This window comes from Coenobita brevimanus, chromosome 30, assembly GCF_032717465.1.
Source record: "Coenobita brevimanus isolate Jiangsu-jjx chromosome 30, ASM3271746v2, whole genome shotgun sequence".
NCBI lineage: Eukaryota > Metazoa > Arthropoda > Malacostraca > Decapoda > Coenobitidae > Coenobita > Coenobita brevimanus.
Window position 1 is genome coordinate 248,285 of NC_136983.1, and position 144,179 is coordinate 392,463.

The 144,179-nt window shown below is 42.0% G+C and overlaps 5 protein-coding genes and 1 long non-coding RNA gene across 6 annotated transcripts in view; all 6 read right to left on the reverse strand.

The window, feature by feature from the left end:
* Positions 1–23,549: 23,549 nt before the first annotated feature.
* On the reverse strand, positions 23,550–34,769 carry LOC145395217 (uncharacterized). Its single transcript, XR_013896567.1, has 4 exons — positions 34,691–34,769; positions 33,342–33,710; positions 32,052–32,153; positions 23,550–24,755 (listed from the first exon to the last, which is right to left on the reverse strand). It is a non-coding gene; the product is annotated as an uncharacterized LOC145395217 (long non-coding RNA).
* An 8,006-nt stretch (positions 34,770–42,775) lies between these two features.
* Chd1 (chromodomain-helicase-DNA-binding protein 1) lies at positions 42,776–94,443 on the reverse strand. The gene is made up of 31 exons (XM_080268904.1): positions 94,273–94,443; positions 84,053–84,204; positions 83,274–83,553; positions 82,802–82,920; positions 82,058–82,249; positions 81,596–81,783; positions 81,102–81,271; positions 66,145–66,287; positions 65,650–65,779; positions 64,787–64,909; positions 64,541–64,640; positions 63,606–63,784; positions 62,957–63,099; positions 62,173–62,540; positions 61,566–61,681; positions 60,975–61,199; positions 59,851–60,000; positions 59,484–59,625; positions 58,898–59,001; positions 58,238–58,402; positions 57,877–57,996; positions 57,392–57,532; positions 56,466–56,673; positions 55,634–55,847; positions 54,897–55,083; positions 54,404–54,565; positions 49,433–49,723; positions 48,568–48,746; positions 47,401–47,691; positions 43,632–43,862; positions 42,776–43,300 (listed from the first exon to the last, which is right to left on the reverse strand). Exons 1-31 carry the CDS (start codon positions 94,279–94,281, stop codon positions 42,964–42,966), a joined length of 5,559 nt encoding a protein of 1,852 aa, XP_080125030.1. The 5' UTR covers positions 94,282–94,443; the 3' UTR covers positions 42,776–42,963.
* Positions 94,444–95,048: 605 nt separating this feature from the next.
* On the reverse strand, positions 95,049–111,423 carry mRpS11 (mitochondrial ribosomal protein S11). Its single transcript, XM_080268842.1, has 5 exons — positions 111,074–111,423; positions 107,105–107,235; positions 106,529–106,629; positions 105,735–105,800; positions 95,049–95,242 (listed from the first exon to the last, which is right to left on the reverse strand). The coding sequence occupies exons 1-5, from the start codon at positions 111,343–111,345 to the stop codon at positions 95,132–95,134; spliced, it is 681 nt and encodes a 226-aa protein (XP_080124968.1). The 5' UTR covers positions 111,346–111,423; the 3' UTR covers positions 95,049–95,131.
* A 15,709-nt stretch (positions 111,424–127,132) lies between these two features.
* On the reverse strand, positions 127,133–129,964 carry LOC145395150 (uncharacterized). Its single transcript, XM_080268843.1, has 3 exons — positions 129,875–129,964; positions 128,424–128,559; positions 127,133–127,402 (listed from the first exon to the last, which is right to left on the reverse strand). Exons 2-3 carry the CDS (start codon positions 128,550–128,552, stop codon positions 127,220–127,222), a joined length of 312 nt encoding a protein of 103 aa, XP_080124969.1. The 5' UTR covers positions 128,553–128,559; positions 129,875–129,964; the 3' UTR covers positions 127,133–127,219.
* A 4,325-nt stretch (positions 129,965–134,289) lies between these two features.
* Positions 134,290–140,590, reverse strand: LOC145395193 (glycerate kinase-like). The gene is made up of 6 exons (XM_080268882.1): positions 140,468–140,590; positions 138,387–138,588; positions 137,335–138,137; positions 137,007–137,217; positions 135,112–135,236; positions 134,290–134,461 (listed from the first exon to the last, which is right to left on the reverse strand). Exons 1-6 carry the CDS (start codon positions 140,572–140,574, stop codon positions 134,290–134,292), a joined length of 1,620 nt encoding a protein of 539 aa, XP_080125008.1. The 5' UTR covers positions 140,575–140,590.
* A 2,935-nt stretch (positions 140,591–143,525) lies between these two features.
* LOC145395151 (gamma-butyrobetaine dioxygenase-like) overlaps positions 143,526–144,179 on the reverse strand; it is a 10,277-nt gene continuing 9,623 nt past the window's right edge. Inside the window, exon 9 of the mRNA XM_080268844.1 lies at positions 143,526–144,119. Coding sequence (XP_080124970.1) covers positions 143,965–144,119 — 155 coding nt within the window. The 3' untranslated portion in view covers positions 143,526–143,964. The remainder of the gene's footprint in view (positions 144,120–144,179) is intronic.

Consider the following 144,179-nt stretch of genomic DNA (forward strand, 5'->3'; position numbering starts at 1 on the left):
TGCCTAACTTTGTTCGTGAGTAGATGCTTATCGCAGCGGAAGCCACACGTGCTCATTTTTTGTGAATAAACAGTGAATAAACTGCAATACCTCGCCACTAGACCACACGGGATTTTACAGTGTTGTGCAGTGTTAAGGAATTAGAACTTAGAGTGCAAATTGGCGGTTGAAACTGGCGTGGTGCAGTTAAGAACAATGTGCAGTGTTAAACAATTATAACTCACAGTGCAAAGAATTAAGTGCAGCACAACACTGGATTACTGTATGTGCTTCAAGAGCATTTTCACCACTGCCAAAACCTTAGAGAAGGTGGCCACAGACGTTCTGTATGTACCCTGGCTGAGGTGCAGTCACTTCTAATTCCTCATCCTTTGGTTCATTTATTTCATGCTTTATGTCCATTATTTTTGTGAACAGGGCCTTAAATAGGTTTAAATAGATCCTATGCATGTCTGGTAGGGAGTTATTTAGGTGGCGTTCAAAGTTAGGCTGGGTTAGGATCCTTAAGTACCAGTCCAGGAGCCAGGGGCCCACTTTCTGGACATGCCTTTGGCTCTGTTACATCAGATAGTAGAGGGATTACTGTATTCAACATCCATCAGCAGCCTAAATTGTGAGGGAAAATAATGTTGTATGTCATTATTTATGTACGACAGCTGCAGTATACGAGTATTTCAATCTTTCACCACTGCCTTGCTTTGCATACTGCAGCAGGTGATCAACTAATTGTTTATGATACAGCCTGACCGATGCGGTATTGTGTGATGCTACACGTTTCTGCAGTTGTTGTGCATTGCCCACCCACAGAATGCATAACGGTGGTTTATTTTATGTATGATGTACCGGTACATTATTTGTGGTAGGTGGTGGCGACCATCATCCACTCACTTGATGTAGTGCTGCCTACTCCTTCCTTAGCCTTTATCATTCTTTTTCTGTGCCTGCCCTCCTCTCTTCCTATTTCTCCCATCTTTCCTGTCACTTCTTATTGCTTTTCTTTCCTTTACAGGTAGCTTTACATTGAGTGACAAGCCAAATGGTTTCATGTAAGCCAGGAAACCATTTACAACGCTGGGTGGTAACCATATAACCAAACCATACGTGTTCCCTACGTGTCAACAAGTGGGTTGGTGGAGGGTTAGTGCCCCTCCCCGTAAAACAAATAACTCAAAGTCAAATGGCCACCCCTTGTGGGATTATGGCGTCTGGCAATAGATAGATAGATAGATGTACGTTTTGATGGCGTATACTTATACAGCTCATCATGGATTATACTCTTGCAGAAATATTGGGATCTCAGATAGTGATGCAATACATGTGTGTGTAAAGCAACTGGAAAAGTGTGCCTGAGGTTTATATTTACTCTGGAGTTTTATGGTAATTTACTCAAATATAGATTGCACAATGCTCTAATTGACACAGTTCATCAAGAGAAATCTTTTAGGAGATTGCCACCTACCAGTACTCATGCTCGGGTTAAGAGTACAGTATAATTCATCAGTTAATGACATCTGACAAGTGGTGTTGCCTTTCAAAGGGATATTTATTGAAATTTCACGCGGCAAACAACTTAAACTGTCACATTGTTTTGTACAATTGTATACTGTTGTGTTTTGACCACCATCACTATCTTTCAGAACATGTGCCGAGATAGTTATTTACTCAAGCCTAGTTTCAGTATGTGCAGAACTTCTGAGTACTTTCTCGTTTCCCTGTCATACATGGTTGTTTCCATTGCCACAGTTGTCTCAGTGCGTGCACGTGCACACACACACACACACACACACACACACACACACACACACACACACACACACACACACACACACACACACACACACACACACACACACACACACACGATGTACTTTACTTGTGGTTGCATTGTTACGTTGCGTACTTTTTTCACTGCACTCCACCAGTCCGTAAAGCTAGGACACCATTTTGGAGGCCACAGGTATGTGAAGTCTGAATGAGTTTTAACTGAATCAAAGAATAAAGAGTTTACCACAGGAAGGAAAGGAAACTTATTATGGGTGATCAGACACATCAGATAAAGGTCATCAGTACCAGAGAAGTGTCGTTAGTTTTAGATGCTCCAGTCAGTAGTCATTAGTGACCTAAGTTTAGAAAATATAAATGACAGATCTCGTATATTATGGTACTGTGTTCAAATTTTAGGTGTTTCCAAAATTAAGACATGGTGGTTTGAATTTTGAAGGATGCACTGTGCAGATATCTTGTTGTTGTTTCATTTCATAAGTGTTTCTTTATGATGGTGTGCTGGAGAGGAATGCCTTCATGTGGTGGCACCAATATGACAGCAGTGGAGTTGCCCAACTGTGGAAATGTACCTCATTCACATATTCTCTCCTAGATAATCTCTCAGTCTTCATTCTTTTAGCCTGACTGAATAGTGATTAATGCTCTTCTGCATTTTGTGATATTTGTGTAACTGAGTTTCTTTCATTTTCAGGTTGTAGCCTTGTTCACCTTCCTGAATCCTTTTCCCACACAAGATGGAGTAAGGTAGCATACAGACACAAGGGAAGGAGCAAGTGCAAAGAAGTATAAAGGAATAAAGGGAAGAGGACGGCAACGTGTTGTTTGAAGAGTGTTACACAGGAGAGTAAGACTGATATCTAATGCCACGAGCTGTAAAAGATGGCAAAGCAAGAAGGCCCAGTGAAAAATGGCCCACACAGTCATCCACACATCAGTCTCAGTTTATATCCAGATGCCGAAGTCCTGGAAGAGGTGACCACAAAGAGCCACCATATCACCCTGCTGTGTGCCATCAAGCTGCCCTCTCTCCAACTTACAGCTCCCTCATATACATCTCTCACTTCTCAGAACTGTGAATCTTGAAAAACAGAGGTGTGATGTACTGGTATTTTTTTGGACTTGGAGCCACTAACATGCCTCTTGTATTCACCGGAGGATCCCCAAGTAAGTTAAATAACATCCTTTTTTATGCAGGGTCAGCTTACCATGTTGGATGCGTGTTTCCTGTCAGTTTTTATTACTCTTCTTTCCTTTTCAGGTGACTTTACATTGAGTGACAAGCTTAGTTGTTTCTTGTAAGTCAGGAAACCATTTGCAGTGCTGGGAGGTAACCATATAACCAACCCATTTGTCTCTCATATAATGTCAGCAAGTGGGTTGGTGCCCCTCCCTGTACAATAACTCAAACAGCCACCCCTTACCAGATGATGATGTCTTGCTTTAGATAGATAGATTGTTGTTGTTCCATCCATCATCCAGTCCTACTTTGCCCCATGTGTTGTTATTATTATATACCGGTATTATTATTATTATTGTTGTTGCTACTACTGTTATTTTTATTATTATTATTTATTATTAATATTATTATATTAAAGAATGCAGCTAAGCATTTGTAAATTGGAGCAGCTGCATCCTAAATGGTGAGTTTGCCCAAGCCACTTGATAGAAAATGTAATGACATTATGGGGATATTGAAATTGAGTACTAGCATTTTCAGTGTCATGTATATATGTGTGGAAATCCCCCTCAACCCTATGAAGTGCAGTAATGTGTTGTGTTGATTTATTCTTGCTGTATCCAAGTGATGTTAGTTTAGCGATGTGAGATGTTTTGTATTGAAGGGGTTGTTGTTGAGTAACCCGTCTGGTTGGCCAAGAAGACCCATCAACCACAGGCAGGCAGTTGTCCCTGCAGGACTGTACTTTACGGTGCAGCTTTGTTCTCTTTGCTGCAGCACCACCTTGTCACAGTGAGGCACAAGGAGGGGTGTGGAGGTGTGGGTCCTGAATGGATGCCACATCTCCAGCCAGTTAACAGGGACACCATAATAGACTGCACATTACTCTGTTATTTGGTTATATGGCTACTGCCAAGCATTGTACATGGTTTCATGGTTTAACAGGAAACCATTAGGCTTGTCCTCAATGCGAGTCACCTGAAGTGGAAAGAAATGTACTAAAATTGACAGGAAAGATGGGAGAAATGGAGAAGTATCGGTAATGATAAAGGTGAAGGAGGAAGTAGGGAATGATGAAAGTGAAGGAAGAAGTAGGCAGCTGTACATCAAGTGAGTGGATGGTGGCACTGCTACCTACCACTGTGTAGTGAAGGGGTAAATGGAGGGAGTAGGCCTCTCTTATCTCAGTACTGTGAAAATTCTAACCAAAGCTGAATACAGGCAACCCTGGTTATCCAAAAAGGTTGGGTTAAGTAATGTTAGTTTGGATGGTGATTTTTTTGTAGACTGAAGAGGTTATAATGTGAATTTTTTGAGGTTTTGTTAAGTGCCTGTAAACCTTTACTCTTGTGTAACTTAAGTCACACTCTGCAGGATATCATATATTTCCAGCTACCGTATAGTATATTCATCACAGATGACCAACACCACAGTACATGCATCATACAGTAATTTGGATAACACTTCGTAACACATACGTTAGTTGGGGTTATATCAGGTGGCCGTAGAGGGGTACTCATGTGCGATATGAGTTACATTTACGGTATATCCAGTCATAATTACACACTTAGAGGAGCACAACACCTGCAGCATAATTCAGATAATGGTCAATAACACCTGGCTTGTATGTGGTTATGTGTGGCCATACCTTAACAACACTCAGCTAAGAGCAATGTAATGCTTATCAAAAATGCAATATCATTTCTCTGCCTGTGTTGCAGTACAGTACTCAACATCCAGCTTTATTCACCAAGTTTCCATATTCCGTTTTAACCAGTAACTTGTATAAGCACACGCAGAGTCTATTATTATGATAAAACACACGTTATCATAATCATGTACGAACGTCAACATGTTTAGAGTTAATGCACCTTATTTGTTCCTACACCTGATGTTGACTAATGTCTTTAATGTTCTCCAGAATTGATATTAATGTGCATAATGTCCTCCACAGATAATATATATGAAGAAATTAACAAGACCAGATCAAACGAGGAATAGCAAGAACAAAAAATGATTAAGGGAACAGCAGTAATGAAAGAGAAAAACAGCCAACTCATCAAGCATCATGGCCAAAACATTGAAGGATTAACAAGGTTTCCAGTGCTGTAATATACTTTACTTTCCTCCTCTGTGGTCAGCCAAAAATTTAACTTGTAGGAGAACTATGTGGAGGGTGGATATTGTGGGTCCACCTACACCGTGAGCTCCTGTGAGGGTAAGGATATGTCTTGATTGTGTCTGTCTGTGTCTGTCTCTGCTGATCTGTCTAGTAATCTGTCCATCCATCCATCTGTGCCAGTCTGTCTTTCTGTTTGTCTGTGAGCTTCTGTGAGGGTAAGGAAGATGGCTGTGTCTGTCTCTGTCTCTACCTATCTGTCTAGCAATCTCTCCATCCATCCATCTGTCTCCCTGTTTTATCTTTCTGTTTGTCGGTGTCTATATCTGTCTCTGCATCTCTGCCTGTCTGTCTGTCATTCTACCCATCCATCCATCCATCTGTCTATCAATTTATCTATCTATCTGTGTAAGGGTAATGCTCTCTTTATGTATCCGTCTGTTGTGAATTGTGTATATTTTATGAGTGACATCACAATTGAGTTTTATGCTGGACCCCCCCCCCTCTCTCTCTCTCTCTCTCTCTTTTTTTTTTTTTTTTTTTTTTTTTTTGTTAATACAAGGGTTAAGACACTGTCCCTGGGTAGAGGACTTGGGTTTTGGAGTGTGTAGCACTTCATGCCTGGATGTCCTTCCTGATGACTACCAATGACCCTTGGGTGGACTCGAACCTCTGACCCATTGATCGGGGCGCTCTGACCCACTGAGCCATGCCTGCTACAACCAGCTAGATGGCAGGAGAGCACTACCTCTCCCGTCAAAGCAGTCTACCCAGATGCGGCGCGAACTCATGACTTCGGTCCTGAGTCAGGCTCTCTACCACCGAGCTGCCATGCCCCGATATTTGTAAATATGTAAATGTGTTGAGTGGTAGTGAATTTCATAGAAAGAATTGGTACTTTCAAGAGAAGACCATATTGTTATTATTAATTATTATTACTGGCATTATTATTATTATTATTATTATTATTATTAAATTGCCCACATATTGCCACCTAGGGATGAGTGAGGCTGGTCACTGTCATCTTAAATGTCAGGACCAACTTACCTAGCCCTGGGCTCCTGTGCTCCTCATGGGGCAACATAGGATTGGATGATGGATGGATTGGGCAAACTTAGGCTGTCTGGACATTGCTACTCCTCACCCTGGCCAGGGGTGATGATGATGATGATTATTATTATCTGGCCAGGGGTGATGATGATGATGATGATGATTATTATTATTATTGTTGTTGTTATTATGTGAAGCTACAGAATGTGGTGAAAGTTTTTGTGCATCAGATAGAGCCAGGATTCTGGGGGCTTGAATGATAGAGTGAATGGAAGCGTGGCCCATTGGATTGGGCAAACTTGGGCTGTTTTGACATTGCCACTCCTCACCCTGGCCCAAGGGTAGGCAAGGAGGTTCGGATGATGATGGTGGTGATAAAAATAAGATAAAAAGATATGTAATTAAAATAAAAAGATATGTAATAATGTCTTAGAGTTAATATTAAAGCATATAGTATCTTCTTATAGAGTTATTATTAAAGCATATGATATCTTCCAGGAATGGGTGTTGATACGGAGAACAGAAGAACTTTAATAACCAAGAGAAAACTAGAAAGAAAATGAACACTGCATAACAAGAATGCATCTCAGAACTACCTCAATTACCCACCTAAGAACAGATATAGGAAGGTGAGAGATTAGAAATAGATAGTGCTAGGAAATAGATACATAGATAACGAAGAAATTCTAATTATGTATGTTTTTTAGTGTTCACCCATTAAAAATAATATGTATGGTGTCCCTTGCCAGAAGATTTTGAAATGAGATTTATAATTATTACAACTGTCATTGTCATTATTATTATTATTATTATTATTATTATTTTGTTATTATTATTAGTAGTAGTATTTGCTGCTCAGTTGCATAATTATCACTGCTTGAAAGAATCTCCCTACACGAGTGTTTTATCATTAGTATTGTTAATAATATTTTTATTACTATTTGCTGCTCAGTTATAGTACATTAATATCTTGAAGGAATCTCTCTCCACCAGTTTTATTATTATTATTATTATTATTATTACTTCTCGGTTATATAAGAATTGCTGCTTGAAAAAAATCTCTCTCCGCAACTGTCAGTATAATAGATCTAATTCACCTGAGCTTATTGTTATTGTCATTATCAGTATTATTATTGTCATTAGTATTATATAACTCAATAACAACTGCTTAATTTCATAACCATTAGCTCCCTGGGCACCAACTTTTTATTTATTCACTTAATTATTATTAGTATTACTATTATTATTTATTTATTTATTTATTTTTTCTGGGTGTAACAGTGATAGAATTCTGGTGGGAGGAAACCATGTGTTAGTACGCCATGGTTTAAATCCAAGAGGCGGCCAGGATTTTCTATCATATATTTGCAGTCCTCATTTAGCCCTATACCAGTTAACTTTCATTATTTAAAATTCTTACAAGTGTTTTAATTTTATCAAGCGGGGGGGCAGTTAAACAGATGGAAGGGGAGGCAATTAAACAGATAATGTTTTATTTACCAGTTTAAAATTCTTACACATTTTTCAGTGCCATCAGTAACACCAAAGGCCATTTAGATGGTGCAATTTATATTTCACTTTAAAATGCATACATACCATTTCACTCCATTAGAAATAAAAGAGTCATCATTTAAACAGACACCGCATTTTATTTTAACTCTTAAGAAAATAGTTCCATCAGCATATAATTTTCCCCTATGCACATCTCACACATTACCCGAGGACTGCTTGTATAATGCTAGTAGTGACGTAGGGTGGTCTCCTGCGGCCTAGATAGTCTGGACCAATACTGTGCCTTGCCTCGGGCCCTCCCACACCCACCTGCGGGTACTGAGGGGCGGTTTGGTCTCCGATGTATACTTAGCTACAATAGGCATCCATGATTGGCATCCGTCCATTGTACCATTATATTTATCTTGTGTGTATTTGTTCTGTGCAGTGATTAATGCAGGTGTTGGTGATTTTAGTTAGTTGGTGATTGAGTTAGTTGACTCATTGAACTTAGTTATGCATGCAGAGCTAGTGTTAATAATAATAGTACCGGTACCTTAATAATAACAGTAATATCAGCTCAGTCATACCAGCTTCATCTAGTTTTGAGGACATTGTTTTTCAAGCCATTGCCTGCTTGGCTTGCACTAGGTTTGAATGAAGCTTGGGGGGGATAGGGGGGGTAAGGTAGTTAGCATATGCGTCTGTATCAGTCATGTTGACGTTTGGGTTTCATATTGCACCACGGACGAATGAATTTTGAGGGATTGGGGGTGGTTGTTGAGTAAACCCATCAACTACAGGCAAGCACTACTGTCCTATGCAATCAATCAATTTATTCCTTTGTGGCAGACAGACCTCTGCTTCAGACTCATTAAAATAATAAAATTACCGGCACCTTTATTATCATTGCATGGTTAAAATTGCATATTTTCTTGATTCCACATCAGTACAATTGATGTCATGTATTTATTTTTTGTATTGCCTCAAACAGGAAAATGTTTACGGTATTTTTATATGTAGTCCAAACTGATTTTATTTTTGGTACTGCCGGACCATTTTATCCAGCTTAGGGTTAGAAAATAATCTCTTACAGCTCAGTGTCTTGGTTTTTCTTATTCAGTGTTGCCTTTTTTCTATCATTTCATGCCAGCGAAGGAAGTAGGCTGGTCATCTCCCCTTCAATGTACTAGACTCAGATAATTGGATAAGAACAGATTCGTAGTGTGGCCTAATATTTCACATCTTTTCTGTTGCCAAATGTAATCTACTGTATCCTACCTTACCCTACCTTAATCAGTTTTTACACCCCTAAACAAGATGTATCCTTGCTAACATACCCCCATTTTAGAAAATTTAAGCATAGAATTTATTGACTAAAATCTTAAATATACCAAAAGATCAGACAGTAATATGCTGGATTTAAATGCGTAATATTTCCTGAATTTATATTTAGTTTAAAAATTACAGTGAGAGAAATAATACAGTATATGTAAATTACAAAACTGTGTTGTAGATTTAAAGACTGACTGATGGACAGTTTTAAGTGCTCTGTACAAGTAAGTCAGAGTAAAATTGTAATTTGTTCTAAAGAGAGAGAGAAATGAAAAATGTACAAGTCTAATTTGTTTAGGCGTTGTATTGTTTTGTTAGGATTTTGGAATTTCAGTAAGGAATGCAGTATTTATGTAGGCTATCAGTGCCAAACATTGCATATCTACCTATCTACCTACCTGCCTGCCTCCCTGCTTACCACCCCACCCCCCTACCTGCCTGCCTTCCCATATCTCTCCCTCCCTGCCTATTCCCAACCTCACCCACTCCTTTCCTGCTTACCTACGTCTCTACCTTCTTGCCTATATAGCTGCTTACTTCCCTGCTTACCTTCCTATCTGCTGTACATCCCTCCTTACCTACTTTCCTACTTCCAACCTACCTACCTCCCTGCATATGTACAATCCTTCCCTCCCTCCCTCCTGAACCTACCTGCCAACACAAGCAAGTTCTCTACCATTGAATAATACTGAACCCCATCATTATCACAGCCCTTTTTACCATGAATATATTTGTCTGATATTACTGTGGTCATGGTTAATTGGTAAGAATGAGTCTCCATGGTTACTAGTCAGATTTATTCTTCAGTATGACTATACATAGCTATGAACTGAGCTAAATAAATGTCTGACAGTAGCAAAATAATAATAATAATAATAGTAAATATGCATCAGTTAACATGCATAAAATTTTCTGATAGTAAAATAACAATGCAATGCATACTTACATACGTACATACTGTACGTCTAATCTTGCTTTGCTCCATGAGGAGTTTCGGTACCTGGGGGCTAGGCAAGCTGGTCCGGATATATTAAGATGATAGTGACCAGCCTCACTCATCCCTGAGTGGCCTTATGTGAGCAATAAGCCCCAACCATCCCTTGAATGTAAACCTTCACTGGCTCAATCTGATTGGAGTGCCGTACTTACCCACTAAACCACCAGGCGCCAAAATTTGGTTATATGGTTACCACCCAGCATAGCAAATGGTTTCCTGGTGTACAGGAAACCATTTGGCTTTTTGCTTAGTGTTAAGTCGCCCACAGGCGGAAGTAAGAGGAAAGAATGAAGGAAAGAAAGACAGAAGAGGGAGTGTAAAGTCACCTGTAGGCAGGATGTGGAAAGAATGAAAGAAAGAAAGAAAGACAGAAGAGGATGGAAGGAAAGAAGGATGGAGGAGAGGAAAGGGCAGGCACCCGAGAGCAGCATTACATAGAGTGAGTGGATGGCAAGCGACCCCACCTACCACTATTTTTTTTTTTAAGAAGGACATTATGGAAAAATATATACGGTAAATTGTGGATTTCTGTACACTGTTGAAACTAATTAAGCACAGAATCTCTGATCTTCAATGCTGAACTTTAAGAAGAGAACTTTGAATACTGAGCTAGTCATGAACTGCTGTGGAGTGGATGCATGGCAGTAGTCGTATCCAATTCTGGATTTTGATAAATAAATAAATAAAATAATGATAATAATGGGGGGGGGAGCAAAAATTATATAACCTACAGATTAAAAGGGGTTTATGTTTCACAGTTTCCAAAAATAGTAAGAGGCCACTGTACACCTTTTCCTGATCTGCAAATCACACATGTATGTTTATTTTTATAAATAGGGCCTTAGTGAATTATGACATGACAAACAGAAACTGTGTGCTATAGAGACTGACTGCGAGTTATGGCATGACAGACAGAAACAGTGTGCTATAGGGACTGACTGACTAATTACAAGATCTTGGCAGTTTTAAGAAAGGCTGCTGCTGGTGCATATCAGTAGCAACTTCTAAACAAGATCATGGAAAAAATAAGTAAAAAAAAAATCACACTGGATAGCTGTGAGCAATAAATGACTAATTACAAGAGCATGACACTTTAAGAAAGGCCACTGCCATTGCACAGCACTAGCAGCTTCTAAACAAGGACATTATAGGAAAATATATACGGTAAATACAGTAAATGTTATTTTTATAGGTTATATAATTTTTGCCCCCCTCCCCCTAGTATTATTTTATTTATTTGTTTATTTATAAAATCCAGAATTGGACACTACTATTGCCATGCATCCACTCCACAGCAGTTCATGACTAGCACAGTATTCAAAGTTCTCTTCTTAAAGTTCAGCATTCAAGATGAGAGAGGTTCTGTGCCTAACTAGTTTCAAAAGTACAGAAATCCACAAATAATATAATTTTCACTCCATTAGAAGGGCCCCTCCAGCCATCACTTTCCCTTGTGATTGCCTGAAAATCACTTGTAATGCCCCAGAACGTGATTACATTTAGTTTACCAGCCTGGGTTGTTCAGTCGTCCCAGCATACACACTAACCTTGATGTATTTTGAGTAGCAAACTTGTGAATAGGGAGGGACCATTTTATTAATTAAATCATGTATACCTACCATTTTTACACAGTTTTATGCTTATGTTTATGACAGTGAGGGATGCTTATCGTTACTTCAACCCCCCCACCAATAGGTATCATGCATTGAATTGTAATATACTGTATGCAGTCCTAAGCAAAAGTTTGCTCATAATCCATTGCCAGTATCTCTCTCTCTCTTTCTCATCACCTAAAACAAGTTTGTGTAACACCTCTATTGGCAGAATGTTGGTGTGCTTTTGGTAATGATTGTACACCCTTAAAAAAAGTACAGTATTTAGTCACTGGGTTCCTTGAAAGCAGTGATAAGAAACAGGGAAGTGAGCATGGAAGTGAAAAAGTTACTACATGACAGTATTGTGATACCAACTCTAACGTACGGAAGTGAAGCTTGGACATTGTGGGAAGGACACAAGTCAAGAGTGAGAGCAGTGGAAATGAGTTATTTAAGAGGAGCCTGTGGAGTCACGTGGAGAGACAGGCTGACGAATGAGGATATAAAGGAGCGTTGTGGTGTGGATGTGGATGTGATAGGAAGTGTTATGAGGAACACATTGAGGTGGTTTGGCCATGTGGAGAGGATGGAGGGTGAAAGACTGACGAAGAGAGTGTATGCGAGTGAGGTGGAGGGGGGAAGAGGGAGGGGGAGGCCGAGGATGAGATGGAGGGATGGGGTGGAGAGGTATATGAGAGAGGGGGGTGTGAGTTGGGAGCAGGGCAGTGAATTGGCGGGGGACAGGGCGACTTGGAGGCGATTTGTTTGTGGCCACCCCAAACGGGATTGAGGCGTCTGGCAATAGATAGATAGATAGATAGGTTAGATGGTCAGGAAAGGAGCAGATTCCTTTTAAACAGGCGGATCTGTTACATAGATAACTCAGACCGTGCTGATTGATAACTTTGCTGTGTTATATATTCCAGTTCATTACCATCACAGGGTAGTTGTATGTATCAGCACTGGATCCATATAAACGCTTGCTCAGGTGACACGATAATTGTGAGGTGGAGAAGAGGTCCGAATTATGGAACATATTTATATTATGATTGAACCTATAATGTATTATTTTAACTTGATTACTTCATACTATTTTCTTGTTATTCTTGACCCTATTTATACTATTTTCATGCTGTATTTATGTTGAGGAAACTTGCTACCATATCATCTTTAACTATTGATTTCATCCATTTCTCCTTAACATTCTTTCATGTATTTTATCATTTAAATATCCATATATTGTCATAAATACATGTAGGGATGTAATGAGAGGTTATATGCGACATCCATAATAGATGAGCTGTTGAGTCTGCCTTCTTGTGCATACTAAACGCATCTTTATGCATTTAAATTATTTATATTACGGTCATATCTACAAAGGATCCTACAAAGTTGTGAGGATGATAAGTAACAGTTAATTGACATCAAGAATTCTTTGGTTTTTACATTTTTTAAACTAATACTTATTAACTGTAAAGTTTTTAATAGCACCATGAATTAAAACAAGATTATACAACAAATAATATTTATTTTTCCTATCTTAACAAATATTAATACAGTTGTAAAGTGTTTTATAGCAGTTTGCAGGGAATTTTATACTTGACAAACTTGTAAATATGGCCACAACTCCTTAAGTTTTTTATTGTGTGTAATTTATTTTTAATTTTATTCTCAGTATTCTGTAACTTTATTGAAATTAGGATGTATACTTTTGCTTTCTCCTTCCTCTTCCTTTCACAGTGTGTTAGACTTCCTCCTTCCACAGTGTCTTCCTCTTTCTCCTCCTCCCTCCTTATTGCCAGCCTCTTCCTACTCCTTCCCCAGTAGCTTCCCCTTCCTCCTCCTTCCCCAGTGCCTTCCCCTTCCTCCTCCTTCCCCAGTGCCTTCCCCTTCCTCCTCCTTCCCCAGTGCCTTCCCCTTCCTCCTCCTTCCCCAGTGTCTTCCCGTTCCTACTCCTTCCCCAGTGCCTTCCCCTTCCTAGTCTTTCCCTAGTGCCTTCCCCTTCCTACTCCTTCCCCAGTGCCTTCCCCTTCCTACTCCTTCCCCAGTGCCTTCCCCTTCCTACTCCTTCCCCAGTGTCTTCCCCTTCCTACTCCTTCCCCAGTGCCTTCCCCTTCCTACTCCTTCCCCAGTGCCTTCCCCTTCCTACTCCTTCCCCAGTGCCTTCCCCTTCCTACTCCTTCCCCAGTGCCTTCCCCTTCCTACTCCTTCCCCAGTGTCTTCCCCTTCCTACTCCTTCCCCAGTGCCTTCCCCTTCCTACTCCTTCCCCAGTGCCTTCCCCTTCCTACTCCTTCCCCAGTGCCTTCCCTTTCCTACTCCTTCCCCAGTGCCTTCCCCTTCCTACTCCTTCCCCAGTGCCTTCCCCTTCCTACTCCTTCCCCAGTGCCTTCCCCTTCCTACTCCTTCCCCAGTGCCTTCCCCTTCCTACTCCTTCCCCAGTGCCTTCCCCTTCCTACTGCTTCCCCAGTGCCTTCCCATCCTTAGTGGCTGCCTCCTCCTCCTTCTCCTCCCTGCTTATATTTCTCTCTCTCTTTGCTTTGCCCCCACTCTACCCCATCTCTCTCTCTCCCCCCTACCCTTTCTCTCTTGCCCTTTACCTCTCACCTCTCCTTCTATCTCCTTCCACCCTCTCCACTTTCTCTTTCTCCCTCCCCCTCTACTCTTTCTCTCTCTTTGCCTCCCCCCCCTCTCTCTCTCCCCCCCATCTCCCTTCCCCTCTCCTGCTCTCACCCTCCACCTCCTCCCCTTCCCCCTCTCTCTTTCTTTCCTCCTCCCCTTCCCCCTCTCTCTCTCTTTCCTCCTTCCCTTCCCCCTCTCTCTCCTTTCCCCTTTCTTTCTCAGCCATTCCTTCTGCCCCCCACCTCTTCTCTGCCTCTCTCTCACCCCCTTTGCCCCCCATCTCTGCCTTCCATCTCCCCCCATCCCTTTCTTCCTCTTCCATCACCAATCTTTAAGTTTTCTCATTAATTATTTTGTAAAGTGTTTGGTATAACCATAAATAAAAGAGATATATTTATTAATCATAAATGTTAATACAATTGTGAAATGTTTTGCAGCAACATGACAGAAATGTAAGTCCAGGAGCTTCTATACATGACATATAAAGATTTATAAATATGGCCTTTAGTCATTAAGCTTTCGATTGTATGTAATTTATTGGTATTCTAACAATTTTCTGATAATTATATTGAACTCAGGATATATATTTTTCCTTTGACATGTCTTTCTCCTTCCTTAGTACTTTCCTTCTCTTCCTTCCTATTGTTATTCTCTCTCTCTCCCCCTCTCTCTTACTGTCTGCCTCTCCGTCTCTCCTGGGCTTCCTTTCCCAATTCTTCCTCCCCTTCCCCCATCCTCTATGTCTTCCCCCTCCCCCTTTCCTCTGCCCTTCTCCCCCACCCCTCTCCCATGCTTCTCTGTCCTTCACCCCCCCCCCCAGTCCACTGCCTCCCTACATGTCCCCTCTTTACCTCTCTCTCTCCTCATTCCTTCCTCTGTCCCCCCCTCTCTCTCTCTCTCTCTCTCTCTCTCCCCCTCCCTCCCTCTGCCTCCTCCCCTCTCCCCCTCCCTCCCTCCTCACCCCCTTCCTCTCCCTCCCTCCTCCTCACCCTCTTCCTCTGCCCTCCCCTCTCCTCACCCACTTCCTCTGCCCCCCCCCTCTCTCTCCTCACCCACTTCCTCTGCCTCCCCCTCTCTCCTCTTCCACTTCCTCAGGCCCCACCCCTCTCTCTCCTCCTCCTCACCCCCTTCCTCTGCCCCCCCCTCTCCTTCCTCCTCACCCCCTTCCTCTGCCCCCCCCCCTCCTTCCTCCTCACCCCCTTTCTCTGCCCCCCCATCTCAACCCACTTCCTCCCCTCCCTCTCTCACCCCCTTCCCTGCCCCCTCCCTCCCTCCCTCCCCTCTCACCCTCTTCCCTGCCCCCTCCCTCTCTCCCTCTGCCTCCCCCCCTCTCTCTCTCTCTCCCTTCCTCTGCCCCCCCCTCTCTCTCTCTCCCCTTCCCTCCCTCCTTCTCACCCCCTTCCTCTGCCCCCCTCTCTCTCCTTCTCACCCACTTCCTCAGGCCCCCCCATCTCTCTCTCTCTCCCTCCTCCTCACCCCCTTCCTCTGCCCCCCCCTCTCTCCTTCTCACCCACTTCCTCTGCCCCCCCCTCTCTCCTCACCCACTTCCTCTGCCCCCCCCTCTCTCCTCACCCACTTCCTCAGGCCCCCCCCCCTCTCTCTCTCTCCTCCTCACCCCCTTCTTCTGCCCCCTCTCTCCTCACCCCCTTCATCTTCCCCCCCTCTATCTCCTTCTCACCCACTTCCTCTGCCCCCCCCTCTCTCCTCACCCACTTCCTCAGGCCCTTCCTCTGTCCCCCCTCTCTCTCTCTCTCTCTCACCCACTTCCTCCCCCCCCTCTCTCTCTCACCCACTTCCTCCCCCCCCTCTCTCACCTGCTTCACCTCCTTCCCTGCCCTCCCCCCTCTCTCCTCACCTCCTTCCCTCCTTCCTCTGCCCCCCCCTCTCTCCTGCTTCCTCTGCCCCCCCCCTCTCTCCTGCTTCCTCTGCCCCTTCCTCTCTCCTGCTTCCTCTGCCCCTCCCTCTCTCTCCCTCCTCCTCACCCCCTTCCTTTGCCCCCCCCCCTTCTCTCTCACCCCCTTCCTCTCTCTCTCTCTCTCTCTCTGTCCCTCCTCCTCACCCCCCTCCTCTCTCTCTCTCTCTCTCTCCCTCCTCCTCACCCCTTCCTCTGCCCCCCCTCACCTGCTTCCTCCCACCCCCCCCTCTCTCTCTCTCTCTCCTCACCCACTTCCTCTGATCCCCCCCCTCTCTCTCCCCCTGTCACCCCCTTCCTCTCTCTCTCTCTCCATCTCCATCCCTCCTCCTCACCCCCTTCCTCTGATCCCCTCTCTCTCTCTCTCACCCCCTTCCTCTGATCCCCTCTCTCTCTCTCTCTCTCACCCCCTTCCTCTGATCCCCTCTCTCTCTCACCCCTTTCCTCTGATCCCCTCTCTCTCTCTCTCACCCCCTTCCTCTGATCCCCTCTCTCTCTCTCTCTCTCACCCCCTTCCTCTCTCTCTTTCCCTTTCCCTCTCTCCACTCTTCCCCTCCCCCTCTCTTCCTCCCCCCCTTTCCTCTTTTTCCCCCCATCTGTCTCCCTTTCCCCCTTTTCCTCCCTCCCCTCCTGCCTATCTCTTTATCCCCTCTTCCACTTTCCCTCCCCCCTTCCTCTGTCCCCCTCTCTCTTTCTCCCTTCCTCTGCCCCCCTCTCTCTTTCTCCCTCCCTCTGCCCCCCTCTCTCTTTCTCCCTCCCTCGTCACCCCCTTCCTCTGCCCCCCTCCCTCGTCACCCCCTTCCTCTGCCCCCCCTCTCTTCCTCCTCACCCCCTTCCTCTGCCCCCCCTTCTCCTCACCTCCTTCCTTTGTCCCCCCCCTCTCCTCACCTCCTTCCTCTACCCCCCTCCTCTTCCTCACCTCCTTCCTCTGCCCCCCCTCCTCTCTCCTCACCTCCTTCCTCTGCCCCCCCCTCTCTCCTCACCTCCTTCCTCTGCCCCCCCTCCTCTCTCCTCACCTCCTTCCTCTGCCCCCCCTCTCTTCCTCCTCACCCCCTTCCTCTGCCCCCCCTTCTCCTCACCTCCTTCCTTTGTCCCCCCCCTCTCCTCACCTCCTTCCTCTACCCCCCTCCTCTTCCTCACCTCCTTCCTCTGCCCCCCCTCCTCTCCTCACCTCCTTCCTCTGCCCCCCCCTCTCTCCTCACCTCCTTCCTCTGCCCCCCCTCTCTCACCTCCTTCCTCTGCCCCCCCCTCTCTCCTCACCTCCTTCCTCTGCCCCCCCCCTCTCCTCACCTCCTTCCCCTGCCCCCCCCTCTCCTCACCTCCTTCCTCTGCCCCCCCCTCTCTCCTCACCTCCTTCCTCTGCCCCCCCCTCTCTCCTCACCTCCTTCCTCTACCCCCCCTCTCTCCTCACCTCCTTCCTCTACCCCCCCCTCCATCTCCATCCTCCCTCTCTCCCCCCCTTCCTCCCTCTCTCCCCCCCTTCCTCCCTCTCTCCACCCCCTTGCTCTCTCTCCCCCCCTTGCTCTCTCTCCCCCCTTCCTCTCTCTCTCTCCCTCCCCTTCCTCTCTCTCTCTCCCTCCCCTTCCTCTCTCTCTCTCCCCCCCCTTCCTCTCTCTCTTTCCCCCCCTTCCTCTCTCTCTCTTTCCCCCCTTCCTCTCTCTCTTTCCCCCCCCTTCCTCTCTCTTTCCCCCCCTTCCTCTCTCTTTCCCCCCCTTCCTCTCTCTCCCCCCTTCCTCTCTCTCTCTCTCCCCCCCTTCCTCTCTCTCTCCCTCCCCTTCCTCTCTCTCTCTCTCTCTCCAGCACCCAACCTCTCTCTCTCTCTCTCCCGCGCTGCCTATCTCTCTCTCTCTCCCCCGCCCTCTCTCTCTCTCTCCCCCCCTTCCTCTCTCTCTCTCTCTCCCCCCCCTTCCTCTCTCTCTCTCTCTCCCCCCCCTTCCTCTCTCTCTCTCTCTCTCTCTCTCTCCCTCTCTCTCTCTCTCCCCCCCCCTTCCTCTCTCTCTCTCTCCCCCCCCTTCCTCTCTCTCTCTCTCCCCCCCCTTCCTCTCTCTCTCTCCCCCCCCTTCCTCTCTCTCTCCCCCCCTTCCTCTCTCTCTCTCCCCCTTCCTCTCTCTCCCCCCCTTCCTCTCTCTCTCTCCCCCCCTTCCTCTCTCTCTCTCTCTCTCTCTCCCCTCTCTCTCTCTCTCCCCCCCCTCTCTCTCTCTCTCTCTCTCTCTCTCTCCCCCTTCTCTCTGTCACTCCCCCCTTCCTCTCTCTCTCTCTCTCTCCCTTCCTCTCTCTCTCTCTCTCTCCCTTCCTCTCTCTCTCTCTCTCTCTCTCTCTCTCTCTCTCTCTCCCTCTCTCTCTCTCTCTCTCTCTCTCTCCCTGCCTCTCTCTCTCTCTCTCTCTCTCCCTTCCTCTCTCTCTCTCTCTCTCTCTCCCTTCCTCTCTCTCTCTCTCTCTCTCTCCCTTCTCTCTCTCTCTCTCTCTCCCTTCCTCTCTCTCTCTCTCCCTTCCTCTCTCTCTCTCTCTCTCCCCTTCCTCTCTCTCTCTCTCTCTCTCTCTCCCCTCCTCTCTCTCTCTCTCTCTCTCTCTCTCTCTCTCTCTCTCTCTCTCTCTCTCCCTTCCTCTCTCTCTCTCTCCCTTCCTCTCTCTCTCTCTCTCTCTCCCTTCCTCTCTCTCTCTCTCTCTCTCTCTCCCTTCCTCTCTCTCTCTCTCCCTTCCTCTCTCTCCCCCTTCCTCTCTCTCTCTCTCCCCCTTCCTCTCTCTCTCTCTCTCTCCCCCTTCCTCTCTCTCTCTCTCTCTCCCCCTTCCTCTCTCTCTCTCTCTCTCTCCCCCTTCCTCTCTCTCTCTCTCTCTCCCCCTTCCTCTCTCTCTCTCTCTCTCCCCCTTCCTCTCTCTCTCTCTCTCTCCCCCTTCCTCTCTCTCTCTCTCTCTCTCTCTCTCTCTCTCTCTCCCCCCCCCCCTCTCTCTCTCTCTCTCCCCCTTCCTCTCTCTCTCTCTCTCTCTCTCTCCCCCTTCCTCTCTCTCTCTCTCTCCCCCTTCCTCTCTCTCTCTCTCTCTCTCTCTCCCCCACCCTCTCTCTCTCTCTCTCTCTCTCTCTCTCTCTCTCCCCCTCTCTCTCTCTCTCTCTCTCTCCCCCTTCCTCTCTCTCTCTCTCTCTCTCTCTCCCCCTCTCTCTCTCTCTCTCTCTCTCTCTTCCCCTTCCTCTCTCTCTCTCTCTCTCTCTCCCCCTTCCTCTCTCTCTCTCTCTCTCTCTCCCCCTTCCTCTCTCTCTCTCCCTTCCTCTCTCTCTCTCTCTCTCTCTCCCTTCCTCTCTCTCTCTCTCTCTCTCTCTCTCCTCTCTCTCTCTCTCTCTCTCTCTCTCTCTCTCTCTCTCTCTCTCTCTCTCTCTCTCTCTCTCTCTCTCTCTCTCTCTCTCTCTCTCTCTTCCTCTCTCTCTCTCTCTCTCTCTCTCTCCCTTCCTCTCTCTCTCTCTCTCTCTCTCCCTTCCTCTCTCTCTCTCTCCCTTCCTCTCTCTCTCTCTCCCCCCCCCCTTCCCTGCTTCTTGAGTGGGGAAGGTTGGGGGGGGGGGAAATAGAGGAGTTGTCAAAATCCTAAGCTAGTAATATATCCACTTAATGAAATAGCCAGGTTTAAGAATTTTATAAATATGACTTAAGTCATATTTATAAAGATTCTTAAGCTCCAGAAGTTTATGAATATGGTCAGTTTGAGAATCTTTATAAATACGACTTAAGTCATATTTATAAAGATTCTTAAGCCAGAGAACTTTTATAAACATTGTCAGTTTCTGAGAATCTTTATAAATACGACTTAAGTCATATTTATAAAGATTCTCAGAAATTGACCATATTTATAAAAGTTCTCCGGCTTAAGAATCTTTATAAATATGACTTAAGTCGTATTTATAAAGATTCTCAAAATGACTAAAATGTCTAGTATAACTTAAGTCAGCCATTTCCTCTTGCCCCCCACCCCCCCTCCCCTGCTTGTCTACCTAGCTACTATACATTTATTTCATTAAATTTAATACATATTATGCATTACAGAAACTATATATAATGTCTAAAAACCATATATATATATATAATATAACCATGTACTATACATCATGGTTTATATATAAACCATGATGTATAGTACATGGTTATATTATATATATATATATATATATATATATATATATATATATATAATATAACCATGTACTATACATCATGGTTTATATATAAACCATGATGTATAGTACATGGTTATATTATATATATATATATATATATATATATATATATATATATATATATATAACTATGTACTGTACATCATGGTTTATATATAAACTATGATGTATATATTTTTATATACAATATAATGGTTTTTATACATTATAAATAGCTTCTGTAATACATGTATTTCATATATGTATTAAGTTCAGTGTATATATATATATATATATATATATATATATATATATATATATATATTTTACGTAAATTTGTAATACATATTAAATATATATAATAAATATTGTATTATACGTAACAAATTTTATTGATATACAAAACATATAAAATTATATTCCTATTCCTGCAACCTCCAGACGATTGAATTCCATCACTGTACACTGGAGCCCTGCCTTAACCTGTTCAATAATTGTCTGGAAGTAGCACAAATAAAAGAATGTAAATTCATAGGGTTCAATTATTTACACTTTACTGTTCAAAGTAGCCTAAGAGATTGGAGAGAGGAGGGGTACAGACATGAAAGAGGAGGTAGAGATAAGAGAGTAGAGAAAGACTGGAAGGGAAAGGAAAGGGGAGAGAGGAGGAAAGTAAAAAAGGAGGGGGGAGGTGTAAAGGGGGAGGAAAGTGAGAGAGAGAACTAGAGGGGAAGAGTGGTAAATGGGGGAGGGTTACATAGAGGAAGCGACATGAAGGAAGGAATGTAAAGAGGGGGGGGGGTAGAGGGAAAGACAGGAGGGGGGGATGTAGAGTAATAGGGTGGGTTGAGGGAGACAGGACAGAGGGAAAGAGGAGGGGGGACGTAAAGCGGAAGTGTGTGGTAAAGGGGGAAGGGGGAAGTAGAGGAAGCGACATGAAAGATGTAGAGGGTAGAGGGTAGGAGAGAGGAGGGGGGATGTAAAGAGTAAGAGGGTGGGTTGAGGGAGAGACAGGACAAAGGGAGGGGGGGGGAGGGAGGGGGGAGTTAGAGGGACAGAGAAAGGGAGGAACAGGAGGTGGAGAGAGAAGGAAGAGGGAGACTGGGGGGGAGGGAGGTAAAAGGGTAGAGAGAGAGGGAAGGGAGATGCCGAGGGAGGAAAGGAAGCAAGGAGAAAGACATTATAGTAAACACTGGGCTGAGGCAGTTTACAAATGCTATATCTAGGTACTGTATTAATGTTCTCTATTTACTGGAAGCTAAATTAAGTGCTAAAAGCAATTAATTTCCAACAGTTGCTAGAAACTGTTGGGAAAACTAAAGATACAAGATTGAACTTTGTATTACCATTTGATGCTCAAATAAATTCAAGCATATTTCAACTAACATATGATTAAACTTTTTAAACTTTTTACAGAAAGTTTCACCACTGTCAAATGCAACAACAGCAGGAAAATTGGAAGCTAGACAGGGCTGAATTCCCTTGACCTTCATAACTTCCACCTATACATTGTGTCAATTTCAAAGTGTTACTATAAAACATGCTTATTTTAACGTTAAACTTCAGTTTTTAACCAATATCAGTTTCTTTTTCTGCTTTAACATGGCACAAAGGAAACGGAAATAATGAAGTACAGGAAATAAAGTCGTTAAGCAATGAGGAGGGATTTCAGAGTTAATCTTGCACAGCTATGATGCAAAACCTTTTGTAAATCTCTCCAGACCGCTTTAAATATACACAGCATAGGAACCTAACATTCCTGACAAGAGGCCACTTGAATTCTAACACTGTAAATTCTCTTTACACATTACAAGACTACCTTAGTTTTCCTTAGCATAAGATTGATAACATTTACAAAGTCCCCCACCTGTACTAGGACATGGGGGGGACACTGACCACCAAGATTTTAACTGTTCATCCTGTTCCAGGATGAATTTACCAATATACAACTAGCACCGTGCTTTCAGAACTCAAAGACCAATCCATCAGGAATTCCAAAGTTGTTTCCCCCATAGTGCTCAAATTTTACCACCTGCAACAAACCTTTAGCAATCTTACAACCTTGACTTGTTAAAGTAGAACAAATTTTATAATGACTAGTACTCTCCCTTCAATTATATAATTTTGCCAAACAACTGGATTCAGAGTTAAAAATTTAATGGCAAGAAGCCAAAATGACATTGTATGACATCTACTTTTACTTTGATAAACATGCTATTTCTATAAGATTTCATAATTAAGTTTTAATACAATGTTCTTAAGCTTGGGACATTTTTAAAGCTTCAAGTTCAGTTTCTAAAAAGCTTTGCTTTATTTCTTTTTATTTAAACATTAACCTTGCAGTTCTTAAATATTTAAGTTTCTTTTAATCTGACAACTCATTTAAGCTCTGCCACAGACTATCACATTTCTCCAAAAATGTAAAATTCTTGAAGTGTGCTGGGGAGGGGGGGTTAATGCCTTACTATAATGTCAGTGTCCAAGTACATAATTGTACCTGTATGCTGCGAAAGGGGTGGTACTGACCATTGTTAAATTTTATTTTCTAGTTGCAGGGTGATTAAATAACTAATGCATTGCTTTATAAAAAGGGGGGGCAGGAGTGCTTTCACATGAAGTTCAGTATGACTGCTGCCTGGTTAAACTTCCCTAAATTCCCTTTATTCCTCAAAATGTTCATGGAATGAAAGCCAATCTTGAGCCTGCAGTCCACTGGGGTCCCATTCAAACAAGCTTGGAGCTGCAGCTAATACCTTTAAGTTCTTGAAACACTACTAGTAACTGGAAAAGGTACACTGCATCAATACTGAAAATTACAGGAGACAGCAAGAAAAAGCAGTCATTTCAAGCTAGGCTTATCTGCTAAAACAACTTTCCAATACAAGTGGTAAACTTCTCAACCAGCATAATCAGTTTTTCAAGACATGGTAGGGGGGGAAGCGGGGGAGGAACCCATGGAGTTTTAATCAGTCTGTGGCATTATATGGTATTTTTAAACAATTACCACATTTAGGATGCAATGAGTATAATAAATTCCTTTAAGAAACACTGGAGAGGTTGTCATTTGTATGCCATTTACATTCCTGCAGTACTGGACTTATGATATACTTCTGTATATCCATTCACATTCAAAATTCAACTCAAATCACCAATATATCTTAAGCCAATGATTCTTTAAGTCCTGGTATCGCTTTGTCAGGACACTCCTTGTACCCAGATTTAAAATAGCTTTATCAAATTCACAATGGCAACTTTAGTGGCACAACTGCAACAGTAATAAATTATATAAATTCATGCACTTATTAAAACTGATCTCATAAAAGAAAAATCTGTTTAACTATTTATCAAAGTTTTCAGGCCCTTCTATGTTTTCCATGAACATGTTTAGTACCGTACTTCAAATGATACAATATTGTGCACTTCTTATATTACACCAGAAATGTACCATGCAGCTGCACCTCCACTTATTCTTTATTCTGCACTTAATCATTCTCTTTCCGGGAATCTATGAAGAATATCATTTTGGTACCAAGCTACTGTAACATGATAAATTACAGAACAGACTGTTGATGCTTCATATGACTTTCTCAGCAATTACAAAGTTATCAAGAATTTCCATGCTTCATCGAGTGACAAGCCAAGTGGTGTCCTGTAAGCCAGGAAACCATTTACAACACTGGGTGGTAACTATATAACCAAACCATGCGTGCTCCCTACGCGTCAACAAGTGGGTTGGTGGAGGGTTAGTGCCCCTCCCCATAAAACAAATAACCCAGTCAAATGGCCACCCCTTACGGGATCATGGCGTCTGGCAACAGATAGATAGAAAATTTAACTACAGAAATTATAGGGATGGGCCAGTATGAAGGTGAAAATGGCACAAAATACAAATAAACAATGAATTTAGTTATATAAAAATGGCACAAAATACAAATAAACAATGAATTTAGTTATATATAAACATCAACATTAAGGAACTCAGGACACTAACAAACACCTATTTTTATTATAGTGTAGGTCTTGTATCCCCAAAGTGGTACATGTATTCAAGTTACAAGTCACTATCTGGAGAAGACATAGGTACATTTTCCAAATTGAGTTCATGCTGTACAAAAACTAAAAATCTATCTTTTACTTTCACAGGAGTGTAATATGCAACTCCAATTCCATTATTTTAGGATGGGCCATACTTCTGACTCATTTCCAAATTTAAATCTTGTCACTTATCCAGTCTGCATGAACACTAAACACCAATGATCACAAAAAAATTATCTGCTGAGGCTATTATTTACTGTACTTTACATTTTCTTGGCAAATTGTTACAGGACAATTTCAAATACTTTATAAAAACTTCTGTTCAGGAGCTAGTACACATTTCTGTATCTAATATTCAACTTTCAGTTTTAAACAAACTAGAAGACACTGCAAATGTACTTTTCAGTGTACTTCAACTGAAGTATTCAGCAACTTGATTACAGCAGTCCTTTCTTGTCCAGTTCCCACTTAAGATCGGACTGCAACGAAGCCAGTACTCCCCTGTAGGAGAAATAAACATTAGTATATTACCAATAATGTGGAAACAGAATAGGAACAAGTGACATGCAAAAGGAGATCAAGGAAGAAGAGACAAGTAAATGGGATTGTGAAATGGATAGGGCAGAATGATAACAGGGCAAAGTGTAACTGGCCTTGTAGGATTAACGCATCTGGCTTTAAATGTACACTATACCCAGTCATTTTAGTTTACTTCAGCTTTAATTCATCAAAGGGTTTCTGAATTGGTGCTGGGAATGTACCATTAATGAGAACAGGTCTTACAACACCTGTTCTACAATGAAATAACTTCAGCCTTTAAGAAAAACTATACAGTACATAACTGGCCAAAACATTTACTGTAACCTGACAAACCTCTAGTTCCCTTCAGCCAGAGCTCATGTAATTAGACAAGGGTGTATTTGACCCATGGAGACTAACTGTGGGACAAACTTCACTGAACCAAGACTTGTATAAGCTAACAAGTTTTCTGTAATTATTTCTTTACAGAATATTTTGAGTAACGTGCTAAAGAATATCAGTACTAAAGAGGAGTAATGTGAGGCGATTACATACGTTACCACACACTGGTTATGTTTCTTTTAATGGGAGCAGCTTTATGTACCTCTGACAATTTCAATCAAGTACCATGATGATCCTTATGTTACCCTCAATAAATCTGCTCAATTTTAATAGGCTTTTAACAATGCTATATCATGAGATTAGGGTTTACACTAACCTGCCATAAAATTGCCATCCCTATAACTTGAATGCACAGCTAAAACAGTAAGATGATGAACACCAGAATTGTGAGAGTCAAGGTACTATGGAAAGGATGTAGAGTCAATGTCTTTCCACCACAGAGCTCCGTGAAGCAGCCAAAGGATGGAAAGCTGGGACAATTTAAGGTGAAGTGTATAGGATAGTAGCGGTCAATGCATTTAGCTGCTAAGGAAATGGTGCAGGAATATAGTACTCTATCCCCAACTGATGCTTCACTAACCCTCTTGCTTCCAATCGTTTTCATGTCATTTTCAGTACCGTAGAGTCAGATAGAGCAGAGTTAAGACTGGCACCACTAACTTTCTACTGACTGTACTAGTATCCAAACCCAGATGCTAAACGTCAGCTTCAGCCATGTCATCTTATTAGTTCAGATGATTGTAACACTGTAGCAGTTTGCTTTGTTAAATTTTCGGTGAGTTTGAAGACTGTATTAAATTTACAGTAGTAATGTTATTCACTTAGCCATACTGTTCACCTTAAAAAACAAGCTGAATAGCGATATGCGGACTGCAATACAGTGCTAAAGAACTTAACACTGCAATATGGTCCTAGTTGTTACAAGTGGTATGGGTGCATGCCTGTATTGTATTATCGTATCACTGAACTGTGGGGAACACTGCATGAAGTTAAAATGACAGTATCACTGGACTCTTCATATCCATCAATGCATGGGAATACTGTATGAAGGAATCCTGTTTATGATCCCTGGAGATACTAGAGCATATCCAACCATGCAAATTACTGTATGTTAATTCATGGTAGGGATTAAACCCCTTTTACTCCAACGACCTAAAATTACTTTCTCCATCCTAAATGCTGAGTTGCTGCAATAGATTAACAAATAATTGTCACTATGAAATGCAATGGAAAGCTGTGGTATTTTGTAACTGCCATGTGAAATAGGCTGGAAAAGAATGAAAAAGGTGTAAAAACTGTACAATCAGTCTTTACAACCAGCTTATGCAGTACCAGTAAATAGGGTTTAATTCTAAACTTCCATCCCTTTACCTGCTACTCCCAGTCTAATCCTTAGGTCAGAAACATCGCCTAGAGGTTCCCATTGACAGCTACAGACATGGAGAAAATTCAATTGCTAGTAATAGCTATGAATACAACTCAGAGGGGAAGGTTCACAGCACTGAAAAAAGGATGCACCCTAACAAGAAATAAAGGATTTTACAACAAAGACCCATCCTTGGTAAAAACTGGCTCAGGTTTGGAAATCAACAGAAATGGGGAATCTTACTCTGGCCAGACAAAATACATAATGAAATGACTTCCAGGTACAAAGGCCTAATAAGTCTGGCTGAAAATGAAAAGACTGATCGAGCCCTTGGAGAAAGGCTTAGCCAACTTCAAGCAAACTATCACAAAAGGAAAGTTACTAGAGATAAACCTATGGCTGCCTAAACTGGGTCATTTAAAGATGCTATTCAAGTGACTAGGATCTGCAGAGCTGCCTTGTGGATCAGGGTAACTCATACCTAGCTTTGTTAGAGTGGGTTCTCAGTGCCTCACCAAAGGGATCTGTACAGCTAATTTACTTGCTCTCCTATTTAAGAACTAACCTTTCATACAGCATTTTGAATATGTAAAACCAAAGACTCAGTTTTAAAGCCAACTGAATTTTACTTAAAGCAGATGACAACAACAGAGTTAAGTGTTCATTAACAATAACTTGCACGATTAAATTCCGACTTAGTTACAACCCAACTTTGTCTTTCATACAGGGAACAATCACAATGTGTATACAGATCAATTTTCCTGCCTGTTGATGGCAATGGAAGGAGTTGCCATTTAACGAGTAAGAGGGATATCTAAAAACAATATGTTAGGACAAATGATCAGGGAACTTAAATCTCTTCATGACCACTTGCTCATATCACAGAAGGTGGTATGGTTTCAGTTACTGTGCATGTTTTCCTTCAAATAACGTGTCAAGTGGGGTTGGTGGAGGATTAGTGCCCCTCCCTGTAAAAACAATTAACTATAAGCCCTTGGCCACCCTGTTTGGGATACATGGCGTCTGGCAATGAATGAATGAATGAAATATGTATACCAGTAACAAGCACATAAAAGATTCATGCGTACTGATAGCAAATACATAAACTATAAAATCTCGATACCCTTCCTCAACTTCAGACGACGACAATTTATGCTTTGTTTACATTACTGGATATCTTCAAATCTTCCAAGTGCCAGAGTAAAATCTTTAAAGGAAGCCAGTGAAGGCTGTTGCTTAGGACACCCACCTTTACGGCACTATTAAACCTTGAAGTTCTACATTAACTATGACAATACTATGGCTCTACATCTGTTCCATAACTAGCATTAATATGATGCTAAAACAATTCAAAATGGGCATGACAATTTTGGGCAACGTAAAACTTGAGTATCTGGAGAAAATGGTAAATACTGCAGTTATATCTACAGCCACATGAACTCCAGAACGGGTGGCCTGATTAATCTCCATGTCATCCTGTCCTGTGCTTAGTCTACCCTCTCCACCCCACCCACCCCCTCCCTCAAAATCAATAACCAAACAAAATCCATGGTGAAAACCGCCATACTCAACACACACAAGCACTAATACAAACAGCCTGCACTCAAGCCAACAAAAATCACCCTTCCATCATTCCAACCTGCCCAATTCTACTCCATTACTGAAAGCCAAAAATAATCAGTGAAAATCAAGCCTTAAACCCAAATTCAAATTCATACGACCCGTAGCCTACCCCAATATTGAATAATTTCAAATTCTAAAGGCATACAAGATTGTTTCCAATTCAAGCCACTCAACAATTTCAAACCATTAATAAAAATTCAAGTTTTAAAATCAACTGACAAACTTCCAAGACCATAAGCATTTAAAACCCTAAAAATCATTTCACAGCCATATACTGTACTTTTGGTAGACTCTAAATTTCAAAGTTACTCCATTTCAAAATCCAAACTCAGAGGCCATAGTAGTATCAAAAAAGCCACTAATCCACAGGCCAAAATAGCCACACACCATCTACAACATTCACAATTCATCGTCACTATAACTCAATCAAGACCAAGAGTCACAAAATCCGCACTCAAAACAGCTATGTAATAAAAACAGCCAGGAATACATGTTAATTCTTAAAAAGGGCAAGTTTCAAGTCCACAATATCACCCACTCCAAGTCAACTACAAACCCAAACCAAAAACTCAGCTAAGAATCACCAATATTTAAACTGCCACTTCAATGAAAATCCACACCTACACTGTCCAACAGCCTCCCCGCCCCACCCAAAGAAAAATCCATTCATCCATCATCCAACACACTTTAAAAATCCATCTATCCAACAAGCACTTCAAAATTAAAATCCATCCCTCCATCATCCAGTCCATCTGTAGCAGGGGCTGGGGATAGGTTACTCCAGTCATTCAGGCAAGGCTGACCATCCTCACTAGCCCCTGAGTGGCGTTATGTGACCAAGAAACCTCAACGATCCCTCAGATATAAACCCCAAACACATCCCTCAACTAACCCTCACAGGCTCAATCTACGTAGTGCCTTAACCCACTGAACCGCTGGGAGTTTTTGACCTGGTTACCAACTCAGTAATGGTTTCAGGTTTACAAGAAACCATTTGGCTTCAAGTGTAGTAAACCTCAATGCAGCACTACATTTATTTCCTTAGCGGATGGTAGGCACCCAAATCAGAGTAACACCATACTCAAAATACAGCCAAAATAAAGTCAAACCATTCCAGATGACAGTAATGCAAACTACAAACTATTCCAATTAAAATCAATAGCCAATTGACTCACTTAAAATATTCCATAATCAATATCCAGTGCAAAACATGGCAACATTTAAACTCCCTGAAAAATCAGCCGCTAAAAATTGAAAACATTCAAATGGGCCACTTGACATCAAGCTAATGTATATAATGACAGGTGAAGAATATGCCATGAGTCACAGTCACCATGCTCATCCACCTTGAGTCACATACACCTTCTCTACATCGTGTCCCCTTTTATCGATAAGAGCCAAGGCGTTGCCCCTGGGTAGAGGGCTTAGGTTTGCAGCATGTAGCACTTGATGACCAGATGCCCTTCCCTGTGTCTACGAATGACCCTTAGGTGGAATCGAACCTCCGACCCTTTGGCCAAAGCAGAGCACTAACCAACTGAGCCAAACAAAGGCTTTTCGTCTCATTAACTCTCCTCCTCTTACTGACTCCCTTCAACCTCTGTCTCTTCGCCGCACTGTTGCATCTTTATCTCTTTTCTATCGCTACTTTAATGGTCACTGCTCCTCTGAACTGTCTGCTTGCATTCCTCCACCTCTACGACGGGCGCGTAGCACCTGTCTGGCAGCAAACTCTCATCCCTTTTCTGTCCAACTCTCTAATGCAAGAGTTAACCGTTACTCCCAGTCTTTCATTCATGCAACAGGTCAGCTCTGGAACTGTCTCCCTCTGTCTGTATTTCCTCCTGCCTATGATCTCCAGTCTTTCAAACGCAGTGTGTCCAGGCATCTCAAAATGATCGGATCTTGAATTTGGCTCTCTATTGTATTTTGTTTTTCTCTTGGAGGGAACTGTTACTGCGGGCTCATGGCCTTTGGTTCCTTCTTCCTCGCATAAAAAAAAAAAAAAAAAAAAAAAAAAAAAAAACAGCCAGTCGATACAAACCAACATTAAAACACCAAAGTCCCTCAAAGTTCAAATACCAGACGAGTCACGCACTGATACAATAAAAACTGCCAGTCAAGACAAATCAAAATAAAACACAAGTCCCTCAAAATTCAAAACCCATTAAGTTTTAAATCTACATAACATCCAACATCAAATTTTATGCTAAATCCAAACAGGGAAAGCCACTAAAAATTAAGAGAAAGCCAATCAATTCTTCCTCCAAGGCAAAGTAAATCCATAATAAAACTAAGTAGCAGAGATCCACTAACAGGTCAAAGCATACCAAATCCACCCAAAATAACCAGTCAGAATCCTAGCCTCCATAAGATCTAAATTTCTAATCCTAGTGCATAAAGAAGGTAGCCAAATTCAAAGTCTAGTTTCGCCATAACCATAAAGCCACTGAACCTAAAATCCAAAATGTCCATTCCAAATCCAAAATCAAACTTACAATAAACCCACCGTCAAAACCAGTACTAGTAATTATAACCACTTATTCCAATTTACCAAGTTTTTTAGCATTAACTCCCCTGTGTATAGACAAATGAAGTTTGTAATTTGCTGTGAAATGGTCCAGTGAAGTGCTACCCAAATGCACTGATATACTACTGTCCCTTAGCTACCCCATCCCTTGAGAAGGCTATGGACTAAGGGCAACTCCTCGTCTTCCAGGGATTATGTTCCGATGCAGGCCAATGTATCCGAGCGAAGTTATTCACACAACGGTGGACTTCAAGAGGGCAAGTTCAGCCTGCAGTCTACCACCTGATTAACTATGGCTTCCCTCCTCCATCCAACACCCCCTTACATGTTCCCTGCCGTTCTCTACAAATTCCCTCCCTTCTTCCTGTTACCGTCAACACAATCTTCCTTTCCCCCTCCACTCTACTCTCCTCTCCCTCCCAGGACATTTATTGCTTATCTGATCGCCAGCTCTCATCTGAACTAGATTTAGATTTTCACTGTTACCTGTATAGCAAAGTTACCCAAACCCTGGCACTACATAAAATTAACAACGTACTGTATTAAGGGACAAATAAGCTGATGCCTAGATCCTGATTTAACCTTCGTAAAACATAACAGCATCACAAACTACCACTGTTCATATGAATCATTACCCAGGATGCCACAACAAGTGTATGGATAAAATTGCCATTCCTCACCCTGCTCTAGGGTGGGAAAGGAGGTCCGGATATGATGGATAAAATTAAATCAACTGCATAGTATAAATGTCTGGTGAAGTATTAATTTAACCTCTAAAATTACAACCAGTAATGGCTTCAATTAAGTAGTACATGATAATTATCCTAAACGTTTATATAAGAAAAAAAAGGCCTTAATAACCACTGCACTAATGACTTATGTAATTTGATATATAAACAGGTAATTGATCTAATTAAGGCCTTCCATTCCTTTATATACTTAAAGAATTTTGTAATGTCAAACCCACAACTAAAGCCTAATTTTGCAACTCAACATTTTCAATTCTATAACTGGTCTGGATTAATCATTTATAGGCAGTCACCGTCAGAAGCTTTAAGAATCCAAAAGTTAAACTGGTTAAGGCTCATGACTTATACTGTATTTAGTTTTTAGTCTGACATCGTTTATAACAGTAAAAAAAATCTCCAAGTTAAAATGGTTAAGTCCCATGATTATTTTGATTTAGTCTGATCTAGTTTGACACCTACAGTTTATAATACCCGTAAATGACTTATTATAAAGTCCTCTAGAAACCCAACTTGATATAGCCATGACATTCCATTCTGAAAAAGTTCTATTACATTTGCATTAATCTTATGAGGACTGCCTATAAATGCTCAAAATTCACTTTCCTCACCTTATTTGACAAGATGACCGCCTGAACCGCAGAAGACCTCAATAGCGGATGTGATGTGGTGGCGAAGGTGGCTGTGGTTGATGACACTGCCCCAACATAATCCTGTTAAAGATATACATTAATATACTTGTTACGTATTTGCTTCCATAATTCTTACTAGTTTATCATTAAGCTGTGAGAGGAAAAGTAACGGCTAATGTAATGTTAACTCCTTTGTCATTTATTAAGTTAAAGGAGGAGGGTAATTAACTGCGGTATTACAGTGGTGGCAGATCATCCACTCGCTTGATGCAGTGCTGCCTACTTCCTTCACCTTTATTCTTTTCCTGTCTCTGCCCTCCTCCCTATTTCTTATCTTTCCTGTAACTCTTCATTATCTTTCCTTTTCAGGTGGCCTTACAGTGACAAGCCTAATGGTTCCTGTAAACCAAGAAACCATTTGCAGTGCTGGGTGGTAGCAATATAACCCACCCGTATTCCCTACATGTCAAGTGGGTTGGTGGAAGGTTTGTGCCGCTCCCCGTAAAACAACAAGACAAATGGCCATCCCTTATGAGATGATGGCATCAGGCTATAGATGGATTATGGTTTCAAGCCACAGAATAAAGAGAGTTTGATTTAAGACAATTCAGAGACACTTCTCTTGGGCATTTTTGTCAAATTAATATATTACTCTCGACAGCTAGGTTAGGTTAGGTTACCTTCAAGTATAAAAAATTACAGGGACAAATATGCCATGGAAGAAAGTCTTAGAATTGTTTAAAACAGGAAAAAAGAAAAAAACTGATCCAAATCTTTGTGTGGTTGGCTGAAACTAATTTTACCTGAATAGCTAACTAACTGTGTAGGTGTTTGTGTTTACACAGCACTTCAGGTACACAGTCCCGAGGCAAGGAAGTCAGCTACTCTGTACTGTATCTCCTCACTGCCTACGAAACTTAACTAGCTGTCAATATTTTATTTAAATACTGACCCTCAAATCATCAGCACAAATTAAAAACTAAATAATTCAGTAAATTATATAATCCAAGAAGACCCCTCACAGACCAGTTTGTTAAATCTCCCTATTTATAATACATATTAACGTGACAATGTTACCTCCATTTATAATTTACCAATGAAAATTTACCCAGCAAGCACTGAAAGTATTTGCAAGGACTGACTGTTTTTTGACAATCATGAAAAAGGAAAGCAAATGAAGGGTACTATCGTGAACGTAAGACCTTGTCATGTAATCAGTTAAATTCCATTACAATGATGTTAAAGTACTGTATAAATCTTCATACTTACCACAGTATTGAAACAGCAGAACAGGCCTCGGCTTGAGAGGCCTTACAGATTACAAGAAAGAACCCAAGGCTGACCAGGAAGGCACCAATTCCCAGTTCCTTGTCGAGTCGAACCCAGCGCCTGAACCTCTACGTCAAGCACCATCTCACTATTGTCCTCGTTATCGCGCTCATTTTCTATTTCAGGTATTTCCGTCCAATTTTGATCGTCCTGTTTTCATCTGCACACTTCCATTGGATTCCACCTTGCTTCAGTTTCCGTCATCTTCCATTTTCTCCACTTCCACTTGCTCCACCCTTGCTTTGAAATGTCAGTCTTAAGTCTCGTGTGAATTTTCATTGCTCTTGTCGCCATGTTCACTTACACTACCTGTCGGAGAACGATGTATTAATTAACGAGGATATATTAAGTGACAAGTTCGCTAAAAACAAATAAAATAGCCCAGGTAAACCAATATCTAACGAGTAATCCAGCTCCTCAAATAACATTTTTGCTTCGAGGTACGTAACTTCAATGCTCTAGTATTTCCCCCCCCATCTTTGCTTAACCTAAACTACCCGGATACTGCAATAAAGCCAAGTATGACACCGACACATACTTTGGAATTACGGTTTAATAATCGAACTGAAGTGCTGAAAACTATTAAAAATGAACTTTAAAGAGTATGAACAAACATATGCCTGATCAAGTTCTCCGTATGGAACAAAATATAGCTGGTGTACTTTGCATAACTGATTCATAATTTAATTCTTGAAAAGCAGATGCCCACCGAGTCATTTTTAAATTGTCCACCAGGTGAAGAACCGTTAATACTTTTAAACTGCATGCCTACTCTGAAACCTAAACCATGGAATTATCATCAAGGGAGCAAACTTTCTAACTGCATATTACCTCAATGCAAAACTAATGTAAGAAGTCCTTAAATACAAGAGTAAGATATGAAAATATGCTAAAAAAATATTAAGTTCAGACGTTACGGTAAACACCTCGACTTGAATACTGTAAACTCAAAAGTCAAACCGCATCGAAGGACTTCCATACATAATACAATTCCTTAAAATATATATATAAATCCTCACAATTCAGTAATATCCACAGGTCATTGTTACAAGCGATAATGGATACTAAGGTGAGTAAACAATGGCTACTGAAGCAAGTGAACAATGAATACTGAGTGAACCACGAATTCTAAACGGAAACACTCCACTCGAAATGATGCAAAATCAATGAAAATTCTACCCAAGAGCTTCCAAACATACACCAAAATTTCCTTAAAATATATACATCAACACTGCTTATTACTATAAACTATTAAAAGGTACTAAAACAGAAACTGAAAGAAATCTTACCAAAGCGAGAGTCGGACATCTCCCTCCCCCAACACCTTGCTCGCGTCTGCCCAACCTGCCCGGCCTGCCGGCTTTTCCGTCGCACCTGCAATCTTTCCTCCATCTCTCCCTCCACTCCTCCGCATTCCCTCCACCTTAGCCCCGCCCACCATCGTTTAAATCCCCTTTTCCCTATTAATACGCCTCTTTAACTATATCATTACATTTAGCTTATATATCTCTAGTTTCTTGATCTGTGTGTCACTTTATCAAAAATTTTCCCGTTTCCTCTCCTCCCTCCCTCTCCCCATCACCCTTTCTCTCCCTCTACATTCCTTACCCTTCCCTTGTTTCAATAAATTTTATTCCTAACGTCAGTCACTACTATTTCTTTGGTTTGTGAGTCATTTTTCCTACAGTTTTCTCTGCCACAAGGCATTAACAAATTTAAATTTTCGTTTCCTTCCTCTCTCCTTCCCTCCTACTTTCCCCTTCACCCATTCTTTCCTCTCTCCTTCCTTCTCCATCCATTCTTTCCTCCTTCCCTTTCCGCCCCTTCCTTTCTCTCTCCTTCCTTCTCCCTCCGTCCCCCCTTTTCTCTCCTTTTCCCTCCACCCTTTCTTTCCTCCTTCCCCTTCCGTCCCTCCCTCTCTCCTCCTCAACTCCATTCCCCACCGTTCCTCCTACCTTCCTCCTCTCTACCCATCATTTCCTCCTCCTCTCTCTTCCCCTCCATCCAACCTTCCCTCTCCTTTTCACTCTACTCCTTTCCTCCTTGCCCCTCCCTCCCTCCATTCTTCCTTCCACCATCCACTCCTTCCTTCCCTTTCCGCCCCTCTTTTTCTCTCCTTCCCTCCTCCGTCCCTCCCCTTTCCTTCTTTCCTGCTTCTCCCCCTTTCACTCTCCTTCCTTTCTCCTCTCCTTTTCCCTCCCTTTCTCTCATTCCTTCCATCCGTCCCTTCTTTCCCCCTCCATCATTCCTCTCCGTTCCTTCCCTCCTCCCCCTTCCCCCCCCCCCTTTTCTCTCTTTCCTCTCACCCACTAAAACTGACTCATTAAAAACTATGCTGGGTTACTTTACATAATGGTACAAACATGGTCCTCTCCAGCACGAAAATAATAAATAACTACACCAGGCCAAAATATGACTATATGGTACTAAGGTAGACGGAAGCAGGAATAATCAATTAAAAAGCTGTGAAGAATCGTTCTCAAAATACTGTACGTGAGAGATCCTATCTAGAGGGCAGTGGGATTCACAGCCCCCACCACCCCCTCCCTTTTAGTCGCCTCTTACGACACGCAGGGAATACGAGGGTAGTATTCTACTTCCCATGTACCCACAGGGGACCCCCTACCCCAGGGGGAAAGCACAAAGGAAAACAGGCGGGGTTATTACTGTTTCTATAAGTAACCAGCAAACCACAGTGGCACAGTTGTTAGCGTTTCTATCACAAAGCTGGCGACCCGTTCAGGGTCTGAATCCTGGCGTGGGCAGCTGGTGCCACTGGCCTTGGGTGTGCATCCACCCTGGTGGACTGGTGGGTAAAATGGGTACTTAAGGCAACACTTGTTAGATGAATAACCCAATACAGGCTCAAAGGCATAAATTACCTAGGATAGCACATATGGGAGGTAACGAGGTAACTAGGATGTTGTATCCCAGGTAGGTGAATAACCCACCACAGGCTCAAAGGCTCACTTTATGAACATGAGCCCAGTGGCTACACACCTCATGCCACCAGCCTCCATCACCAAGCTAATTCCCTTTACCTAAGCAAGTCATCCTTACTTGTACAGGACATTATCTATCCATCTGTTTGTATCTATCCATTCATGTTTTATCTATCTACCCGTTTACATCTGTCTATCCAGTTCTTTACATTAATCCATCAGTATGTTAATCATCCAATATTCAATATCAGCATCAACAAAAGCATACGGGCCCAGAGCTAGGCCACTCGGTCCAAACATTAAAGCGAGTGACTAATTACTCCCTCCTCAACAAACAGTGTGAGCAATAAACCCCAACCACCTGATGGGCCTGTCTGGATGGAGCACCTCAACCCACTACACCACCAGGCATCTAAAAGTCCACGAGAACAATGGGACTATAGCAACATGTCAGTCAGATGGCATCAGAACACTTTTATAAATGGAAAAGAATCATATGTGACGAAGGGAAGAATGTATGGTGAGAAATATATAAAATAAATAACATGGTAGCTATTATAGATCTAATCTAAAAATACAGCCTATGTTGCTTTCTATGACCGTGCCAAAAGAGAGAGAGAGAGAGAGATAACACTTGTAAATATGTGTGTCAACATGTACTTTGACTCTATACAGTCACTCAAAAGAAGTATCAATGAGTGACTGTACTTGTGACTGTTTCCCGCTTATGAATAACGATTGTCATCATCATGTTTGTAGCCACATCTCACTCTCATGGTACTACCTCACACAGTCCATGGTACTCATCCTTCTACCTATAGCCAGGAGACGTAAACCCATAAGGGATGCCTGTTTGTCTTTGAGTTGGCTGTTTAACGGACAGGGGCACTAACCCTCCGCCAACCCACTTGTTGACAAGTAGGGAACTTACATGGGTTGATAATATGGTTACCACCCAGCATTAAAAATAGTTTCCTGGCTTACAGGAAACCACTAGGCTTGTCACTCACTGTAAAGCCACCTGAAAAGGAAAGAGTAATGAAAAGTGACAGGAACGATGGGAGAAATAGGAAGAAAGGAGGGCAGACACAGATAAAGAATGAAAAAGGTGAAGCAAGAGATAGGCAGCACTGCATTAAGTGAGTGGATGATGGTCACCACCACCACCTTCCACCAATCCTTCTATACCTGTAGACACAATGGTAACACAGCATAAGGCACAGGGAATCTGTCTTTATTTTAAATTGGAATAAGCCATATACATATATACATTATCACTTTTAATTTGTACAAAAATACTTCCCCAGCTATTGTTATGCCGTGAAGAGAAACATTCAGTATCACACGAATCACAACAATCATCGAGACATGACACCTCAATTCTGCCTTCACATACACAGCATCCCACCAGATTTATTATTATTATTATTATTTTACTTTACAAGGTTATTCTGGGGTTAATATTGAGTATAAAATTCTATATCAACATAGATCCAATTCTCGGCAAAAGGAGCTACAATTACTGATGACTCACAAATTTACCCATAAGGTCAAAAATTCTCATAATTTACCCACCACAAATTGTCCCATAATTGACCCGTGAGGTCATAAATTGTCTCACAATTTACCCAAAAGGTCATAAATTTTCTTATAATAAATTCATTTGGTCATCAGTAACTAACTACAATTGGTTGAGAATTACACCCACGTTAATACAGCTCTAAAATAACCACCACGTTCTTCAAAGAAATCTGAAGGGACACTCTGTATGTTAGGGAGTGCTGGAGGGGTATGCCTTCGTGCGGTGGCACTGATGTGTGCAGCCGGCTTCACTGCCCGGTTATACAAACATCTCTCAACTCCCTTGTATCCGCCAAAGGAGGATGGTGGACTGCAAGATGGGGACAATTTCAGCCTGCAGTCCACTGGTTTCCAATTTGGATGGGCCTGGGGCTGCAAATACTACATGTGTGGGATGCTTTGTAAAATATCACAAAATTAATCTGAGGGACATTTCATTCATTCATCTTCATTTCCCTCATCTTTACATCTCTCTCTCTCTTTCAATGCTGCTGTGGTCCCAAGGTCATTTAAACATGAACCCAGTGGACTGCAGGCTGAGGCTACCCTTCTCCTGCAGTCCACCATCATTCTCTGGGTGACAGGAAGGGGGCTGAGGGATGTTTATATACCTGGGCAGTGGAGCCACCTGGAAACACTGGTGCCACCACATGAAGGCATCCAACTCCAGAACTGGGAGACAATGGTAACAGTGGAAATGTAAGGAGCAGATTTTTTGTGATGTGCTGTGAACTTAAAAAATGTATGGAGCAGTTTTTTGGTGGTGGACTGTGAACTTGAAATAAAACTACCGGTAACAGTGGAAATGTATGCAGCAATTTTTGTGATGTGCTGTGAACTTAATGGAAAAAAAAAAAAATTCAATATAAGTGACTGCATAACTAGGACTCAATGTTTTGGTACACACACACACACACACACACACACACACACACACACACACACACACACACACACACACACACACACACACACACACACACACAATGACCCTCAAAGCACCACACTGCCATAAATACAGACACGCATTTTATCATAAACAAACACGCACTTTATTACCCTCCAGTCCATCTGACATGTATGTGTGATTTTCGACTTCATTAATAACATCACATTACAACCTGCATTTACAGGACAAAATGTACCCTAATGAACAATAATAAATGGATTGAAGTCTTTTTCTTTTTGAATAACCTGGATATTGTCTTTTTAGCCAACAAATTATAGTCAATAACAAATACTTCATCCTGACTACAGGCTGGTTACTTTATCATGGCCCAGATTTTCACCCTTTTGCAGCTTATTTCACACAGCTCAATGCAAGAATAATACTATGGTTCTAAATCCTTTCCCCAGCACTTCTTTGTGACTGGAGCAACAGGTCAACTCGGGAACTGTGTCCCTCTGCCTTTATTTCCTACTGCCTATGATCTCCAGTCTTTCTAACGTGGTGTATCCAGGCATCTCGAAATGAACGGATCTTGAATTTGGCTCTCTGTTATGTTGTTTTTGTTTTTTCTTGGAGGGAACAATTTGCAGGTTCCTGGCCTTTGGTTCCTTCTTCCTTGCATTAAAAAAAAATAAAAATAAAAAAAAAATATAAAAATTAAAAAAAGTGTTACCTCTTGTTATTGTTCAATATTAACATACGATATTACTGATATTACTTTTGGCTATACGTCCTTCCCGTATCTGTTCCTCGTGATCTAGTGTTAATATCTTCTTACAGCTTGGAGTTCAAGATGAAACAATAATGTTATGAAAGTGGAACTGCATCTCCACGCAAAATGGTTGAAAAACGAACTTAGCAAAAAAGTTATATTAAATGCAAATGTTGTAACTAGTGATAAATGGCTGCAATCTGACACATGACGCAATACAATAATAATGATAATAATAACAATTTCCTCTACAGTAGTAATACTTCACAAACATACCCCGTCTCAGTCTAAGAGATATATCAGATTCATGAAGCTGTGTGTGTGCATATATGCGTATCTGTATGTGTGAGTACATGAATGTGTATAAGTGAATGTTTAAGTGTGAGCTGGTGTGTGTTTGTGACTGCATGTGCACATTCATGTGTGTATGTACACATGCATTTATGAATAACTATCACATGGAAGTAGAATAAAAAATAAGATGCAATTTAAATTATTTCCATCACAAATTATTCTGCTGTGATACATTAGCCACACAAAAAATAAATTATCTAGCATTGGTAATTGTCACTCCAGGCTCACCTACATGGGAACCCAGTGGTCTGCAGGACAAGAGTGCTCCACCATCCTCCTATTGGGACACAGGTGGAGGGGTTGGGGGGGGGGAATGAGAGATACTTGTCCATCTGAGCAGGTCCTACATGTGGGATCAACAGTGTCACCGCATGAAGGCACCTCTCCAGTGCCAAAAATAAATTATATCAAAATTAAGTACCAGTAACAAAGTGATAAAAAACCCACCATGACTAACCATCTTAAATATATCTGGAGTTGTCCCAGGTTCATCTAAACTCTGAACCCAGAGTACATCTACATACAAGAACGAACAGCTATAGGGAGGGAGTTGAACGATTGTATAACCAGGCAGTGACACCACCTGGTTAGAACACTGCCACCACATGAAGGCAACCCTCTCCATCACCTCCCTACCAGACCAAATACACATATATATATATCCTTCCTTATGGTCTATATATATTTACAGTTCACAGCCTTGAGGGGACAACTTTGTGCCACACACTGAGGTAAACACACAGTTTTTAATTTTCCCTAATGGTTTACACAATTCACTTTTAATTACAATGCTAAAGTGTGTGTGTGTGGTAGTCATCATCGTTGTTATCATTATCATGTTTTCTTCCTCTTTCTATCATCAGCATCAACACCTCTTTTCCCATCCTCACAGTCTTCCCTTCACACTACAACCAGAACACTTGGCCCAAATTTCACCAACGTTTTAAATCTGCACAAACTAACCTTTAAATCCATGCTTTAGTGTTCAGTCTTCATGCAAACCACCCACAGGACACAGTACATGCTGCGTGACCAGCTTTCGTGTCATTTTCTGCAACCATTCTTAACTTTGTGTAAACCAGTCTGTGCTCCAAGTCTTCATGATCATTTTTCAAAGTTCATGATCATTTTTCAAAGTTCATGATCCATTTTCAAAGTATTTAGGCTTCTTTCCATCATCACGCAACACAGCTCTTCCAGCCAAACCAGCCTTCATAATTCAGTGTTCATTCATTCACTCATGCAGGTCATTTTTTGGTAATCAGTTTTAAAAGTTCATCACCACCACCACCTTATTTCTCTCCAAGGTCTGTCACCATTATCATCACCATCGTCATCATTATCACCATCATCACCACTATTATTACCATCATTATTATTATTATCACCACCCTCATCTTCACAGTATAACACCTACAATACTGTATCACATTAACGTCCAACACAACATCTGTCCATAACCGGTGCAAAAGAACAACACTATATACATACCAGTATAACACATGTACTACAGTTCATTTTATTTCAATTTGATGGAGATTTCTGCAGCTTATTTCTCGCACCTCAGGGGTAGAAGACAGTACCATGGCTCTACGTCGTTTCCAGAGCACTTCTTCGTGACTGTCGCCATGTTTGTGTGTTGGTCTATTATTACACGTCAGTACCATGGCTCTACATCCTTTCCAGAGCACTTCTTCGTGACTATCGCCATATTCTAGTGCTACTCCTGTGTTACAAGTGTGCATTCAAGATGGTGAGACAGCATTCTCAGGCCAAGTGAAATTGAATATAATTGTGTTTAGGCTATCGTTAGTTGCAGTGACACAGATCATCATCGTCATCAGCCTGACTTCTGTATCATCATCGTCAGCCTGACTTTCTTTACCATCATCAACATTACATCTCTTCCCCACCTAACAATTGGTAACTATGACAACACAATACAGTCATGGCTGGTGTTGTTAGATGTGTTAAATGTACAATCAGCTGCACAAACTGGTGTACATAATTCACTCCATCTACTTCACACTTAGGGCATGTCCACAGCTATCTTCCATGATGCATCATATTAAAAAGAATCACCTATGGCCACAGAAACATACCAAGCCTCTCTCAGCTTAGGAATATTAGCCAGCAGAGGAAAGTGACTCAGTTTACAATATTAGCCAGCAGAGGAAAATGACTCAATTTACAAATATTAGCCAGCAAAGGAAAGTAACAAGCAGAAGAGGTGAAAGATTAGGGACACACTAAGCCTCTCTCAGCTTAGGAATATTAGCCAGCAGAGGAAAGTGACAAATTGAAAAGGTGACATATTAGGAACATACCAAGTCCCTCTCAGCTTAGGAATTTCAGCCAGCAAAGTGACAAGCAGAAGAGAAGAGACTAGGAACATACTAAGCATCTCTCAGCTTAGGATACTACCCTGTGGAGGAAAGAGAAACATCAGGGCAAAGAAATATTCCAATCCTCCCTCAGCTTAGGAATATCAGCCAGCAGAGGAAAGTGACATATAGAAGAGGTGGAACATCAAACTATTTTTCCTGACTGTAGCATAAGGGAACCGGCTCATCATTAACCCATCTTGTTCTTGCGGCCTTGGACTTAACGACGTGTGGACGGTCATATTGGTTTCTGCCCCGGCCCTCTTGGGGTCTGCTGGGGCAGTCTGGTCCAACTTTAGGTCCTCCCCCATTATAGCCAACACCCCCCCCAAAAATGCAGTGGCAAGCGGGGCATGGGGTCTGGCCAGGGGTGGTCTGTGGGGCGTCGGGTCTGACTGAAGGTGATCTGTGGGGTGCAGAAGCCTGGCCTCAGGGCCCTACCCATCCTCGTGCCATATTCCAGGTGGCTTTTGAGGCTTCTTGACACCTTTTCTCTAGTGATTTATTTTGCCAATCACATCTTAACCTTGTATGTTATTTATATTAATGCAATATCAATATAACTTGCATCACTAACATACAACCTGACAGTGATGTGTTATATGCAAAATAAACCACAAAGCAACAGGGGTTAAGACGCTCAGTATGGTGGATGTGGACGGTCTGCTCGGTCTTTGTTCCACTCCTGTGGGGGTCTGTCGGGGCGGTCCGTCCGATCCTTGGGTCCGCCCCAGCCAAAATGTGGGGGTCTGTGGGCCATGGGTGCCTGGCTGGGGTGAGGGGCGTATATCCCGGGGCCACCGGGGCGGGGCGGGTAGTAGGCCGGGGGGTAACCAGGGGGGCCGTAGTTCATGTGTTTGGGCTGGTGGGGTGGGGGCCGTGGACCCCCCCAGTCACCACCGCGATGATAACCAGGATGAGGTTTGAACCCTTCACGGTGGTAACCATCACGCTTGTTGTAGTCACCAGGATAACCCCTGAAACACATCACCATTACCATCACCACTACCATCAGCAGCAGCATCACTACAATCACCATCATCATCATACTTTTCATAACAATAATAACCTTATTCACAATAGTATAAAACAAAACCCACTACAGCCATTCCACTGAGATCCACACAAACCATCATCATCATAATCCACACTGGCCCAACCACACGTCCTACTAATATACAGTGATCTACAAACAGGAATAAAAAAACATACAAGTGGGAGAAGTATCAACATTTTACCATTAAACACATTTGTTAAAGGTCTTTCATGAACAAAGCATTCCACCACCAACCTCACCACCATCCTTACCTGTCTTTAAACTCCCTGCCGGTTGGGGGTGGTTGGCCCCCTTGCGCCCCCGCCCCGGGATGCCAGTCACGTCCCATTCCACCATGCGGTCGGGGGTAGTAGCGATCCCGGTCTCGTGGTGGCCGGTCCTTGTCTCGGTCCCGGTCTCTATCCCGGTCGCGGTCCCGATCTCGGTCTCTCTCCCTGCTCTTGTCCCGTTCACCCCCTCCCCACTTTTCACCTTCCCTGCCCCTGAGATAAAATAATAATGGACATTAATAAAGTATAGAAATGGATCACTAGTCTTTGAAATGATGTGCTATAATCATGTCCCTTGGCTTAATATCATCCCTCCAACTTCCCCCACCTCAGTTTTCTCCTTTCCTGTCCCTGAGATAATGCAATTAGGGACAATAATAAAGTACAGTGCAGCCTTGTTATGTGATAAATCGCAACAATAATATAGTAATCAAAAGGTTATACCTTGTCTTGAACATCAAGAAACTAACTGCACTTTTGCTACAACGATATTTTCAACGTCCGCCTCCAAGAATCTTGTGCAAACAAGGTGACGCACACAGGCCCAAATGGCCGCCCAGTGTTTACATCAGCTGTGATTGCCTTTCATTCTAGTCTGTGCATGAAAGGCCACTGACACACCGCTGTTAATGCCAAATAACAGCAACTATGTTACAAACAGTGCAGTGTGTGACACTAAGTGAAGCGATATCATCTCTTTTTTGTGGAGTGTTCATCCAGGCCCTCCAACTGTCCCCCATCCTGGGGTGGGGAACCCTTGCTGACGACTCGTACCGGCACAGGACAAACTTCAGGCGAGTGGCAGAGTTCTTTTTTAGGTCAGTTTAGGCTTCGTGGTCAAGGTCACCCTCCCTAACCCCACTGATCCCATGTTATAACGACCTCATTGGGCGATAAATCATTATGCAACAGGTCTTCACTTGACACAACCCATCCTATAATGAGGCTGCACTATATACTGGTGTTAGTAATGTATCACTGGTGTTAGAAATAAGTACTATAATCATTCACTATAACCTGGCCTAAAATTATCATCTCTCCAATTTCCCAACCTCATTTTTCCTCCTACGTGTCAAGTGGAGTTGGTGGAGGATTAGTGCCCCTCCCTGTAAAACAATTAACTCTAAGTCTTGGCCACCCCGTTTGGGATACATGGTGTCTGGCAATGAATGAATGAAAGAATGATTTTTCCTCCTTGCCAGCCTGTGTGCGGCAACATCAAAGACGTAGGTATATACACAACATCACACAGGTATACAGTAGACCCTGGCTATAGCGGACTACCTAGGGGGAAAGCCTGATCCAATACACCCAATAGTCCGTTATATCCAATGATCCCCCTGAGGCGGAATATCAAGCACATATTTGAAAGTAAATGAGTACAGTAGCACATTCATGCTTTTAAAAATGTAAACTATTCCCACTTACACTAACCTGGCCTGTAATTTCACCCTTTTGCAACTTATTTCACATTCTTGCTGTAGCACTTCTTCATGACTAGTACAGTATTACTACAACCTGTTACTGCATTATAATGGAGCAATTCCTCATGGGGCACCACAGAATTAGATGATGGATGGATGGATTATTATTATTATTTATCATTATTATTAGTATTAGTATTATCATCATCATTATTTTTTACAAGGCAACCTTTCCAGTTCCTTGCCAGAGCAGTGTCACAATAATATTAGGCATTCCAGGGGGGAAACTCTGACAAAGAGATGTGTCCAAAATTCCACAGTCTATCCTCTATTTTCTCAATTTCAATTTTGGTACATTCAGTTATTCCAAGGACCTCCTCACATACGCCTTCATTAACCCTCGCATTACCCATCATCCTTCCCAAGCTGAGGAACAGTATTTGGAGGGACAGGCGGGTTACGTCATATGAGTGGGACGTGTTAATGGCGATGCTTGTAAATACATTATGTCTGTCTGCAACCGGGCACAGAAGAGAGAAAGAGAGAGAGAGAGAGAAGGGGGGGGGGATACAACACGTAAAACACATCACACACAGTCCATTGCAAACAGAATGAACTCTACAGCCAAAAGGAATCATCCACACTGCAATGCAACGACTAATTTACCCGCATACACAGCTTCTGGCAATACTGTGACTGCAGCCAAACAAACCTAAACACTGACATCTTGCAACTAAACTGCAACACACACACACCACTTGTTGCAAAGAAAATGAACTCTGCAGCCAGAGGGAAATTATCAATACTGCAATGCAACAACTAATTCAACAACATATACAGCTTTGCAAATAAAACTGTCTGCAGTCTAACGAATAAATCATTAAATACATGAATGAATAAAAATGCTATTACTACTGCTACTACTGTTCATCATCATATCATCTTTAGGACCTCCTTTCCCACCCAAGGGCAGGATGAGGAGAAGCAATGTCCTGACAGCCTAAGTTTGCCCAATTCAATAGGCCACGCTTCCATTTATTCAACATTCAAGCTCACGGAATCCTGGCTGCATCTGATATGCCAAAAACATTCACCACCTTCTGTAACTTCACATAATCGTATCCAACAGAGTCAATCTGGACGCTGTCATGTTAAAAAGGGGTGCCAAATCCCTGATCATGCACTTCTCACAACATTCATCGAACCAGCCTGATCTCTTGTCAGTTCCCTAGCCTCACCAACTTCCATACCTCTCTTCCTCACACACTCATCCACCATATCTCTCCAATTTCTCCTTGGCCCACCTTGCCTCCTCCCTCCTTCAAATTCGCTCAGATACACTTTTTCACCACTCAATTGTTATCCATTCTCTCCACATCACCATACCATCTCAGTACACTCTCTTTGATTCTGGTGTCCACAGACTTCCTCACTCCACATCTTTCACGAATCAATTAATTTCGTATCCTATCCACCCTCTGTACTCCACATACATTCCTCAGCAGTCCCATCACCACTGCTCATACTCCTGACTTTTCATTATCATGCCACACCATTGTCTCACATCCATATGTTAAAGTTGGCACTAATATTTCCTCATGTATGCCTTGTGCAGCTGCAACACTCAAGCCTCTGTTTCTTATCAAGGCCTTCATTGCACAATAATTATAATGTCTCAAATTTAACAACAATTAACAACATTAATTTGCAACTAAACTTACTAATAAGGTGTCACTGCTAGGAAGGTTAAATTTATAAGCGAGAAGATAAATGAGTTATGAGTAAAAGTAGGAGTAAAATACACAATAAATAATAAAAATAAATATTCCAATATAAATTAAAATATTGAAATGTAACTGAGGTTAATATGATGTCAAGGCTGAGAGAGAGAGAGAGAGAGAGAGAGAGAGAGAGAGGTTGAACCAGCTGGAGAAGGAAAACTGCTGAGATGGTAAGAATACAATATGTAAATAATAATAATAATAATAATAATAATAATAATAATAGTAATGGGTTAATAAAAAATATTAGTGAAACAAAAGAATGCCACTATATTGAAGGAGTTCACACTAAAAATGATAATAATAATAAGAGGTTAATTATAAAATATTAGTAAAACAAAAGAACACCATATCAAAGTTAATAATAATAATAATAATAATAACAATAATAAAAGGTTGAAATTATGGCAGTGGGTTAAAGGTATAATAATTAATAATAATAATGACAATAATAATCCAGTAGTATTAAAAAGGTACAGTGATGGTAATGGGTTAATAAAAGGTACTACTAGAACTAAGGATAATAAGCAGCATGCCACAACCAACCTGCCACCCCACCCGTTATAAGACTTCTTGGATCCACCGCTAGGCCCTCCACCGTCCTCCGCCTTGCGCTTGTGGCCATGGTGGTGGTGCGAGTGGTGCGAGTGCTTGTCCTTCTTCTTGTCGTGGTCCTTCTTCTCGCGCTTCTCGTCCTTCTTCTTGTCCCTCCCGTCCTCCTTGTCCTTCTCCTCACCCTCCTTCTTCTCCTCCTTGATCTTCTTGTTCTTCTTGTACAGCTTGTGCAGCTTCCGGGCATCATACTCCGTGAATTTGGACACAAACTGCCACAACAAACTGCACACGGAAAGAGACGCAGGAGTTGAGGTTAAAAGCTAAATATCATTCATCATCAATATCATCATTATTCTTGCCCCTGTCATCTTCATTATCATCATTACTGGGTGTTATTTTCATCATCATCATCTCAATCCTTACTTCCCCCTTTGAGATGACAAGCTTGTATCATTTATAAAGGCTCCAACATGCTTGCATCTGTGTGCCTTGGTCACTAATGGCAGTTCACACTGTTCAATCTCTGGCAGCCTCCCTATTGAGACCCTTATCTCTGAGGTCACACTCTATGGGCAGTATCCTAGTACGGTTAGGAAGCTTACTAATACCTCTTCCTTAACGATTTATTTCTGATTCTGATCCATTACTACACTCCTGTGTTACTCATGCAATATATGTCCATACTGAAAAGACACAAGAAGCACAACAGAGGATAACTGAATCGTTCGTTTCATTTTTAAAGGCTCGAACATCCTTGCATGTGTCGGCCTTGGTCACCTAATGGCGGCTCTCCACGCTGCACGATCAATTGCAGCCTCCCTGTTCAGTCCCTTAACCCTAAGGTCACACTTAATGACCTCGTCCCGTCTTTCTCGGTCTACCCCTCATAACCCCACCCCCAATATTAACACTTCTCTCCTTCCTCACCCAGTTATCATCCCCCATCCTCTCCACATGTCCAAACCACCTCAATCTACCTCTCCTCATCACAGCACCAATACACTCCAGTCCCATCCTACCTCTCAATAATAATTCAGGAAGAGGTGTTAGGGAGCCTCCTTGCCCCATGAGAATGTGGGGCATGGTTACACTGGTACATAAATACTACTAGTACTATTACTACTACTATTTCTACTTCAACTGCTAATCTATACCAACCTCTTCCACTCCTTAACACTGTCTGGGTCCTTGATGGCCTCCAGGCAGCGCTCGATGTGGTCGCCGATCTGTACGAGGCAGCGTCGGGTGTGTTGGATTTGTTCATCCTGGTTCAGACTCTCATTGGGGTTGTCCAGGGTCTTCAGGGCCTTCTTCATTGGACGCATCTTCTCCTTGCACTGATATATGAATTAAGTTTGCATTAAGATTGCTGCCATCATCATAATCATCATCATCACTGTCATTTGTATCATGTCATCATCATCACTACTATCCTCATCATCATAATCATCATCCTCAGTCATTATCATCATCATCATCATAGTTATTAGTATAATCATCGTACTGACCCTCTCTTTTGCCTACACATGGGGATATGAGATACGTTACCAAAATAATAAGCATGAAAATATTAACCAGTTTTATACAGATGTGATGTAGAGGAATTACACTCATATACTGAAACTCTATCACACTGACAATTAGACAGTTTTAGCCAACCTCAGATCCTCTTTAAGTATGATCCAAGAAGCTCCTACTGCCCACATGATCTTTGCTGCCCATTATACTTTTACAATGTCAACAGTCTTCACCTCTCCCTCTCGTTCTTATTAATTACTACTTGTTTTTACCACATTATCTTAGAAAACGTTGAAATAATTAGCTTCTACAGGAGTTAATTGCAAGGTACGGGTCAGAAAACTTAGCTAGACCTCTCTCTCCCCTTCTCCCTCCCCCTCTCTCTTCCTGACCTCCTCCCACAGTGGATGGGTCTTGTCCAGTTCCTTGGCTTCATTAATCATCACTGGCTCTCCATTCTCCCTCCCTCACTCTCTTTTTCCCTCCCTCTCTCTCTCTTCCTTACCTCCTCCCACAGTGGATGGGTCTTGTCCAGTTCCTTGGCTTCATCAATCATCACTGGCTCCCCATTGGCAGTGATGTGCATGGGGCCAGTTGTCTTTTTCTCCTTCTTCTCCTTGTCTTTCTCTTTCTTCTCCTTTTTCTCTTTCTTCTTCTTCACCTTCTCTGCCTCCTTATCCTTTGCCTCTACTGGTTCCTCCTTTACTTTCACCTTTTCCTTGTCGCCATCTTCCTTCTCCTCCTTTACTTCTTTCTTTACCTTTGCATCTTTTACTTCCTTATGTTCCTTAGTTTCCTGGAATAATGGAATGCACTATCAACTGGCATTTAATAATAATAATAACAATAATCTTCATCATCATCATCATCAACAGGTATTAAATAATAATACAGTAATAATAATAATCAACAGACATTAAATATACAGTAAAACCTCACCATAAAAGACTTCAATAGACTGGAATTCGCTTTTGCTGGAACTGAGGAGCTACCAGACTAAATTCTTATATACCTTAAAACAGTACAGTACTGCAATGGTGGTGAAAACAGCTTAAAACCATTGGTGTGATACAAGCTAATGTCTGACACTGTATGTCATAAAAAGACCAGGTTAGCAGCGGGAAGTCTGGATGATGCTTTTATTGGAATTTAACTTTTTTGGAATGACTTAGGGCCCAATTACTCCATGATAGTGAGGTTTTACTACTACAACTACTACTACTACTACCGCTACTACTACTTCTACCACTACTAGTAACAAATAGCCATTTAATATTACTGTATAATTAATAATAATCATCCATCCATCCATCATCCAATCCTACGCTGCCCAATGAGGAGCGTAGAAGCCCGGGGCTATTCAAGTTGGCCCTGGCATTTAAACTGAGAGTAACCAGCCTCACTCATCCATGAGTGGTATTACGTGAGCAATAAACCCCAACCATCCCTTGGAGACAAACCTACACAGGCTCAATCCGACTGGAGCACCTTAATTACCCACTAAACCACCAGGCACCATAATTTGGTTATATGGTTACCATTCAGTGTAGTAAATGGTTTCCTGGTGTACAGGAAACCATTTGGCTTGTCACTCAGTGTAGAGTCACCCACAGGCAGAAGGAAGAGGAAAAAGTGAAGGAAAGAAAGACAGAAGAGGGAGTGTAATAATAATAATAATACTGAGATAGTCCGATTAACCAGAGTACATGGTGCGAAGGGGTGCCTGAATAATCCGAAATCACGATTAATCCAGCCAAAACAAAACACATGTGCAGTACAATAGTAACATTGATTTATTAAGGGAATACATTATTGTTTGTACCAGTACTCTCTCTCTCACACATACACACAAGAACAAACAAAATAATGAGCAAACAAAAAACCTATGTCTTCACTCCGAATCCCAGTCGTCCACCTGAGGTTAACACAACCAGAGCAATGCCTCGTCAACGGGGGAACATGTACGTGGTGAACCCTTAGCTGTGGACAAGGATGTATCTGAGACACTTGAAGGTCCAGACTCAGGAGAGGAAGCTGCCACAGTAACGTGAGGAGAGCCAGGAGCAGCAGCAGCAGCGCGTGGACGGAAGAACTGCGAAATCCTATTGAAAAATAAATAAAAGTAACAGAACTTCCATTACAGCAGCTACCTTTATTATGTTCATTCTTGTAATAAATGAATGATGAAACAATAAAGAAAACTCCAGTACGTGAAAATTAGTGATGTAATAAAATAAAATTGCGCATCATTTTTATGCAACTTACTGAGTCTGACTAAATCTTGTATCCCTGTGCTGCCACTGAATGATGCTCTCTCTCAGCTCCCAGATGGTGTTGTAGCACTGAGACACCTCAGCGTCATCTTCCATCCCATCCAGGAAACTGAGGAGGACATCAGCAGCTTCACGTGCCTGAGAGAGATCAGGCCTAGGGACACTGGCCGCATCATCATTGTCATCGTCACTGTCGTCGTCTTCACTCCAGTCCACGGACTCGGCAATCTCCTCGTCAGCCATAATATCAAACCCAGGATTTCCTTCATCAGCTTCCAGCCATTCCATAATGTCCTCAGCTGTTACCTCTCCTCCACGTTTTGAAGTTGGCTGGTATTGCTCAAACCCGTCACAACCTTGGACAGCTTCCTTGTTTTGCAGTGGCTCGGACCAGCCATTGGCAAGCGTTGTCTGTTCCACATCATCCCAGGCCTTGGCCCAGTTAAACATGGCAGACTTCTGTGAATAATTTTTGCACTTTGCCAATGTCCTTTGTTGTCGGGCATTCTCGTCCTGGCCATCAACCACCACCGTGACCTAAAGAAAATACATGTAGACGAAAAAGAAACAAAAATAAAGACAGTGCCAGGTCTCCGCAAGAAAGTGTTGCACCTATAGGTAAGGTTGCAAGATTTCACTTTCGTGTTTTTCCCCCCTCCACCACAAATTTTACATTATCTTCTATAAATTTTATTTCATTAGTGTTACTTCTCTGGGGTGGTTAGAGTATGTTGGTTTAGTCCACTGAACACAAAACAACCCTGCCTGACTGTAACAATCTTGTCACACGTTAGTCAGCATGAGTAAGAAAGGTATACGTACACTTTACCTGGAGCGATAGAAGGACCTTACCAATTTACTTCATATTCCTCCAGTATGTTTTCTGTATTTTTCTTACTTTTCAGAGGCATAAATTACCTTTTCCGTCTGAAAAATTTTCCACTGTTTATACCCTCACGTTCCTTAAGCCATCCCTACGATTGTTCGTCTTACTCAACGTACTCAAAGGTGGTTTTTGTTTCCCAACTTCCCAACTGGATGCTTGGTTAGGTTAGGTTAGATTAAATTATTAGGTACTGTTAAGCTAGGTTGGGTTAGGTTTAGTTAAACACTTGGGGTTCCACCATTAAGCTGACGGGTCAAACAAGTTGACAGGGAAACACATTTAGCAAGAAACATTTATTTACCACCCCAGAAATAATCAGAAAATAACAAACTCTCAGGAAATGATTTGGTAAGGTGCTTCTACTGCTTCAAATAAAGTGCATGTTTACCAATAGAAAACCTTCCTTCACTGAAGGGGTCAATGACACATAAAATGAATTTAAATTTACCTCCACAAGGAATAGTCGTCAGTAGAGCCACTTGGCTGAGCAGATGATCCCTTGATCCATCGGCTGGATGGCTGATGTTGTGTTGGGAGGCAGCGTGATGCACCTGATCCATCCATCGTTGCCCACGAGTTCAGAAACACCAGGATCGACAGGGAAATTACCAAGCAGGAGAATTGCTTGTACATGAGCTGGTCCAGCGTTCAGGACTTCTGTTGAAACCTTTGCACCTCTGGGATGAAGTGATTACAAAACCAATTCTTAAAAGTCACGGAGTTGAACCAGGGTTTCTTGGAGAAGTCGTACAGCAGAGGTAATTTATCCATGCAGGTGCATAGACAGCGTAGGCAACGAGCCCTGCCAACCATGAGCAGCTTCAACTGGTGAAGACCATTAGCACTCGCACAACACAACACAGACACAATCTTTGGAGATTTTGCATCCAGAACAGACTCTTCACAGTGCTGTGCAAGTGTGTTCAGGGGAAATGAATGGTAGAATTAACCAGTCTAGTCAGAATTACATATCTGGGAGAAAAGAAGACCATCGACTTTTATAAGCTTCTGCAATTTCTCCCGAAATGACTAAAATTTGGGATGTACCTGCACCCAGAGATCTGCCAAACACACATCAGTTTACTGATGCATGTCTTGCCTTGAAGTGACCAAGCCAACCATCAGATGCCTTGAAATCCTGAATGCCAATATGGTTAACTTGCTTCTCTGCGGCAGACTTAATCTCAGCACCCCGTACCATAACGCCGACACTCCGCTGCTGAACAAACCACTTGTACACTGATTCTTCCAGATGATCATCTACTGCAATTTTCATGGTTTTTCTGGCAGACCAAGACCCACTAACTTTACAGTCAACAGTTACCTTAGCAGAGAATTCCATGAGTTTAGCCTTGGACGTTTAAATGTCAGAAACAGTTTGCTTGCGATTCCGTAAAACTCTGAGAAGCGCTTGATACTGCAACCTGACTGAAGGTTTATATCGTTTCCAGCTTCTGTTGCAGTGTCAGGACAGTTCTCTCTCTCTCTCTGTTGGTGGTGCAGCCACAGATATAATGATGAACGGCATCACCAACATTACAAACGGCCGGAGTGGCAGATCGGCAGGTGTAACAGGTGAACTTGCCATGGTGAAGGTCACACATGTGAGTGACCGAGTCAGGCAAGGCAGGTTGTGAGCGGAAGGTGTGGGTGGAGGATGGGGGCTTACCTAAGGCTTACTCGCTAGCAACCGGATGCTTGCTGTTTAAACTGGAGCTATCGCACGGACAATTTTATGTGCCAGTATTACCAGACCACTGAATCATTCGGTCATGACCCAGATATACAAAAACCTGAATAATCAAGCTTTCACTGTAATAATAATAATAATCAAAACAGTAATAACAATAGTCATCTTCCTTCCTCTTCTGCCTTTCTATCCTTTATTCTTTTCTCTTCCTTCTGCCTACGGGTGACTTTACACTCCCTCTTCTGTCTTTCCTTCATGCTTTCCTCTTCCTTTTGCCTGTGGGTGACCCTACACTGAGCGACAAGCCCAATGGTTTCTTGTACACCAAGAAGCCATTTACTACACTGGGAGGTAACCATATAACCAGATCATGGCGCCTGGTGGTTTAGTGGGTAATTATGGCGCTCTAATCGGATTGAGTTGGTGCAGGTTTATGTCCAAGGGGTGGCTGGGGTTTATTGCTCACATAATTCCACTCAGGGATGAGTTTCGCTAGTCACTCTCATCTTAAATGTCAGGGCCAACTTGCCTAGCCCCAGGCTCCTACGCACCTTATGGGGCAACACAGGATTGGATGATGATGGTGGTAACCATCATCATCATCATAACTAAAATAAAATTACTTACCTTAGCAGGCTTCTTGGCTGTGGCAGGTGTGGTGGTGGCAGTGGTGGAGGCCGGTGTGGGTGTCATGTTGTCATCAGAGCTGTCGTCGTTGTCAATGATGGCACGGGAAGTGGCCTCGCGCAGCCCCTTCCTTGGGTTGTTGACGCGACGAACTTTGGTGGGCTGCGAACACAAATTATTTATCATTACTCATTATTTTAACCAGATTCTCTTAAAATGGTTGAAATAGCATCAACAGAATTATTATTACTACTTAATTGTACAGATTATCCTTAAAAGTACAGTATTGGTATAATTAGCTTCTCCACACACACACACACACACAAAAAACACTCTCCCCCTTTATCTGTGTACATGGTACAGATCACAATAGCCTGCACACTCCTTTCTCTCTCTGTTATTGGAACACTAACCCTTAATTCTCTCTCTCTCTGCAAAACAACCGAAACACTCTCTCTCTCTCTCTCCCCCTTTCCCCTCTCTCCCTTCATACCTTAGGTGGTGCAAGTCCCATATGTTTCTTCAGCAGCTTCAGGAGGTACTGTGCTCGGCTCTCCAGATGCTTCCCTTGTGGTTTGGTGTCCTCACCTAGCAGAATCTTATCATCTAAGTTCAACGCTGGGTCACCTTTAATCTGCTCCCACGACCCCATTCCATACTCATAGATGCCACGTAACAGCCTGTAACAAAAATAATCACTGTTACTCCTCCAAAATTATCATGTAACACACTCTTCTCAATCCCTTGTAACAGCTTGTAACATCAAAATTCAACAGCTTGTATATATTTGCTCCCACGACCCCATTTCATACTCATAGATGCCACATAACAGCCTGTAACAAAAATGATCACTGTTACTACTGAAATCCTCTAACGCATTCTTCTCAATCCTTTGCAACAGCTGTAACATCATCAAATTTCAAAGTAAAAAGAGTACAGACTGGATGATGTTTCAAGAAAGAGAGAAGGCAATTTTAGCCCATGTTAAGTAAAATGCATATTAAATAGAAGATGTTACAAGAAGGAGATAGCAATTTTAAGCCAAGTTAGAGTAAAATGAGTATAGAATGGATGATGTCACAAGAAGGAGAGAGAGAAGGCCAAGTTATAGATGGATGGATTAGATGGAGAGAAAAGAATATAGAATGGATGATGAAGAGAGAGAGAGAGGTCAAATTATAGACATACACAGAGAGAGTAAAGAGTATATAATGGATGATGGAGGGTCACCTGGAGTCATCAGCAATGCCCCATGGAGTATCCCAGTGCGCATCCTTCACCCTCTTGATCTGCAGCGTCCACGAGGCTCTCTCTACAGGGGCGTGTGGCACCACCTTATCTAGGGGCGCCAGTTCCTCCAGAGTTGCCAGGGTTGTCTTGGCATTTATGGCGACCCCAGACAGCTTGAACGATGGCCCTCTCTCTCGCCGCTGTTTGGGCGGTCCTGAGAAAGAAGCCAACACATAAAATGATGATTATATGATGGGTGGTAATTTGTACATGTGGAGAGAATGGAGAATGAAAGACTGACTAAGAGGGTGTATGTAGGTGAGGTGGAGGGAGGGAGAGGGAGAGGTAGACCGAGGATGAGGTGGAGGGATGGAGTTGAGAGGTATATGAGGGAGGGGGGGGGTGAGTTGGGGGGAGGGTAGTCAAATGGTGGGTGACAGAGTGACTTGGAGGCGTTTTGTCTGTGGCCACCCTTTGCGGGATTAGGGCGTCGGGCTATAGATAGACAGATAGATAGATATCTTTCTCTCACTCTTAGATACAGTAACTGCCACTTCCATTCCTATCAACCCTCCTTCCCTTTCCTTATGCTCTCTCTCTCTCTCTCTCTCTTTAAAATAACTAGCACATTCTCCCCTCTCTTTCTAAAATAACTAGCAAACTCTCCTCTCCCTAAAATAACAAGCAGACTCTCCCCTCTCACTCTAAAATAACTAGAAAACTCTCCTCTCTCATACTGAACTTTCCCTACTTCTCTCTCCCTCTCTACCTCAACCTTCCTTCCTTCCTTTTCGTTAATCGCTCTCTGTCTCTTTCTTTAATTTTCACTTACCGTCAGTACTATTTTCATTTGCAGCTCGGTCGGTCTCCTTCTGCGTTCCATAATCCCTCATGGCATCCTCACACCTCTCTATAATGGTCTCTCCCAGCTTCCTTAAGTCTCCTGCTGCCTTATCTCTCAAGTCGGCATCCTGGGCCACTGTGTCCAACCGACGCATGGGGTTGCTGAACTTCTTGAAGCTCTTCACGAACCGACGAACCTGAATAAACAGATGCAGGGATGAAATTACTGTTATGTACAAGTTGCTGGCTGTAAGATTGTTCCTTGACTGCGTGGTAGTTTCTGAGATTAAATATGCTGTCTGGTAGTGGCAAGAATAGTTATACAGCAAAACTTCACTATACATAATGCACTGGGGGAAGCCAGAAAAGAAAGCCGATAATCTGTTACATCCAATACCCTCCCTAAGGCGGGATTTCAGGCACGTTTAAAATAAATGGGTACAACAACACATTCTAATACTAAAAATGAAAACTATAGCCACTTTACAAACATGGCTAATAATTGCCCCCTTTGCTGTTTATTTCACATCCTTGTCATTGAACTTCTTCATAAAACACATGTACTGCAAGCCACTGTGCCCCGTTGAACAAACACGGTTCGTTATGGCTGATGGAAGTCCCTTCTGGTGTCCATTAAATTTTATATCTGGTCTATACAGGCACATTATACTAAGGTTTGACTGTATTAGGTGATGTTGAGAATACAAGTCACAGTTATATTCCTGACCAGTTTCACTAAGAGGCTTCATTCCTCTGACGAAGCCTCTTGGTGAAGCCGATCAGGAATAGAACTTTGTGACTCATGTGCCTCTACACCACCCCATTATACCCGTCCCAATGTCCCTACAGACACAACACCAGGTATACAGAACATCACTGTATTAAATGACTTGAACCTAAGATACAAGCATGTACCTCCACGTCAGAAAATCCTTTAAACGTCTCCTTCTGGTGCATGCGAGGACGCCCACGTTTCTTTGGTCTCTCATCGTCGGTGTCGTCATTGCTGGAGTCGGACTCGTCTCGACGCTTCTTACGTGGTGACTTCTCCTCCTCCTGGCCATCAGTGAGGAAAAATAAGTAAATCATCATCATCATACAGCAGTTTCTGAAATTTCCTGGGAAAGAAGAAATGGCCTTTCTGATAAAAAATACATGTATATTATTATTATCTTTTACTACCATTTCCTTAAGGGGAGGGGCAATGAAGCGGGAACAAATGCCAGACGCCTGCAAAAATTTGATTTTCACAACAAAAAGTAAATAAAAATAAAAATGAATAAAGCGTCAATATCGAAATTCGTTCATTCTGTGTCCTAAATACATTGCATTTACAACAGCAACATTTTGCCACATAACTTACTTCTTACAAGAAGCGTCAACACAGCCACTCCACTCACCTTTCCATCAGCCTGGTTCAGTGTCTTGCGTTTGCGTGGCGGCAGGTACAGATCCGCCATCTCTTTCTGCCGCTCCTCCTCTGATACTTTGTTGCGGAAGTCCTCGGGGATGATCTCGTCCTGTGGGCCAAAAATAAATGACTGCAGTTCTCTCTCTCCCTTCCCTCTCTTTATTATCTCTCTCTCTCTCACTACTCCCCTAAACCTTTGTGTTTTTGTCATGCACCAAGTCCAGCTTCAAAACTTCCTCATTCTCATCCAATGTAAACTCCCTCTTTCTCCCTCCCTCTCAATCATCTCTCTCTCTCTCTCCCTCTCTCAATCTTCCTTTTCTTTAATTTCTCCCTCTCTCCCTACTCACCCAGTCTTTTGTGTTTTCGTCATGCACCGAGTCCAGCTTGGAGACCTCTTCATCCTCATCCAGTGTAAACGACGCCACCTTGAAAGCCGAGAGCAGTTCTTCCCCGGCCATTGATGGCGCATCCTCTCGTGTCTCGGCACGCTTCAGGATCTCATCAATATCACACTGAAGGCAGAAACAGAGACTTGCATCATCATCATCATCATCATTTACACTCTCATCACCATCATTATTCACCTTCTCATCACTATCACCAATTATTTTTGTACCATTTGGATCATCATCATCATCATCATTCAACTTATCATCATCATCATCATCATTCAACTTATCATCATCATCATCATCATCATTCAACTTATCATCATCGTCATTCACATAAAAAAAAATAAATGAAAAAAGAAAACAGAACAACAACAAAAATAAAGTGAAGGAAAAAAATCAATGCCAAGTTAATACAAGTGAAGAATAGTAATCCACATAAATCCAATAAATCCAACAGTAAACAAATCCAATAAATCCAACAATATATCCAATAAATCTAATAGTAAATCCAATAATAAATCCCATATATCCAAACGTATATCCAATAAATCTAATCATAAACTGAATAATAAATCCAACAGTAAATCCAATAAATCCATCGGTAAATCCACTCACCACTGGCTCTTCCTCCGTCTCCTCATCATCCTTAAACAATTCCTCGGCACCAAACTTCAAGATGGCGTTCAATTCCTCTCGGTTGAAGGGAGTGGAGTTGGAACCTGTTGTGAGGGGGAGTTTAGGGCTATATGAGTGAGAAAGGACCCCACCTCACACTCTTTAGGTGGGAAAAAAAAGGTTTGAGTAATGATGATGCCTATTCCAGAAGTGTGGTTTAATGATAGACCTGTTTGTTCACATGAGCACTACTGATGGGAACACGATTATGAGAAATCCACCATATAACCAAACCATACGTGGTCCCTACGTGTCAACAAGTGGGTTGGTGGAGGGTTAGTGCCCCTCCCCGTAAAACAATTAACTCAAAGTCAAATGGCCACCCCTTACGGGATTATGGCGTCTGGCAGAAGAAGAAGAAGAAGTGTTGTATCTGCTGGATGTGTACTATGTTTAATATTAATAATAATAATACTATTGCTACTACTACTACTAATAAAAACAGCAGTAATGATATTATTACTACTAAAACATAATAATGATAATACCAAAAACAATAATAGCAATAAAATTAAAATCCACTTACTGGACATTTTCTTGTTAAATACAGTTCTTCCAGATGTGTCCATGGACTGGATAACCAGGTGGTCGAGCACCATCTTCTGTTTCGCTCGTTCTATGATGTTCTCCTCTATGCTGTTTTTGGTCACTAGACGATAGATGTTCACCTGAAACACACACCATTATCACCAACATCATCATCATCACCATTAACACATCCATCATTACTACTATCATCATCATCATCCTTAACTTCTCCCCTTCTAGTGATGAGATTAGGCTAAATATCATCACTACTAACACCACCATTAACCTTTTTCCTTCAACTGACAAGGTTAACTATCATCATCAACACCATCATCATGTCAACCAGCACCACAGCCACTACACACCTGGTTTTTCTGACCAATTCGATGTGCTCTGGCCTGAGCCTGGAGGTCATTCTGTGGATTCCAGTCCGAGTCGAAGATAATGACGGTATCGGCCGTTGCTAAGTTAATGCCCAGACCACCGGCACGCGTTGACAACAGGAAACAGAAGTCCTGCAGAAGAAATGGCGTTAGAAACTCTCCCTCCCTCCCTCTACCTGTCTCTTCTCTCTCCCCCTCCCTCCCTCCCCTCCTCCCTCTCTCACAATCTCTTTTCTCCCTCCCTCCCATTCCCTTCTTCACTCTCTTCTCTCCTTCCCTCCCTCTCTCTCCAAGTCTCTTCCCTCTCCCATTCACTTCTCTTCCTCCCTCCCTCTCCCCTCCACTCTCTGCTGCTAGGTTCACGCCCAGACCACCAGCATGCACTGACAACAGGAAACAAGTTCTGAGGAGAGAGTAGTATAAACTCTCCCCCTCTCTTTCTCCTTCCATCCCTCCCTCTCTCATTCTTTTCCCCCCTCCCCATCCCTCTCCTATGCTTTGCACCTCCCCCTCTAATTCCTCTCCAACTCTAAATCTCTTCCTGCCTTTCCTCTCTCTCTCTCTTGCCTGGTCAATGCTCAGACCACCTGCACAAGTTGACGACACAAAAAAATCCCCAAGAGGACAAGGTATTATAAATAGCCTCCACTCAAAAACCATTTCTCCAGGTTTTATCAGTCAATTTGTGTGAAAATACAGGATAATGCATTTTAAAAGAGGTAATTTTTGTGATACACTTCATGTTCATTGTGCAAGCTCGTTCGTGTGTGTGTGTGTGTGTGTGTGTGTGTGTGTGTGTGTGTGATGAGAACTGTATCAAAGTGCACAAAGGGGCTTTGATCAGTGCTATACTGACTAACCTACCAGAGTCAGATGTGTAATAAGCAATATCTAGTAATATCCTACATTATCAGCAAAACCAATACAAGCCAAATAAAAAATGTCCATCTTACCCTTGATCCCTCAGCAATGACATGATCCAGAGCTTGAAGTCTGGTATCTTTAATGGATCCGTCGAGATGTTGGAAAGGCAAGTGTCTGTACTAAATCCTACATCAACAACGTAATCCACAACGAACATCAAATAAAAAATCTCCCTGACTTACACTCGATCCCTCTGCGTTGAAGTGATCCAGTGCTTGACGTCTGACTTCTCCTTTAATGGATCCGTCGAGGCGCTGGAATGGGAAGCGTCTGTACTGCAGATACTGGGCCAGAATATCCAGCATGCGCACCATCTGTGAGAAGATCAGCACACGATGGCCAGTCTCTCGAAGACGCACCAACAGTTTGTCCAGCAACATCAACTTACCACTGCCTCGCAGAAGTTGCTGTGGGTGAGAGATTTTGTATTTATCATCATTATTATCACTGTCATTATCACCATTACCATCATTATACTCATCATAATCATCATATTTATCACCATTAACAACAATAAAACATCATCATCATCCACTGCAATAAGGTATCATCCTCATCACTTTTTTTTTCTGGCTACAAATGGGGTACAGTTGGATCCTGAGAGCAGTAAGCTATATATACACTCAAACAAACAATGTCATGCCCCAGAAGTTCACCAGATGCAAATAAAGGCAAATTTCTCAGACACATACAGCACCTACAGACTACATAGCATCCTGTATCATGCCTGCAGAACTACAGGATACTAAAGGCAGCATTGGATCTAGCCTTACCTGCAGCATCTCTGTGGGTGGCACATCCTCAGGCGGCTTGGTAAGGAAGCTGTGGTTGCAGCATTTCTTCAACTCCATCACTATGTTCACAAAACTGGATGTGGGACCTCGACTGCCTGAAAGGGATGGGAGTGTGAAATACTGTACATGTAAAATGATGAAGGAAGGGAAGGAGAGTAGTTCCCCTTTACTACTACCTGTTCACTAATCTACCTATTTGCCAGAACAATGACTGCATCAATTAATGATTAAGAAAGGCAATATAAGAAGTGGCTAACTTTTATTCAACACCACACAGCTCTTGGTGATAACCCACTTATATCACTGCTTCTGTTGCATCATTATATCCCTCTTTTTCTACAAACTCCATCAAGTTTCATCAACTTCTGTTCCTCACTTTCTCATACACCCATCAGTTATATCCACCACTTTGTTTATAATGACTCCAACAAACTTGCACGCATCAGCCTTGGTCACCTAATGGTGGCTCTCCATGCTGCTCAATCTCTGGCAGCCTCCCTATTCAGTCCTTATCCCTAAGGTCCCATTATGACCCACCAGCATGACACCCATTTACCTACCAAAAATAATATTACATGTGTCTCACCTTTTTTCAACATCTCGTAGTTTTTGGTGAGGATCCACTTATAGAACTGCTTCTGCTGTGTCATCATATCCACCCTCAGGATTTGCTCCACTTTTGACGGCAGGGACTTCTCCACGTCCTTCTTCACACGGCGGAGCAGGAACGGCTCAAGTTGGCGGTGGAGCCGGTGGATGCCTTTCTTCATGTTGTCTCCATCGTGCTGTTGCTCAAAATACTCCCAGTCATCAAATTTCTCAGGCATGATGAAGTGTAGCAACGCCCAGAGTTCCTTGAGGGAGTTCTGTAGTGGCGTGCCGGTGATCAGAAGGCGGTGGTTGGTGCGGAAGTCCTTCAGGGCCTGGTACAACTGCGACTCCTCATTCTTCAGTCTATGGAAACACAAAGTTAATATGGTTAAGCACAAAATACTACATACACTTCTTACTGCTTATTCTTCTTCTGATTACTACTTAACAGATGGCATTACAAGATATAGCAAACAGGTGGCACTGGTGTTAATCAATCTAGGCCATTTATATACAGTAAAGAAGTAGTCTGATGATTTGAACTTCCTTAAAACATACATGGCTAAATTTCACAAGATAGATAAATACCTGTATATAGATAGTAGTAATTTGATGGAGCAGAGAGGTACATGAGAGAGGGAGGGGTGTAAGTTGGGGGAGAGGGAAGTGAAATGGCAGGGGATAGGTCAACATGGAAGCAATTTCTACGGCCACCCCTTATAGGATTGAAGCATCTGGCTATAGAGAGAGAGATAAATATAGACAGGTAGATGCTGTACCTATGAGCCTCGTCCACCACCATGCAGGCCCAGTTGCAGGTGTCACGCAGCTCATCCTTGTCCCTCAGAAGGATTTCATACGTTGTCAGCACTGCGTTGAATTTAATACGCTTGTTGGTGTTGGTCCACTCGTATTCCCGAACCTGGAAAAATAATAATAATCGCCGTTGTCATCACCATCATCAATCCTCCTCCTCCCCCTCATCATCATCATTCCTCCTCCTCCTGAACATCATCACCATCATCATCCTGACCTACTCAGCCTACACAAGGAAGGGGTGAGGTAGGGAACACACATGCACACACACACTCAACAATGGAAGCACAAATCACCAATACACCCAATGAAAAAGAGCCACCCACTGATTCATTCACCAATCAAGCCCCTGGAATCCTAACTCACCTCATAAACATTACCTTCCACACTGATGCACTTCACATCACAATCATCATCCATAATCTCAAAAGCATCGGTGTCTGTCAGTTATGTTGGCAATAAACCCCAACCAACCGTAGCCTTTGGTTCCTTCTTCCTTGTGGAGAGAAAGAGAAAGAAAAAGAGAGAGAGAGAGAAACCCATATGAACCACATCTAACTGAAGCACCTAAACCAACTAAACCACCAGGCACCACATGCTTCCGGTACTCACAATTCTCCTGGAGTCTCGGTCGCCTATGTAAACAATAACATTGATGTCTGGCGCCCACTGGTGAAATTCGCGCTGCCAGGCATTGAGGGTGGAGAGGGGTAGAACCAGCAGGAAGGGACCGTACATGTGGTGGTTGTGGAACAGGTAGCTGAGGAAGGCTATCGTCTGGATGGTTTTACCTGGCAAGGAGAAATGTACATCCACTCAAAACCATACCGCACCCCCGAGGTTCGATAGATGTGAAAATGATCAAGTTTAGAAGAGAAAGATGATTTTAGTCACTGGGTCTATCTATCTATTGCCAGACATCTTAATCCCATAAGGGGTGGCCACAAATTGCCTCCATGTTGCGCTGTCCAACTCCATTTCGTTGCCCTCCCCCCAGCTCACACACCCATAATTTTGCTCTTTGCAGTTTCTTTAATATCCCTGTTGGAATAAAAATGGTGGGAAACACATGTATTGCAAGCCACTGCACCTCATTTAACAGACACTGTTCGTTACAGCTGACATAAGTCCAGTGGCTTCACAGCAGCCATTAAATCCAACATCTGGTCTATCAGGGTACGTAAAATCAAGGATCTATTGTGATTTTGATTTAAATGACATGGCACAGAAACCATGTCATAAAACAAGGGTGTTTACATCTAATAATAATGACCACTATGCCATTTTACTACTCCATGAAATTTAGAGGACTTTGTTAGACATCATCATCATCATTACCACTCTGCCTTTCTTTTCCCACCAATAAGTGAAGTGAAGCAGGGTCCAGAAAGCAAGAAAACAGATAAATCACGAGTGGGAAAAATAATCACGAGCATGCTTGACAAAATGGACTAATATAAAATAGAATATGAGTAAAAATACTGAAGGGTCCCATTATTTTGGTCCTCCAATAAACACTCAATTTAGAAGACACTCTGGCAACCTACCTAGACCCATCTCATCAGCAAGGATGGCAGAGTTGTGTTTACACCAGGCATGCACCAGCCAGTTCACTCCTTCCATCTGGTAATCTCTTAACTGTAGGTCCTGTACAGAAAAATATATGTTAACTGTATTATATGGAGTTATACTTTCACCAGTCAAAACCTACAATATGATGACATTTTATACATACATGCATATATCTATCTATAATTACAGCAAAACTCTAGCATATGACCTTCAGTACTTACCTGATTGTCTCCCCCAAGGTAATCCGGCTGAACCTTCAATGGTGAAAACTTTGGTCTGTGTTTGAGTGCTGGACATTGTTTGGGGGTACACGATGATTTTAGACGCTCCTTATACGATTCAACCTGAAAACATAAACATTAATTTGCATACCCTCAACAAGTGACCCAAACACAAAAGAAAACTAATCATTATACTCGTTTTACTCTAACTTGGCCCAGATTTTCATCCTTTAGAAGCTTACTTCATGGAGTTCAGTGGCAGAAAGAGAATGTTATGGATCACTATACTTTGCACAGCACTTCCTGAATAACACCATATTCTAGTGTTAATATAGTGTTATTCTCAGCATTCAAGATGGAAAGATGGCAATTTTGGGCCAAGTTAGTGTACATGGGGTATAGCACCATTGTCACCTATCATCAATAATCCAGTACATCACAGGAGTTAACACCTTACTACTGCAATCTGATGGAACAAATGAGGGCATTGCCGATGGCTGAAGAGTTGTCTGTCTCTCTATCTCTCTATGGCCACACACCCCAATCCCGTAAGCAGTGGTCACAAATAAACTGCTTCCATGTCCCCCTGTCCCCTGCCATTTCACTGCCCTCCCCACAATATACAAACCCCCCTCTCTCATATACCTCTCCACTCCATCCCTCCATCTCATTCTCAGTCTCTCCCCCCAACTTCCCTGCCCTCCACCCAACTTACACCCCCCTCTCTCATATATTTCACCTCCCCACTCCATCCCATCCTCAGTTTTTCCCTCTTCCCCCTCCCCTCCACCTCATTCACACCCTTGTAATTCATGTTTAAATGGTGTGGCCGTCCAACACAAGGAGGGGGGCGTGTAACTAACCTTGTCAGGGAATCTAATATCGATGAGGTCAACCAGCTCCCACGTGGCCTCAGAATAAGGCAGGTTCTCCCACTTCACATAGTAATACTGGTTGTCGTTCTCCTCCGCCTCGGCAAAAACACGTTCCGCTCTGGTGACGCAGAAACAAATGAATAAAAAAAGGGAGTAACAGACTGGAACTACGCTGTATATAAAAACAAAACTGCTAACATCTGATCCTTCCCCCTCTACACCTCACACAAGATACCTACTCTGTACCAAATATTATACTTTAGTCTGGCACTGGATATTTCATCAATCACCGTCATCACTATCAACAATATCACCATCACCACATCATCATCATCATCATCACCACCAGCACCACATCATCATCATCACCATCATACCTCCTTTTTGGCTGGGGTATCAATGCACCCCTTTCAGAACACCTGCCTATATGAATTAAATTCCAGGCCTATGTCCAAGTGTAAAGAGCTAAGGGTTGCTGCTCACCTGATATGTGACTGGTAAAGCTCCTTCTCCAGCTCGGACTGTATCTCCATGTACTCCACCTCTTCCGGTGATGCCTGCTGGCGCCACAGGTTCAGGTCCTCCTCCTTCCTCAGGTAGTTCTCCACCTTCTTGAGTCCCTTCACCTGAAACGCATTGTACTGGTCCGCAACAGGAGGGGAAGCCACCGGTTAATACACCACGTCCAATGCACACAAACTTACTTACTGACTGGCACCTTAGTAGTGCTGCCTTACAGGGGCAACTTAACAACCACCAGGGAGGGGCACAGGGAGGGCAAGCTTTTACTGGCACTTCTGTGACTCATTTAAGTTAGTAAATTGGGTACTGGTATAGTGAACAACAAATATGACGTGTTTACTACCAGGATGTAACAAGCACCACCATGGTTACCTCTGGGAAGAGGAGGATTACCTCTGTGGGTAATTAGCCCATGAGAGTGATTACCACACTTAATGATGGTGATACTTGTCCACTGGGAACAATGGGTCAATAATTCCCTGAGGTAATTATCCCCCTTACCCCTAAATGTAATTACCTGTACTCCCATGGGCTAATTATGGTAAGGCCAAGTAATAATGACCTCTTGGTAGCACTTGTTACATAAAAGACGTAAACACTTCAAATACTGAATGAGGTTAACAGATTAACGTTTCTGGAGCAGTAACTTATTATACATCAGATCAATGTTCATACAAAGGTACTGAGTTAAAGAGTAATGAATTTGACTTAAATTAGTGCTGTAACTATAATTACAATATCAATTTAATTATAGTTATAGTAATAGCTATAACCTTAATGTTAGACTTGTGTCCTTAACTCTCAGAACCATTCTAACGCATGGTTAAAATGGAGGGATGCAGCTAACCAGATAACAGGTACTGTAGTAAGGTCAGTGACAGATGGTACGAGTGGAGGGCAGTAACACAGGCAGCTGAGGCAAGGATGCATATATGACAGCCCACACTAAAGTGATATTTTCTGCCAAATCCAATGCTACAAACTGTCGTCTGTAGTTCTGCTGTAACTCCACAACTAACCACCCAATTTTCATTACCCACAATAAAAATAAAAAATCAATGGCAATACCAGAGCTGCAACAAAATTATAACTTACTTGTGATGATAGAAATTTTAATATCTGCATTCCCTGTTTGGAGGACTAAGGAACTGTCATTCTATAAGTCAAATTCCTCCCATTCAGTTGACAGCCAGTGCTCTACCACATTTAACAACAACAGCTATGGAGTCACAACAAAATTAAGTCCACAGACTATAACATCATTTCAAAACTTGGATTTGGCACATTAACCACTTCAGTCACAAGTGCTTTAAATGCAATGGATCATGGTCACATTAAACCCAACAATCTAACGATGTTGCTTCCATTTTAATTAAGCTAGGCAGGTGATCCATTGTGAAAAGCGGAAGTGTTGGATGGGAGAGAGACATGTCAGAGCTTGAACTCACTCTCTCTACACAGAACCCATCTCCAGAAAGTCTGAACAAGAAGTGATAGAGACGAGAAGGGGGAGGGAATTTCCAGAGGTATAAATGTCTCTGCTCTGTCATTTATTGTCCGAACTCTTTGACGATGGGTTCTGTTTAGCCCAAAATGTTAGAAGAAAATAAAGAATCCAACCTCTCTCACTCTCTCTCTATAGATGGGTTCTGTGTAGCTCAAAATGTTAGAGAGAATAAGGAATTCAAGCTCTAACCTGAGTCTCTCTCCCACCTAACATATCCACCCAACCAGTCTAAAACCAGACACTTATTCAGCTCTAGGGGGACATTGTAGTAAAGGGGTAGAGGAAGAATATATTTGTTCTTGGAGGGAACAATCTTATGTGCTTATGGCCTTTGGTTCCTTCTTCCTTGCATTAAAAAAGGGAAGGGGGGAGGGAGGTCCTTCCTTAGAGAAAAGAAAAAATAAATAAAAGGGCAGGGGGGAGGGTCCTTCTTCCTTGCAAAAAATATTATATAAATAATAATCAGACAGGTCTTTAAAGCTGAACTGTTATGAAATGGACAGCAGTAATATATTCAAAACACATCATCAGCTTGAATGGGTCAAAAATATGTTATTTACGGATATCAACAAAGCACACAAGAAATCAGTGGGGGATATCTTAGCATACCCAGTAAATCTTAATAAGTCTTAATACATCTTAAATTATAGCTCGGTAACTCTTAGGGAATATCTTAAGTAATATTCTGATTAGTATATTTTTAAATCTTATTATTAACTATGTATTTAGCTTATAAAGTAGGTCTAATCTGACACTCCCTTAAATTAGTGTACATCCTAGATTATTCCAGTGACAAATAATACTAACAGTTCAATTTTCCAACATTTTTTAGCATTTATAAAGCCAATACAGTATATACCAATGCTGGCCAAATTCACCAGTAATTATGATTATATTTAACTGTAAAAATAAATCACTTTTTTTTACATTTATTCTTCCAGCCACCAGACCATTTTATTCAGTTATGTAAAGACCTCTTGTTGTTGTTGTCACTGGTGTTGCAGAAATTGCTGTTGCTGTTACTGATGCTGCTGTCAGACCCTGGTTCATCTGCTTATGAACCCATCGCACTGAAGGCTGAAGCTGCCATTCTCCACCATCCTCCTTTAGTTGGACAGGGAGGGAGTGTGGGAGGCTTGCATAATTAGTTAGTGAAGTTATATCAGTGCCAACACATGATGGCGTCTACACTTGAGTAACCCCTCGTACACTTCAGCAACCCCTTCACTACAAGAGGTCTTTCATAAGCTGAATAAAGTTGCCTGGATGAAGCAAGAATAAACTGAAACATAATCATTAGAAAAATCTATCTATCTATTGCCAGACGCCATAATCCCGTAAGGGGTGACCGTTTGACTTTGAGTTATTTGTTTTACAGGGAGGGGCACTAACCCTCCACCAACCCACTTGTTGACACATAGGGAGCACATATGGTTTGGATATATGGTTACCACCCAGCTTTGTAAATGGTATAAAAAAAAAAAAAACACCATCCATGCTGAAATTTAGCATCTGCAAAGGATACGCAACTATAAGAGCAAGCAAAACTAAAAAGCAATTACGTGCAAGCAGTGAGAGAGATTATATGGCGCAAACATGGCCAGATAACGCCAACCTTCCATCATGCTTGCTAGGCTAATGACAAATATAAAGTGAAGCCAAGCTGATGTTGCATGCGTTTGCCAGCTGGTCTACTGGGAAGCAAAACAAGTGACTGGAAATCTATAACGTGTGAAGGTGTTTGGGTGACAGTGGCAGCAATGATGGAAGCCAGGGATAGAAAGGAGAGAGAATTTTGACAGACTGAAATCTGAGTAACATGGATTTGAGTATCACTATCTTCATGAGCAGAGTCATGCTATACTTAAAGTCTTAGAAATGATGATGTAATGTCTGTGACCTTGATGAAGAAGGTTCAAAGGTTTTTTATAATGGGATACAATATGATGCCAGTTCCAATTCTTATAATGGCCTTCAATTATCAGATTCTTCCTTTTCTTTTAGTGCTATATACACACAGAATCACAGAGAAATTTGTGGAAATATGACTATGGAATTTTTGAGCAATTTTTGAAGTACTACAGTAATTTATAGTAGTGTGTGTGTGTGTGTGTGTGTGTGTGTGTGTGTGTGTGTGTGTGTGTGTGTGTGTGTGTGTGTGTGTTTACAAATCGTGATAGTGTGACCCATTTTAACATGGCTTGCAGTGGTCTCTTAGTGCCTGGGTGTGATCCTGGTGAGTGCAGATGATGCCAGTCAACTCAAGCATCCACACACCCTTGGTGAAGGTCCTAAAGTAACCCCTAATGGACATAGTTGTGGTAAGCTGAATGATGAAGTGGCAAATGTCCCAAGATAACGCCACAGGTTCAAAGGCCTAAATAATGGATATGAGCACCACAGCTAATCGCCTCATAGTGTCTGTCCACATGTTTAACTTTAACTGATGTCTATTAAGGGAAAGTCTTGGTTTTCACAGAACCAGATCTCATTCCTGTCTTGTACAGTAATTAATGTGTATTTACTAACTGAATATAAATGGTTTACAATTGGCCTTTTAGCACTTCACCTACACTGTTTTACCATTACTGTTTAATTATATCTAGTGTTTACCACATTATCTATAATTTCATTTATACTCCAATACCATCCGAATCTTACAACTAAGCTGTTGTAACGTAGCATTAATGCCAGTCATTTATGCGATTAGTTGTGTTTACTAATGGCGTTTGGTCATCACTCGCTGCAAACGTGATAAAAACTCAACCCATAACATTGCCAAACAAACACTTTACGCTCTCTCTCTCTCTCTCTCTCTCCTCCTCTACTGATGTCAAAAATGAAACTGGTTATGACTACACTCTTTTTTACTTTACCTTGGCCTAAAATATCATCTCTCCATATTGAACAGTGAGTGATAACAGATTAATACTAGAATATGATGCTAGTCATGAAGAAGTGCTATGGATAGGATGTAGCCATAGTATTATCATTTTCTGCCACTGATCTGTGTGAAATATGCTGCAAATGCATGAAAATTTGAGCCATCAAGATACAGCACATTTATTCTTGTTACACTGTCCTTACAGCAAATCAGTTCATATAATTTATCTTCAATAAAAAGACTCCAACAGGTTTCTATGTGTCAGCCTTGGTCACCCTAATGGTGGACCTCCATGCTGCTCGATCTCTGGCAGCCTCCCTATTCATTTCTATGAGAAGAATTTCCTTACAAAGCCATTCAGTTTGTATATGCTACTTCGGTGGTGCTAGCTGAAAATCTCACAAACAAGATTCCTTTCAAGATTTATTTTAGCTTTTTTAAACTGTTTCTTTGGCAATGTTAGTTAACAGTTCTTGTATGAGGCTTTATAAGTGAAGCTCTCTGTTGTCCCAAGGCTATGTCAGTGTTAATCAGTGTGTATGGTTTATGACTGCTAATTACACAAGTGCTGAACTCTTGATTATTATGTCAGTGTGTCAAACTTTGTGTATGATGTATAAATGCAGGTATACAACTTCAAGTGGGAGACGTGCTGCACTCTTGATGACTATGCCAGTGTCAAACTGTGTGTATGGCGTATAACTTCAAGTGAGAGATGTGCTCCACTCTTGATGACTATGCCAGTGTCAAACTGTGTGTATGGCGTATAACTTCAAGTGAGAGACGTGCTCCACTCTTGATGACTATGCCAGTGTCAAACTGTATGTATGGTGTATAACTTCAAGTGAGAGACGTGCTGCACTCTTAACGGGATGGGTTACACAGGACGGAACATCAGCAGGGAGGAAAATACTCGATGTGAACCCCATCTTCAATGACCCAAAATGTTTTACAACTTCCAATGTGGTAAACCAAAATGTTACGTGTTTTTTTAATATACTTTGGTGTTTTGGGGTACATACTTTCTGATAAGGGAGAGTATCGTTTACTGGAAAATTCCCTTAGTTACATCAACAGGCCAGATTTAAATTCCAATGCTTATCATTTTCAGATGCCAATGGTGGTTCAGTTATGAGGTTAACATCGCATGGGAAGTCAAGCAAGACCCACAAGACAGAGCACAGGACTCTAAGTGGCTTTCTAGATTTCCAAGCACCTGTTCCTTAGTGATTCATTCTGCACATTGCACCTCATTATCCTCTTGTGCTACTGAGGTAAAGTATGCCAATATTAAAACTATATAAAGGACACACAAAAGGAAAGTAGTAGTAGTAGTAGTAGTAGTAGCAGTATTAGTAGTAGTAGTAGTAGTAGTATAGTAGTAGTAGTAGTAGCAGCCCTAGGTTCAATTGAATGTGAACTCTGTGGACTGCAGGCTGAAGATTTCCTTTTCCTACAGTTCACCAATCATCTTTTAGGCAATAGGGAGGAACCAGAAGAACATTTGTATTACTGGGCAGCTTCACCACCCAGTTATATCAGTGCCACCACATGAAGGCATCCCTCTACTGCATCAGAGAATGTTAGGGTGTAAAATGCAGAATAAATCTCTAAGGACAAGGTGCTCGCCTCCCGTGCCACTTACAACCGGCTCCAAAAGACTCTTCAGTATACGAGTCTGATATAAAGGGAAGCAACACTAGAAGCAATGCTGGTGACTTAGTACAAAGCTCAAGTGACATTTTTCATTCATATTATTAAAGCATAGTGAGAAATGGGTGCCCTGAACCAGTACATATATGCTACTTGAACACATAACTCTAATTCAGTCAGTTTAGAATAATTAAAATTCTGCCGGTTTAGAATAATCAGATTGTTAATAGATATGATGTGATAATTTAATAAAACTACTGAAGAATAATCACAAATCTAACATGGCAGCAAATTCCATGTCAACATATTTCTAAAATTTGTGTTCATTCTCTTCACTTGTTCATATTCGTTCTTGTAAATTCAAACCGCCACTGAACAGGGCACCTCTCAAAACTCTCTCAGTGTCTGCATGAACCAAAATTCCAGTTAATAACACAAAGGGAAATGAACACGTAGTATGGACTTCACATAACAAATACCAGGACAGTGAATACCTCAAGATATTCCCATCTATATAAATTCTTGACAGGTGACATTCCCATATGCATTGGTGACCATGATACATTTAAACTCTTTCCCTGTGATGTCTATTACTGTATTTTCATTTCCTTCTTCCTATATTCCAATTTTATTCAGCATGAGACAGACTTCACGAACTGGAGGGGTCAGATGTAGTAACAACAACCCCTTCACTTCAAACATCTTTCCTAAGTTGAATAAAAATCATCTTAGAAGCAGGAAGAAGTTATGAGGGACATCAATGGGATTCAAGGAATTAATCTGACATAAATGGCATCCTTAAAGCAAATATATAAAAAGCCTGAGATGCACTGGACTGCTAAAAGCTGACAATATATACGCCATAGGACTGCACTCTAAGTGGTTTTGAAGATTTTATAACATCTCTTCCTTAGCTACTTTATTCTGTACTTTGTGCCTTAACATCCTTGTGTATGTTACTGAGGCAAAGTCAGCATCAAAACAATAACATACAGGAGGATATTCAGTTGCACAGTACACAATTGAGTTGCATGCTGCACCTTAACACAGTTTTGTAGGCTACTGATGCAAAATACGTCAATGTTAAAATGCTATAAACACCAAGTAATGGTGATGGGTAAACAGACACATAATGTTAAGGTGTGGCATGCCCAACAGGCCGCTGTGGAAGACATGTTACAGCCTTACTGTCCACCAGAAGGTCCTAAGAGAGGCACATAAGTGAGACTCGACAAGTACTGTTGATTTATAAACAACTTGTGTCTCTGCCACAACCCCAGGTATGGGTAGCTTACCCCTCCCCTCCCCTCCATCAAAAAATTAGGGTTGTATTCTCATGGGCTATGGAAATTCCTGAGCAACTCTTCCTTGATGATTTATTTCTGCATATGGCACACTGTATCGCATATCCAATAACCATGCTGATATTAACCCTTTCGTGTACCAATGATGGCTTTGGCCGTCATCGGCTTATGAGGCTCAGACATTCAGATGACACCTTTGGCTGTCATCCGAACATCTTCCTGTTCATTTTCATTTTTCTACAGTATTATTGCTCAAAATAAAATAAATTAAACATCATTGGACAGGAAATTTATCCAGCTACATTATGGAGCAAAAAACTTTCTAATTTGAATAGTTTTCTTCTGGTAAGAATTTTTTTAAAGTGTAAAATTTGTGCAAGTCAGCTAAATTCTACTCGCTTTTTTTTTTGCATTTTATTTCCATACATTGCTTTTTTGAACACAGTATGATAAAGTACAATTACAAAGCTTCAAAACGAGACCAAATTGAGCTCTCTACAATGCACAGTAACTTTGCTGTGAGCGGCAGTAGTAAAACATTATGCAACTGTTGCACAGCACTTCAGCTAAAGTGCTGTGCAACAGGAAAGGATGAAAACTGTAGACTCCAGGCTAATGTTGCTCTTTACTTGCAGTCCACCATCCCCCTTTAGGGAGATAGGGAGCTGAGGGAGGTATGTTTTGTACGAGAGGGTAGCATAACTGTGTGGTTGTACAAACATCCCTTTCCAGCATCCATCAGTGTGTAATATGCAGAAACAAACTGTCAGGGAACAGCTGTAATGGAGGCTTGTACTCTCGTCAGTTGAGGAGGCTCCCTAGCACCTTTTCTAAAGCAATTTATTTTGGATATTACACCCTTCTGTCCTCCTCTGTTACATAAATCCTTCTAATATCGCCATACGCTTCATAAATAATACCCAGCAGGCTGTTAGCTAGCCCTGCCCATAGATAAAACACTAAGGAAGAGGTGTCAGGGAGCCTCTCTTCATAACCTATGAAAGGAAATTAACCAGCCCTATCCACATATAAACTGCAAAGGAAGAGGTGTTAGGGAATCCCTCTCCATATATAATGCACAAAAGGATATTAACCGGCCCTATCCAAAAATAAATCACTAGGGAAGTGGTGTTAGGGAGCCCTTTTCCACTATGAGAATACAAGCCGAGTCATCCAAGCCCAATGTACCCGAGTCTTCCCAGCCAAACATAAGTCTAGGTGTGCATTGGACGTGATACAGTTACCGCAAAAGGAGGCTTGAGGTGCTTGCTGGTGAGTTGTCCCCACCACGCTGAGCCCCCAATCAACAGCCTAATACACATCAGCGGATGGTGTGGCGCTGAGATGGTGCTGTTCTGTAGGGCACTATGGTACCCCCCACACTTCACATATATTATACCATGATGGGAGAATTAATCATGATAGGAGAGGAAACAGCAATGATGGGAGAGGAAACAGCAATGATGGGAGAGGAAACAGCAATGATGGGAGAGGAACTGCAATGGTGGGAGGGGAACAGCAATGATGGAAGGGGAACTGCAATGGTGGGAGGGGAACTGCAATGGTGGGAGGGGAACTGCAATGGTGGGAGCTTATGCAAGAGTAAATAGCTGTGGTGGGAGCTTACAGGAGAGCATACAGCAATGATAGGAGTATACAGGGGAGTCTACAGCAATGGCAGGAGTATATAGGAGAGTCTACAACAATGGTACGGACATGTAAGAGAGTCTACAGCAATGACAGGAATATATGGGATAGTATACAGCAATGACAGGAATATACTGGAGAGTAAATAGTGATGACAGAAGTATACGGGACAGCAAACAGCCCTGGTAGGAGTATATAGCATTGATGGGAGAATATGGGAGTAAACTATAATGGTGGAAGAGAATACAGCAATGATAGGAAGGCATGAAACAATGACAAAGTATACAGTAATGGTAGACAAACGGAACAACACTGCTAAAGTTGTCCATACCAATAAAACTGTCATGGAGTGTTGTGTAAAAATCAATCCTCTATGGAACAACATTACACATATATTTACAACCATCAACATCACTGCCATGGTTATAGTTAAAGAGAATTTTTTGAAGAATTTTACCTGACAGGATGTAAGTTAAAAACCAGAAATCAACAAAATAATCACAGCATTTGTACCATCTTTATCACAGTACTGTACTAAATCAATTCACAAACTACTGCACAACATGAAGGGTGCAGTAGTCTTTATCATATTTATTAAGGTTCCATGTCTTTATCACTATCATTATATAGAATCCTGTGGGGCATGTAACAGTACTGGTGCAAAGATTAAGAGCTGACAAAAATTCAATCTTTCATCCAAAGTTCACATATGGTATTTCACAACACATGGAGAGAACTGATATAAGAGCCAATTATACAGAATGACCATTTGCAAATACTACTTCACAACACATAAAAATATATACCGGTATAAGTTGTGTTTAAGACAGCTGTATCTGGCTGGTGTTAACTATGATAATGATGGAGTGGATGGTAAGGCAGGGCAATGCTGAGGGGAATATCTGGGTGACGTGGATGGAGACGAAGGGCAATGCTGAGGGGAATGTGTGGTTGATGTAAAGGCAGGGCAATGCTGAGGGGAATGTGTGGGTGAAGTGGATGGAAAGGCAGGGCAATGCAGAGGGGAATGTGCAGCAGGAAGAATAAAGGGACTAGAAAATACTGAAATCCCTGGCTTGAGGAGCATGTAAAGCCAAGGGATAGGCAACTCAGGGATGGGCGTGTGGTGCATGTAAAGCCAGGGGATGGGCAACTCCCGTAGGTTATAAACTTGAGGGACAGAGGAACTATTAAGAGTGAACTGGCAAGCTGGGTGAGTTAGACTAAGCAAGGGATGAGCCTGGCTATGAGATGAAACACAGTAAACATGATTCTACCTGTTAACACCATAAACACACATGACTGAGTGTTAAGCCAAGGCACTGGTCATATGGGATCAGCTAATGAGGCCAGGGATAAGTACAGTAAGTAGGTAGGCTAAGATGCTATACCATATTCATAAGTAAGATATCTGCACCATGATTTTTTCTCTCTGCTGACTGGTTGATGCAATACCAGGACATCAAGTCAGCCAACAGTTTATCATTATTTCTGGCTTTTAGAAGACAGCCACACTTTGGTATTGCACTCTGGGCCTAAGTCCTTCATAATAATTCTAAAAACCAAATACATAAATATTTGCTCTAACACTTCACTGACAGCAATGAAACCAAAAACTACAGTAACTAATATACATCTAAATTAAATACATGGGTGCTATTCCACACTCCCAGCATCCATTCACCATTTCTGCCAGCACTCCTTGGCATCATGTGGCTGATCCAGATATTTCCTTAAATGAATAATGTATAGCAAAGGACAAAAGAGAATAATAAAGGATGGCTGAATGGCTAGGTAAGACATAGGAGACTGCAGAAGACAAAAGGGCACTGGAGAAAAGCTTGAATTAATGACACAGATTTTTAAAAGTTTGAGAATGTGCAGGGGAGGAAGGCAATGGACACAGACAATAACACACAAATAATAATGAGCAACCAATGTCATGCCTCTACCAGGAACCAAGAGGAGAGGAAACGAAACAGATTTACCTACATCGAATCTACAACTTATACAAAACGAAGTCATAATGATGTTTCACTTAGCAAATCCTAATTAACCCCAACAGTACTGACGTCCTTTAATCAGACAAATTGATTCTGACCCCTTACAGTGAAGACGTTTAACCCATCAATCAAATTCGGTATTTTGTGTTTGTTTTTCCCCATCTCTTGTCTTACTACAGTGATTAGTTGGTTATCACACACTTGGTCATGGCGCTTTTCGTTATCGCACATTTCTTGCTAAAATCTTGTTATCACACACCTGAGTTGGTTTCTGCCAACACTGATGGTACAGTATCTGTGGTTTCTGACAGCTCTGACGGATTCAAAGATGAGGTCCTACTCGAGGAGGTAATCCCATGTGGTGGAGATTACTAACTCTCCACCCCTTACCCTCAAAGCTCATCTCAGGTCTCTATATGCTACATTTTTCTTCCATACTGTGCCCTTTTCATTATTTTATATTAGCCTATGTCTGTGTGTGTTTCTGATACATAAAATAACAGTATGTACTACATGCATTTAGTGGGTATATCATCATTCATCAATATCCGGACCTCCTTTCCCACCCTAGGGTGAGGTGAGGAGTAGCAACGTCCAGATGGCCAGAGTTTGCCCAATTCAGTGGACCATGCTTCCATTCACTCAACATTCAAGCTTACAGAATCCTGGCTCAATCTGATATGCCAAGAGGTTTCACCACGTACTGTAGCTTCACAGAGACAGAGTCAATCTGAATGCTGTCACGTTAAAAAGGAGTGCCAAATCCTTGGTTATGTGCTTCTCCGCACAAAATTCATCCAGCCAGCTCAATGTCTTGTCACTTCCCTAGCCTCACGAACTCCCAAACCTCTCTTCCTCACACACTCATCCACCTTATCTCTCCACCTTCTCCTTGGTCTACCTCGCCTCCTCCTTCCTTCAAATTCGCTCAGATATACCTTTTTCACCACTCTATTGTTATCCATTCTCTCCATATGACCATACCATCTCAGTACACTCTCTTTGATTCTGGTGTCCACAGACTTCCTCACTCCACATCTTTCGCGAATCACATTACTTCATATGCTATCCACCCTCTGTACTCCACATACATTCCTCAGCAATCCCATCTCCCCTGTTCTTACTTCTGACTTTTCATATTCATGTCACACCATAGTCTCACATCCATATGTTAAAGTTGGCATTAACACTCCCTCATGTAAGCCTCGTGCAGCTGCAACTTTCAAGCCTCTGTTTCTTATCAAGGCCTTAATGGCACCAGCTACCTTCCTTCTTTGTGTCACTCTACGGTACATTCCACTTCCTTTACACAATTCCTCTCTTTTCTCTCGCTGTACCCAGGTATCTGAACTCTCTCACCAATTCCAGTCTTTCTCCATTCACTCTAACATCAACTGGGAGTCACCGCCTCTCTTAATAGTGGGTATACATTACTGTAAAAGGGAACACTTGGGATTACAAGTGGGGTGCCAGGTACTAATTACGATAAATCCCAAAGGTGCTGTGTTTTCATTATCACTTTGGGTGGTACCAATTAGGCATGATAATCAGGGAATCACTGTATAATTTAGGAAAGGATCCGAGGTAGCGAATGGGTTTTTATTACGACAGTCTCTCCCCCATCCAAGAAAATGTCCTTCTTACGATAAATACAGTTCTATTTTCTATCTATCTGTTGCCAGATGCCTTAATCCTGTAATGGGTGGCCATAAACAAATTGCCTCCATGCCACCAGGTTCCCTGCCATTTCGCTGCCCTACCCCCAACTTACAGCCCCCTCTCTCACATAATCCAAAAATAGCAATGCAAAACTAGAAAACAATGCACTCAATGTAAAAGCTGAACCGAGACATTTATAAGCCCATTACAACACTTGGTTTCCTTCCACTAAGCTGTTTACTCATACGTTTGTCTGACAGAAGCTGGAATATAGTTTTAAAAGGACATCTCGGTACTGGCGGGGTTAAGGGGATTTCTAAGGTCTAAATTCTAAAATATGAAAGATGATAACTTTAACTGTGAAATACCAGCCAAGAAGACTACTTAGGAATTTTTATGAATTATGAAATAATACCCCAATAGTAGTGGTAGTAGTAGTAGTAGTAGCAGCAGTATAACATTTAATAATAATAATAGTTTCATTTTTGAAGGCTCCCACACGCTTGCATGTGTTGACTCGTCCTAGGTCTTTTTCGGTCTACCTCTCGCAACCCTATCCCTAACATTAACGGTTCTCATTTTCTGCACCCAATTATCATCCCCAATCCTCTCCACATGCCCAGACCATCTCAATCTACCTCTCCTCATCACAACACCAATACACTCCAGTCCCATTCTACCCCTCAACTCTTCCCTCATAAATCTGGCCCCCCAAGGCCTCACACTCAGGGACGCACTGCACATCTACCTAATCATTGTCATTTCTGTATGTTTGAGCCTGCGAATACCCTCTTTTACCGCCCAGGTCTTAACTACCATACAGCATTACACTCCTAACACATGCTGCATATAATAATAATAATAATAATAATAATAAATAATATATAATTAAAACACTGGCAGAAGAAAGTGAGGCAACAAGTACCCACAGAAGCTGACGAAACCTACACCCTCGGCACTTCAACTTGGCCTAAAATTACCATCTACCTTGAACACACAGCGGCAGCATGAGATTAACACTAGGATATGGTGCTGGTCATGAAGAAGTGCTAGGGAAAGGATGCAGAGCTGTAGAAATAGGCTGCAAAAGGACAATACTCTTGACCAAGTTAAGGTGAACAGTCAACAGCAAGAATATCAAGGGTAGATGATCATAACATTCAAGAAGTAATGTTTTATAAAGTCAATCACTTAATATACCTACTATTCAATCTACCTGTCTACCTACCTACCAATCCATAAACCATCTTACCTACCTACTCATCTCTCTACCTACCTACATATCTATCAATCAATCTACCTATCCGTCTATCTATAGTCAAACACCTAACCACCGAACCTACCTACCTATCTATCTATCTATCTATCTATAGCCCGACGCCCTAATCCCGCAAAGGGTGGCCGCAGACAAAACGCCTCCAAGTCACTCTGTCACCCACCATTTGACTCCCCTCCCCCCAACTCACCCCCCCCTCCCTCATATACCTCTCAACTCCATCCCTCCACCTCATCCTCGGTCTACCCCTCCCTCTCCCCCCCTCCACCTCACCTACATACACCCTCTTAGTCAGTCTTTCATTCTCCATCCTCTCCACATGTCCAAACCACCTCAGTGTATTTCTCCTAATCTTTTCTAATAAATTCATCTACCTACATCTATCAATCAATCATCTAATAATTCATCTACCCATCTGTCTATAGTTGCCTTAATCCAGGAAGAGGTGGCCACAAACATGCCACAATGTCACAAGTATACAATCTATTTCAAAATTTTTCAAACTGCCAAAAACACCCTACTTCAGAACACTACCAGTCCTGTATCTGCACCAGTGGAACCTAATACATGAGAATAAATTATTATGTATTTCAGAAAGCTCCTGTAATAAATCCTGTATCTCTGCAGCATACCCCAACCACCCCTCTAAATAAACACCTACTGGTGTTGTCTGGGTGGAGTCTTAACCCACTGAACCATCAGGCATCTATCTGGTTACATGGTTATTAACTTGTGTAGTAGTAAATGGTTTCCCAAGTTAACATCTAACAAGTCTTATAACATTTTATCTATTCATTTTCTTACACTCTTTTCTAACTTTCTGTCTACCTCCTTGCTAGACATAAAAATAATACCACATAATACCAATCATACCTATCTCTTGAGGAGACCACAAATACCAGACAATACCACATACCTTGTGTGTTGAGGACACCATAAATAATACCAAGGCCATACCTAAGACTATACCACATAATCATCATACCTTTTGTGTTTTGAGGGATTCATCGGACTCCCACGTGTTGTGCAGGTGGGCCCATCCCTTCCACTTGACTAGATACTGCATTTCTACTTGCTCAGGGTCATTAGGGTCAAAGTCCTTGTTAGGGTCACCGTTTTTCTCCACCTCATATATATAAGTCTGCATGCCCACCGCTGTTTGGGAGAAGCAGGGGAGAGAGATGAGCATAAAGACGATTATACAACATTGATATCACTGCTGTCATTATCATCAAGACTTGTTCCATCATTCAGCTCAAAGACTGTTTGGGTTGTCATTTTTCTCAAACTTAAAAGTTAGACATCTACATGCCCACAGCTGTTTGGGATTGGTTGGGGGGAGATATATATAAGTAAAGAGTTGACTGGTGCACAGGAAGATCATTAGGTCTTACTGAAATGACTAGTTACTGCTCAGCCACATACACTAAAAATCTGTTTGCCACATTCCCTCTTCCCCACCCAGTTCCTATGACTCACCTCCCTTCTTGCCCATGCGGTGGTGAAGGATTTTTTCAATGGTGTGGGCGTTTTCATCTTCCGCTGACTGTTGTTGCTGTTGGTTCCAGTCAACTTCAACCATGTCCTCTTCATCCTCCTCCTCTTCCTCCTCACTCTCCGCCTCCTTGTAGCTGACCTCGCGACCTGCACCACGACTTGACCCACGCCTGTACAGATAAATCATCAATCATCATCACCAGCACTTCACCTCCACAATATCTCCTCCATCCTCCCCATCCCCTTCCCCCTCACTCTCAACCTCCATGTAGCTCAACCACCACCACCACCACAATCACCATGATTTTTTACTTTATATCAGCTTTCCACATCATACAAGATTACTGATAGCATGGCAAGTCACCACATAACAACAAGCATAAAATTCTCCTTCTCTCTCTCTACCTGTCCATCTATCTTTCCTCTCTCTCTCTCTCTCCTCACCTCTTGCCACCATCATCGCTGTCACTGCCCTCACTGCTGCTTCTCCTCTTCTTATGTGAGGATTTCTTTTTAGACGACGACGAAGAAGATTTTTTTGATGATGGAGGTTTCTTCCTACTTCTGGACAATGGCAGGGAGTCTGAATCTGAATGTTCACTGTCAGAAACCTCAGAACTGTGCCACTGACTTGAACTGCATCAAAGGAAAATGAATAAGGAAAAGTTAATATCATACCCATCATTATCAAGCTTTAACTTATTTCCAACTACAATACGAACTCCCAATTCTAAAATCCTTGGGCTTAGAGGCTTCACAGAAAACCTAGAATGTAGAATCATAACCATAGCTAAGAGAAATATCTATCTATATCTGTTGCTAGAGTACTTCATCCCACATGGGGTGGCCACAAACATACTGCCTCATCACCCTGTCCTCTGTCATTCTTGCTGACCTTTCTCCACCTCACACACCCCTCCATCTCATCCTGTCTTTCCATCCCACTCACTCAAATACATTCTCCAAATCAATCTCTCACCCCCCCATTCTCTCACATGGCCAAACCACTTCAAGGTACTTCACCTAATGCTTTCTAACAAATCTACATCAACACCACAATGCTCCATCACTTCCTCACACGTCTGTCTTTCCACATAACTCCACATGGTCCTCGCAGATAACTTATTTCCACTACTTTTACTCTTGCCTCCAGTCCTTCCAACAACAAATCAAACACACAAAGCCCACCTCTTTCTGCGTCGGGGCTTCTTTTTCATACCCCGGTGGTCGACGGTCATACGCTCCGGCTCCTTCCTCTCCCGCCCTGATCGACGGATTCCATAAACATCGGGATTTTCTTCCCAACACTGCAACATCACAGCAAAATGGATGTCACAAATGCAACAGCTGTACATCTTTTCCACAGCACTTCTTTGTGACTGGTATCACATTTCTGTGTTAATCTATTGTTGCACTTTAGTATTCAAAACTGAGATGGCAATTTTAAGCCAAGTTAGGGTGAAAGGAGAAAAGCCAGTATCATTAGCACCATCACTGAACTCTCTGCCACAACCACAGCACTTCTTTGTGACTAGTATCATAATTTAGTGTTAACTTACTGCTACACTTCAGAATGAATGACTGAGATGCCAGGGCAAGTAAGAGTCAACAGGGGAAAATCAATATCATCATCATCATTACCCTCCCTACCACAACTTACTGTTTTGAGGTCGGTCTTTCCATTGTGCACACCCTTCCCTTCTTCACTGCTGTTTGACGAGCGAGAGGAATCATGCTCATCCCCGTCCTCATCTTCACCTTCGTCATCATTGCTGTTCTCTCCCTTACCATCGTCGTCGTCATCATCATCATCATCCTCATCTCCGTCCTCCTTGTCCCCTCCATCGTCATCATCATCGTCCGAGCCAGACTGCTTGTTGTCGGAATCAGAATCGGAATTGTTGTCTGACGAGTCTGAGGAACTTCCAGACCCAGAGCCACTGAAAAAAATAAACAGGTTTATTTAGTGTGTGTGTGTGTGTGTGTGTGTGTGTGTGTGTGTGTGTGTGTGTGAGAGAGAGAGAGAGAGAGAGAGAGAATTAGGCATTCCTACGAAAATTCAGGACTTGCTAACAATTAAAATGAAAACAATACGAATGTCAACTCCCACCAAGTCCAATATTGACATAGACAGGTAGACAGACAGACAGATAGACAGACATGGACATACAGATCAACAGATAGATATACAGACAGATAAACAGACCTACAGATACCATATAGAACAATAGATGGAAATAGACAGATAGACAGAAAGACATAGAGAGTGATACCATATAGATCAATAGATGGAAATAGACAGAAAGACATAGAGAGTGATAACATATAGATCAAATAGAAGGATATGCAGACAGATAAATGGATAGACACAGCCATTAAAAAAAAATAAATAAATTAAAAAAAAATAAATAAATAAATAAATAACTCGTATCCTCTCACCTTCCACTGCCGGAGCCTGATCCTGACTCACTGGCGGCGGTGGACTTGCTCTGGTTCTGCTGCTGTGTGTCAGAGTCATTGTCTGAGTCACTGCCAGACCCCGACCCAGACCGTTCCTCCTCCTCGCTGTCTGAGCCACTGTCCTCCACAATCTGACAATGTACAGTAATTGGGAGTTAGTATTAGTCCCCAAGTGGTGACATGTGAGGATGTAGCAAGACAAAAAATAAAATAAAAATAATAATAATAATAATAATGTATAGTATTAGTGCCCAAGTGGTGACATGTGTGAGGATGCAGAGACAAAAAAAAAAAGGAATAACACATAGTTCGGATTAGTCTCCAAGTGGTGATGTATGTGTGTAGTTCATGTCACTGTACAAACAGGACTGTTGACAATCAAAAATACTGTAGATATGCATGAAATGATACCCTGGTGGTGACAAGCGAAGGTGTGTGTGTGTGTGTGTGTGTGTGTGTGTGTGTGTGTGTGTGTGTGTGTGTAAGAGAAAGAGAGAGAGAATTACCCAGCATCCCTTGATACTTATTTAAATGTTATTTGCTTCTACTATCCTACTCTTGCATAGGGACTACTGTAAAAATTGCAGGCTTAGAGCAGTGACATGGAGGTGATTTGTTTATGGCCACCCATTATGAGATTTAGGCATCTGGTTACTGAAGGGCAAACAGATCACTCCAGCCATTTATTCCCACCCAAGGATGGGGCGAGGTAACCCCTCTCCCTCCCTGGTATAACTAATCAACAGAACCACCAGTTACAAATGCCCAAACCCTTAATTCACTCACTATTCAAGTCCCTGGAATCCTGACTCCATCTCAAGGCATAACGTTCCATACTTATGCATTTCACATCACCTACTAACTTGAATCAGCCCAGTAACTATAGAGAGAGAGAAAAAAAATAATAATTTATCTGATGCAGGTTTTGACGTCACCATCCACAGACCGTCCTTAGTTCGGTCTTAAACTGTCAAATGTTAGTCCATTTACGACTGAGGGAACTGGACCACTCCTACAACAACAGCACTTAGGCTACTTGTGGCTGCATGAAATTCTATAAGGCTGGAAGGAGTGTCAATTGTTACCATATCAATCCTCCAATATGACTACACTTGGCTATGAAATGAGCTGGTTAGGAATCTCTTGTCAGGTTAGGGTAAATGCACCACAGCCTACCTAAAACCATTCCCATCATCTATGACATACTAGGAATGGAGGCACAATAATATTCCCCCTCCCAATCCTCCCATGTCTGCACCCTAGCCAACCTCAATCTTTCAGTTATCCATGGCATGCTGGTAAAAGAAACAGTAGTACTGGTATGTCCCTCCCATGTCCCCACCTTAGCACACCTCAAACCCTTTCAATCATCCAGGACATACAGGAAATAAAGGTATTGTATTATTCTCCCTCCCATGTCCCCACCTAAGCCCACCTCAAACCTGTCAGTCATCTCCTGTTACATGGAGGGAAAAGAGGCACAGTGGTATTCTTCCTCACATGTCCCTAGTTGATGTTTAAAGTATCCATGAGAGATCTTACTGCATGGAGGTGTCTTTACAAGTATTTATGGACAGACATCTTAATCCTGGTGGAGGGGGTAGCCACAAACATACTGTCTCCATGTCACCCTATCCTCTGCTGTCTGGCTGCCATTGCTCCAACACACACCATTCTTATTCATATACCTGTCCACCTCATCCTTGGTCTCCCCTTCCACCACATTCACAAACACTCTCTTAGGCAATCTTAAACTCTTCATTCTTTTCACATACCTCCACCTCATACTTGGTCTCCCTCTCCAACTCAATCACAAACACTCTCCCAGAAAATCTCTCACTTTTCAATCTCTTCATATACATCCTCCTAATCCTTGGTCTCCCCCTCCACCTCACATACACTCTCCTAAACAATCTATTTTTCATTTTATTCACATATCTTCACCTCATCCTTGGTCTCCCTCCTCCACATCATTCACATACACAATCCTAACAACTTCTCACTTTCCCTTCTCTTCAAACCAATCCCCTCCATGATAACTGAATTTTCTTATCAGCAAACAATTGGTAAGACAGTGAGAGTATCTGCTTACCCAACTCTATCCTTACATCAGGGAACTATAACAGATCTGCAACTCACCTCTCTTATGTAATACAGTACACACACACGTACACATTACTCTGTCTTGCTGGGTTGTGCTTACTTTTTTTTGATCGATTTATTTTTTTGTTGAAAATTATACATCTTTCTCTCCTAAATAAATAGTTCAGTCCTCTTGTTAGCTATGTAATATTGTACACACACAGTTCCACATTTTAATCACTTGCCAAATTGGGTGTTTTATTTATTTATTTATTTTTTATTATTTTCTGCACTCCACTGACCTCATTCATCTCTCTCTCTCTCCCTTAAATAACCTAGCTAAGGCAATAATGGATACAGAAGGCACCAGCTGAAAACAAGGAGAGAATTGGTGGACAGATGAAAAGAGAAGCACCATTATATAGCTACTTAAAAGCCACAAGTCAATCCTTATCAAAATACAGTACAACGGTTCTTTGTTACCACCACCTGCGTTGTACAGTGGCAGTGTTCAAAGGCCAACCTGCCTTGTCTTAACCCTTCCATGCCGTGACACCAAATATATATACCAAGTTAACTACATGACCATTTACAACACTGGGTGGTAACCATATAACCAAACAACCAAACCATATGTGCTCCCTATGTGTCAGCATGTGGGTTGGTGGAGGGTTAGTGCCCCTCCCTGTAAAACAAATAACTCAAAGTCAAATGGCCACCCCATACAGGATTATGGTGTCTGGCAACAGAGAGATAGAACTACATGATGATGGAAGAATGAAGCAGCGTGGTACTGGTATATGACAACGTTGGGGGAAGGGCACTGAAATGGTATGGGATAGGGCGACAAGGAAGTGATTTATTTGTGGCCACCCCATATGGGATTATGGCATGTGGCACGATAGACTGATAGCTATACACTGTCCCTCAGCTTGCCCCCTGTACTCTGAAAGGAGGATGGTGGACTGACAGAGAGATAACTTCAGCCTGTAGTCTACCAGGTTCCCAATAAGCCAGGTACAATAACAACAGAGAAGTTTGATAGAGCCTTCATTAAGCTGCTCAACAGGCCTTTGCTAAACTGAATTTAATCACCTGAAGGTAGCAAAACAAATTAATACACCAATACATCATCAGTCTACCTACAGTGATTATAGCCAGATGCCTTATTCCCTGATGGGGTGGTCATAAACAAACTACCTCTATGTTACCCTGTTCTGTCACGCTGCCCTCTCTCCAACTTACACTCCTTCTCTCATACACCTCTCCACCCCACCATGTGATAATTTCAAAAGTTACCATACCTGGTAGCTATGGAATCTGTGGAAAAACAAGAAGAAATTCATATACCCACACCAATACCCTTCTACTGTACAGTAATTTGTCCCATCAACAGCAAGGGGGTTTGGAACTAGGCTATGCAGTTACAATATTTTAGGTGAAAGTGATTATACTCTCCTCACAACAACAACTTTGCTTAAAACTTCCATCACTCCATCTTGACTGCTCAGTTCTATTAACGCATTACCACTAGTGTATGATGCTAGTCATGAAGAAGCGATAAAAGAGAATGCTGTCATATTCTACTGCCAATGAGCAAGGGAAAAATATCTGGCCAAATATTAGGGTGAAAAGCTACCGTATGAAGTGCTTAACAATGAATACAAAGCCATGGCTGTATTTTTCTGCCACCGAATTATGGTACTGTACTGTATATGAAATAAATTGCAGAAAGTTGAAAATCTGGGCCAAGTTAAAGTGAAAAGAGTATCATTTCCTGCCTGAGCAAACTCACGTCAGCTAACTCTAATGAGCCACATCCACCTAGAACACCTTAACCCACTAGACCACCAGGCTTCTAAAAACTGTATGAGGGCAACAGGGCTAATGCAGAGAAAAAAGGCCCACTACTGACCTCCCCAAGTGCTTCACATAACTGTCCCATCAAGAAGAAAGTACTTTACAATAATAATAAATCTTGTAAAGCAGGGTATAAAGTATGATATGGTAGTTATGTTATAAACAGGAATGATGTGATTTTTAATAATAAAAAAAAGAGCATATATAAAAAAGAAAATGGAGGGATAAATGGGTACTGTGAAGAATCTACTAAGTCCAACAAAATTTGAGAGAGAGAGAGAGAGCAAAAACAATTACAAAAGCCAGAAGGAGAGCAGAAAATACCTTAAGTTACCAGCATCAGTAAAGAAATGAGGAGGAGGAAGAAGGTAGAGGATGCAGGAGTTGAGCAGCAGCCTAAAGCAAGAGTCCATTTTTAACACACACATGCCTTGCCACACCACTGGCTCTATACTCTTTTCACATTAACTTGGCCCAGAATTTTGTCCTTTTGCAGCCCATATAGCTCAGTGGCAGAACAAGACAATACTATGGCTCTAAGTACATACTATATACAGCACTTCTTCATGACCATCATATTCTTGTACTAATCTCTCTTTACAATCCAGTATTCAAAATGGAAAGATGGTGATTTTAGGCCAAACTGAGTTTAACTAGTAGTGTTGAATCTATGGGTGGGGGGAGAGAGAGAGAGAATTACATCAGAGGGTGGTATGTGCAGCTACAAGAACTGGTTGAAAACTGAGTGGAATATCAGGGCAAAATTCTGCCTCAGGATCACTCACCTTATCCTTGAAACAGATGACGTATCCCGTATTTTATTCCAGCAACTCTAAATACATAAGATAAAACAAACCTCCATTCCTCTGTTACACCATGACTATCCTTTATTATCATGAGTGCTGTTGCAAGAGGAGGAAATGATAGCAGGTTGGGCAACTGGGACAAGCCAGTCTTAAATCCATTCAATCCACCATGTATTCTTTAATCTACCAGTATATGTCTTTTTATTGTTATCTTATTTAACCTAAAACACACACACACACACACACTAGCATGAAAAAGATACAAACATCAAACTTCATTCCCTCCAATTTACTTTTCCACTTTCCTTCTTGGAACTACTGTCATGTAAAATACCTGACAAAAATCCTGGATTCTTTTTAGCTCATTTAATGACCAACATAGTCAGAATAGTAAATTTAAACAGTAACCATGGAGACTCATTCCCACCACTACTAAGGCTCATCCAACTTAATATTCAACTTTTGGTGGTGACTGTTCCAACAGATAACATGCCTAATATACAAGATTTTATTCAACTACTGACACCTAGTAGTATAAGGCTTCATGAAGGCTAATGAACCTGTTGGCTAGTTTCTCTATGTTTTCTTTGTGTTGTTTATAAAGGCTCCACCACAATGTAAATAATCTGCGTCGCGACAGTAGAACATGCCAGGGGTAAATACCAAAATAGTTAAGTTTATCATGGGAATTACATGGGGAAATTCCAGAGAGGAAATAATGGAAGTGATCTCTGTTTAATCTGCTACACTTGACATCACTTTGACTGTATGGTTCAGTACATTATTATAAGGTAATTAGAAGACAGGTTATGTATATAGTTTGTATGGAAGATAGGGGCACATTGTAGGTATGCACAATATATATCCTGGGACAGGTCATGCGCACTCACTACAATATGATACCTCTGTGGTGAGATACAATAAGACGAGGACAAATTATTCTGAACTCCCTGCAGTACAAAATGAGAAAGGTTTCACTTCTACAAATAATTTGATTGCACTCATGGGTATCGAATAATATTTTAATGTCATTTTAGTGGGTGTATGTCTTCCTTAAGGTTTGTGTGCAAGGTGGGGACATACCTTTATATAACAGTATGATTACAGCTATAGACTTGGAGCGTGGAATGATTATTTATGTCCATCTGCTCTGTATGGAAGAGGGGAGCATTCTGTTCTTCCATATCTGTACAAAATGTAGTGGAACACTGTCACTTTTATTGTCATTTTACTTTAACCAAGAGAATGTTCGTCCTTTGGCAGCTTATTTCTTGTAGCTCAGTGGCAGAAAAAGACAACACTGGCTCTATTCCTTTCCACAACTCTTCTTTGTGACAAGGATCATATTCTAGCACCGATCTATTGTTACAACTCTGCATTCAATATGATAATATAGCAATTTTACCAAGTCAGAGTAAAAAGAGTACTGGCAACTTTTATTCAGCTTAGGGGACCAATCAGGCAGAGAGAGAGAGAGAATCTTCCCAGTTCCATCTGAAGAAAATATACAACAGGCAAAAAATAACGAAAACCTTGTACCTACTAGTGTTTCAAATGGTATTGCGAAACTTTGGGGAAGATTCTCTTTGTACACTGCTGAGCTGCCCTGCCAATAAATTCAGTAAGGCCTGCCAAGCTAAACAATGCACTTTTTTGCTCTACCTGAACCAGGGCCAACTATGTCCACTATTTGTGAATCTATTGGGCTGGTATCACTGTTCTTCCAATACACAACAGTCCACACCAATATTTTCTTTCCCCTCCTTATTTCAGCTGTTTCAGATTATGTTGTTTAATATTCAGCATTATCTGTTGCAACCATGTCACAACTTACTTTGTGATTGCTTCCTAAGGATGAAATAAAATTATTATTACCATTATTACCGTATTATTTCTCCCATCTTTCCTGTCACTTCTTATTCCTTTTCTTTCCTTTACAGGTGGCTTTACATTGAGTGACAAGCCAAATGGTTTCCTGTAAGCCAAGAAACCATTTACAACCTGGGTGGTAACCATATAACCAAACCATACGTGCTCCCTACGTGTCAACAAGTGGGTTGGTGGAGGGTTGGTGCCCCTCCCTGTAAAACAACTAACTCAGTGTCAAATGGCCACCTTTGTGGGATTGTGGTGTCTGGCAATAGATAGATAGACAGATTATTATTAAACAGCACCATTCTCTTCAATTTGGTTATCCTTGGCACATTATTTTTCATATGGTTCATATTGTTTTTAATGGCTCTGGCACACTTACCGGCCTTGGTCACCTAATGGTAGCTATCCACACTGCTCAATCTCTGGCAGCCTCCCTATTCAGACCCTTATCCCTGAGGTCACACTTTGTACCTTAATGCAAATTTATCAGTATAGGACCATAGCTACTGTACTGAATATATGGAATGGCAGCCATCACTTGTGTTTTTTTGCAGTCTGTGGGTTTAATACCTGCTCCTGCTGTGAGAGAGAGAGAGAGAGAGAGAAATAACAAACCCAACCATCAATGTGTAAATTTGCAGCTACTGAGATGTACTGAAACCGTCCAGAGATGCCAGATTTCATATGACATTCCCTGCAATAAGGATGCTCAGACTAATATCAATAGTAAACAGTGTGGGCATAGTGTTTTGTCTGCGGCCACCCTTTGCGGGATTAGGGCGTCGGGCTATAGACAGACAGACTTAACATAGATAGATAGCTTAACATTATAAACACAGTGATTTATTCCAGCTATTGCTAAAGGTTTACTCTGCAAATCAGTACCGTATGGCAATGCTCATTCATTATCAGGAGCACTACTGTACTGGTTTGTTTCATTAAGTATGGCAAATGTATCAGGATCCACAAGTTGCCACCAATACAACCTTCTGTAGCCATATTCTCAATCTCTCATCAAGCCCCCTTTCCCTTTTCGTTTTATGGCAGGACACCCTTGAGAGAATGCCAATTCAAAGGCCACACCTCGAACTGACAGCACCTCTCAAAGACTGAAGAGTTACTGCAAGCCATGGGTTTACCATTAACTCAGTATATAAAAATTCTCATTGCCTTGGTTTTAAGTTTATGTAAATGACAAAAAAATTCCAAATTGCTTCAAACTTGGGGCATATGTTTCCAATGTCACACTGGATCCCCCCCCCCCCCAATTATATTTATTTTCAGTACCCCAAACCCTAATGCCCCACCTTAAGTCAGGCAAGGGCAGGGCAGGTAAGGTTAAATTATGCAGGCCATGCTTCATTAGGTAACCACAACTGGTAATTCCCAATACAAATGCAGCTGATGTGATGGGTTGGGTGAGGTTTGCTCGAGTTAGGTTTGGTAATATCAAGATGCACTGTGTTCACATAACCAACACAGGTAATTTCCAATACAAATGAAGCCACCACAACAGCAGCCTGAAAAACATCGGTACAATGAAAACCTGACTACAAAAGCTTTGGCTGATTATATAGCACTGCTTCTTAAAAAATGAAAACTTTGCCTAGGGTAATATTTAAATCTCAAACCCATGTCAAAGTCATCCTAGGTTTTTAGTTCAGATCTGATTATGTTCAAGTTCAATTACATCATCCGATTACAGTTGGGTCAGGTTCGTCTCAGCTTACGTTAAAGATAGGTGTGGTTAGGTTAGACTTGGTTCGAATGTAAGGTTAGAGCTGTCTGGTTAGGTTACAGGAAGACTAGGTGTGGTCAGGTGGATTGGAACTTATGGTCAGAGTTATGTTTGGTTATGACAGATTAAGGATAAGTCTGGGGGTAGCTCAGGTCTGACATGGTTCATCTAAGATTATGGTTAGGGTTGAAGTAAAATTAATATAGGTTAAATTTGATCGATGAGGATTATTCCCCTGATCATACAGCCCTGCTAGTGTTACAGGAGAGTGCTATCCCTCCCAGTAAAGGCAGCTTCCCAGGCTGGGTGCGAACTCTCTATCTCGATTCCAGTGCTCTACCACTGAGCCACCTCGGTCCCCAATTCGATCAATAGACATGAAGTGGCTGGGGACATAACAAATCGAAAGCATGTCTCATACACAAAAACGTGGCTTCTTTACACAAGCTTGCACACAAATGAGAAACCACATGAGGTGCACTGTTAAGAAGTCATTTAAGTACGAGGATTAGAAAAAAAAAAAATGACTGCAACAGAAATGCCTATATGTAGCTGTACATCCGATGGCAAACTCATGAGTACATTATAAAGCTGATATTTAAAAATCTGGATAAACCTATTACAGTAAATCCACAATAGCCTAAATAATGGTGGTCAAATACTTAGGGGAAAATTTTAAAAATCCTGAAAAAGCTAAATTCAGTAAACAAAACAAAAAAGTTTCCTGGAATAAAAAGCTTAATATAAAACTGTTCAAGCTGCTCCAAGTCTACTATTATTCAGGCATAATGTAAAGGGGAAAATGCACAAATGATTAAATGTAAAACAACTGGTTTAATTCAGCAAGAAAATAACATCTTTCCTATCATTCAACTTTACAAAAGCCTGAACAATGAAGCAGCTCCACAAAAAATTAACAGCAGTCTGTTAACATCTCGGCATTCTATTTTTCTCTATTACACACACACCTCTTTCAAGGCATGTCCTACCCACACCCTCCCTTGAAAATGCTTTAAGTAAACATCTTCATAACCAAGTGACAACATGGATATCAGGATAAGGAACTGAACAGAGGCCACTAGAAATCGAGCAGTGTGAAGTCGCTTTATCAAGACCAATGCCAATACATACAAGCTGTTGGCACCTTTAAAAATGAATATCAATACAGGACCCACTACCCCATACATGATGAATCCTGACCATGGGCAACAATAATAGCATTTGTACCATGGAGTATGTTGTTACTGACTAGAATTAGCCCTAACATGGCTGAAGAATATGTGCTGCCTGACCTAATAATATATAGCCTAAGTGAGGAACCCACAACATACCAAAAAAATACCTTCATGCAATTATTCTGACCTTGAAATGAACATTAGAAATAGTTATAATCACAGGCTAAGTTCCATGAGGGAGTTCAAACGGGAATACAAACGTTTGCAGTGGGTAAAAACGTTTCCCGAGGTTGTAGGAATATAAAAACATCAACCAAGCTACAAATTCTTACCCTCAAGCAAGCATTTACTTCCCAAATTTCGATCGACTGACGCACAGGGTAAGTACTAAGACGTGGCCTAAGAGTGAAATGCAAACGTTTGTCGTGGGTGTGGAGAAGCACTAACGTTCGCAGTGCATGTTGGCGGGTAAAATACCTTACGTTCTTACCTTTTATTAAGCAGTTACTTCCCCCAAATCGATGCCATGAGTCTCACGCTAAGTACTACAACAGGTACTAAACCGAACTAAAAACGTTTGCAATGGATGTGGGCACATGAGTGACAACGTAAACATCCAGCATGGGGATCAGCTGATGTAAACAAACCAGGGGAGCCACTCACCTCCCTCATCCTGGAGTCCGGGTCACTCCTGACACCAAGTCCACAATTCCACCACGTGTATATCACTTTTCACCTTATTTCACATTAAATACGTTCACCAAAGGCTCTTTTAACTTAATAAGATCACTTCTGGGTATCGGGGCTTGGGTGTGCAAGGGGGATGCTCCCCGCTTCCCTCCCGTTACGTGGCCAGCAAAGATGGCTGACGGTCGGCCATTTTCCTGCTGCTCGCCGCCAACATCATCCGCTAATTTTCTAAGATTTTCTCGTACCGTGTTAAATATTTTACAATAAACACCGCCTTGCACTATAAATACGTCACGAAACACTCAGGGTGATCTTGGTAATAGTAGGGATACTTATAGACGTAAGATGACCGCAAAAAGCAAAGATATGTGAGGAGCCCAACACAGCCTGCCACGGCAGAGTCCGACAGCCATGTTCCTCTTACCCACAATCCCTCGGCCCCGTGACGTAGCTCCCCTACAAATTACCGAAAAAAATCCAGTTTATATTCCCTATCCTCCTGTGCTACAATAATACCTGGAAAAAATCGAGAAAAATCCATAAATGTCAAAGGATATGGCCAAACCTGAAAATAAATCGATTATTTACTGATATCTGCACACATCTGAAACCATAAAAATATTTATATATTTTCCCCAAACCCCTATACCACCATATGGCATAAAACAATTGGAATAATTGCATAAATACCAAAGGATAAGCCCAAACTTGAAAATAAATCAATTATTTATTGATATTTACATCAATATAATAGACAATTAAATTCAAAGCACTCCTGCACAACTGAGTTAGGTCCCTTCTCAAGTGTTCCAATAATGTTAGCCTTATTACACTACAATTTCTTTGCTTTCCTTGGCCTTTGAGGTAGATTAAAGGTAATGGGTGTGCTGTCAGTAATTGACACCACATTCAGGCCACCCATTGTCAGCCCCTTCACTGCAGACTGAAAGAGAAAGAAATAAAAATATGTAAAATATGAAATATCTAGGATCACTTATGGCTATACAACAGAACTGAATAAACAAATCTGAAAACTGTCAAATCCCTGAATACCTCCTGAAAAAGGCACGATGAAATCCGTAACCTTTTTCCCTTAACTGTTAAAATGACATGGTCATAATGGGAAATCAGTGTATGGGGAGGGGTGGGGGGGGGGGGCAAATTTGGGAAATACATTCTTCCACTAATATGGTGCAACAGGCTGATTCAAAGGGATGCCAAAATATGCTCAAGACTTTTTCCCTCTCCACAATCATGTCACTACCACCTACTAATGACTATAATTCTGGTTCAGGACACTTCATTTACTTGTGCAGGCATTAAATCATGGTGGCAAGTCCAGTGAGATAAATGGCCTGTACTTCAGTCCAATGGTGTTTCACAAGGGCGTGTACTTGCTGCATTTTGCATATTGTATAATGTCCCAGAAAATGAACACCAAGCTAATCATCCCAGTAACCCAGCCCCAAATATCCACCTAATACATGATGAAAATAAAAAGATATATACCAGGAGAGTGTAACAGTAGGTGGCAACTTGAAGAAACCATAATTTTCATCATGAAAGTAGTGTAACAAGTACTGCCTGTCACAACCACAATGCATCCTTCAGCAAATGACAATAGGGTAATAATGCCTTAATGAATCTCTGCCTCAGATGTAAAATAAAGGCTGAACTTGGCTGCAACCTCTCAAGAAGCTAACGGTATTCAAGAACAGATCTTGTTAGCTAAATGGATAGTCCTTGATGCTTCCTTAGCAGACAGTACAGGAGTTAGGTCACAGTATGCATCAGCCCAAAAGTAAGAAAAGAAAAAAAAAATCATGGTTAAACTGGACTACAACTACCCATGAGAAGCTAAAGATGTCTGAAAGGAAGCCACTGTAGCCGAGTAGTTATTACTGCCATCCTGTGAATCCTGATGTAGGTTGCAGGTATCACCTGATCTGTGTGCCAATGCACCCTCTTGGTGTTCGTGTTAAATGAATACTCCTATAAACACAACATGCATTGTGCTGTTGTAAACCTCCATCAGATACTCTAACAATTTAATTCCTACACTGAACCTCGAGGATAGTTGTGGTCAAGAATATGCCGTGTTCTGACTGCAATTAAAGGTGGACGCTACTGCCCCAAGGCAAGGTGCTTTCCCCTCCAAAAACCGTACCATTGCTAGAATGATGAATATTTAGTACCCAGGATGTCACGTTGGGGACGGGCACCTTCATGCGCTAGCAATAATATGACCAGATGGTGCTCTGTAGCAGAATGGCAACTTTGGGCTACAGTACACAGGGTTCACTTTCAGTTAAGCCTGGGGTTGGAACTACTATTGCAAATTGCCACATAACTTGCTTGAAAACACACTTCTACCACCAGACTATTTGAACTCTGAATCCATCCCTCATAGTGAAAGGGTTGACCAAATCACCTGGGTTCTTACACCTATGCATCCAAGGTGGCATTGCTGGTGTAGAGAACTGGTGAACCTCCAATATCCTGAGGGGAACTGTCAGCACAAAAATGCTTTGGGAATGAGAGCAACAAGTAAAAACGAGCCAAGACACTAAGCAGTGCTGGTGTGAAAGGCAATACCAACGGCTGGCACTATTACAAAACCCCACTGTAGTAGAGTCACAACAGTAAACAGATGTTGCTGGTGGTAGAAACTAAAGAGGGCAGCGTCAATGGCAGAAGCCAGTGTGAGCTAGTGCTGGAAACCATAGATGGTGCTGCAGCTACAAATCATGAATGGCAGTGCTGGCACTAGACACAGGCCAGTGCCAACACAAATGAAGTGGGCAGTGGCTATATTAAAAATTGGAGGCAGTGCCAGTATTACAAAGAGGACAATTGCCAGTATAAGAAAGACAAGGGTAGTGACGGTACTACCGATAAAAAGGCAGTGCCAGTACTAGTAAATGAGGAGGGCAATGCCAGTACTGGCAACAAAGGAGGGCAGTGCTGGTGCCAGAAACTAGGGCAGTGCCAGTACTAGTACAAAAGGAGAGTGCTAGTACTAGCAACAAAGGCAGTGCCAATACTGCTAACAAAGGAGGGCAGTGCCAATACTAGTAAACAGACAGCTACCAGTACCAGTGACTACAAAAAGCCAGCACTGGCACAAGAAACAAAGGTAGTGCCAATTAAAGGAACAAAGGCAGTGCCGATACTAGGAACAAAGGCAGTGTCAGTACAGTACTACAAATCAAGATGGGCAGTGACAATACTAAAAACCAAGCAGGGTAGTGCTGGTACTTGCAACCTAGGGAGGCCACACCAGTGCTAGTAACCAAAGAAGGCAGTGCCAGCACTACAAGCCCATGACACTGACAGTAATAGAACCTGAGGAACAGTCCCAGTACGGTACCAGAAACTGAAGACTATCAGTATTAGAGCCATGTAGACACTACTAAGGACTGTCAGTATTAGAGCCATGTGGACACTACTGAGGACTGTCAGTATTAGAGCCATGTGGACACTACTGAGGACTGTCAGTATTAGAGCGGCATGGGTACAACAAACATGAATGCGTGCAGTGCTAGAGGATAAGTAAACTAAAGAGGAAGCAGTGCTCCTACAAGAAAACAAGAAGGCACTGTCAGAACAAACTGCATGGCAGAGTAATGTCAAGTGAGGGTAGGGTGCAGGTGGGAGCAGTGCCTGAACAATAAAGGGTCAGTGCCAGGGCTACACACATGAGGAAGAACTGCCTAACCAGGAACTGAGGGTGTGCCCCCTCCCCAAAAGGAAGTGGGAGGGGGGGCAGTGCCAGGGGAAGTGCCAGCTGAAGTACTTGAGGGAGGGGGGGACTACTAGGGGGGAAGTATTTAGGGGAGGGGGAAGGGAGAACTTGAAGTAGTTTCAGGGGGGAGGGGGGACCTAAAAAGAAAGAAAAAAGTAACCATGGGGGGGGGAGAGCTGAAAAAGTAAAGAGAGGAGGGGAAGGCCCTGAAGTCATGAGGGAACTGCCTGAAGAAGTAACTGTGGGTGGTAGTACCTGGACAAATGTGGTCATATCTACGGGCACAAAGGTATTTGTGCCAAAGGAATGCAAAGTTTGTCCTGGTACAATTAAGGGAAGAGAGGAAGCTTTGTACCAGCAAAAGTGGGCATGGAAGTGTACACCCAAGATATACTGGAGGCAAACAAGAATTCACTGAGGGTTATACTGATGCAAAAAGTTGGTTATGGGTGAGGGTTGGCAGCAGTGGCAACACATGAGCACAAGTAGAACAGTAGCAGTATAAGAAACCAGAAGTGGTGCCTGAATAGTACCAGCACAAGAAACCAGAAGTGGTGCCTGAATAGTATCAGCATAAGAAACCAGAAGTGGTGCCTGAATAGTATCAGCATAAGAAACCAGAAGTGGTGCCTGAGTAGTACCAGCATAAGAAACCAGAAGTGGTGCCTGAATAGTACCAGCACAAGAAACCAGATGTAGAGCCTGTCTGAAAATTTTTGGCAATACTTGAAAACGTTAGGGCAGTGTCAGTATAAAACCTTTAGTAATACCCTGGGTGATTTATACTTAATGCCAGCTTAGTTCTTTTATTACTCCATCAGGAATGTAAAAGCTGGAGGCTAAGCTATGTAGTTCAGACATTTAAAGTGTGTGTGACCAGCTGCTAACCAAACCTATTTCAACATGTAACCAATGAACAACCAACCCTTGGATATAATCCCTTGCATGACCATCCAGCTGGAGGACCTTATTCCACTAAGCCACCAAGCCACCAGGCTTCCATTTGACTGTACAATTACCACCCAGCAAAGTAAATAAGTCACCTGAAGGTAGCCCTACATGAAGGCCTTCTCATCTACCTTCCCTTTCACCAAGAGAGTAACCACCACGTGAGGTGTCCTAAGAAGTGTTACGGTACCACTTCAATCCACCTGTTCAATATGGAGACAACTTTGATATCCAATGTCAATCATAAAGAAGCCTAATCCCAGCCCCAAACCTTCACTGCTGCCTACACTGACAAGCTGTTTAGAAACAAAGGAAGAACTGTTGGCATGCACCATCCTTGAACACTCCAAACCATAAACAACTCACTATACCACTACAAGTATTACAATCTTGAACCCAGCAAACTCACTATAACATTACCCCTGATGCAACCAAAACAGCAACTCTTCTTACAAACCATCTGGCAGGAAGATAAAATGTGGACACTGATATCTAGTGGAACTTTACTGAACAAGAACATACCTAGAATCTTTGAAAATTCAGTGAACCCATTCTCATCTCTAAACACACACTCACACTCAGTAGGTTTATTGCTCAAGGTACATGCCATTTTTTGAACTAATACAAAGATTAAAGAGCAATTAATGCCACCTTTACTGTCCCACAATGGGTCCAAAAGGTGCTATTTTCTAACATTATTGCCACATTAACATCCAACATGGCAAGATTGCAACCTAACCCACTGCCACACTAATATCCAACATGAAAAAAGATGGCAACAAGACACAAATACTCCAACAAATCAATCAATGGCAGCTCCAACATGACTTAGTTGTATGTATGATTTTTTATGTGTTTTAATGTACATACAGTAGGTATTAATTTTTATGTATAATTTCATGAAGTTTAATTTGGTTGTGTGTATGTCTGAATATTTAATGTATAGTACCTATATACGTGAATGAATTTTTTATGTAAAGTATTTTTATACATATGTATGTATTATTAATTTTTATGTATATATTCACGAAATTTAATTTGGTTGTATGTAAGCATTTTTATGCATACATGTATTTAACAGGTTTGATCTGGTTGTATGTAGGTCTGAATTTTTAATGTATGGTATACACATGTTGACTTTTATGTATGTATTCAACAAGTTTGAGTTGGCTGTACATCTATGACCGTATGTATATATCTAGGTATTGATTTATATGTATATAGGTACGCCCCATAAAAAAAGAATCGGGACCCTTACTGCACGATACAATATGCCACTCCGCACGAAGAAATTTGAAGCCCCAACTGAGTTCTGGTGCGTATCAGTGGTCATTGCGAGACATAAGCTCGTGGGGTCCCGATTCTTTTTTTATAGGGTGTACATGTACTGATTTCTCATAAAATGTACTGATTTTTATGTACCCGTATATATTATTTATGTATGTAACGCAGACATTTCCTTAGACCTGACAGCACTTGCACTCCATTAATGTTTCAAGGATCATCACAAGAAAATAACAGGTATGGACAAAGTACAAACACTACAGCAATTGTCCTCATCCCCCAACCCCCTCAATAGCCACAAGGAGGGGGGGAAGGGGAGGCAAGGAAATGTATTACAGCCAATATGGATAAATGCTGCCTCTTCCCTCATATATCTCAGTTATATCCAGCAATTACAATATACAGTAACTCCTAACTGAAATCAACTGTTTCACCGCATACATCAAGGACATTACCTAATACCTGTATTTCAATGGAATGGACTGACACACCAGGCTGATTAGACAAGTAGACTGATGGGGAAGAGGATGGCAGACTGACCAGGGAGGAGGAGGAGGATGTAGTAAACTGTTGATTGGAGAGGAAGAGGACAGTAGACTGACTGAAGGATCAAGGGGGCACTGACTGGTGGATTGTGGGAGGAGACAGACTGACAGAACAGGGAGGGGGAAGGATGTAAACCGATGGATGTGGGAGGCAGACTGACTGGATTGGAGGGGAGTAGACTGATAGGTGGATGGGGAAGAGTGAAGGGACAGGATAGGGAATTGGGATAGACTGACAAGGGACTCAATGGTGGATGAAGAATGCAGACTGAAGGGGGACAGGGTGGGGAGGCAGACTGAAGGGGGACAGGGTGGGGAGGCAGACTGATGGGGGACAGGGTGGGGAGGCAGACTGATGGGGGGTAGGGTGGGGAGGCAGACTGATGGGGGGTAGGGTGGGGAGGCAGACTGAGGGAAAGCAGGGTGAGGAGGCAGGGGGAGGAGGCAGACTGAGGGGGGGCAGGATGGGGAGGCAGACTGAGGGAAAGCAGGGTGGGGAGGCAGACTGAGGGAGAGCAGGGTGAGGAGGCAGACTGAGGGGGGGTAGGGTGAGAAGCCAGACTGAGGGGGACAGGATGGGAAGGTAGCCAGAGGGAGGAGGGTGAGGAGGTAGACTGAGGGAGGAGGGTAGGGAGGCAGACTGAGGGGGGAGGTAGACTGAAGGGGCAAGGTAGGGGAAGACCAACTGAAGTGGAGAGAAGGCAGATTGGCTGGGGTACTGGGAAGGAAGGCAGACCGACATAACTGAAGGGGTAGGGAGGAGACAGGAAGGGAAAGTAAACTGGAGGAGTGAAATAAGTTAAATTAAACTGGAGATGGGAGAGAAGATAAATTAAACTGGAGAAGGGAGAGAAGATAAACTTAATGAGGGAGAAGGGAGAGGAGGCTGACTGACAACTAATGAAAACGTAACACCCAGGTGACTTATCAAACAACCCAGCAATCTGTACCAACTCTCAACACAATGTTAAGCATTTATATCGGGATAATAGGAAGTGCAATACCTAACATTTAACAATCCTGAATTTAAAAAGAAAAACACCAATACCTGGGTTTTTCCTATCCCATCCATCCAATTTTTCACATCCACCTATCCACACTTCTGGCATTTACCTAGTGAGAAAATGTTTGGAAACTGGACCAGAGATGAAAAATTCCAGCAGCAAAACTCTCTCCAACCCTATGCGGTGATAAATGGGTGCTTGTGGAAGAAATTACATCTGTCCTATCCCAGTGCCAACATTTCTTGAGGAAGGGAGATTAAAGCCCCAACCCTCCTTACCCAAGCTACCTCAAGCAACATACAAGAAGGCAGCAGCACTTTCCCTCTTGACTATTCCAGCACCCCCCCTCCCCCCATCATCATTCCCTTGAACAATGATACACAAAGCTACAGGCAACCCACAGATACCCCTACCTCTATGAAAAACTCATCCATAGTACAAAAATTCATCCACCATCCCCACCACAAATCCCACCAATGACTGGGTCACCATGGATCCCAGTACAAAGAGAGGCATTAAACCAGACCCATCCAAGAAGTCCAAAGCCATCACTCCAGTCTTCAAAATCCTGACTCAACTGCACAAGACAGTTTACCAGGATATACTTTTTCATTCACATAATATGGCCTTATAAGTACAAGGACAAAACTAGCAATTTTGTGCAATACCAAATAAAATAGGGGGGAGGGTGCAAAATCTTTGTCATGTGCTTCTCCGTAGGCTACCTACTTCATCCCCATTCACACTGTCTTCTCAAACACCGGAAACCAAACAAACTATGAAAATTATGCCTGATATGCTACTTATCACACCACACACTCTTTATCCCTTGCAAATTATGTTCATGTGACTGCCACCTAAACCCTCTCAAACATGAGTGCTCGTAAAAAGAAATCCAACTATTCTCACTTTTTTTATGGTAGTTTCACCCAACCATATAGGCTGTGGTACTTTTCTGCCATGATTTTCGGTTGTGCTATTCAACTTTCTCCCTGCCCGTTTTTATAACTATTGTTATGAATTGCTACAGGTTATAAATGAATAAATGAGCTTCCTAATGAACAAAAAATAAATAAAATATATATAAGAGAATATGAGGAAAAATTACCATATTTTAGTGTACACTCATTTAATCAACACCGATTTCTCACAGATATACAAACATTTTGTCAATGCTTGTAAGAGAAAGTTGTAGCGCATTCAACAAGCACTGATGAAACGTTTATATATAATTTTGTTTCATACATCACTAAAAAATTTCTAATAAAGCTAGAAGTGTCATTTTTTACAAAAATCTTTGCAAATTAAGTGCTCCACAACTTTCAACAAGCATTAATGAAATGTTTATATATCTGTGAGAAATCAGTGTTGAATGTGTGATAAAATATGATAGTGTATTTTTTTTCTTTTTCGTTCATTAGGAAGATCATAACATGTAGCAAGTTCACAATAATACAGTTACAAATAAGGGCAGGGGAGAAAGTTGAATGGAAACATTTTCCGATGTTCCGCACATCGCTAAGTGGGGGGATGTGTGGCATGTAAGGTCTGGGCAAGCCCATGAGGGTCATGCAGTACTCTGAAGCAGCTAGACGCAGGTTGTGACGAAAGAGTCTGAGAGGGTTAATGCTACCAGCAAAACCACAGCAATGATGGCTCATCCAGAGGCAAAAGGACAGTTATTTTACACCTTCCTCTCAATTGTATAAAGAGAATTCTTAAGTACATAAAATCATTTTCTTGAGCTACATGCACAACTACAGTACTTGCATTGTGCTATCAAATACTATAACTACACTATAGTTCCTCTAATGCAATTGAGGACAGCTGCCTCATCAGATAACTACTGTATAGGGACACAGAACATATTTCCTGTAACCCAGCCAATTTTCACAATGTACTGGTGCAAACTCCCCCCCCCCCCAAGTATGCATACCCAATGCATCCAGAATAAATTAACATCCTCAGACTGAAGGCACTAGCCTGCTGAACCTTCATCTTGCTATCTCCAGATGATTGTGTGCAGCTTACAAGATTTGGACAAACTCCTTCAATACTGGAGTCCTCTCCTCCTCTCCGAGCTGAATCAAATCATCTGGTAACAGCAAGATCAAGGAGCACCACTGCACGGGTTAAATGAACTTATTCAAACCCTTTCATCTTTTGTCCGACATCAACCAAAATAGATGAAAACCTAGGACTAAACAGGTTTCTTAACCATTTCTAAACTCTTCTGCCAGATGTTTCTCTGAACTGAATTTTATCAGTAGTTGGGCAGAATAAAATAATCAGGCTGGAGGAGTTAACTCCTTCAGCACAGAAAGTATTTACTGTAGCTGGTGCCACACCCTTTTCTTCAGCTCTGGCAAAACTTTCCAAAGCTGATGCGTCTATCACACAATTGGAAACATTCCTAGTAACACTGAGTGCACTTACAAAGATAATCTGGTACTATAACTCTGTGAACTGAAACACTATGAATTTCCCATCATGACCAATGATTTTAATAGCAAATGCAAGATATAACACATTTATCTTTCAGCCAAGGTCCAAAGAAACAACACTCCCTGTGAGGCAGATTTACCAAGGGACATACAGCTGCACTGGCTGGTAAAGGTGGTGGTGACTGCATCTTACCATATATACCTGGGTGGTAACGGTAGTGGTGACTGCATCTTACCATATGTACCACAGTATTTATGTGGTAATCATGCTGGTTACCTAATAGGATGGTAACACATGATTCCTGGTCACCACCTTTACCAACCACTGCAAACGTACACTACTTGAGGGGGTAATGTTTCTCTGAATTATGGCTGTACATGGATGACGATTACCTTTGGCACTGGTTAACTTTATGAACTCAAGTTTCATTCTTCCAAAAATGGATGCAGATCAGAATCTCCAGCAACATACTGTACTATAGCCTCACCAAGAGTAGTTTTGAATACCAATCCTGGGATAACGTCTGAGAAGTATATGGCATCCAATAATGTTTTTAACTCATATATACTGTTCAGCAAATTACCAGTATTAGTGAATATTTATATCTGTTTTCTTCAATTTAAAACACTCTTAACAATACAATAATACATATTACAAATGAGAATATAAAAGCAATACAATGACTGATAAAAATTCAATTTCATTACCAAATCCTGGCACTTCACATACATGCTGCCAGCATGATAATTTGCCAATTTAAGAGCTTGGATGCAGTAAACCACCTGAGAAAGTTGACCAGTGCACAACATCAGCCATCCTTAGGTCTGGTATGAAGGTCTAATAATGCATTCTGAATCCTTGGCGGTCTTTCATTTTTTATGCTATGGGGATCTTTTCATATTATGCTATGGCTGCCTTTCATCATATGTAAGCTATGGGGATCTCTTCATATGCTATGGCTGCCTTTCATCATATTTATGCTATGGGGATCTTTTCATATGCTATGGCTGAGTTTCATCATATTCATGCTACCTCCATTAATTCACATTTAGGCAGAAGTTCAAATTACAGATTAACACAGCCTTACAAACTTGCAATATTAAATATCTTTCCCACACTTAATAGTATGGTTGTAGGAAAACCAAATGAAAGCAGGTACCTTGATTCCAGGGGTTAAACCAGCATATCTGTAATAGCAGCCATGTAAAGGTTAAGTCATAGTCAAGTGCAATTCTAGTCTTACATGGACCCTTCTTTTAAGCAAGTGTGTAGGGTTTTACGCCATGCCTGAGCGTAATACTAACCTGGAATGGCCAGAGTGAGGGAGTATAGACAGGTGTGGAAGGGTAATGTGGTCCAGAGTAATTGTAATTTGGAATGAATACTTAAACTCCTGCCAGGCAGCCTCAATCAAACCTTCACACCAGACCCAGTTATTTCACATAAAAGTGATGCTACACTCACCATACGGCCGGGCCCAAGTCCCTTCACCTTCACCCGCACGTTTTTTATGCCTCTGTTCAGCGTCCTCTGTGAGGCAAAGAAACAATACTGGTTAAAGATTTCATTAAGCACTGCAAAACTAAAAACAGATGATTTACATTTACTGTCCAGCAATGCCTTATACTGAAAACGTAAGGATGAAAGGCAGAGTGAAAATTGCATGAGTTCAAGCCGTCCTCCCATGTGCTTGCAAACCTAGAGAGGAATGGCCACCAGAAAACTAACCAAAGTTCACTGCTCCCTGAAGTACAGTAGTGCCAACCTTCACACACACAGTTACATAACAGACTTAGGCCTAAATTATTATCTTTTTCTCTTTTTTAGGCTAATCCATTACAATGATACAGCATAAGTTTATGATGCATCTGTGTTGCAACAAACTGCAGTGATACAGCATTTAGTTTTATGGCAACTCAAGTGTCGAAGTACTCGTGCCTCATACATGTCAGTATTCAGTATACCTATGTTATCAGTTGTCAATATTCCTTCAATGCTGGAGAATGCTTATAAAAAGTTGTAACACATTCCAAGTGATGCGATGTAAGCCAGCAATGGTGCAATGAATCAATGATGGCATGGTGCAATGAATGTCTAGGTAATGGTGCAACAAGAAAGCCAATTAGGTATAATGCTGCAAATTAAATGACAAGTACTAATACAACATACACCTAACTGAAGTGATGAGAGAAAAGGGTAAATATATAACAAAATAATAAATGCACCCCACCAAACAGTGCAGCATATCCAACACTCACCGTGGCCAGACTAATTGCAGTGGCTTGTGCTGCTATGTTGGTGCCCTTCCTCGTATTCTTGAAGCCCTCAATTCCACATGATCGCTGCAGCTTAACCACACCTGCAACAAAAAAAGACAAAAGCGGTTTTGAAGTTTGTACAACCAGTAAGGCAATGAACACCAAACTTAGCTATATTTTAAACCATCCAGTGATGCTTTAATTACCTGCCAAACTGATACCTTCACCCGTAACTAGAAAACTACCGACTGTACTACCTTACACAACAGCCGACACCCAGATAATTTTACTTCACAGGAAAACCTCCCCAAAGTTCCAAGGTTAGCATTGGCCCTATACCACAACAGCTAGACCATTCCATAATCCACATCCTATTTTACGTCATCTCTCCTCAGCATTTCTCAGAAGCAACTGAGCTACACTCACTCAAACACTTTCCAACAAGAAACAGGGTATGGGATCACGTCATCAATTTTCCCCACCACATAGTGTATACCTTTACTGATTTCTGTATTCTGATAACAAGACTTAGTTGCTAAATATCTCACTACAGAACTCTTCCTGAACATATCCTACCTTGTGAATCAGTTAGGACGAGAAGGGTGTTATTTTTTGAGACCTTAGCGTGTATTATGGGGAGGTCTGAGAAGCGCACACCGTCAAACAACAAATCAGGGGTTCCTTCATCCGGGAACATCCCACCAGACCTACAGGAACCAAGAGCAAAACACACACTAACCTCTCGGCCTCAGATAGTGCATTCAACCCCTCCATTCACACTGTTTCTATCGGCTTATTCCTGCTACCAACTGAGTTTAGAGTTTTTATTAGGCTTTTCAAACTGGAAAGATATGATGTCTAGTTAACCCATCACTATACTACATCTTCCCCTAACTTTATCACGTGAAGGAACAAACCAATACAACGTGTCACCTGCCTGAAGGGGATGAGATGCAATTTCAAACTTACTCTCCTTAAGACTGAAGGGGCCAAGCTACTTAATTTTCAAACTTAATCTCCTAACAAATGCCAAACTCTTAGCACTAACCTACCACCATAGCAGTCAAAGATGTACCTAACTGTAACAGCCTCAAGTGCTAAATATTTTTCTTTGTTAATGATAAACGTTTTAAAAGCACGTCAAACACTACTTGAAAGAAAACATCCGGCATACAATAGTTGCTAATTCAGGATTGTACCATGTCACACTCTACTCAACATTAGCTGTAATTCCTTGCCAAAACCTAAAAACTGCTAAGTTTTTTTCCCTAATTTTCTAGTACAACACACCAAGATCAACCCAAACTAAAGAAATTTCTATCATCCTTGACATTCTAAACAACCAGTTTTCTAACCAATTTATCAAGTAAAACAAAATCTGACAAAAGTATTTTGTTCAAGTCACACATTAGCTACATCAGAGATGTGATAGGACAAAGTGGAGTAGAGGAGTATCTATGGCAGTTTAAGATTGCTATTTTGACTACTATCTGTCTGGTCTGAAGTCTTAATCCCAGAAGGGGTGGCCACAACAGAACTGTCTCCATTTCATCCCATCCTCTCTCCTACTAACAACCCCTCCCCTATATAACCCCCTACCCCATCCCTCCATCCCATCCTTGGTATCTCCCCACCACACTCACTCTCCAAGTTACTCTCATTTCAAAATTAGTAACAGTCAAGAAAGTTGAAGTGTCTGACAGCCGTTTTCTCAAACCCCTCCACCCCATCCCTCAACCTCACCCTTTGTCACCCCCTCCACCTTACTCACTCTCCAAGTCTGTCTTTAGTAATTACATGGTGTCCGTGTGTCTGAGTCTTCTGATGGGAAAGGCAGTGAGGGGGCTAACTACAATGAAGCCTAAGTAAGTGGTTGGTCTCAAACACAAAAGGCTTTGGTGGCATTCTCAAAGCAAAAATTGTGCTGTTAAGTCTGAGGTTCCAGGTATTCAAAGGTCATACCGGTGTTGGTTTGGTCAGAAATATGAACACACAAAACAGCATGGCAATACACGCAACAAAAGTACACTTATGGCGTAACGTGTCAAATGCTCAAAATGTTTAGGTTAGGTAGTCTAGGGATGGCTTAACATTAATACAACATGTAAGTCTTGCAAAGGATAGGATTATATTTGAGGGCTAATACAGGAAAGGGGCATTTGCTGTACAAGGTAATTCCAATATGATCAACTGCTCTTTAACAAAAGCCCAGTTACGAAAACATACAATGTGGTGCTGATGATGGTACTCAGGAACAAAGACTCAGAGGGCAAAGGCTCAGGAACAAAGACTTAAAGGGCAGACAAGTCATTATGGTGAAATTTATAGTTAGAAACCCTTGGCATACACGTGATGTACAGTGTAGGCAAACAGGAGGCTTTCAGCTTACTAAAGGGGTATTGTCTAGTTCTAGCTCTCCACACAAAGAGGACTTAGGTTTCTCAACTTGGGGGGAAAGGGGGGGGGGGGCTTCAAAGAATTATCCTTTGCACTGCATCTTACCATTATGGTCAACTTGTCTCTGAGATGCCATGACAGAACCAAGGGGATGTGACAAAAAGAGGGAGTTTTGGGGAAAGTGGGTGATTTACTTTAGGAAAATCACTGCAAAAACAAATCAGCAACAGAGCCATCTTTATACACAAAATAATTGTCAACTTTGTGCTAACACATCGAGATTTAGTTATACACAATGCATACTATGGTGGAGACTACTGCTAAGAGACACTTCCAAGTCACTGTCACCAGTCCCAGCTCCCTCAAATTACCAATACACTTGTCCTTTCTATGAAGTTTGAGGCTACACTGACATTTAAGGGGCAATGATTAGGTTGATTCTCTCCAGAGTATTAATTTACTAAAACTCGTTACATTGTGTGTGAAAACAAGAATGATCCATCAACAGAGAATTTGATTGGTTAAAATAAACCTGTGTTCTTGGCACCTAATACATGGCAGTACAAGCAAGGCACAAAGATGTTTATGGTTACCAGAAGGGACATGGCTGAGAGAAATCTGATGGGTTCAAGGGTCAATACATGGGAAACTGCACCAAATACAGCAACATTGTAAAGAGCTGAGAAAAGTTTTTTGTACATGGTTTGTGGGTTAAAACTACAGGACATCTTAATGGTTCTAGATAAATCTCACTTATCGGGCTTAATACCCTCATGAGAGCCAAAGCTACACTAGGCTGCCACAGAAAATACAAGTTGTTGGTATTCCTCAGGCTTAAGACAGTTACTAGGAGAAACTTAAAAAGGCTAATGGATCAATAATGTGCCTATTTAGATGTTCTGAAGAACATGGCATTATATACACAAAGACAGTTTTCTGGTACAAAGACATGCATGTCTTAGCCCCTAAAACAAGTCTCATCACAATGATACTGTTCAAAGAGAACACTGTCTTGAAAGGTTACCATGGGAACAAAGACAACCTGCCTAATTTTGTCACACTGCCGGCTCATTCAACCACATGGGAAACATAATATTAACAAGCAAACTTCAGGCAATTTTGAATGATTAATCTGGCACTATGGCAAGGAGGGAAGATTTCTTTACTAAGTAAAGCAAGACAAACACTAGCTATAAATAGGTGACTGATGGGAATTTTGCAAGTGGATACAAGGTAACATTTTCAAAGGATGGTGTTGGTGCTGAGACAGAAAGGATAATTCAACATGGCTAGTATATGGTTATGTTAATACTGAACTATTCCATGACCACACACTGGATATTTTAAACCAGCATACACACTTTCCTTTTGGTCTAAGTCTGGGGGGTTAAGACTGAGGGATGAAACTTACAAGAGCTGCTGAGGTTGTTAGGTCAACAATTACCACATTACAAACCAACCATATGACAAAACTGCACTGTTCACCACAGAATGGAAAACATAATAGTTCTGATGGATAGTTTTGGAACTAAGACAACGAAGAGATTAACTGAGCTGACAGAGTGATTACAGATTACAACATAGTATCACCATATGGAACACTAAATTGTACCTATTACATACAAGGGGAAAACGAATTGCATCTGTGAGTGTTTTTGGGGCTAAGACGGGAGGGTCAAAAAGGGTTACTAATCCACCAGCTGTCACAGTACTGAGGCACCATATGGCAGCAAAATGGACACATAAAGGGCGACATTATGTACGCAACTGGGAAAAATAACATCTGAGGGTAGACCGGGGGCTAAGACAGGCAAGAGTAAAACTTTGAAGGCTTCTAGACACTAGCTGAAAAACTGTCCAAATAGAGTGCTTCCATATGGCAACAAAATAGACACTAAATTGGCGATATTCTACGGGGAATTACGAAAATTTACATCAGAGAGTAGTTTGGGGGTTAAGACAGGGAGGAAACACATTACCTGGTCTTTCAGGTCACTGGTAAGGTCTTGGGGTCTTAAATACGGTCACTGGTCACTGGTCCAGCCTCACACAGCCTTCCCACACAGACAAAGGGACGGGGAAAATGGCGCCCACCCTCCCAGCCCCACCAACAATGCCAAAAACACTACAGCTAAGTCCGATACTCACCCTCTAATGGCGTCCAGGCCCATTAACTTCTCCCCTTCGGTGCCCTCGTCCTTTACGGGCATGGAGGCCAGCATTTCCTTGCGATCCTCAGCTTTCCACACGGACATGCTGCCATGGACGCCCCTTGCCCCTCCACCGACGTCCATCCTCGCAGACGCCAATTTCGCAGCAATATCGCCGCCCGGACACAAATTCCGCCATTCTGGTCCACTCAGGTCTTGGACGCGGCTGCCGAGCGCCCTAGTACCCCTTGCCACCCAGCTCAGCAGCATTTTAAGGGGTTTCCAGAGAACGCGGGCGAAATACACCACATTCCCGGCACTTTCTTCTTTGAAATGGCGAGGTGGCGGGCCCCAAGCACTGGCAGCCGCGATCCAACGCCCAGATCCGGGTAACACTCAGCCCCCGTCCTTCTACCCTTTCTAAAACGCCGTTCCATTGGCCAGTCCCGCGCCGTCCAGCCAACTACAACCCTCCACTCGACTCTCTCTTCCCCGACAGCCAACCAGTGCGCGTCTCTCAAGACCGTGGCCTACATCCTCCCCACACACGGGGTCGAGTATTGTTTGGTACACTGAACTTCGATCGCCAGCCCTAGTGGCCGCCATCTTGGTTGTACTGTGTTCGCTTTCTGTCGAACATTCTAAAATTGCTATTTACTCCCTTAATCACTTGCTATTCTTATTTTTTGTCCTACCTAGGAATTATGGGGATGTAGCAGAATATATTACTATATGTAGACGTGACCTATTCCCATTAATTCCGCAGTACTTGCGTAATATGCATTTACTTTTATTTCCCTCATATGCCCTCAAATTGTAGATTATAGCACATGCTTCCACATTAAAACCATGCTGACGCTGTATACCTAAGGTCAAACTCTGATACTATCGGTTTTCCTTTCAATACGGATGTCTCAAGTATTCCGTAAACAATTTTTTCCCTATATTACGCCATAATTTATTTCAAAATTGTATACTTTCCTACACCTTGAAAAATGAAATAGGGGAATGGTTATATAGTTTGGGATGAAAGTATGCATGATAAACAAGGGGCAAGGCAAGATCCGGTTGAGCAGCCTGATTTAGCTACGCAAAAAATATACGCCATTTCCGGTTATAGCACAGGCTTTTGCTTAACCATATCATACGGTGGCTCGAATTCACATAAATCCTGTTAAATAATAATAAATCGGATAAATAACAATAATGTATTCGGACTGGACGGAACTGAAAGTGGGATAGGAGGCAAGTAGACGATTTATTTGGCATATTACATCTTTATGTTCGCTTTCACGTTACTTACAACGTTTCAATATCGTCACAGTTTGCATCCATCACATACAAGAGATTACCGAGGTGTAATACGCAGAATAAATCGCTTGGGAAACGGTTTTGGGAAATCCCTAACAAATCTAAGTCAAGTACTAGCAGCATATAGACATTTCAACCCGATAAACAATGAACAGGATAAATAATAAACCGGATAAATAAGAAGAATGTAATCGGATTAAGGCGACTACGTCCGGTTTGGCCGCCTCTTGATACGGTGAACAGTTCGTTGTTTAACCGTGTGGAGAGAAGACCCTCACACCTCCTGCCTCACTCGGTTCTAGTCCTATATCCGGATTCTGCGGTGAAAAGTGAAGTAAATTAGTAATCCGAATTTAGCCGAACCCCTTTGTGATTGAAGCAACGGATTAGTTACTAGTAACGGTAGCTTTGTTTAACAATTTAAAAAGACAAGGATTAAATACTGTACCGAATCCGGATTTTCGTACACCCTAATACGCAATGGAAAAAGATTGATTTACACGGAATTCCTTGTGATATACGCAACGAATTAGCAACTGGTAATGGTGGCTTTTAATATTTCGAAAGACAAGTTTAATTATACCGAATCCGGATTTTCGTACATATATTAATGCGCAGTGGGAAGGAAAAGGTTATACCGGAATACCTTGTGATGTGCGGATTAGTAGCTGGTTATGGTGGCTTTCAATTATTTCGAAAAAGTTTAAATATTGCAGCGAGTTCGGATTTTTATACTAATACGCAGTGGGAAAAGGTTTTATCTATTTTCAACAGAATTCCTTGTCATGTACGCAACGGATTAGCAACAGTTAACGGTGATGTTAAATAATACTTCGAAAGATAATAAAAAATACTGTAACGAATCATGATTTCTATTCATACTAATACACAGTGGGGAATGGATACGACCGACAAATCCTGATTTATGTAAATACCAATAGGCAGTGAGTGAAAGTTCTACCTAGCTTCAACGCAACTCCTTATGATTTACGCACTACATAACAGGCACTCTAACGGTGACCTACAGTAAGGTAAAATTCAGACTGAAATATTTAGTCGTAAAGGTATGCAGAGTACATCGTTTATTATTATTATTATTATTATTAACTAAAGGATCCGGTTATTTCTAAGGTAGATACGCACTTCCATCTATCTATTGCCAGACGCCTTAACCCTGGAACACTAACACGTGGCAAAAGGTACCCCACGTTGGGGGTTGATCACGTGTACAGCGCGTGATAGCGGTGTGAGGGGGCAACGGTCCCATTTGTGGGGAATTTGCCCCCAAATTGGAACTTTCAGCCTCATTTAGGAGGAAATATGGGGAGTAGGAGCTTCTAGGGATTTTGCAGTGAAGTTTGGAGAAAGTTTGGGTAATTTCAATTGTTTAATATAATTTTCTGTCTGACAACGGCTATTTTGTGTGTGTCCTATGTTCAAATTATGAGAGAGCTGTTCGCGAAGGATTCGTGTATCACTTAACCAGAGTGCAGGTTGGACGCTGCAATTGTACGGACTTCTCTGAAGTTCCATCAGTTGTCTTTGCTTCCTGACGTGCTGGTAGGCCAATAGTGTGCATCCTCATCTCCCCACTGAGGTAAGAACATACGAAGAGAGGATAACTGTATAGTAGGCCGGTTGGCCCATGCTAGGCAGCTCCTAGAAGAGTAACTGGACTACTTGAATGAGATAATTCTCTCTCTCTCTCTCTCTCTCTCTCTCTCTCTCTCTCTCTCTCTCTCTCTCTCTCTCACAACACAGTCCTTATTATCTCCCCCTCCCTCTCTCTCTCTCTCTCTCTCTCTCTCTCTCTCTCTCTCTCTCTCTCTCTCAATACAATCAGAATATTAATATATAACTGCTTCACATTGACAAGCCTAATGGTTTCCTGAAAGGCCAGGAAACCATTTACAGCACTGGGTGGTAACCATATAACCAACCCATACGTTTTCCCTTCGTGTCTGGGTTGGTGGGGGGTCAGTGCCCCTTCCTGTAAAACATCTAACTCAAAGACAAACGGTCACCCCTTTCAGGGTTATGGCATCTGGCTATAGATAGAATTAATTTCACGTATTTTATTTTTTATATATCTAACTTCAAAACATTTAACAGATAAACAGTAACAGTGGCTTTTCGAAAAATACCCACGCGATCTCTCAAGACCAGAAATTTCAAAATGGACATGGATTTCAAACTAGAGTTCAATTCGGAGTTTCCAACCGACGCGAATCTCGGGGACTGCCAAAACTCGGCCGATTCAGAACAAAATTCAGACTCTAACGCCAGCAACTTGAAATCAGAACAGTTAGATAATCCGGACACAAGGGGCATCAAGACAGATCCTGATACCCAAAGCATGACTCTGATATCCCGTAATGCAAATCCCAATATGCATACCACGAGTCCGGATAAGAACGCTGCAAATTCGGAGAAGCCTAATACCAGGCCGGATACACGTAATTCCGGCCAGCATCGGGTCAAGCAAGAGGTGGATCCTTTGGGCACCGATGGGACGATTTCGGTTAAAGAGGAGTTTTGTGACGATCCGGTGCCACTGCCAGAGCCTGGTGAGTGTGAGGAGGAGAGGGCAGTTGTAATAGCAGTAATGATGATGATGATAATAGCACTGTAATGGTAGTAACAGTGCTAGTGCTGCTGCTGATGATAGTAACTGTAGTAGTCGTAGTGGTAATGTACTGATGGTGGTAGTAGTAGTAGTAGTAGTAGTAGCAATACAAAAAAACAGTATTGTAACATGATGATTAGCTACAGTAATATTAACAGTAATGATGGTGATTAAGACAGTAGTAGTGATGTACCGATGATGACAGTGATGATTGTAGTAGTAATGAACTGATGAAGATGGTGATGATACCGGTGGTTGTAGTAGTAGTAGGAAAGGGCTGCTGATGGTGATGATGATGATAGTAGTAGTAGTAGTAGCAGCAGTAGTAGTAGTACTGTAGCTGATGCTTGTAGTACGGTAGTAGTAGTAGTAATGATTAAGTTAATAATAATTATAATAATAACAGTAATAAATAATAATAATGAGGCTACTAATAATACCAGCAACAACAAAAATAACCTAAATCCTTCCAGTACAATGAACTACGGGGTGGGCAAAAAGTTACTTGACCCCAGTATTATTTTATTAACTGTTGTATTTCTACTAAAAGTGTACACCAGCTCAGTTACAAACAAGTTAAATCAAGTGTTCAAAATGACCCCCTTCTCCCCCTAAACAAACTGGCACATCTTACACAGAGTGGCAAATTCTCCTTCTCAACTGAAGATAATTTTTCAAGTTGTCCAATTCTACTGTTATACTTTCATTTCTTGAAGACTTTAAGGCTTTGTCTTGTAAACTTTCTCATTGATCATCCCCCCAACTGCAAAGTCACATGGCATTAGGTCAGATGCCCTTGGAAGCCACTCAACAGTACCCCTTCCTCCAACCCACGTCTCCAGTGTTACTGAGAAATTCTCGCACATTCCTACCATAAAGAGGAGCCACACCATCTGGCATCCAATTGGGAAGCTGGAATATGATTGTCTTTTAACTGTAATATAACTGTGTTAATCAAATAATATTATGGGAAAGTAACTTTTGGCCTACCATGAACACTACTACTGATATTTCGTTTGTATGTATATAAAAAAAAAATGCCTCAAACTTTCAAACAACCTTATTCACTCAGCCACTAAAGTCCAATACATTAAATTTGGCCAAAATGGATGTCCTTTGAGGCGGTGTTTTGGCCATGCCCTATGTCTGCTTAGTGAAATGTGGCGGCAGGATGCGTAGAGTTTTGTCTGTAATACTCCCCCCCCCCCCTCCTTAGTGATAGGTGGTGGCGACCATCATCCACTCACTTGATGTGGTGCTGCCTACTTCTCCCTTAAGCTCTATCATTCTTTTTCTGGGTCTGCCCTCCCCTCTTCCTACTTCTCCCATCTTTCCTGTCACTTCTTATTCCTTTTCTTTCCTTTACAGGTGGCTTTACATTGAGTGACAAGCCAAATGGTTTCCTGTAAGCCAAGAAACCATTTACAGCGCTGGGTGGTAACCATATAACCAAACCATACGTGCTCCCTAGTTGTCAACAAGTGGGTTGGTGGAGGGTTAGTGCCTCTCCCCGTAAAACAAATAACTCAAAAGTCAAACGGCCACCCCTTACGGGATTATGGCGTCTGGCAATAGATAGATAGATATTCCCTCCCCCCCCCTGCTCCTCGAACTTGGCCTAGAATTACCATCTCTCCATCTTGAATGATGGCCTGTAACAACAGATTAATGCTAAAATATGATGCTTGTCATGAAATGCTGGACAGGATTAAGTGCAGTAGTATTGTGCAATTCTGTCACTGTGCTACACGAAGCTGAAAAAGAATTAAATCTGAGATAAACTAAAAGAGCTAGTCAGTGAGAGAGTTTTGTTCCTCGTCTGGTGTTAATCGAAAGAACATTGAAAGATGTCAACTTGACCCTCGATCTATCAGTTCTCCTACCTATCCATCTACTTATCTCCGCAGTGCTAACCAAACGAAGACGAACGGTCCTTGCAGTTTGGTGAACAAGGCTGAGTTGCTTCGGCGTCTACACGAAGCGGATCACAAAAACAACCCTCAATCTATCTACCTCATCTATTTATCTACCTACCTATCTATCTATCTACCTATCTATCTATCTACCTATCTATCCATCTATTTATTTATCTATCTCCGCAGTGCTAACCAAACGAAGGCGAACAGTACTCAGTCTGGCGGACAAGGCTGAGTTACTTCGGCGCCTACACGAAGGAGCATCGCAAAAGCAGCTGGCCCAGGAGTACGGGATCGGCACCTCGACCGTTTCGGACCTCAAGAAGCACGAGGCCGAGATATTAGGCTACGTCGCGGCCAACGAGGAGGAAGCATCGTCTCGCAGCAAATTAGAAGCCAACACCAGGACCGAAGTGGAGGAGGCCGTACTCTCCTGGCTAAAACAGGTGTGTGTGTGTGTGTATGTGTGTTCTTACCTTACCTAATTGTTCTTACCTAATTGTATCTTTACAGGAATGAGTCAAGCTCGTACTGTCCCGTGTCTTAAACCATATTTATCGTACATATCCTTAAATTTGTGTGTGTGTGTGTGTGTGAGAGAGAGAGAGAGAGAGAGAGAGAGAGAGAGAGAGAGAAATATGCAACAACATTGTGGAAAATTATTATACAACAGGCGGGTGCTTAAGAGAGAGAGACAGAGACAGACAGAGAAATATGCAACAACCTTGTGGAAAATTATTATACAACAGGTGGGTGCTTAAGAGAGAGAGAGAGAACCTAATATGAAGCAAGCCACATCAGTTTTCCTCTTTCGTGACGTAAACAGCATGACTCATACTAGCGTGACGCAAGACTGCCACGGAGAGGGCAATGTAGGAGCAGGGTGATGTGATGTGTGTGGTGAAGTGTGATGAAGTAGGCAGTGTGATGAAATATGTAGCGTGATGAAGCATGATGATTTAAGTATGGTGTAGTGTGGCACTGAAATGTAAGGCACTGCTATATTGAAGGATATGTTGTAGAATGAGTAGGATGAAGTGTGATGTGTGGTGCAGTGTGATGATGTAGTGATGAAGTATGATGGTTTAAGTATGGTATAGAGTGACGTTACAGTAGACTGCCACATAGAGGGGCAGTGTAGAATGAGTAGGATGTTGTGATGTATGTGATGTGTGGCGAAGGAAGGAACACCACTAATGAAGAACCAGCACCACACCACAAATTGAAAACAGAAGAAGAGGTAGAAGAACAGAGGGCTGTTAAGGAAAGACTGGAGACAAAAGGGCCTCTTTTAGTAGCCTCTTACGACAAGCAGGGATACTGGGGAAGTATTCCTTCCCCCCTCCCCAGGGGGAGATGTGTGGTGAAGTGTGATGAAGTATGTATTATAGTGATTCAAGTATGAAGCGTGATGTTAAAGCTTTGTTACATAGAAGGGTATGTTGTAGAATAACTAAATCTTCTCCCTCTTGACCCGTTCAGCAGCAGGCACGCAACAGTCGTGAGGTAACGGGTCAACAGGCATCACTTCCTCATTTGTCTGTGTGTTTCTCCACGTAAATGCACATGCTCCTCTTAGATAATTAATTCCACCTCTTCTCACTCTTCATTCATTCAACAGGAGGCAGGCAACGGTCGTGAGGTAACAGGTCAACAGGTACAAGCCAGAGCCAGGCAGGAACATCAACGGCTGCGTGGCGACCAGCAATATCTAGCCAGTACGGGATCGTTGGATCGTTTTCGACGCCGCTACAACCTTCGTCCCCCTCGTGTCCGGCGCGGGCGACGACGTGGGCGGCAGACGTATCGGGAGTCATCACCTACTGAAGGGTTTAGTAACTGTGAGGGCGCCGAGGATGATGACTGTGAAGGGCAGGTAGGTCAAGGTGACATTCTACGCATACTGTTACTAGATCTGTAATTCACAAACTTTGTATAAAATTCTTCTTGCTGTACGGGTCAAACAAATGAGGCGCAGTGTCACGGTGCTCATGTCTGTAACTTTGAATTTTAAGCCTGTGGCGGTGCTTAGGTACTCATGTTACGTACTATCCCACACAGGGTGGTTGGACACCCGAGCTGAGGGGCTCCAGCTGTCCCCACCAGGATTCAAACCCTGGCACTATCAGGCCGGTAGCTTCGTAGTCAGCAGTTCTGACTACAGTACTCAGCCAACATGGTGCTGATTTAGGACTGCTTGAATACATCTTGTTTAATCTGACCCTGTTTTCTACAGGTTTGTCCGGAAGCCGTACAGCCATTAGTGAGCGTTGAGGAAGGCCACGTCAGCGTACAACTGCCCCCTGTGCAAGACGTACCATCTGCCGCCGAGGCTGCCACACTGCTGTCACGGGCGTTGGTGTGGGCGGCGGCTCAGCAGGACACCACGCCTCAGCAGCTGTTTGTTATTAAGCAGCTACAGACCCGCGCGGCTCTCAGAGGCATCATGAAGGACGGACTCTGACCTCAATGGAAAACCTGCCAGGGATAAAGTGTTGACAATTTCTAATAATTTTCCCCCAAATGTCAAAGCGTCAGTTAAAATCAGTGCCTCAGTGGCCGTTTGATATCAATAAATCATGGCTGCACTGCAAGGCATCACGAAAAACAAATTAAGACCTCTATGGAACACCAGTCTTGGATAACACGAGAAAATATGTACAATTTCTGATAATTCTTCCCAAATTTGTCATAGTTCAATGTAAATCAATGCCTCAGCACCTGTCTAATATTTAGCAGTTAACAAACCCGCACTGCACTCACAGGAAATATGAAAACGAAATCTTTGACCTGTTTGAAAATTTAAACAGGGGTAAGATACATAAATATGCGATGATTTTTCCGTCTTGTAATATTTGTCAGTGGCTTAACGATACTCAACATTTAAGCAGCTTCAAACCCGCTATGAACTTGATGGATGGAAGGAAGGAAGGAAGGAATGGAAGGAGGGTGAAAGGAAGGAAGGAAGAAGGAATGAAAGAAGGACGGAAGGAAGGAATTACGAAGACTAGCACCGAGCCAAACATTTTCTATATGGCACTAAGGCTGGCACTGAAGCGGTCTTGGTGTTAGCGTTGGAGTGGCTTGGCGTTGAAGCAGCTAGATTGGTTAGTGGGTTGAAAGGCTTAACCTGGGAAAGGAGGAAGGGCCGACGTCAGTGGGAGGTCCTTAAACTATCCATGCCATGAGACCAGATCGAAACCTGACAGGCGTAAAGGGAAAATAAAGGTCGGAAGAGAGACGGAAATATCAAGAAGAAGGGAGAGATTAGAAGAGGAGAGGGAATGGACGGAAGAGGTGTGTGACAGGAGAAGAGAGGGGAGACAGGAGAGAAGAGGTGTGAGAGAAAAGGTAAGAGAGGTCGGAGAGAAGAGAGGAAGGTCAGAAAAGGAGAGGTGGGACGGAAGAGAACAGTAAGGAGAGAAAGGCTGGAGACAAATAGGTCCCTTTCAGTCGCCTCTTACGACAAGCAGGGATACTGGGGAAGAATTCTTTCCCTCCCCTTCCCCAGGGAAGTGTGGTGTGGTGCATTGTAGTGTGGTGGGTGGCATGATGCAGTGTTCTATATAGTGTGGTGTGGTGAAATGTGGTATGGTAGTGTGATGTGATGTGGTAGTAGAGTGTGGTACGGTGTAGTGTGGTGTGGTGCTGTGTGGTACGGTGGTGAGGTATGTGGTATGGTGTGAAGTGGTATACTGTGGTATGATGTAGTGTGGTGTGGTGTGGTGGGGACGCTACACTCGATACAATGATACATGTTGGCCTCTAACCTTTAGGGGAATACACCAAAACACAGCAATACACTCCAGGCTACACCATCCTTGCTACAGCTACACCCACAGCAATGGCGATGGAAGGAGTCTGGCATGTAGAGACGGAGGTTATTCACTGGACATACACAACACTTGACCGTCCTATGCTATTAGGCTGCCCGATCTCCAACTAACCACCCTCACTCCTATACCTCTCCACCCCGTCCCTCCAACTCATCCTCGGCCTCCCTCTTCTCCTGCACACCTCTCCAACCCATCCTCGGCCTCCCTCTCCTCTTATGTAAATCCTCAACTGTAAATAAGTCTTTAAGCAATATCATATGCTCACCATTATATTTGCCATTATACTGGATGTTATATAACCCACAGTATACTATATATCTATTTTCATATATGACTGCCTTTCAAAATAAATGTTAGTAATATACGCTGCTATGATTTAACCTGCATAGTATAGTGCGGGGAGGAAGAGGATGGTGGCAGGAGAAGGATAAAGATATTGATGATGAGGAAGATAATGATGATGAGGAGGAGGAAGAGGGTAAGTGACGATGATGATGATAAGGATGAGGAGGAGGAGGGTAATAGTGATGATGATGATGAGGACGGTACTATTGATGATGATGAGGCGGAGGAGGACGGTACTACTGATGATGATAATGAGGAGGAGGACGGTACTAGTGATGATGATAATGAGGAGGAGGACGGTACTACTGATGATGATAATGATGATGAGGACGGTACTAGTGATGATGATGATGAGGAGGAGGAGGAGGACGGTACTAGTGATGATGATGATGAGGAGGAGGAGGATGGTACTAGTGATGATGATGATGAGGAGGAGGATGGTACTAGTGATGATGATGAGGAGGAGGAGGGTAATAGTGATGATGATGATGATGATATGGAGGACGGTACTATTGATGATGATGAGGCGGAGGAGGACGGTACTAGTGATGATGATGATGAGGAGGAGGAGGACGGTACTAGTGATGATGATGATGAGGAGGAGGAGGACGGTACTAGTGATGATGATGATGAGGAGGAGGAGGACGGTACTAGTGATGATGATGATGAGGAGGAGGAGGATGGTACTAGTGATGATGATGATGAGGAGGAGGATGGTACTAGTGATGATGATGAGGAGGAGGAGGATGGTACTAGTGATGATGATGAGAAGGAAGAGGAGGAGGAGGACGGTACTAGTGATGATGATGATGAGGAGGAGGAGGAGGAGGACGGTACTAGTGATGATGATGATGATGATGAGGAGGAGGAGGAGGAGGAGGACGGTACTAGTGATGATGATGATGATGAGGAGGAGGAGGAGGAGGAGGATGGTACTAGTGATGATGATGAGAAGGAAGAGGAGGAGGGTTATGATGATGATGACGAAGAGGAGGATAATGATGATGATGGCAATAAAGGTGACTAATAATAATAAAGCTCTTGATGTAATACAGTACTCCGAGTTAGGGTAGGAGGCTTTACAAATAATTCCCAATAAAGTACTGTAATAAAAAACAAATCCATGGCCACGCCCTTCACAGGTGTGGTATGTGGATCCCCAGGTAACATGACCTTGTAGCCAGGGTCTTGAGGGAGGAAGAGGGGGGGAGAGAGGGAGGAAGGGATGATGATGAAGAGGCCGGGAAGAAATGAAGAGTAGAAAAGAGGAGAGAGAGAGAGAGAGAGAGAGAGAGAGAGAGAGAGAGAGATCTGGTTATTATACTGATATGGCTGAATAAAATATAACTTTACGATCATTACGTAATCAGCTTGTCTTACTAGTCTGAGAGAGAGAGAGAGAGAGAGAGAGAGAGAGAGAGAGAGAGAGAGAGAGAATGTATGCTACTAAAATCATAACGAGAAAGCAAAGCGACATGTGGATATCCTTCACAACTATATCATGCTTAGAATAACACTGAAGTCGGTATTCTCATCGGTTACGGAATTAAGCTCCCTAACACCTCTTCCTAAGCGATTCATCTGGCTTATTTCACCTTGCCCATCCTCGTCTGTGCTACTAAGTCGTTCCAGTATCACCATACTCTTCATAAAGTAATGTATAAAACGATATTAGCCATTCCAAAAATAAATCGGTAAGGAAGAGGTGTTTGGGAGCTCGGGGGCTTCCTTAAACCACACTATGATCCTCTTGGACGTTACATAAACACCTGAAAAAGCTGAGTTTGTACTTCCTGTATTATTACAAAAAGACCCGTTACATGTCACAACAAATCACTCCCTACAAACTACAACTCCTCATCGATTATTCATTCCTAGATATGAATGGAAAGTAATATTTGAATATGACTTAGCAAAATCAGGAAAGAGTACCTGAACTGGCAACACGTGTGAAATGATGGGTATATATAAATTCTGGCCGCCTCCTTTGTCCTATGCGAGGACGTTGGCTGATTCAGTTGTACAGGTGGGTCTCTCTCATAACATAAAAAGTCAACCCTTCAATCTGGCTACACTAGGCCATCAACTGAGCTGAAAAGAGTTACGGATCTGTCAGGTTAACCGCATTACATTAAATCTCTCGTGTACTGGTCCCCCCCCCCTCGCTATAAGAAAGGCGTCTGTAATGTGAAAATGAAAAATCAAAAATAAAATACAAAAGTTGAAGGCACGAGATTGTGTTCTACGCCCTCCCCCCCCCCCACAAAAAAAAATCAGGTGTTACCCAATGCAAATACCTACCAACGCATAATCGAAACTTAGAATTGAGTGGCGGCTTCGTAACTCCTTTTCCATAGCGACTGATTATGAATATTTACATCTCTAACTTTGTCTTGAACGTTATTTACATCGCTCATCTCGACACTGCAGCAGAGGATATTAAGGGCAAAATATGCTGACTAAATCTCCAAAGAAGGTACGTTACGGTTTCTTCCAAGGCAATGGCGATACGACCCACACTTCTAAATCATCAGTCAAAAACGAAAAGGAAAAAGAAAAAACTGGTCTACTTACCTAATAATTATGGCACGATTCCTAATTGCTTGTTCGTGTGGCAGTTCTTGCAATGTGAAACTTACCAGGCGCTATCTTTGGGTATTGCGGGGACGGCTGACTGCTGGTGTGGGCGTCAGTGACACTGGGAGTAGGAAAATAATAACAGATGTAGGACAGATACGGAATCCTCTGAGAAATTGCCAATGGAAGTGGATTATGCACAAAACCTGTCAATTCAAAAATGTAAACACGAGACGCTTCCGTTTTCTTTGCGTGCGTGTCTAAAATTCGACACCAGTCCAATACTGTTTTCTGAAATAATTTTCTCATCCTCTTCACTATTTTCATATAAAACTCTAATATGTAATTCTAACTACTTTTATATGATTTATATTCGGCCGTGGAAAAAAATAAACATCTAATCATAATCTGTTTAGCGTGCACCTCTCCCATCCCCTTCTCACCTGCGATGTGTTCATTTCATTCCAGCCCAAACCCGATAATTAGGCACTAAACTCGTTGCACCAAGCAACAAGTATAGCACTAAATCAAATGAGGCAACAGCACGAATAAGAAACGACATAATAATTATAATAATAATAATAATAATAATAGCAAACAGCATCATTACTTAGTATGATGTATCATTATCCAACAAAGTTTTAGTCACTTGGCATAAAGTGCTTTAAAGGTAGCATTAAACTAGGTGAGTGGATGGTGGGCACTCTAACGTGAGATTATAATGGATAAACTGTTAAATTTGATCTTGCAGATGCGGTGTGTAACTATCCTAGCAGTGGTGGCCGTGGCCGTGTTGGGTGTCGTGGAGACCAGACCACAGGTAAAATATCTATAAGCATTCTAAAGCCTTAAATTACAAGACTGCACTGTTCATAATTTATCTTCATTCATACAACAACCAAAACTTCACAAGTGAACTGGAGTGGGTGAAAAAAAGAAGTAAAAAAAAGATTACTTCAGATCATAATTTACTAGACCTAATCATTAAAACTCTCGGATACTGTACGATAACCATTTCACTCCCAGCTTCCTGATCTCCCTCTATGAAACATTTCCATATACCACTTATGACTCGCTCACTATCTTCTATCTTCCTTGTCCCCTGCAACTCTTTTCCACATCCCCTACTTCATCTCTCTCTCTCTCTCTCTCTCTACCCCCAGAAGCAGGCAGAAGGCAACCAACGTTTCCTGGGTCCCCACCTTATTGGAGCAGCCGTGGGTGCAATACAAGGCTTCCTGAACCCCTATGGCCACCAAGGCATTGGAGGACACCACAACCAGTTCTACGGTGGCTTCAACAACCACAATCCCTACCACAATCCCTACCACGGCCACCACAACCACCACCACAGCACTTACTACAACCCTTATGGATATCATGGCTAAAAAAAAAAAAAAAAAAAAAAAAGGGAGTGTTGAATAAGCAGAATGACAAGGGCTAAATGTGTAAGAACGTCACTGTTACGAAAAGAAATACAGTAATGGAAGACATGAAACTATAAATTTCTCACCCTACTGTTTTGATGTTATATCCTTTGGAGATGCCGCAACAGCAGTACTTCTTGGCTTAACTCTCTCAACAGTAATTTCTTCTCATACTCATACTCCTCCATGCTAGTCTGTCATCCAATCTAGTACAGTACTGCCCCATCAGGAGTGTAGGGGTCATGGGCTAGGCTACTCAGCTCTCAAAATTATGGTGCGGCTGATAACAGTGTCGCTTGCCTGAGGGAAAGACTGCACCAATCTCTTATGGGCCACATCAAGCAGAAACACCTAAACTCACTAAACCACCAAGCACCTAAAAACAGTAGAGGGACTAAACAAAGAGGTTACTAGAGATCAAGCAGTTTGGAGGCCTGCCATTAGGTGAGCAAGGCCAATGTATGCAAGCATGTTGACTCCTTTATAAATGAGGGAGTGAAGGTAGGAAGGTGGGTAGGTAGTGGAGTATAGTACAAAGACAGGACCATCCTTGATCTGCCTCCACGCATCACACAACTGTTATAAACAACAAAGAACTCAAGTGACATGGGGTCTATCTATCTATCAATTGCCAGATGCCTCAATCCCGTAAGGGGTGGCCACAAACAACTTGCCACCATGTCGCCCTGTCCCCTGCCATTTCACTGCCCTCCCCCCAGCTCACACCCCTCCTCTCTCATACATACCTCTCCACTCGATCCCTCCATCTCATTCTTGGCCTCCCCCTCCCTCTCCCCCCCCCTCCACCTCACTCACATACACTTTCCTCATCAGCCTCTTGCTCTCCATCCTCTCCATATGGCCAAACCACCTCAATGTATTTCTCCTATCACTTTCCATCACATCCACATTCACATTTTTTTTTTTTAATAATGGGGAAATGAATTGCCCGAGCTACACCCTGATGGCTTACACAGCCCCACTACGTGACCAGAGAGCCCTACCTCTCCCTGCAGGGCAGCTACTCAGGCAGGACGTGAACTCTTGACCCATTGGTCTCGAGTCAGAGGCTCTACCACAGAGCCATCCTGCCCCCACCACAAGGGGTAATACCCCAACATATATTGTACAGTTTGTACAGTCTATAAAGGCTCCAACATGCTTGTATATGTTGACCTACACTGCTTGATCTCAAGGTCACACTCTATAATCTCATCCCAGGCCTTTTTCAAGTCTGCCTCTTGCAACCCTACCCTTGATGATCACACTTCTCCCTTCCTGCACCAACATATATGATACTGTAAACATTAAACAAGAAAATATTTATGTGTCTGTGCAAATAAATAAAGGAAGAGGTACTACAGCCTCCTAAGCTAACATCCCCTCATAGTCAGTCTGTAACTCCCCATTCACTCCATGTGGCTAAACAATATCTAAAAAAATAATAATAATAATAATAATAATCAGCATATGAAACAGAAAAGGATAACTTCAGTAGGGCGGATGGGCAATACCAAAGCACCTTCTGTTAAATGATATGACTGAAGTATGTGAAGAAAGTCATTCCTCTCTCTCCTGCCCATCACACTGTCCTGCTGAGACTGGAAGGAAAAGGAAGAAAAGTAAAAATAAAACAGCTGACATTTGAAGTCATTTAGATGGAACGATTAATCCCCGAGCTAGACCTCATCAGACCATACAGCCCTGCTAGGGTTACAGGAGAGCGCTACCACTCCCAGCACACCAGCCACCGGGCGGGGCGCAAACTCGCAACCTCACAATTACGAGCCCGACACCCTACCACTGAGCTACTGCGCTCCCCACTTAGATGGAAGACACCTGGAATCTGCTATATATATATATATTTTTCCTTCCTATTCATTAAAAATAAAAAAAATAGTCATAAGAAACATCATCATTCCTCCCTCTTTCCCCACCCAATCACCACACTCACGACAACCTCACAGGCATACACACCCACACTGACACCATCATGATAAACACAAGTGGAAAAAATCATATAATCTTTATTTAAACAAACCAACAGTTAATCTACTTAATTAAACATCACCATCATTACCCTACCTATCATCATCATCATCATCATCACAACCTGGCCATAGCATCCATCGTCTCATCCACACTGGCTTTTGGGGTTTCTGTTGAGGTCGAGTCTGCTTTGGGTTCAGGTTTTGGTGCATCTGTCTTGGGTTTGGTCATAAGGGCCTGGCGAAAGGTGTCCAATTGCTTGTCTAGCGCCGCCACTGCTTCCTTGTTTGAGTGTTTGAGCTGCTTGAAGAGAAATATTTGTGACATCTCTGACACACTTTCATCGTATAACCTGTCACCCTCACTTGAAGTCAACCTCTCTCTCTAATGCTGCTACTGCTTCCTTGTTTGAGCTGCATGATGAGAAATATTAGTAACATCTCTGACACTTTAATAATATAACCTGTCACTCACTTGAAGTCAACCTCTCTCTCTTTCTCGTCTAATGCCACCACTGAGATGCGTGAAGAGAAATATTAGTGACATCTCTGACAGACTTTAATCATACAATCTGTCATTCTCACTTGAAGTCAATCTCTCTCTCTCTCTCTCATCACTTACATATCTGGAAAGGTGTGGCTTTTGTTACACTGCTCACACAATCACCTAACGATGCACAATGGAAATAGGATGACACTGCTAGCATATCTTAAAGCCAGTTGGATACAATCACATTGTTGTTATTGTTTTGCTGCTGCTGCTGCTGTTGTTTTTATTGTTGTTTTTGCTGTTATTGTGGCACCAGGCTCATCTGAACATAAACCCAGTGGACTGAAGGCTGAATCTGCTCTCCTCCTGCAGTCCACTATCTTCCTTTTTCAGTATTTAAAAACTGGACAGCAGGGGCACCCAGTTACATCCCTGCTACCATATGAAAGCATCCACCTCTGGCACCTACATCACTCATAACACACACACAGACACGAGCAGCAAGTGTCAAAGTTTTTTGTCATCAACATCATCATCATCAGCTCCCTACGTGTCAAGTGGGTTGGTGGAGGATTAGTGCCCCTCCCTGTAAAACAAATAACTCAAAGTCCTTGGCCACCCCGTGTGGGATTATGGCGTCTGGCAATGAATGAATCATTATCATCATCATATCATTATAAATTCAATGAAGCAACGAATGTGTGTGTGTGTGTGTGTGTGTGTGTGTGTGTGTGTGTGTGTGTGTGTGTGTGTGTGTGTGTATTAAAAGAAGGTGGGAGGAAATAAAGGAAAGAAAAGAAAAAAACTAAAAATTTACCCACTACAGCATTACCTGTTTCAACTTCATCTTGACTGGCTTCACTTTTCCTTTAGCCTTCATGGGTAATCCCTGTCCAGCCTTCTTGTAGATTGGATTGCCAGATTTCATGGGATTTTTGCTGCCTAATTTGTTCCTTCCCATGGCTGATCTGAAAATTTGTATGTGTAAAAAAATACACTTGGATATAACTTCTGAAATGGAAAAATTGTCACATACCCTCCATCCATCATCATCCAATCCTGTGTTGCCCCATAAGAAGTGTAGGAGCCCAGGGCTAGGCAAGTTGGTCCTGACATTTATGATGAGTGACCAGCCTCACTCATCCCTGAGTGGCATTACATGAGCAATAAGCCCCAACCACCCCATAGATATAAAGTACTGTAAACCTGCACAGGCTCAATCCAATTGGAGCACTACAAGCACTCAATACCATATTCACTGGGGGAAAAAAAAAAAAAAATCACTCAATACTCACTCACAAAAATTCACTCAATACTCAAAAATATTCACTCAAAATACTCTATCTATCTATCTATCTATTGCCAGACACCACAATCCCGTAAGGGGTGGCCATTTGACTTTGAGTAATTTGTTTTACAGGGAGGGGCACTAACCCTCCACCAACCCACTTGCTGACACGTAGGGAGCACGTATGATTTGGTTATATGGTTATCACCCAGCGTTGTAAATGGTTTCTCGGTTTACAGGAAACCATTTGGCTTGTCACTCAATGTAAAGCCACCTGTAAAGGAAAGAAAAGCAATAAGAAGTGACAGGAAAGATGGGAGAAACAGGAAGACAGGAGGACAAGCACAGAAAAAGAATGATAAAGGCTAAGGAAGAAGTAGGCAGCACTACATCAGGTGAGTGGATGATAGTCACCACCACCTACCACAATTAAAATACTCACTCAAAAATATTTACTGAAAATACTAACTAAAAATACTCACTCAAAACTGCTCTCCCAAAATACTCACTCAACAATAATGTTAACTTATTATTGTCTGTTTTGATCCAACAAATACAAAATAAAAATAGCTAAAACACACATGATAACTGACACTAAAGGATTTTCTCCCTCACTGGACCAATGGAAAATAAAAGCGCTTAAACACACAAGCGATTTGCACTGCCACAGTACAAGTCTCTCTCTCTCAACCCTTCTTTTCTCCTACCCATAAAAAAAAAAAAAAAAGTCACATTAATTCCGTTAAAAGTGGCCACAAACACATCACCTCCACACTGTCCTGTCCTCTGTCATATGGCTGCCCTCCATCCAACTCACCTCTCTCTCATTTACACATTTCCACTCCATCTCATCCTTGGTTTCCCACTCCACCTCACTCACATACACTCTTCTAACCAGTCTCTCATTCTCCACCCTCTCCACAGCAACGAACATTAAATTCTACAAAGAATTAATTATTTTCATATATGTTCTGGGTTATGTCAAAAAAGTTTACCTGTTAACTGACTACAGTAGTTTGCAGGTTCTTGACGTCTCTTCACCTCCTTCGTCAACTTATAGAATAAAGAGTTAAGACCTCGTTATTGAATTTTGATATCAAGGTGGCTGTACAGTTATTCAGCAGCGAAAAAATCCGAAAATACTTTAGTTGAGGAGGCTTGGAGCCACATGGATTTGTTGGTCGTCCTGAATACCGCCCGGGAACATACGAACAACCACTCAATATTTGACGTACTGTAATGAAGTTTCTGATAACGTAAATTAAGATCAAAGTACGTTGGTAATTATCAGAAGCTAATTTAATCTTAAATATACTACTACTACAATAAGTAACCCCTCCCCCATTCGGGCCCATGCTAATTCAGTATTACCCCAAAAACATCGAAATATTTGTTGCTGTATACACACTACTCAATAAACCTACATTGTATGCACAACTCTGTAACCACTAACTGTATATATGTGCTAAAGGAGGTTTGTGTGTGGCAAGACCCACCACCTCTTCTTGCATATATGTACTACCTCTGCATTTGCAAATAAATGCACCAGTTATTCTCACACACACACACACACACACAATTTTAAATATAAGGAATGAGAAAATAATGACAGTGAGAAGTGCTCAGAGAATAAAATGCGTGGGTTCTTCATTACTAGGGGTAGGGGATGAGGGACCAACTGCTACACGGGGAAGGGGAAGGGGAGTTACACCAGTTTCATCACCATATACTGTACCTTATTTAGTCTATCTATCTATCTATCTATAGCCCGACGCCCTAATCCCGCAAAGGGTGGCCGCAGACAAAACGCCTCCAAGTCACTGTCACCCACCATTTGACTGCCCTCCCCCCAACTCACCCCCCCCTCCCTCATATTTAGTCACCAACCTGTTTCACTGCCATGTATCCCATTTCACTATATCCCATTCCATCACCAGTACATTTCATTAAAGGGCAATTCAACTAAAATTGTTAACTCGGATTATGCTTTGATGCCCCTTTTCTCCCCCTTATTGCCATTAGGGCACTCTGTATCAAGGCATAATCAAAATGGCAATGAAGATACCACATAACAGCCATAGGCCACCAATGAGCAACTTCTTTTTGCATTAAAGAAAAAAAATGCTGAATTCTGCAAGACATTGGTATACTGATCGACTTAAACTAGTACAACATGTTCTGGACACAGTGACAAGGAGGCGATTTGTTTGTGGCCGCCCCTAATAGGACTGAGGTGTCTGGCAATAGGTAGATTGACAGACAAGCATCTAACCAACTTCCTATTTACCTGTTCATAAAGTCTTCAAATTTTGCTTTACAGGTTCCACAGGCTTTTGCATTACTGAGTGGAAACTGAGATTATGGAAGTGTGTTTGTGGCCATCACACAGTTACCTGTGCCTGACAAAAGTTGAGGAAGTTATCAAAGACTTTCAAGACACCATGAGGGCCTCCCTGGAAGATGCATTTCCTCCTCTTCACTTGAATGGCTGTACTTTCCTCTGACTTAAGACTATCTGGAATAAAGTACAAGAAACTGGCACTAACATGACTGTGAAATGAAATCTGTACAAGGTGTCAGGTGTTAAAAAGCTGACTTAGGTAACACACACACACACACACACACACACACACACACACACACACACACTCAAACTGAATCAGTGCTATCTGCCGGTGTCATGTGCTTTGGCAAAATGATAATGGCGCTACAAAACACTCACTGGGAGGAAGGTAAGTTGTAGGACTCCAGACTCCCTGGTCATTCATTAAACAACACAGCACTGCAAGTCAGTAGTACAAAAACAGGTTAATGTACTTTTTTTTTTTTTTTTTTTTTTTTAAATAAGAGCCTACACAAAATGTATATCAGCATTATTTTTCATATCCAATTTGCCAAATCAGAAGGCATATACATGTACTGGTATCAGTTTAGAATCAGCAAAAGGCTTAAATCAGCAACACATCAGTTCAGCTCGAACACTGTGGTCCCATCAGGAGTTTGCAGGACCAGGAATCAGTTCAGAATCAGCGAAAATGCTGCCATTGGTGATACATCAGTTTGGCCACAACACTAAGTATGGTTCCATCAGAAGAGTAATACTACGATATATGATCAGGAATAAGTTCAGAATGGGAAAAAATGCTGAAATCGGCATTACACTGGTCTGGCTGTCATGCTAAATACCATTCCATCAAAGCCACAAAGTCCGATAATAAGGATAAAAATTCACAAGATTAAGAAAGATATATAAAGTATTCAATACCTATACAAAGATAAGCAGCATAATGAATAAGGCAGTGGCTATACACTCTTAAAATGTAGTATGCAAGACTATACAGTGCACCTTCATTTTAAGATGAACTGGTTATGATAAATAAAATGAGTTAGGGCCTTTTTAACAAATATTATCACAGTCTTAATTATACGATCATTATTATCCTGTACAGCCTCACCGGTAAACGTACAGTACGACTGCTATTTTTCGCTTATGTGATCACTGACATGCAAGCTTACCCTTTTGTTCCAGGATGTATACCAGGTGTGTTAGTGTCAGTGATGGAACAAAAGTGTGGTGTTGGAGCTCAAGCGGCAAGTGCAGTGAAATTATACAAGTATCACTGAGAAGAATTTGAAATTTGTTTTTACACTTTGTCAGGTAGGTGACCCTTGGCTAAAAATACACAGACACATTATAATTACCGATGATATAAAAAAAATGAACAAAACAATAAATCGTCATATATGTTATGCTTCTTGTCAAACTCATCCTCATCATAACACAAGGGCATTCTGTATGCAGCACCATCCCATAAGCATCATACTACAACAAAAACCAGGCCAAAGACAGTAACATACTATGGTTCATCCACCTTAGCTCGGCAACGATTGTCATCCTTCTGCAACTGATTTCCTGCAGTTTAACACATCTTACATTCTTTCCACTGCACTTCTTTATGACATTTACCATATTTTATTGTAAGTCTCATGTTACATCTCACCACTGAAGTTTGATAAATATATGAAGTCAAGTGAAGTGTGGCTACATGATTTGTAACTATCTACACACACATCACTCTTAGGCAGGAAATATTCAGCTGCAAGTACACTCACTGACTCACTCTATAATCCTTCTTCTGAGTGTGCAAGAGTCAAACTACAAACTGACACGCTCACATTGTTACAAATATAATTACATTCTCTCTCTCTCTCTCCAACAGTTTCCAGCAACTGTTGTGAAGTAATTAGCTGGTGTTGGTGCCTCGGTCTAGCTTCCACTCCACAGAAAGCATCAAGTGTACTATGGCCAACACCAGTATGGGGATTATTTATCAAAAAACATAGCAGCATTTATAGATTAGATTAGTTACATTCTTTTAACGATCTCATTACAACTATGCATTCAAGATGGACGGAGGGCAATATCTGGCCAAGTTAAATTGGACAAAATACAATACAAGCAGGTGCCATTATAAAAGCATCTGTTGTATGACAAACTGATATGAGAATGGGTAATTTTGAACTAAATTTGGTGATGCCAGCAGGGTCAGTTACCATAACCCTATTTTTACTATAAGTTATGTATTCAGTTGTACCAGTGTCACCATTCTTATTATTCAATGTTACGCTAGTTTCGCCATCCTTTTCTTCAATCTGAAATACAAGCTTCGCCATCCTTTTTATCAACCAGTCATACAGTCAACCCTGCTATTCACGGGTTCCCATATTCATGTATTTTTCTAGGAGGTTAAATCAAGCTATTTCCTGCTTTTCCCACAGCATCAGCTGTTCCTAGTGGTTCAATTTTTTTTTTTTTTTTTCTGTGAGATTTACAGTCCTATATACTATACAGTTACCCTGTATAGGTATGTGCTGTTCAGCACACAGTAAACTCTCATCGTCATCATGGTATGGTGAGTACAGTACACTGTACTCAGAAGGGCTTGTGTATCATCCTGTACTGACCTTTTAGGAAGTATTAATGTTCCGTAAAATGTATTTACAGGTGTTACAGTGGGTTTGTAGGTAATACGCATGGCTAAAACACCTAAAGCACTGAAATCACTGACTTCTGCAATAGGTGTGGGCAATTTGCAGAATCAACCTTTGTGGGGAGTTGTGGTACAAGACAAGCAGGACCTGACTGTACAAGCTTCATCATCCTTTTTTCAATCCGTTATATAAATGTCTGCTATCCAAGTTGTCCTTCATTAAAACATAAAACTCATATAATGTGACCCACATGTAATGGTCCTCAAATCAGCCTGGATTAAAACAAAGCATTATACTGAGATTTGATTAATAGCATTCCATTGACAATTTCATTACAACTAAGAATTCAAGAACTAACCTAATCTAACCTAACCTGTGTGGCCAAGTTAATGTGGATGGAGTAGAATAATCCCTCAGATCACCATGGTCTAATATAAAGCACCTGCAGGTCCATCACATTGGTTCCTGTGTGGCCAGGTTTGAGATGATATAGTCCCGCGCCGAGCTGGGAGAAGAACGGGTAGGAATTATTGGCATCGAGGAAGGACTGGGCGGACAGACCTTGATTCTGCGCCTCCTGAATCTGTGACCTGTGGAGAAACAAAGACTCTTCTCATCACCACCATCATCATCACCATCATGATCATCACCATTATCATCACCATCAACATCATCATCATCATCACCAAAGACTGGGGAGACAGACCTTGATTTATGGCCTCATCTGAAACTACCTAACACTGAACACAGTACTAGAGCTGGTCTGAGCATGAGAAGGCTAATGACATATTGTGCAGTGTTGCGGAGGTGCAGAATAATCTGAAAAGGAGGAATACCTTGGCAAAATTAATGTGAAAGAACTATAGTATGTCTCCTAGGGTGACCAAAATATAAAGTCCTAGAATTGTTCTGATCATATGAGGGTTAAATGATATACAGTATAATGGAGTGTCCCTCTGCTAAAAAAAAAAAATCTGGGCCAAGTTAATGTGAAAGAACTATATTAAGTCTCCTAAAATGACAATAATAAAGGCCCTAGAGCTGTTCTGACCATGAAAGAGTTACATTATGTACTAAAGAGTGCCACTGTGGTGTGTCATAAAGATGCTAATGTGGCCAAAAAATGATAAAGGATGAAAATATGGCCAAATTAATGTGACTGAAGTATGGTAAGCCTCCTAAAATGACAAGAAATCGGTCCTAGAGTTGTTCTGAAAAATGAGAGGGTTTAACGACATACTGCACTGAGCCGTTGTGGTGCGACCAGAACGTGACGGCTCCGGCAGCGTCTGTGGGGCCGTCAATACCATCTGTGCCGCCTGAGAGAAACACTATGCCTCCCTGTACGTCACTGTTGCATAGAACCTGAAATAACACAGGGAAAAATGACTGTAGGTACAACTCATGGCTAAAACAGAGTACTAAGCTCCTACAATCACACTCTATCTATCTGCCTATCTATCTATCTATTGCCAGATGCCTTAATCCTGTAAGGGGTGGTTACAAACAAATAGCCTCCATGTCGACCTATCTATCATCTACCTAGCTATCTATTTATAGACAGATGCCTTAATCCCATAAAGGGTGGCCACAAACAAAGTGCCTCCATGTCACCCTGTCCTCTGTCCTCTGCTATCCCTTATTCTTTCTTCCATCTAGCCAGTATCCACCCATCATCCACTGGACAAAAACACCACACTTCTTGCTGACTCCCTAGTGTGTAGCTTCTAAAGAGGTAAAAATCTAAAACTAGAGATCTAACTAAACGATACAACACAGCACTAAGCTCGTGCCGTCGTACTGTTTTCTGTCATCCACTCTTATTCTTTCTTCCATCTATCCAACCATCATCCACCCGACACAAACTCATTACCTCCTAACTCACTAGTGCGTAGCTTCTGAAAAGGTAAATAGATAAAACCAGACCTAACAGATAGATACAATGGAGTCAGTACTAAGCTCCTGCCATTAATATACTTTCAACCATCCTCTGTTTCTTTTTTTTTTTTACATTCATCCATCCATCCATCCACCTCACAGGAACATTATTATCTGCATTCTCGTCAGGTAAGGAAGCTCCCTAACACCTCTTCCTAAGCAACTTATTTTGCTTATTACACCTTACTGTCCTACCGTGTTATATAAATCCTTCAACCTCTTCTTAAGTGATGTATTTTGCTTATTACACCCTGCTGTCCTCTTCTGTCACTTAAATTCTAATATCATCATCCTCTGCATAAATAACATACAAAACTACATTAGCCAGCCATAACCAAAAATAAATCACTAAGGAAGAGGTGTTTGGGAGCTTCCTTAACTGCCGAGAATACGAGCCTGTCTCCCTGTACCTCACCAGTGCGGAGCTTCTGAATCTTAAAAATTATACCATGGTGCATTCAGTTTAACCTGGCAAAGATACCAAACCTATTTCAGCTTCGTTCAGGGACAAAATTAGTCAGATTGAAGGGTCAGTTTAAATAGTAACCATGGAGACTCATTTCTCTCAACTAGTCATTTTAAATAGTAACCAAGGAGACTCAATACCACCTCACAACTACAGCTCATCTGTAAGCACAGAAAATGTCCAAATTCTACAGATGGAAAGAGATTTTTGTGTTCTCCGGATTCTGTGTTAATTCACTTACATATGACCTAAAACACACACAAATACCTAATTGTCTTTCCCTAAATATTCTTCAATTTTGGGTTATTTTCTACCGTTTCTAATTAAACGTACTTAACCTAACCCACAAATAGATGAATTAGGAAGACAACATTGAAGTAGACAGTAGTAACAGAATGGATATGGAGGTGTGCAGATTGGCGTGAGAGGATGGTAGAGTCCCTGCGGATTGGAAGTCAGGTATAATTATTTCCCTGTACAAAGGAAAAAGGGAAAAAGTAGTGTGTGGTAATCATAGGGGCATTCGTCTTCTACTACTAGGTAACAGGAAGACACTCAGACATATTTACCTCGACCAATGCACAGAACAAACAGTCGAAGTACATGGAGAAACAGACAGACATATTACCTCCTCCAGCACAATACTAACACAAAAACAAACAAATGAAGTACAAAAACAAACAGATATAGTACAGTACACAGACAGACACATGAACAGTCGGACATATTACCTCCTCCATGGCAATACCAGCGGCCAAAACCATCTCCTGGTTCCTTCCTCCTCGTCCCTTTCCTCTCACCGTCACCGTGGTCTCTCCTCCAAATATCAGGCACACTGGACACCCCAGCTCTCGGCACCTGACTAGGGTGCTCTGGAGGGACGCTTTCTTGTTTACATCAACACACAGCTCGGCAAGGAGGGAGTCTGGGAGCTCTTGACAACTATCAGCAATTTCCTGACTCCTTTCTGCAACTTTTTTACACCTTTCTGCAGTTTCTTGACTTCCTTCATTACCCTCTTGACTTCTTCCTGTAAGTTCTCGATTCCTTCCTGAAGACTTCTCATTCCCACTACCAGACAGAATCCTCAAAGTTATCATGGCAAGGTTAGCCATTCTCTTACCTACGATGGATGCTTCCCCTTGCAGCGAGGAGGACAATATTAACGTAAGACAATGCCCATCTGTTTGTTCCAACAACGACCTTTCAACCCCCAACAGGGCCGTTTTGTTGTCACCAATTATGAGGTTGGTGACGTGGGGGTACTCATTTTTCCCTTCATTTTTCCCCCGCAGAGGAGTTGAAACCTGATCTGGTATTTCAACATTCCCAGTTTTGATTTTCTTCACAGGCAAGTACTCTTTCTCTTGGTTCTTCCCTTCAAGCAGTGTCCTAACATGGTCCGGCACAGCAATGTTAAATTTATCAAGGACTTTTAGGGCGTCACCAGGAGGGTCCATGTTGGGTATGGTTGGTCCAGTGGCAATTACATCTAAGGGGTTGTTGATAACGTCCGAGAGAATGAATGTTACGATGCTGGCCCCTGTCATCTCAGCCAAGCGTCCTCCTTTGGTGTAAGACAGGGCTCTCCGCACGGTATTGAGCTCAGTTATGCTAGCCCCAGCTTGGCTCAAGGACTTCACAAGCTCGATCTTCTCCTCTAGGCTCAGTGGGGGAAGTGGGTAGGGCAGGAGGGCTGAACCACCCCCAGATATCAACACCAGTAACAGATCCTCCTCCTTCAAGCTCTGCACCAATGACACGATCTTCTTGGCCGTCTGGAATGCAGCTTCATCAGGAATGTTATCTTTAGCACCCTCAAGAATTTCTACCTGTGGCGTACTGGTGTTAATTCTATCTACCTGGCCGTTAGATGTACTTCCTGTAATGCCTTCAGTCTGAGTGTTACATGTACTTTCTGTAATACCATCTGTATGAGTATTACATGTACGCTCTCTCACATCTTTCGCCTCATTTAAATTTTCCACCTCTACATTATTAGCAGTAACTCCTAACTGGGTATTAACTACAGCTCCTTTCTCATCTTTCTTCCCTTCTAAGATACCTAAGTCTCTAATATCAATTCTTTCAGTCTGGGCATCTAGCATGGCTTGTCTCTTTGCCTGATAGCCATGTGGGACACTGATTATGCCTCTCTGAAGATGTGATACAGAGTCTGGGGTTTTTAGAAGAGTTACAACAGGGTCAACCATGTCTCCCACTGCCTTGCCAAACCCAACCACGTACACATTCCTCTGCAGGTCATGTGGGGTTCCGTTGATGATCAGTTTGTTGTTCTCTTGCTTTAAAAACCTGGGGAAAAATAAAAAATGAAGGTTAGCAAATCTGGATGATGAGAATGTCTCCAGGGCTGTTTATTTTTTCTTGAACTGTGTAATATCCTTAAATTTAATTTGCTACTTATTATTTCTTCTTTTTTTTTCTTAAATTAGGAATGACTTCTATTACTGCAAGGATTTTTAATGCTACACTGGTAGGCTCAAATGTACAGAAATGATGACGATTAGGTGGATGTGTAATGTGTTCTTGAATGTGAGGCCTGGAGGGGATAGGATTACGACTGAGATGGTTTGGGAGGAAGGATGGAACTGGTGTGTACTGGTGTTGTGATGAGGAGAGGTAGATTGGGATGGGAGGAAGGATGGGACTGGAGTGTATTGGTGTTGTGATGAGGAGAGGTAGATTGGGATGGTTTGGGAGGAAGGATGGGACTGGAGTGTACTGGTGTTGTGATGAGGAGAGGTAGATTGGGATGGTTTGGGAGGAAGGATGGGACTGGAGTGTATTGGTGTTGTGATGAGAGGTAGCTTGGGATGGTTTGGGAGGAAGGATGGGACTGGAGTGTATTGGTGTTGTGATGAGGAGAGGTAGATTGGGATGGTTTGGGAGGAAGGATGGGACTGGAGTGTATTGGTGTTGTGATGAGGAGGGTAGATTGAGATAGTTTGCACATGTGGAGAGGATGTACGATGACAGCTGGGTGCAGACGGTGAGAAATGTGAACATCAGGGGTCTGGCTGTGAGAGGCAGACCAGAAAAACAAAAATATGGAATGAGGTAATAGAGTGTGACCTCAAGGGTAAGGGACTAAATCAATAAGCTGCCAGAGACTGAGCATCATAGAGAGCCGCCATTAGGTGACCATGGCCGACAGATGGAAGTACACTGAAGTCTTTATGAAGAACGTATGATGCAAAAACGGTAAGAATACAAATTAATATTTTTTGTTTTCTACACTGTAATATTCATTCTAGTTTGCTCATGAAGTCTTTGGTACCTGTCTGAATGATGAAAGAACAAATATGCAATGATACAAAAATTTAAATTCAAAATGACACATCTACAGTAGAAATTAGCAGTATTTTTGTTCTTCGAAATTCTGAATATTCACTCTACTCTGCTTGTGGTCTCTGGCACCTGTAGAAGTGATGAGAGAACAAGTGAGCAATGTTACAAAAAATTTATGATCAAAATGGCAAGAGTACAGTAAAAATTATTAGTATTTTTTGCTCTTCTACATATTAAACATTCACTGTAGTTTGCTTGTAATGATTTTGGTACCTGTTTGAGTGTGGAAAGAAGAAACAAGCAATGTTGCAAATATAATAATAAAAAAATATATAAAAAAAAATAATAATAATAACGAGAAGAATTTTAAAACAAAAACATTGTTGGAAGGACACAAGTCAAGAGTGAGAGCAGTGGAAATGAGTTATTTAAGAGGAGCCTGTGGAGTCACGTGGAGAGACAGGCTGACGAATGAGGATATAAAGGAGCGTTGTGGTGTGGATGTGGATGTGATAGGAAGCGTTATGAGGAACACACTGAGGTGGTTTGGCCATGTGGAGAGGATGGAGGGCGAAAGACTGACGAAGAGAGTGTATGTGAGTGAGGTGGAGGGGGGAAGAGGGAGGGGGAGGCCGAGGATGAGATGGAGGGATGGGGTGGAGAGGTATATGAGAGAGGGGGGTGTGAGTTGGGAGCAGGGCAGTGAAATGGCGGGGGACAGGGCGACTTGGAGGCGATTTGTTTGTGGCCACCCCAAACGGGATTGAGGCGTCTGGCAATAGATAGATAGATAGAATAATAATAATAATAATAATGAGAAGAAGAAATTAAAAACAAAAAATAATAAAAATAATAATAGTAATAAAGTTGATAAATGTAATACTTCGCAATAAGTCTGTGAGGCTGAACGGCATCCACTCCCGCCAAAAAGGCCTTCTTGATGACACCAATGGTCTCGTGTAGGTTGAATCGGATCACCTGCCTGGCCATGGTTGGGTGCGTGTCTGTCAATACTCCTTGTGGCAATTACCTCTTCTTACTGCCTGGAAAAAGAAGAGAGGAGGGTGTGAGCTGGGGGGAGGGGAACGAAATGGTGTTGACGGGTTGAAGTGGAGGTGATCTGTAGCCACCCCTTACATGTGAGGCGTCTGGCAATAGATAGATGGTCAGACTTTTACTATAGATGTTGGCTTGGGAGTGATGTCTTGCCCTATCTAGACTATGTATCTACTAGTCTCTATGTCAGGCTCCTGTCTTGTATCTATCTATCTAAGCAGTTATGTCTTCTATCTATCTGTCTCAGGAATCACATCTGGTGAGACGAGCACGTGTGTATATTTCCCGTCTGACCTATCTCTTATGCGGATATTTCTAATCTGACGTATCTCATCCTGCAACCCAGAAAAAGAAGCATTTACCCTATCACTGGCAGTGGATTAGCACTGTCTATTTAATTTATCCACAGCCAGGCACCTCACTCCCACAAGCAGTAGCCATTAACAAACTACCTCAGCCAAACACCCTCCCTCCCGCTGTTGTTTTTTCACGCCTCATGACAAAGGACAGGATGCCATAGAGGTGGTGTGTTAATAGCTACTACTTCTGGGCGTGAGGTGGCTGGCTATGGGTAGATAAATAGACAGTGCTAATCCATTGCCAGTGATACGGTAAATGCTTCTTTTCTGTGTTGCAGGATGAGATACTTTAGATAAGAAATATCCACATAGCGATAGTTCAGATGGGAAGTACCGGTATACACACGTGCATCTCACCAGATATGATTCCTAAGACAGATAGATAAAACAAGCCATGATTCCTAAGATAGACAGATAGAAGACAATTGCTATGATAGATAGACCAAGACAGGATCCTGAGATACAGATTCATAAGTACATAGCCTTGATAGATTAAGACATCACTCCCAGGCCAACATCTGTAGTAAAAGTCTATCTAGCTATCTTCAACCAGACGCCATCATCCCATAAGGTGTGGCCATTTGCTTTGAGTTAGTCCTTTACCGGGGAGGGGCACAACCCCTCCGCCAACCAACCCGTTGACACGGAGAACAAGTATGGGTTGGTTATATGGTTACCACCCTGTGCTGTCAATGGTCTCCTGTAACTAGTAGTTTATCTCTTCTGTTCTAACTAGTCTTTTCTTCTGTTCTTATACATAACTTGATTATATATCTTTGTCATCTATGGCTTCATCTTACCAGCATCATTGACACATCCCGCTTGTTATTGTTCTTGACAGTGATGCTCCTCAAGAACAAATGAACGGATAACAACTATGAACACTAAACACTATATACAGACCTGTCAATAATTATATCCTTGGTTTTCCTTATATTTATACCGAGGGCGTGTCATCCTTCACCAGCATCTCCACGTACCGCATATCTTCAGCTTGTTATTGTTCTTGACAACGATGCTCTTGAAGAACAATTGAACAGACAGACTACTGAACACCATACAGACCTGTGTCAGTATACCCTTGGTGTTCGCTGGTTCAATGAATGCTTTTCGTCTTATCTCCATCAGCACCATCTTCGTCCCCAGCCTCCCAGGGACAACCTGTTTTGTTTACATCCTCAGCTGACGCCATAAGGGATGCTGACGGTACAACTATCTTTCCCGCGTATATATAAAAACTATATACAGATTTTAGGTAATGTTAGAAAGGGTTTCACGTATAATTAAACAGTGCTATTAACATGTGTAAAAAACTGACTAACTTGGGAGTGTATGTGAGGTGGAGAGGATAAGGGGGAGGGATGGGAAGATGAGATTAGATGGGGTGGAGAGGTATCTGAGAAAATGGGAAGAGAGATGTGAACTGGAGGATGGGCAGTCATGGCTGAGGATTACGTAACATGGAGGGATGGGGTGTACGAGTGGGTATATAGGGTGTGAGCTGAAGGAAGGGCAGCCTGATGGTGGTGTATAAGGGCACTTTTATTTCTTTCTTTTTTTAATTTTCTCCGTGAAGACTTCTCTGTTCACTCACTGGTTTGTACATGAGAGGTGCGAGGCTGTTTGCAACACAAGTGCTGGGGGGTTGGACTGCCTCTCTTTACGGCGCCAGTGCCCCCAAATGTCCCGCCCTAATTATGTAAAACTGATAAACAGCCTACATTCTCTCTCTCTTTCTCTCTCTCTCTCTCAGTAGAATACCAGGCCTATATAGATCAAGTGCAGGCCTTTTACCAGCCTCTGATAGTTTTATTTATTTATTTTTTTTATGGGTTCAACTCTGGGCATACTGTACGCTTAATTGGCCCGTTCTCTTAGGCCGGGCAATCTTATGTATTACACATCACATATCACCACTTCGGCGCTAACACCACCGTCCATATGCTGGGACGTAGCTAGGGGTTTAAAAATCAGGTGGCCCAAAGATAGCTCCTGAAGAAAGGCCGATGTTTTAAAGCATTATGAACGTCAACCAGGGTTCAGTTACATACGTACATACATACACAAAAACGTACATACATACAATACATATTTCCATACATAAATGCCTGATACATACATACATGGATCCACATAGCACATAAATATACCTACATACATAGACACGTAACACACACACATATATACGGTACACATACATGCAAGCATACATACATAAACACAGATCTAGAGTACAAACATACACATAATATATACATACATACATATACATAAAATTTCAACGCCAGCGTAGCTTTGAAAACCTTTTGTTTTTCGCATATTTTAACACTAACAATAATAATAACAGCAACGTTAATAACCATCATCATCATCATAATAATAATAATTGTAGTTTGGTTACCGTATAAGTGAGTAATAAAATAACCAACCATCTTATAAACAACTTTAATTTTCACACCAAACTCCTTTCACACTAACTCGGTCAAGATTTTCGTCCCCCCCCCCTCTCTCTCTCACACACACACACACACATTTCACGTAGCTCAATGACAAGATAATACTACGTCTCTAACGCCATAACACTTCTTCGAGAATAAGGATTTATGCAACACAGAATAGGAGAGATATAATAAACAAATCTCTTGAGAAAAAATGTTTGGAAACTTCCTTAACCACCTAGAATACCACCCAAAGACCTAAAAGTGTAATAAGCAAAATAAATCTCTTAGGAAAAGGTGTTAGGGAGCTTTCTTAACCGACAAGAATACCACCCAATGACCTAAAAGTGTAATAAGCAAAATAAATCTCTTAGGAAAAGGTGTTAGGGAGCTTTCTTAACAGACCCATTATACCAACCGATTATCTAAAAGTGTAACAAGCAAAATAAATATCTAAGGAACAGGTGTTAGGGAGCTTTCCTAACCAACTAGAATACCAGCCACGGACCTAGCTTTGACCTAAGATCCTAGCTTTGACCCAGTTTGGTGCTGAGGACCCTCCGTCGTGACCTGACCTCATCCCAGTCCCAGTAGCCGCCCTCCAGGTGTCGCGCGCCCTCGCTGGACGTGTACCCCAGGCGGCCGTGTAGCAATCGCAGGTTGTCAAATACCAACATCTCACCTGTACGGGCAGGCTGAAGGTCATGGGACTTGTACAATACCTGAATCATACGGGAAAAAC

Bases quoted from the DNA above. Each gene is read 5' to 3' on its own strand.
- LOC145395150 (XM_080268843.1), bottom strand. From the start codon at position 128,552: ATGGGAAGGAACAAATTAGGCAGCAAAAATCCCATGAAATCTGGCAAT. The intron at 127,403-128,423 runs GTAATGCTGTAG...CTCTTCAAGCAG, and splicing joins TCAAGATGAAGTTGAAACAG to CTCAAACACTCAAACAAGGA.
- mRpS11 (XM_080268842.1), bottom strand. From the start codon at position 111,345: ATGCTGCTGAGCTGGGTGGCAAGGGGTACTAGGGCGCTCGGCAGCCGC. The intron at 107,236-111,073 runs GTGAGTATCGGA...TGGTTCCTGTAG, and splicing joins GGCCTGGACGCCATTAGAGG to GTCTGGTGGGATGTTCCCGG. The intron at 95,243-105,734 runs GTGAGTGTAGCA...TTTCTCTTTCAG, and splicing joins GACTTGGGCCCGGCCGTATG to TCTGCAGTGAAGGGGCTGAC.
- Chd1 (XM_080268904.1), bottom strand. The intron at 66,288-81,101 runs GTATGATGATTA...AATGCGTTTCAG, and splicing joins AATCCCTCAAAACACAAAAG to GTGAAGGGACTCAAGAAGGT. The intron at 62,541-62,956 runs GTACAGCATCTA...GTGTTTCCATAG, and splicing joins GTGGTGGACGAGGCTCATAG to ACTGAAGAATGAGGAGTCGC.
- LOC145395193 (XM_080268882.1), bottom strand. From the start codon at position 140,574: ATGGCCAGGCAGGTGATCCGATTCAACCTACACGAGACCATTGGTGTC. The intron at 137,218-137,334 runs GTCTTCAGGAAG...AATTGCTGATAG, and splicing joins TCTGGTAGTGGGAATGAGAA to TTGTCAAGAGCTCCCAGACT. The intron at 134,462-135,111 runs GTATGTCGTTAA...GTTTCTCCACAG, and splicing joins CACCACAACGGCTCAGTGCA to GTCACAGATTCAGGAGGCGC.